The 144,179-nt window shown below is 45.3% G+C and overlaps 2 protein-coding genes across 4 annotated transcripts in view; both read left to right on the forward strand.

Moving 5' to 3' along the window:
- The first annotated feature begins 4,591 nt into the window (after positions 1–4,591).
- CPB2 (carboxypeptidase B2) lies at positions 4,592–84,882 on the forward strand. The gene is made up of 12 exons (XM_068267748.1): positions 4,592–4,717; positions 22,736–22,774; positions 26,958–27,039; positions 28,101–28,225; positions 28,320–28,428; positions 36,666–36,767; positions 40,288–40,392; positions 42,310–42,420; positions 47,043–47,133; positions 49,905–50,107; positions 81,823–81,907; positions 84,601–84,882. The coding sequence occupies exons 1-12, from the start codon at positions 4,650–4,652 to the stop codon at positions 84,789–84,791; spliced, it is 1,311 nt and encodes a 436-aa protein (XP_068123849.1). The 5' UTR covers positions 4,592–4,649; the 3' UTR covers positions 84,792–84,882.
- Positions 84,883–116,953: 32,071 nt separating this feature from the next.
- Positions 116,954–144,179, forward strand: part of ZC3H13 (zinc finger CCCH-type containing 13) — an 85,681-nt gene continuing 58,455 nt past the window's right edge. For all 3 annotated transcript variants that reach the window (XM_068267749.1, XM_068267750.1, XM_068267751.1), the window contains exons 1-5: positions 116,954–117,346; positions 124,315–124,448; positions 124,542–124,645; positions 127,627–127,738; positions 130,191–130,299. In XM_068267749.1, the coding sequence (XP_068123850.1) occupies positions 124,332–124,448; positions 124,542–124,645; positions 127,627–127,738; positions 130,191–130,299 (442 nt within the window). In that variant the 5' untranslated portion in view covers positions 116,954–117,346; positions 124,315–124,331. The remainder of the gene's footprint in view (positions 117,347–124,314; positions 124,449–124,541; positions 124,646–127,626; positions 127,739–130,190; positions 130,300–144,179) is intronic.

Genomic DNA, 144,179 nt, shown 5'->3' on the forward strand with positions numbered 1-144,179 from the left:
TATGGCAGTCTACATATCCCTCTCAGTTCAGGTGTCCTTTGAACTGGCCGAGCCAGAGCTAGGGTTTCCAGCCACTGGAGACAAAGTCAGTTTTTGTACCCACTCCTGGCACTTGCAGTGATGGCTGTGTTTTCTCTCCTGCTTCCTACAAATAAAATATGGATGAAAGCTACACATTTTTTGTATACACTGTTTTCAATTAAACCCGTGAGCCTCTGTTTAGTATCAGTGCTCTGGAAAGAAAAAATCTTGTATCGTATAGCCTTCAGTTCCGTGCATTGGAACTGAGCAAACAGACTAAAATGGGTCATATTGATTAACATCGGATCCGTTCAAATGTCTGTTGATCCGTTCCGCAAAATATTTTTTATGTCAGGGTGAACGCAGCCTTACAGATACAGTATATGTGTATATCTCAATTATGGAAATATTTGTATGTTTCCTTGATTGGTGCATATTGACTAGTTAGCGTTAACTATTCACTAAATAGTGCACAAAAATGTTACCATTACTTACATCAGTTATGCAATGTGCTTTGCACAATTAGCGCAACCCGCATTCCCTAGGTGAAACAGATTGGACAATATGTCTATTGTCTCAATTATGCCTTTGCTGATTAATAAAAATATTAAATTCTAAAAATTGTAAAGATACAGTGATTGTCATATCATTTCAAGATTTGTCCTTTCCTTTTGTTTTCAGCACAACTTTATCCAGCCTCTGCCCCAGAATTGTAAGAGACACTGTCAGGTCCATATTAGTTTCAGTCATTCAATTAGTGGTATAGTTAAAATTCACTAAATTGTCTTTCTGCTTTTTGCAGCTAGTTTACCTGCCCAGTATGTATATTGTCCAATGTGTTCACCATCTCCCCCATAGCCATCTTATCTGAAGTATAGTACTGTATTTTTCAGACCATAAGACGCACTTTTTCTTTACCAAAAGTGTGGGGGAAAAGTCAGTGCGTTTTATGATTTGAAGGTATCCTGTCCCCCTTCTGTCTCCCTGTGTCCTCGCCCCATCTCTGATGTCCCTGTGGCTCTGTCCCCCTGCACCGTGTCACTTCTGTCCCCGGTGTGGCCTCTGTCCACCTGCCCCTGGCATGGCTCTGTCCCTCTGCCCCTTTTGTCCTGGCCTGGCTCTGTCCCCATGATCTTTCTTTCCCTGGCATGGCTCTTTCCCCTTGTACCTCTTAGTAAGTGAGATACTTACCAATCAGGTGCAGGAATTTAGTCTCGCGATGAGCAGGGATCCCAGCAATCTTCATGCCGGCTCCAGCTTAACAGTACTCAGCCCAGGCTCCAGACGCCGTGCGGCCAGTTAAAAGAGGGCGCTGTGAGGATGCCATCCAATCACCGCCGCCTGCTGTTGTGACTGCATTCGACGGTCTTGGAGGCAGGACTGAAACTCTTTCACTGTTATCTGTCCAATCACTGCACTAAGTGAGTCAGAGCCACACCAAGGACAGAAGGGGCAGGGGGACAAAGCCACACAGGGGGCAGCAGAAGCAAGGGGACAGAGCCACTCCAGGGAGATAAGGGACATGGGGCAGGAGGACAGAGGCCCCACCGGGTACAGAAGAGACGGAGAGGGGAAGGAGGACATGAGGACAGGACAGATACAGGGGAATAGAAGAGACATGGGGGGACAGAGGAGACAGAAAGAAACAAGGGGACAGAGGAAACACAGGAGGGAAATAATTGGGGGGGATTGAGTGGTAGAAGATCCACAAGTCGCACCTGCACCATGGATGCACCAGGTTTAGTATATTTTTTTACCCTGTACCCGGTTTTTGTCCTCTAAACCTAGGTGCGTCTTATGGTGCGAAAAATACGGTATCTAGTACCTCCTTAGCATGCAGTTATTGTCTCCTGAACCACCCTGGCTTCCCTACCCGCTGTTGCATGTGACATCACCTCACTTGCATATGCCTCTGATTGTCTGAAAAACCAATTGATTGCCGACTGCTGGACTATCCGATTACCCGCTGTGTTGCTGACCTCTGCTTGTACAGCGACCAGCTTTGTTGCTGAATCCTGGCCTGCTGTTCCTGATCTACTCTCTGCAGTGTGCTCTGGACCTGTTACCAGCACCACGTTCCACCGGTCTGCCAAATGGTCCATCGTCCATTAGTCACACGAAGTGCCTTCCTGCCCTTTGCTGCCTGGAGTGTCCTGTCTCGCCTACAGGAGCCCCTGCCAGTGAGTTGCAAGAGAAGCTGCTCTTCAGTACGATCTTCTTGGACTCAGGTATGTGGTATTCTGGTATTTGAACCAGGAGGGTTCCTATTCGTTGACAATGACTAATTTGTATCGTGTTAAAGTGTCATATCTTCAGTGATGTCCCATGATGATGTGTACACACACACACACACACACACACACACACACACACACACACACACACACACACACACACACACACACACACACACACACACTGTCATAGCAAAACAGTGTTAGCTTACCTTCAGGACCATGAAACATTAAGTTCAAAGTTTACTCTTCTGGCAAATATTTGTCTAGTGTGAGCTCTGACCGCCATCTGATCAGAGTGCAGTTAACAGAGCCACACTGGTGATATAGGAATGAGAAGAAAATTATTGAAGCATGCAAATCTGTACTGACATGGGACTTGACAAAGGAAAGCCACTAACTGCAAATCAGTTAACTGACTGTTAACTAGTTACTGACAGCAAGACAGTATATTCATATTCTCTTTGCATTTAAGCTTTGGCACAGGCACTTATATAAGCCAATATAGGCCAATAAGCACAGAGCACATGACTAATCCGTGCAATAGACTAATCAGTGAAACCAATCTTATGTCTGGTACACACAATGGTATTTTCTGGCAGAGTTACTGCCGATCGATTTTTCCACAGAAGTGAATGGAAAATCAATTGGAAAATCGATCAGAGATGTTGGAAATAATCGATATGGCAGCAAATCTGCCAGAAAATCTGGCATGTGTCATTGTATTGATTCCAAAACCTTTAGAAGTAATTATTGGAGCTCAAATTGGCTTGGTAAGCTCAGTGACCACTGACTTACATACACAGTTGAATCCTATTATGAGAACAAGTATTTAAGGGGGTCAATTGTAAGTTTCTCTTAATTTTCTCTGAAGAGTAGCAACATGGGGGTCTCAAAACAATTCTCAAATGACCTGAAGACAAAGATTGTTCACCATCATTGTTTAGGGGAAGGATTCAGAAAGCTGTCCCAAAGGTTTCAGCTGTCTGTTTCCACAGTTTGGAACATACGGAGGAAAAGGAAGACCACAGGCTCAGTTCAAGCTAAGGCTTGAAGTGGCAGACCAAGAAAACTCTAGGATAGACAGAAGCGAGGATTGGTGAGAACAGTCACAGTCAACCCACAGACCAGCACCAAAGACCTACAACATCATCTTGCTGCAGATGGAGTCACTGTGCATCGTTCAACCATTCGGCACACTTTACACAAGTAGATGCTGTATGCGAGAGTGATGCAGAGGAAGCCTTTTCTCTGCCCACAGCACAAACAGAGCCGCTTGAGGTATGCTAAGCACATTTGGACAAGCAAGCTTAATTTTGGAATAAGGCGCGGAGGACTGATGAAACTAAAATTGAGTTATTTGGGCATAACAAGGGGCATTATGCATGGAGGAAAAAGAACACAGCATTCCAAGAAAAACACCTGCTACCTACAGTAAAATATGGTGGTGGGTCCATCATGCTGTGGAGCTGTGTGGGCAGTGCAGGAACTGGGAATCTTGTAAAAGTTGAGGGACGCGTGAAGCTGAAGCTGCACCAGGGCTGGATCTTTCAACAAGACAACGACCCTAAACACTGCTCAAAATCTACTAGGGCATTCATGCAGATGAACAAGTACAATGTTCTGGAATGGCCATCTCAGTCCCCAGACCTGAATATAATTTAAAATCTGTGGTGTGAGTTAAAGAGAGCTGTCCATGCTTGGAAGCCATCAAACCTGAATGAACTAGAGATGTTTTGTAAAGAGGAATAGTCCAAAATACCTTCAACTAGAATCCAGACTCTCTTCGGAACCTGCAGGAAGCATTTAGAGGCTGTAATTTCTGCAAAAGGAGGATCTACCAAATATTGATTTCATTTCTTTTTTGTGGTGCCCAAATTTATGCACCTGCCTAATTTTATTTAAACAATTATTGCACACTTTCTGTAAATCCAATAAACTTCATTTCACTTCTCAAACATCACTTTGTGAGTCTCCTATACAATACATTTAACTGACATTTTTTATTGTAACAACCAACGATTTATACAGGAAAATCATGATGATTAACAAGGTTGCACAAACTTTCGCATCCCACTGTATGTATAGAGATTTTAAATAATTCATGCAGATTTTTAAATAATCAGACGTGAGTTCCTACGAAAATGCTGAAGATGAGAATGTTTGTTAATGTTGTTACTTCTGCTAAATGCTACGAAATCATGGGAGAAGATCCGACAGGATTTTAAAGGAATGACAGGTACACCAAAACAAATTGTTAGTGTGGCAATGTAGACTGTGCTCTTTAAAATTTAACCAAACTGCAAATACTCCTGTGAATCCCGGAAAGAGTGTGACTGCGGGTCTCCTAGCATTCAGATTGCAGATTGTAAGCGTCCACACATCTAACTGGAGATGAAAACGTACATATTACTATTCACATTTGGCCTTCTGGTTGTACAGTTTCCGGCGAAAGCTTTAAGGTAATTGCTTTTTTATTTTCCTTTATAACACTAGTACATTACGCACGACTGATTGAAGAATGTCATTTTACCATACAGGCTTGTGTGACAACAGAATATAAAAGATTGTTTATTATATGAAAAAGAGCAGTGAGCTCTGTGAAATTCAGATTGTGTTTACCAGTTTAGACAGAACAAGAAAGGATGAATGTGTCTTGGTTAGTATGAGTGTTCTGCACTTTGTACAATCCTCTAAATTATACATAGAGAACAGTGTTGTTCAGAGTGTAACTACAGATCATGTCCCCCACCCTCCAGCAAAACTTTGATGGGCGCCCAGGGCCGGCCCGCTCATGAGGCGGGGTGAAACTTTTGCCTCAGGCGGCAAATTTCCAGGGGCGGCATCCGCCCGTCCGTGGATGCGGGGAGCCGGCCCGCCGAGCTGGAGGGGTAGCTGGCAGGACGGGGGTATTGGGCCAGCGGCGGGGAGGGGGGTCGGACCCCCCCCCCCCCTCGCCTGGGTCCCCCGTCCCCTGCTCCCCTCCAGCCTAAATAGACGCAGCCGTATGTGTAAGAGGCACGGGCGGGGAGGACTCACCTCTTCCTCGATCCAGCGTGCGCTCCACTGACATCACTTCCTGCAACGCTGCAGGAAGTGATGTCAGTGGAGCGCATGCTGGGAAGAGGTGAGTGTCCTCCCCGCCCGTTCCTCTTACACATAGCGGCTGCTTCTATTTAGGCTGGAGGGGAGCGGAGGACGGGGGACCCAGGCGAGGGAGGGGGGGGGGTCCGACCCCCCTCCCCGCCGCTGGCCCAATACCCCCGTCCTGCCAGCTACCCCTCCAGCTCGGCGGCCCCCCAGAGCGCGCCCCCCCCCCCCCCCCGAGGGGGGGGGGAGGGGCGGCGGTGGCAATTTTTTAAACATTTGCCTCAGGCGGCAAAAAGTCTAGGGCCGGCCCTGTGGGCGCCCCTTAACCACTTCGGGACCACAGTCTTTTCGCCCCTTAAGGACCAGAGCCTTTTTCTCCATTCAGACCACTGCAGCTTTCACGGTTTATTGCTCGGTCATACAACCTACCACCTAAATGAATTTTACCTCCTTTTCTTGTCACTAATACAGCTTTCTTTTGATGCTATTTGATTGCTGCTGCGAGTTTTACTTTTTATTATATTCATCAAAAAAGACATGAATTTTGTCAAAAAAATGACTTTTTTAACTTTCTGTGCTGACATTTTTCAAATAAAGTAAAATTTCCTATACATTTGAGCGCGAAAGTTATTCTGCTACATGTCTTTGATAAAAAAAAAAACATTCAGTGTATATTTATTGGATTGGGTAAAAGTTATAGCGTTTACAAACTATGGTGCCAAAAGTGAATTTTCCCATTTTCAAGCATCTCTGACTTTTCTGCGCACCTGTCATGTTTCATGAGGGGCTAAAATTCCAGGATAGTACAAATACCCCCCAAATGACCCCATTTTGGAAAGAAGACATCCCAAAGTATTCAGTGAGAGGCATGGTGAGTTCATAGAAGATTTTATTTTTTGTCACAAGTTAGCGGAAAATGACAGTTTGTGACAAAAAAAAAAAAAAAAAAAAAGTTTCCATTTCTTCTAACTTGCGACAAAAAAAAATGAAATCTGCCACGGACTCACTATGCTCCTCTCTGAATACCTTGAAGTGTCTACTTTCCAGAATGGGGTCATTTGTGGGGTGTGTTTACTGTCCTGGCATTTGGGGGGTGCCTAATTGTAAGCACCCCTGTAAAGCCTAAAGATGCTCATTGGACTTTGGGCCCCTTAGCGCAGTTAGGCCGCAAAAAAGTGCCACACATGTGGTATTGCCGTACTCAGGAAAAGTAGTATAATGTGTTTTGGGGTGTATTTTTACACATACACATGCTGGGTGGGAGAAATATCTCCGTAAATGACAATTTTTTTATTTTTTTTACACACAATTGTCTATTTATAGAGATATTTCTCCCACTCAGCATGGGTATGTGGAAAAATACACCCCAAAACACATTATACTACTTCTCCTGAGTACGGCGATACCACATGTGTGGCACTTTTTTGCACCCTAACTGCGCTAAGGGGCCCAAAGTCCAATGAGTACCTTTAGGATTTCACAGGTCATTTTGAGAAATTTCGTTTCAAGACTACTCCTCACGGTTTAGGGCCCCTAAAATGCCAGGACAGTATAGGAACCCCACAAATTACCCCATTTTAGAAAGAAGACACCCCAAGGTATTCCGTTAGATGTATGGTGAGTTCATAGAAGATTTTTTTTTTTTGTCACAAGTTAGCGGAAATTGATTTTAATTGTTTTTTTTCACAAAGTGTCATTTTCCGCTAACTTGTGACAAAAAATAAAATCTTCTATGAACTCGCCATTCTCCTAACGGAATACCTTGGGGTGTCTTCTTTCTAAAATGGAGTCATTTGTGGGGTTCCTATACTGCCCTGGCATTTTAGGGGCCCTAAACCGTGAGGAGTAGTCTTGAAACCAAATGTGGCAAAATGACCTGTGAAATCCTAAAGGTACTCATTGGACTTTGGGCCCCTTAGCGCACTTAGGGTGCAAAAAAGTGCCACACATGTGGTACCGCCGTACTCAGGAGAAGTAGTATAATGTGTTTTGGGGTGTATTTTTACACATACCCATGCTGGGTGGGAGAAATATCTCTGTAAATGACAATTATTTGATTTTTTTTACACACAATTGTCCATTTACAGAGAGATTTCTCCCACCCAGCATGGGTATGTATAAAAATACACCCCAAAACACATTATACTACTTCTTCTGAGTACGGCGATACCACATGTGTGACACTTTTTTGCAACCTAGGTGCGCTAAGGGGCCTAACGTCCTATTCACAGGTCATTTTGAGGCATTTGGATTCTAGACTACTCCTCACGGTTTAGGGCCCCTAAAATGCCAGGGCAGTATAGGAACCCCACAAGTGACCCCATTTTAGAAAGAAGACACCCCAAGGTATTCTGTTAGGAGTATGGTGAGTTCATAGAAGATTTTTTTTTTGTCACAAGTTAGCGGAAAATGACACTTTGTGAAAAAAAAAACAATACATATCAATTTCCGCTAACTTGTGACAAAAAATAAAATCTTCTATGAACTCATCATACACCTAAAAGAATACCTTGGGGTGTCTTCTTTCTAAAATGGGGTCACTTGTGGGGTTCCTATACTGCCCTGGCATTTTAGGGGCCCTAAACCGTGAGGAGTAGTCTTGAACCCAAATGTCTCAAAATGACCTGTGAAATCCTAAAGGTACTCATTGGACTTTGGGCCCCTTAGCACAGTTAGGCTGCAAAAAAGTGTCACACATGTGGTATCGCCGTACTCAGAAGAAGTAGTATAATGTGTTTTGTGGTGTATTTTTACATATAACCATGCTGGGTGGGAGAAATATCTCTGTAAATGACACATTTTTTTATTTGTTTTACACACAATTGTCCATTTACAGAGAGATTTCTCCCACCCAGCATGGGTATGTGTAAAAATACACCACAAAACACATTATACTACTTCTCCTGAGTATGGCGATACCACATGTGTGACACTTTTTTGCAGCCTAGGTGCGCTAAGGGGCCCAACGTCCTATTCACAGGTCATTTTGAGGCATTTGTTTTCTAGACTACTCCTCACGGTTTAGGGCCCCTAAAATGCCAGGGCAGTATAGGAACCCCACAAGTGACCCCATTTTAGAAAGAAGACACCCCAAGGTATTCCGTTAGGGGTATGGTGAGTTCATAGAAGATTTTATTTTTTCTCACAAGTTAGTGAAAAATGACACTTTGTGAAAAAAACAATAACAATCCAATTTCCGCTAACTTTTGACAAAAAATAAAATATTCTATGAACTCATCATACACCTAACAGAATACCTTGGGGTGTCTTCTTTCTAAAATGGGGTCACTTGTGGGGTTCCTATACTGCCCTGGCATTTTACGGGCCCAAAACTGTGAGTAGTCTGGAAACCAAATTTCTCAAAATGACTGTTCAGGGGTATAAGCATCTGCAAATTTTGATGACAGGTGGTCTACGAGGGGGCAAATTTTGTGGAAACGGTCATAAGCAGGGTGGCCTCTTAGATGACAGGATGTATTGGGCCTGATCTGATGGATAGGAGTGCTAGGGGGGTGACAGGAGGTGATTGATGGGTGTCTCAGGGGGCGGTTAGAGGGGAAAATAGATGCAATCAATGCACTGGGGAGGTGATCGGAAGGGGGTCTGAGGGGGATCTGAGGGTTTGGCCGAGTGATCAGGAGCCCACACGGGGCAAATTAGGGCCTGATCTGATGGGTAGGTGTGCTAGGGGGTGACAGGAGGTGATTGATGGGTGTCTCAAGGTGTGATTAGAGGGGGGAAATAGATGCAAGCAATGCACTGGCGAGGTGATCAGGGCTGGGGTCTGAGGGCGTTCTGAGGTGTGGGCGGGTGATTGGGTACCCGCAAGGGGCAGATTAGGGTCTAATCTGATGGGTAACAGTGACAGGTGGTGATAGGGGGTGATTGATGGGTAATTAGTGGGTGTTTAGAGGAGAGAATAGATGTAAACAATGGATTTGGGAGGTGATCTGATGTCGGATCTGCGGGCGATCTATTGGTGTGGGTGGGTGATCAGATTGCCCGCAAGGGGCAGGTTAGGGGCTGATTGATGGGTGGCAGTGACAGGGGGTGATTGATGGGTGGCAGTGACAGGGGGTGATTGATGGGTGGCAGTGACAGGGGGTGATTGATGGGTGATTGACAGGTAATCAGTGGGTTATTACAGGGGAGAACAGATGTAAATATTGCACGGGCGAATTGATAAGGGGGGGGGGGTCTGAGGGCAATCTGAGCGTGTGGGCAGGTGATTGGGTGCCCGCAAGGGGCAGATTAGGGTCTAATCTGATGGGTAACAGTGACAGGTGGTGATAGGGGGTGATTGATGGGTAATTAGTGGGTGTTTAGAGGAGAGAATAGATGTAAACAATGGATTTGGGAGGTGATCTGATGTCGGATCTGCGGGCGATCTATTGGTGTGGGTGGGTGATCAGATTGCCCGCAAGGGGCAGGTTAGGGGCTGATTGATGGGTGGCAGTGACAGGGGGTGATTGATGGGTGGCAGTGACAGGGGGTGATTGATGGGTGATTGACAGGTAATCAGTGGGTTATTACAGGGGAGAACAGATGTAAATATTGCACGGGCGAATTGATAAGGGGGGGGGGGGTCTGAGGGCAATCTGAGCGTGTGGGCAGGTGATTGGGTGCCCGCAAGGGGCAGATTAGGGTCTAATCTGATGGGTAACAGTGACAGGTGGTGATAGGGGGTGATTGATGGGTAATTAGTGGGTGTTTAGAGGAGAGAATAGATGTAAACAATGGATTTGGGAGGTGATCTGATGTCGGATCTGCGGGCGATCTATTGGTGTGGGGGGGTGATCAGATTGCCCGCAAGGGGCAGATCAGGGGCTGATTGATGGGTGGCAGTGACAGGGGGTGATTGACGGGTGATTGACAGGTGATTGACAGGTGATTGACAGGTGATTGACAGGTGATCAGGGGGGATAGATGCATACAGTACACGGGGGGGGGGGGTCTGGGGGGGGGTCTGGGGAGAATCTGAGGGGTGGGGGGGTGATCAGGAGGGAGTAGGGGGCAGATTAGGGACTTAAAAAAAAAATAGCGTTGACAGATAGTGACAGGGAGTGATTGATGGGTGATTAGGGGGGTGACTGGGTGCAAACAGTGGTCTGGGGGGTGGGCAGGGGGGGGTCTGAGGGGTGCTGTGGGCGATCAGGGGGCAGGGGGGGGGGAAATCAGTGTGCTTGGGTGCAGACTAGGGTGGCTGCAGCCTGCCCTGGTGGTCCCTCGGACACTGGGACCACCAGGGCAGGAGGCAGCCAGTATAATAGGCTTTGTATACATTACAAAGCCTATTATACACTGTTGCAGCGGCGATCCGGATGCCAGTAACCCGCCGGCGCTTCCGAACGGCCGGCGGGTTACGGCGAACGGGGGGCGGAGCCAGTCCCCGGCGGCTGATCGCGTCACGAATGACGCGATCGCCGCATAGCCACTCCCGCAGCCGCCCCCGCCGATGGGCGTATTGCGGTCGTTTGGGACCGGTCTTTGCCGCCGCCCATCGGCTGGGGGCGGTCGTTAAGTGGTTAAAGAGACTCCGTAACAAAAATTGCATCCTGTTTTTTTATCATCCTACATGTTCTAAGAGCTATTCTAATGTGTTCTGGCTTACTGCAGCACGTTCTACTATCACCATCTCTGTAATAAATCAACTTATCTCTCTCTTGTCAGACTTGTCAGCCTGTGTCTGGAAGGCTGCCAAGTTCTTCAGTGTTGTGGTTCTGCTATGAACTCCCCTTCCAGGCCCCTCTATGCACACTGCCTGTGTGTTATTTAGGATTAGAGCAGCTTCTCTCTTCTCTCTTATCTTTTACAAGCTGGATAAATCGTCCTCTGAGCTGGCTGGGCTTTCACATACTGAAGAATTACAGACAAGGGAAAGCTGTTTGCAGGAAGAAACGAGCAGCCTGAAACTTCAGTGCATGAGAGATGCAGGGGGAAAGAAACACACAAATGATCTCTTGAGATTCAAAAGGAATGCTGTATACAGCCTGCTTGTGTATGGATGTATTTTGTATGTGTGGACATACTGTACATCAACCTACTTCCTGTTTTGGTGGCCATTTTGTTTGTTTATAAACAAACTTTTTAAAACTGTTTTTAACCACTTTTAATGCGGCGAGGAGCGGCAAAATTGTGACAGAGGGTAATAGGAGATGTCCCCTAACGCACTGGTATGTTTACTTTTGTGCGATTTTAACAATACAGATTCTCTTTAATGTTCACCATCCCTCCCTTGCCTCCCCTTGGTGACCATCACAGCCTGGGAACCCATCTTACAAGAGCCATAATACAAGTTTGGCCATCAGGATCTTCACACGGAGAACATGCGTAGCCACAAAGACACCCAACCTGGAGTATCGGAGGGAGGGAAAGTTAGTAGTCCCCCCCCACACACCCCTTACCTTTTGGGTGTGGCTCATTCAGATGCCAATATCAATGTTAGTTTCTGTTTACAAAGGACCTCATTTACTGAGGTTCTTCAAGACCTGAGATCCTTCAAAGTTAGCTTGGATTTTTTCAAAAGAAAGTTTCTTCTTTGGCTGCATTCCGATCTGTGCAACTGCACAACTGCAGGGGGGAGTGTTCCTGTACATAAGCCATAAGCTCAGCTTAGACAATCCTTAATGGCCACCTGGACTGCTGAATTTAATCCAACCTGAATACCTAGCTTTAGGTGAAAACTTATCATGTAATAGATTATTTTAGATAAAAACAGGCTGGGATTGTAGGATTTTTAATGTTCTCCAATGACCATTAGCCCTAGAACCTTCAAAAAGCAGGCACAATTAGGGATGGTCGGAAATGCTAATTTCCGATTCCATGGTAAATCCGCATTCCGCCATTGCCAAATACCGATACTGATACCGATTCCGCTTTCCGCTACCAATTTCCGAATTACGATGCGGATTTCAGCCGGAAATCGCAGAAATTTTCCCCGACTTTAACATCGATTTTCTCAAAAACTTTAAGGTCTTTTTGAAAACTTTTTTGCATCTTGTTCACAAGATTCAGTTTAATAAACCCAGAAAATTTGGTGTTTCTAGGACTTACGGGGGCTTTGCTATTAACCGCTAAAGTTGGCAGATTTTTACTGTAATGTAAAATGCAGAAAATCCGCATTATCCGATATGCGGTAATTTTAAGCCAATCAGAAGATGCAGAATGAATAAGCCAATCTGAGAATGTGGAAATTTCTGCCTAAATCCCCATTCTCTGATTGGTTTATTCATTCTGAGTCTTCTGATTGGCTTAAAATTACCGCATATCGGATAATGCAGATTCTCTGCATTTTACATTACAGTAAAAATCCGCCGACTTTAGGGGTTAATAGTGGTTAATAGCAAAGCCCCCGTAAGTCTTGCATCTTGTGAACAAGTTTTCAAAAAGACCTTATAGTTTTTGAGAAAATTGATGTCAAAGTCAGCTGAAATTTCCGCGAATTCCGGCGGAAATCCGCCTACCGCACTTGTATTACTGATTTCCGCATTCCGATGCAGAAATGCAATTTCCGTTGGGAATTTCGGAAATTGCATTTCCGTGGAATCCGAATGAGCATCCCTAGGCACAATATTTGTAGCCAGTGAAGGCAGAGGTAGATCATGTATTTTAAAGTCACTCTGCAGGGAGAGAAGTATGGAGGTTGACTTTATTTTTCCTTGCCTGGCTGTTCTGCTGTCCTTTTTTTTTACTTGCAAAAAAAAGGGATCCAGAACAAGTATGCAGATTTGGTTTTCTGACTAAATTCTGACTGCCATGATGACTGTAACGATCGGTGTCAGCACACAGAGAGAATCTGATTATTGGTGATCTGCAGTATCACCAAGAATACAGATGTATATCTGATTATTGATGATCTGCAGAATCACCAATAATACAAGTATGACTAACCTCTGGACACCTAGTAATGAGTAAGTGTTTTGGTGCAACAGTAGGCTATCTCCCGTGGAGCGGGAGATGCTGAAACAATGAGCATGGACCACCTGAGGAGCAGGTGGCCTATGGCTGTGTGTGAACTATCTTCTAGGAGAGGGGATAGAGATAACCTGGGAGCCAATGATTCCCTGCTATACTGGGAATCAGACTATACTGCAGCCAGAGGACTCCTGAGGGGTAGAGCCCTCGGCAGTACTGCAGAGAGGACTCTCTGAGGAGCGGAAGTCCTGGTTGCAGCCGACACCTGGTGGAATGGTGTTACTGCTAGTACAGTTAGACTGAGCACTCAGGGAGAGTGACAGCTAGAGTGGTCGGGCAGGCCAGGTCGGCTGATTGGCTGATGGTGTAATGGTTAAGGGCTCTGCCTCTGACACAGGAGACCAGGGTTCGAATCTCGGCTCTGCCTGTTCAGTAAGCCAGCACTAATTCAGTAGGAGACCTTTGGCAAGTCTCCCTTACACTGCTACTGCCAATAGAGCGCGCCCTAGTGGCTGCTGCTCTGCTCTGGCGCTTTGAGTCCGCAAGGAGAAAAGCGCAATATAAATGTTATTTGTCTTGTCTTGTCTTGTCGGCAACACACGAGCAGGTACAGAGAGAGAGAGACTGATTCGGTAACCGGGTACAGGCAGGGTCTGGCAACAGGTAGGCAGATATGCAGAGGTACCGAATCAGAAAGCAAGAGAAAGGTCGACAGAGCAAATGGTCATAACATATAAGTATAACAAAGTCCTAGACTGAGGTGTGAGTTCCTTGGTCTCGACACCCTGGAACTAGTCTAGAGTATAACACAGCAATGACACAGTATCCCTAAGCTTGAGCGTGTGGTCCTTGGTCACAACACTCTGGAACTGGTCTAAAGTATAACACAGCAATGACACAGTATCCCTAAGCTTGGGTGTGAGGTCCGTGGTCACAACACCCTGTAACTGGTCTAAAGTATAACACATAAATGACACAGTTTCCCTAAGCTTGGGTGTGAGGTCCGTGGTCACAACACCCTGGAACTGGTCTAACATATAACACAAACGTAATCTGGCTAAGTGTGAATTCCCAGGTCCTCCTGGTTCTAACACACTGTGTGATCTGACTGGTCTGAGTGCTCACACGTTAGTATTCGCAACGGCAGACAATCAGCAACTGACAGGCAAGAAGTATATATAGTGCAGCGCTCCTCAGCGCCACCCAGTCCCACTCAGCCAATCACCCACTGCGCTGGGATCAGCAGATCGTCCTAATCAGCTGATCCCTCTCCTATTGGCATAAAGGTCCTGCCTCCTAGCGCGCGCGCGCGTAGCTCTCCATCTGTGTGCACTACTAGGCTCAGACAAACCAGACGCATGCTGCTGTGCGGAAACCGCCGGTCTGAACACGGAAACAGCCGCCCCGCTGTCAGACCGCGCGGCGGTGTTTCCGCAATCCATTACAGTACCCCCCCTGAGGAGTGGACTCCGGACACTTCCCACCCGGCTTCCCAGGATGTGAGTCATGGAATTCTTTCTTTAATTCCTCCGCATGCATGCGACAATCTGGCACCCAAGATCTTTCCTCCACACCATATCCTTTCCAGTGGACCAGATACTGTACAGAATTCTGCACTAAGCGAGAGTCCAGGATCTTTTCAATCTCATATTCTGGTTGGTCATCAACCAACACAGGGAGGGGGGAGGGGGGGAAGGAATCCACGTGCACTGCTGGCTTCAATAGAGACACATGGAATGATCTCAGACCTCTCATGCTGGCTGGGAGATCAATCGCGTAAGTGACATTATTAATTTTCTTGAACACTGGGAATGGTCCTATAAATCTAGGACCCAGTTTGGGTGACAGCTGCTTCAAGGCCAAATGCCGAGTGGATACCCACACCAAATCTCCTGGAGAGAACTTCCACTCTACGGACCGCCTTTTATCTGCCTGTCTTTTCTGGGTTTGGAAAGCTTTCCCCAGATTCCTCTTAACCATTCCCCAAATCTCCTTTAAAGCCCTCTGCCAATCCTGCAGAGCCAGGAATGGTGTAGATGCCACCGGCAATGGAGCAAACTTAGGTGATCTTCCCGAGACTACCTGGAATGGGGAAAATCCTGAAGAGGAGCTTTTCAGGTTGTTGTGCGCAAATTCTGCGAACGGCAAAAATTCGGATTGCGCATCTGCAACATAACATCTGAGAAACTGTTCTAGGGATTGGTTAACTCTCTCGGTCGGGCCATTGGTCTGTGGGTGGTAGCCTGATGAGAATGCAAGGTCCATATCCAGCTGATGGCAAAAGGCTCTCCAAAACTTAGAAACAAATTGGACTCCCCGATCTGACACTACATTTTCCGGAATACCATGCAGCCGGAAAATGTGCTGGATGAAGAGATCAGCCAATTCCTGGGCAGAGGGGAGTCCTTTCAAAGGAACAAAATGAGCTATCTTACTGAATCTGTCCACTACCACCCAAATGACCGTCTTGCCCTCAGACCTGGGGAGTTCGCCCACAAAATCCATGGACACATGGGTCCATGGTTCACTTGGGACTGGCAAGGGTTGTAAGGTACCAACAGGGGCCTGACGAGAGGGTTTACTCCTAGCACATACTGCACACTCTCTTACAAACTCCCCACAATCTGTTGCCAATGTAGGCCACCAAGCACATCCAGCCAGCAAATCCTGAGCTCCGATGGCCCCGGGATGACCAGTATTCTTGTGGGAATAAAACAGTTGCAAGAGTTGTAGACGGAAAGGCAGTGGCACAAACATGGCCCCATCAGGCTTCCCCTCTGGAACATCCTGTTGGTAAGGACTCAGAGTGACTGTCCAATCCTTCCAGGTCTCAGTGGCTGCCAGAACTACCTTCTGAGGTAGAATGGTCTCAGGAGCTGAGGGCTGTACTGTCTCGGGTTCGAAACACCTGAACAAGGCGTCGGCCTTGATGTTTTTACTACCAGGGGTATACGTGATTATAAATCTAAATCTGAATCTTGCAAAGAACAAGGACCACCGGGCCTGACGGGGGCTGAGTCTCTTGGCACCCTCTATGTACTTCAGATTCTTATGATCTGTATAAACTGTGATAGTGTGTTCTGCACCTTCTAGCCAGTTTCGCCATTCCTCAAAAGCTAATTTGATGGCCAAAAGCTCCCGGTTGCCTATGTCGTAGTTTTTCTCTGCGGGTGAAAACCTACGAGAATAGTAGGCACATGGATAGAGTTTGCCCTGCAAGCCTGATCTCTGAGACAATACAGCTTCTGAAGCATCAACCTCTACGATAAAGGGGAAGGTGACATCAACATGTCTCAATATAGGTGCGAAACAGAACAGTTTTTTCAATGTAGAAAAGGCAACATGAGCCTCTGCTGACCAGTGGTAAGTATCAGCCCCTTTCTTGGTGAGACTGGTGAGGGGCGAGACTATTGTAAAATACCCCTTTATAAACCTCCTGTAGTAGTTGGCAAAGCCCAGAAATCTCTGGAGTGCCTTCAGTCCTACAGGCTGAGGCCACTCCAGGACAGCAGAAACCTTCCCTGGATCCATAGAGAGGCCAGATGGAGAGATAATGTACCCCAAGAAGGCAACCGAGGTCACTTCGAAGAGGCATTTCTCCAGTTTGGCATAAAGCAGATTCTGTCTTAACTTCTCCAGAACAAACTTAACATGCTTGCGGTGTTCTGAGAGATTGGACGAAAAGATCAGTATATCGTCCAGATAGACCAGGACGAACTTCCCCAACACCTCCCTGAATACCTCATTAATCAATTCCTGGAAGACGGCCGGCGCGTTACACAAGCCGAAGGGCAGCACCAGATACTCGTAATGCCCGTCGGGGGTGTTAAAGGCCGTCTTCCATTCGTCACCATCCCTAATGCGAACTAGGTTGTATGCACCTCTCAGATCTAGCTTCGAGAAAATCTTGGCGTTGGTAACCCGAGTGAACAAATCGTCAATCAAGGGTAAAGGATAACGATTTTTCACTGTGATCTTGTTTAAGCCTCGATAATCAATACAAGTACGAAGGCCTCCATCCTTTTTTTTTACAAAAAAGAATCCTGCCCCTGCTGGTGAACGGGAGGGACGGATGAACCCCTTAGCCAAGTTTTCCCTGATGTATTCCTGCATAGCTAGTTTCTCAGGCCCAGACAGATTATAGAGGTGACCCCTGAGAGGCTTACAACCAGATCTCAAATCGATGGGACAGTCGAAGGTATGGTGATGGGGAAGTTTATCTGCCGATTTGGGACAGAACACGTCAGCAAATTCTGCGTATTGTTTTGGCACACCTTTAATCTGAATCTTGATGTTACCCATGGTTACTTTCGCTAAACAATGATGATAACAATGGGTAGACCAGCTCGTTAGCTGTCCTGAAACCCAATCTATCTGAGGGGAGTGAAGCTGTAACCATGGCATGCCAAGAATGACGGTGGAGGTTGCCATACGCAGGACCAGAAATTGCAGATTCTCCTTATGTAGCACCCCAACACTGAACCTCAAATTCGGGGTTCGAGACAGGGGATGACTACTTTGCAGAGGAGAGTCATCTACAGCAGTGACCAAAACCTGTTGGTCTAATGGGAGTATAGGAATCCCCAAATTTTTTGCAAACTCGTAATCTATAAAGTTAGCCGCTGAACCAGAGTCTACGAAAGCTTCAGTGGTAACAGTCTGGCCCTCCCATGTGACAGAACAGGGAAGGAGCAATTGATTGTTGTTTAGAGGTAAAGACTGCGCGTCTAGGGTATTACCTCTGACTACACCTAGTCGGCAGCGTTTCCCGACTTTTTGGGACAATTCTGCACTTTATGACCCTTTATGACTCTGCACAGTATAAACAGAGCTGTTCTGTTTTCCTGCGATTCCTCTCCACCCGTGTCAATTTGGACTGTCCAATTTGCATTGGCTCTGGCGGAGGTGAGACGGGTGGAGGAGAGGCGTAGGAGACATATCTTATAGTGTTCTTACCGTGGGTTTGTTTCTGATACCGCAAAAGGCGATCAACCCGTACTGCTAAAGCAATTGCCTCATCGATAGTTTTTGGTTCAGGGTGTCCCAACATCAAATCCGAGACTGCGTCTGACAACCCTGATAAAAAACAGTCTAACAGTGCAAATGACACCCACCTAGCTGACACAGACCACTTCCTGAATTCAGCTGCATAGACTTCTACCGGATCCTTGCCTTGACGCAAGGTCTTAAGCTTCCGCTCAGCAGTGGAGGCAATGTCTGGATCATCATAAATTATGGCCATGGCCTTAAAAAATTCCTCGACTGACCTCAAAGCCTCATGCCCTACCTGAAGGCTATATGCCCATGTTTGAGAATCCCCTGACAGCAGGGTCTTAATAAATGTAATTCTCTGTGCCTCAGTTCCTGACAAGTTGGGTCTCAACTCAAAATACGACATTACTCGATTTTTAAAATTCTGAAAGTCAGATCTATGAAACCTTTCGGGTACAGACATACGTAAGTCTGTAACTGGAGGGGATCGCACTGAATTCACAGCCGCCTGAAGGACCTGTATTGACCCAAACAAGGCAGTGATCTGGGTCTGATGACCGTCCAGCACTCTGATGAAATTCTCCACCGAAGTGGTGAGTGCATCAAGACGGCTGTGGAGTGCGTCCATTTTGTTTTTCAGGTCTGCCGTTCTGTAACGATCGGTGTCAGCACACAGAGAGAATCTGATTATTGGTGATCTGCAGTATCACCAAGACTACAGATGTATACCTGATTATTGATGATCTGCAGAATCACCAATAATACAAGTATGACTAACCTCTGGACACCTAGTAATGTGTAAGTGTTTTGGTGCAACAGTAGGCTATCTCCCGTGTGGCGGTAGATGCAGAAACAATGAGCGTGGACCACCTGGGGAGCAGGTGGCCTATGGCTGTGTGTGAACTATCTCCTAGGAGAGGGGATAGAGATAACCTGGGAGCCAATGATTCCCTGCTATACTGGGAATCAGACTATACTGCAGCCAGAGGACTCCTGAGGGGTAGAGCCCTCGGCAGTACTGCAGAGAGGACTCTCTGAGGAGCGGAAGTCCTGGTTGCAGCCGACACCTGGTGGAATGGTGTTACTGCTAGTACAGTTAGACTGAGCACTCAGGGAGAGTGACAACTAGAGTGGTCGGGCAGGCCAGGTCGGCAACACATGAGCAGATCAGGTACAGAGAGAGAGAGACTGATTCGGTAACCGGGTACAGGCAGGGTCTGGCAACAGGTAGGCAGATATGCATAGGTACCGAATCAGAAAGCAAGAGAAAGGTAGACAGAGCAAATGGTCATAACATATAAGTATAACAAAGTCCTAGACTGGGGTGTGAGTTCCTTGGTCTCGACACCCTGGAACTAGTCTAGAGTATAACACAGCAATGACACAGTATCCCTAAGCTTGAGCATGTGGTCCTTGGTCACAACACTTTGAAACTGGTCTAAAGTATAACACAGCAATGACACAGTATCCCTAAGCTTGGGTGTGAGGTCCGTGGTCACAACACCCTGTAACTGGTCTAAAGTATAACACATAAATGACACAGTATCCCTAAGCTTGGGTGTGAGGTCCGTGGTCACAACACCCTGGAACTGGTCTAACATATAACACAAACGTAATCTGGCTAAGTGTGAATTCCCAGGTCCTCCTGGTTCTAACACACTGTGTGATCTGACTGGTCTGAGTGCTCACACGTTAGTATTCGCAACGGCTGACAACCAGCAACTGACAGGCAAGAAGTATATATAGTGCAGCGCTCCTCAGCACCGCCCAGTCCCACTCAGCCAATCACCCACTGCGCTGGGATCAGCTGATCTTCCTAATCAGCTGATCCCTCTCCTATTGGCATAAAGGTCCTGCCTCCTAGCGCGTGCGCGCGTGTAGCTCTCCATCAGTGTGCACTACTAGGCTCAGACAAACCAGACGCATGCTGCTGTGCGGAAACAGCCGGTCTGAACGCGGAAACAGCCGCCCCGCTGTCAGACCGCACGGCGGTGTTTCCGCAATCCATTACAATGACATACAAATTCCAGGTGTGTGACTCAACTTGCTGAAGGTTAAAGACCAGTACCTGACATTTTTATAAGCAAATAAAGAAGGGGAGGCAGGCAGAAGTACAGTGCTGCAATAACCTCCTTGGGACTCAGTAAGGCTCACCTAGTTAGGTAGCCCTAGCCGGTGCACTTTTACATCAGTTTCACCTCTCATGCAACACAATAGTAACTCCGATCCACAGGTTTCAAACTTGCTTTTGTGGTTTATTAGAGCTAGGACACATACTTGTTACGGGTCACATGACCCTTCCTCAAGTGTACCATCCCACACAATTCCACCCATATAAAGGACTGCCTCTATAGGAAGTCCCACCCAAGTGAATCACATGATAACACATCACATGACATAAAAACAAAAGTAAACAGTATATACAATTCCTATACAGGGTACTACTATACCGTCTACCCTGCAAAAAATAGTGGAGGGGTCATGAGTATATCCCGCAGCATTTGAAATCCCACCAATTATTCTTTCCTGGAATAAATCACAAAAAACTTTTATAACTCACATGTTCATTTGCGGAGCAGTACCTTTTCTCTATCACCTTCCCTTCTCGGGGGAGGGACAGTATCCAACACCATCCATCTCAATTGAGATGCAGTATGTCCGGCCTAAACAAAATGTCGGCCCAGAGGGACATTCTGCTTCTCAGGATGTTTTTTAACCTCAGCAATACTTTGTTTGTGCTCCTGAATACGGACCTTCACATTGCGGGTCGTCTGACCGACATAAATAAATCCACAGGGGCATTTTAATGCATAAATCACAAACATCGAATTGCAATTGAAACTCCCCTTGACAGGAATCCGTTGACCAGTATGTGGGTGGGACAAATATTCACCACGTATAATCCCAGAACAGCAATTACATGATAAGCATGAATGTGTACCCTTCGGTCCGACCAACTCTGGTCCCTTTTTGGGCGCTCTCTTGCACACCAGGTTGACAATAGTCCTGCCCCTCTTGTATGCAAAAAGAGGGTAATCTTTAAATAACTTGCCACATTCAGCATCTTTCAGCAAAATGGGCCAGTACTTGCAAACTATACTTCTTATCCTCCTGGACAAATGCACATAATGTAGAACAAAAGGTATCCTGCCCTTGTTTTTCCTCTTATTGTCACTTGGTCTCAATAGGGATTCTCACCCCATACTACCAACCTCCTCACTCACTTTGTCTAGACTAGTGTGTTTAAAGCCTTTCTCTACAAAGTTGTTTACTTGGTGTGGAAGAGAGGGCCCGAAAAGGGACCAGAGTTAGTCCGGAAGGGCACACATGCTTATCATGTAATTGCTGTTCCGGGATTAAGTTGCAGCTTTATAGCTGGGAAAGGTTAATGTTAGGAGCAGGTAGGGGGAGGTTAGTGTTAGACATAGATATGGTAGGGTTCTTGTTAGGCATTCATAGGGGATGGTTCCTGTTAGGCATAGATAGCAGATGGTTCTTGTTCAGCATAAATAGGGGAGAGTTCCTCTTAGGTATTCATAGGGGGGGAGGGGCTCTGGTTCAGCATACATAGGGGAGGGTTCCTGTTAGGCTTAGATAGGGCAGGGTTCTTGTTCAGCATAGATAGGGGAGGGTTCCTGTTAGGCTTAGATAGGGCAGGGTTCTTGTTCAGCATAGATATGGGAGGGTTCCTGTTAGGCTTAGATAGGGCAGGGTTCTTGTTCAGCATAGATAGGGGAGGGTTCCTGTTAGGCTTAGATAGGGCAGGGTTCTTGTTCAGCATAGATAGGGGAGGGTTTTTGTTTAGCATAGATGTGAAGGGTTCTCACACAATTGAGTACTCTCTCACATTTTTCTAACTATTTTATTTAATTTCTTTATTTATCAAAATTGTGCCCAAACTGTAAATGTTTTGTATGCCCGCCATTCATTTCTACACAAAGCATGAAAATTGGGCACTGGAGAGCCACGGAAATGTTGGCGCTGACATAAGCATCCATACAATTATTTGTAATACTTTGAAGTCTGGGTGGCACCGATAAATAGGGGGCACTAAGGCCGCCTGCTATGAAAACTGCAGCTACAATTAGCGGGCACCTAAAGTTATTAAAGGGAGGGGATCATGCTCTGCTATAGTATGTTACAGTACATGTTGGCATTCATGGTTCCCTCAATGAGCAATTATGATCCTAAGAGAGTTCTTTGCCATGAGGTGACAAGCTGAGCTTCCAGTGACCCGTGTAAGAGAGTGATATATGAGTGGGGGTGTGATAATGTGATTTGTTACCAGTGGGCATGTATTTAGTGCTATTTCTTAGACTGTATATTCCAGTGTGGGAATATAATGCAGACATGCCAGTGATGGCTTCAAAATACGAATCTGAAGACAAGACACAGAACACACTGTTGAATAAGTGGCAGTTCTTGCTATTTTCACAGATTAATAAAGGAAGAATATTTTTACATCTCATGTTTTCACTACACAGGCTTTCAGTGGATCCGACAACTCCTCCTGCAGCTGAACCGTAAATAGATTTTTCTTTTATTATTATTATTATAAAGCAAATAAGCATAAGGCATATACAATGTATCCTAGCTACAGTGCACCTAGTCTTAAATATATGGTAAAAGCAAGGAGTTTGGAATCAGAATGATGCCATTTATTGGCTAACTTAAAAGAATAAAGGTAGTCAGCCATACATCAGGCGAATTGGGGGCCGATCGACCATACGATTCGATTACTATTATCAAATCGGATGAAAATCAGTGCCGCCAAGTGCATGCCCGACCAATAATGGGACTAATTTCAGGCCGAAATTGGTCGCATTAGTTGACTGCACATGCTGCAAGTTGTAGGGCTGACTTGCTCGATCGGGTGAGCAGTGATATTGCCGTGCGATATCGGGATGAGCGACAAAACCCCTGGCGCTGGCATCCCAATGCTAAATGTCCCCCCAGTGCAAGTGATACATTCCCTGTCCGTGGCCTCCGCTTGTCTTCCACTGGCTCCGGTCACATTCCATTCTCCATACACACGTGCCCCACGTGGTTGCCTAGTCAACGTAACAGAAGTAGGGAGTAGAAAGCAAGAGATAGTGACATAATTTAGGCACTATTTAGACCAGTGCTATAGGGGAGACTTGTGAGCCTTCTATAATGAAAACTGATGAGAAAGTCTCCCTTCGAAAGAGATCAACTAGCAGCATCTTAATAAACTGTTACAGATCCTGTGCCGCGGCCTTCTCTGCAAGGTCTACCAGCACGATATTAGAGCAGGCCTGGATTTACGTCACAGGAGCCTATAGGCAGATGACCTGGCACCCTAGACTTCACCCTCCATGAACCCACAAACCCCCACTGATTCACAAGTGTGCTGGCCGGCCCAGCTGTCACTTCTTAGTTCCCTTGCCCTTCATAGGTAGCTACAGGTGCCCTTAGTGTTAGGTAGCCAGAGGTATCCTTAGTATTAAAGAGGAACTGTAACGTCAAAACGTCCCCTGGGGGGTACTCACCTCGGGTGGGGGAAGCCTCCGGATCCTAATGAGGCTTCCCACGCTGTCCTCCGTCCCTCAGGGGTCTCGCTGCAGCCCTCCGTGCAGCGGTGACGTCAATATTTATCTTCCCGGCTCCTGCGCAGGCGCTCTGACGGCTGTCGGCTCCGAAGTAGGCGGAAATACCCGATCGCCGTCGGGTCTGCTCTACTGCGCAGGCGCAAGTTTCCGGCGCCTGCGCAGTAGAGCGGACCCGACGGAGATCGGGTATTTCCGTCTATTTCCGAGCCGAAAGCAGCCACAGCGCCCCCGCTGGAGCCAGCAAAGGTAAATATTGAATCTACAGTCGGGTCTGTCACCGGCTTTTCGGAGGGCTGCAGCAAGACCCCCGTGGGACAGAGGACTGCGTGGGAAGCCTCATTAGGATCCAGAGGCTTCCCTCACCCGAGGTGAGTACCCCCCAAGGGAGGTTTTTGATGTTACAGAGTCTATTTAAGTAGTTAGAGGTGCCCCCAAGTATTAAGTAGCTAGAGGTGCAACCAACTGACGGGAGATCTGATCAGTGGAATGCCTTGCTGAATGAGAAACCTCTCACTTACACTCCACTTGAGACTCTTCATAGATAAGGCAGGTGGGAGGCACTTGGGTAGGAGAGTAAGCCACCTTTCCATCATCAGGCACCTGTAGGAACTTGCCTACAGTGCCTTGTGGTAAATCCGGCCCCGTGTTAGAGTGGCAGTTCTGGTTTTCAAGATCGTCCTGGCAGGCATGTAACACTCTAAGCTCTTTTTGTGCATCTGCAATCGCTGCTGAAGAGGCCGGGTGCTGTCCTCCAGTATGCTAATTTGGTCTTCTGCCTCACTGACTCAGGTAAGGCTGTTATACATGTCATGGCGTAGATGCTACACGTCTGTGCAGACCTCCTCCAACTTTTCAGTGATTGTTGCCAGGCTTGTTTAACATGTGGCGATACCCTCCAGGATCTGATCAAGGGGACCAGGCTCCAATGGTGGTTGCAAGGAGTTATCTGCAGTCTGGAGCTCCTGGCTGCTCCACGTGTCGACACCATCTTGACTCACATGCTGCAATTTGCGGAGCTTGGCCGCCGCTTCAGTTGTGTAGTCATGACCGGGGATGCTTATCTTCCCACGGACACTGTGCTCTCAGTGGATTCCCAAGTATTCCAATCCTCTGTGCTTTTATGCTCCAATTCGTGAACATAGAAAAAATAAACAAATAAACATAGCGTGACTCTGTAATTAAGATATGAATCCACCACGTGGTTTGAAATTCTCATGTGATGCCACCACAAACAGGTATCACAGCTCCTCACCCTCTATAGTGGCTGTCAACCCACAAACAGCTTAAGCGTTTATTCTCCAGTGATTTTAAAGCCTTTCACCTTCCACCGTTTTGTGCTGCGTAAACATCACTAAGATCTCCAGCCTCTCACCTTATGTAGTTGCTGCCAAACTATAGGTCAGCTATAGCGCTTAATGAGTTCCACTCCCGTTGTTTCCACACCAGTTTCTATCTCCTTTCCAACAATGATCCATCAAGTTTACACCTATTGACTAAAAGGAGTCTCCATAGCGTAAAACTGTTTCTTTAATTTAAAAAGTTTAAAAACAATTGCACTCACATGCTCCCATAAAGTTATGCGCATATAAGATCCAAGACGAGCTGTAGTCCAGTCCACGTCCTTAAGCTCCGTGCACCTTCTTGGCGCCCACACCTGCCACCTCTCTCACACCCAGGTACAGCTCAACACTGTGTGATGTTTTTTTGATGTCTGTTCTAGCCATGCTTGTTGCAAGTTGAACGCACTATACATCACCCTTTTGTTTTTTGCTGCTCAGAATAAACCATAGTGCCAGATCTTTCTTGTCCTCCTGATTGCTTGCATCTATCCCTGCCTTTGTCTTGAGCACATGGTTTGCCGGGTGTTTTCTAAACCAGTTAAATACAGCTTTCCCCGAGTGCCTGCCAGCTCTCCCACAGCAATTAAATGTGTGATAGGTGTGTGTCCAGGGTTGCCTTAAAGGACACCCGAGGTGAAAAACGAATGCAATAACCAATTGTATATATCCTCCTTTTCCTAAAAATGACTTTTTAAGATATTCCACATTTTTTTTTTTTATATTTGAATCTACTTTTTGAGTTTTTACTGTTTTATTGTTTTTGCTCAATCACACATTCATTGAAATATGCCAGAAATAAAATCTATAAACTATTAACTCGTTTTATCTTTCATGCTCTCAGAAGCCATTTTCTGCTAGGAAAGTGTTTTATAGTTGTAATTTCTTATCAGTGAGAGTCACACTGTAGTCTGAGCCAATCCTGACTCAGACAGGAACTGCCACTTGCATACCTGATGTTTAACTCTTTCAGGCAGAGAAAGAAAAAAAGGAACACACCATAGTTATTTGTGATTAGTGTACTAGGCGCTGTACATATACATGTCTATCTCATCATGTCACATGTCACTTTGGGTATCCTTAAGGCCCGGTTCACATTAGCGGTCGCCGTCCGGAATCGCCGTGCCGGAGCCGGACCGCATGCAGAACGGACGGAACGGACGCACGGCATAGCAATGAAAGCCTATGCGTCCGTTCACATGCGTCCGTTTCGTCCGGACCGGATCCGGAACGGATCCGGACTCCGGCATAAGACCCAACATGCGCTATTTTTTGGTCCGGCTCCTCCGGCAGCCGTATCCGGAGCGGAGCCGGACTGCACCATCCGGCCAATACAAACCAATGAGAACCGGAGAGCGCACAACACACTGGCTAAAAATCCGGATGTTCTACCCCACTTCCTATGCGTATTGTAGCGGCGATTTTGGATGGGGACACATGGGCAAGCATTTTGGAGTGGAGCAGCAGTGACTTTAAACGTGCTGGAGATGTTGGCAGTATGTCGGAGGTGGAGGTGAGTGCTAAACAGCGGAGGGCCTGATTCCACAGGTCCACCTTCTGCTGACCTCCCAGACCCCAACATTTTTATTCTATTTCTACTATCTTTTGCCAAACGGATCCGGATCGCATCCTGATGAACACCTGATGCAACCTGACCGGATCCGGATCGGATCAGAACCGTACGGTTCCGATCCGGATCCGGTCCGGATCCGGTCAGGTCATCCGGTCCGTTTGGCAGAGAACCGCAAGTGTGAACCGGCCCTTAAATAGCACATCTGATATTTTGTTTTCTTTATTAGCAAGGATCAAGTGATATATGTTGTACCACGAACTGATCGGCAGGCTAATGTTCTAAGAAATATTACATCATCATCAGAGGAGGTAATAAAATATACTGTTGTACTTCAAATATTATGTTTTTAGTATACGATATATTACAATTTAGATCCCTTTCTTTATAAGCAGCAGTTGGTGAGATGCACATACTGTGAGTGAGATAATTAGATGCAGAGGCTGCATGGAAGCTGTGATGACTGTTTAGCATGTCCGTTAAACAATAGTGGTGGTCACATGTAGAAGAACTCATGAATAGATTTGCAAAGCTCTGATTTGCTGTGATCATATTCAGCATTAGCACATGATCATGATTAGCAAATCAGAGACATGCATATATATATCACCTGGCCAAACGTATCTTCCTTTAAAGCGGATCCGAGATGAAAAACTAACTATAACAAGTAACTTGTCTATATATCTTATCTAAAGTTTAGATAGTTTACACAGCAAATCTAGCTGCAAACAGCTTCAACAGTTTATGATTATTTATTCCTGTGATACAATAAGGACAGCCATGTTCTGTTTGTCACATTACACACAGGCAAGCTGATAGCATCTTCAGCACTCAGTCTGTGACAAATGTTACCCCCCTCTCCTCCTCCCTCCTCCCCTCTGCCTCTGAAATCTCTGACTAGTAACCTCCTCCTCCTGCCCAGACTGAGCTACCATAAGCCCTTGCTACAGTGCCAAGGCACTGGAAAAGCTGTGGGCGAGGCTTGTTTAGTTTATAGCGAATTACAGTATTAAAACAAAAAAAAGTATTTGACTTGAGGAATGCCCTATAAACTATATGAAAGGAACACAAGTATGCAATGAGTAAAAGTTTATCTCGGATCCACTTTAAGTGGCATTGCTTGTCACAAGACCCTGCAGGAGAGGTCCTGGTGTTTCCAATAATGTATTCCACCTATTTATAACCCTGTGGGAGACTCAAATTTGGAGATAGGGAGGGCATCAAAATGTAACAAGTAGAAAGCAAGATACACAAAAGCTTGTCCGAATGTATTGCTTGTCTTTTAAGCATTAATTGTTTTGAAGTTTTCAGACATCTCACTTATTATTTCCAGATTTTATTTTAAAAATGTTTTTACTTTTAAACAATGTAGATTGTTCTGTGGAAGCCAGACTCACCTGAACACATAGAAAAGAACAGAGATGTTCATTTCTATGTAAATGAATCCATGGTAGAGGAGGTAAAATCTCAGCTAAAGGCAGCTGCTATCACATATACGTAAGTTCATCACTGCTTCTAGATTGGAATAGTACATGTTTCTGGTAATCCGTTATGAAATCTAATCATGTGACATCTGATTTGTTTTCTCCAGAGTCCTGGTTCAGAATGCCCAAGACTTAATTGATCAGCAAACATACAATGATACGTCTGGTCAGCGCAGTGGCACCTCCTTCTATGAGCAGTATCATTCCCTGGAAGATGTAGGTCTTATTATGGCATTTACTACTCACTACACCTTAATATAGGACTTCAGAAACTGGTATCAAACAAAAGATATATTTTTTAAGTATTTACTGTTTCCCATCCGATTAAGTAGTATACTTTAAAGGACAATTGAAGTGAGAGGGATTAGTGTTGGGCGAACACCTGGATGTTCGGGTTCGGGAAAGTTCGCCGAACATGGCCGCGATGTTCGGCATGTTCGGGCCGAACCCCGAACTCCCAGAACATCCCGCTTTTGGGGGCCCTATGGGGTCGCAGGCATAAGGGGGGAGCATTCCCCCGATCGCAGGGGGTTCGGAAATTCCCCCCACCCCCTCCGCTAGCGCTCCCCCCTCTGCCCGCTTCCCCATACAAAAGTTTAATGAAGTAAAACAGTACCGGTCCGGTGGTAGTGGGTGGCTGGCAGTGGGCGGCACTGTTTAGTGAGTGACTGAGGAGGAGGAGTCCGGAGAGTGACACGTTGAGGGAGGCCGGGCAGCGGGCGGTTTAGCAGTAGTACGGTACTACTGCTGAACCGCCCGCTGCCTGGCCTCCCTCAACGCATCACTCTCCGGACTCCTCCTCCTCAGTCACTCACTAAACAGTGCCGCCCACTGCCAGCCACCCACTACCACCGGACCGGTACTGTTTTACTTCATTAAACTTTTGTATGGGGTAGCAGGCAGAGGGGGGAGCGCTAGCGGAGGGGGTGGGGGGAATTTCCGACCCCCCCCCGCGATTGGGGCATGCTCCCCCCTTATGCCTGCGACCCCATAGGGGGGCAGTATTCGGCCGAACAGGGCCCTGTTCGGCCGTACAGGGGCCCTGTTCGGCCCTGTTCGCGGCCATTTAGTAGTTAGGGGCGAACCCGAACTTAAAAGGCCGAACACCATCAGGTGTTCGGCCGAACTCGAACATCACCCGAACAGGGTGATGTTCTGCAGAACCCGAACAGTGGCGAACACTGTTCGCCCAACACTAAGAGGGATATGAAAGCCACCATATTTATTCTTAAAAAAAATCCTTATTCTTGGACAACACAGACAGTTAACAGAAATAAAAATCCATTCTTCAAGCTTGTGAAAATAAACCTCATATTCCACAATTTCTGACTCTAGTACAAGTAATGATTTTTTTAAAAGAGGTGGACTAAAAGGTGGACTAAGGGGGCGTCAGCAGGAGTGGGCCGTTCCAGGTGTCACCATGGCAGGGGATGACACCAGAGACCTTCTGCTGCCGTACAAATGCAGAGTATTGTGAGCAGAAGCGAGTTGTGCAGTTATGTTTAGAACAGGTAGGAGGCGCTCGGTCTAGGTTTCAGGTGGTCTCTATAATACTAGATTAATTTCTATATAAATTTCTATGCGATAGGATACAACAATAGCAAGGTAAAGTGGTCTTACCTTGTAGTAGTTTGACACGGTATGGGCACGAGTAGAAGTTCAGATTAAGAAATCAATTTTATTGGTGCACTAGACAACGCGTTTCACGGCCATCAGCTGCTTCCTCGGGTCAGTAAAAAGTGCCTTTAGGAACAAATGGCAGGTTTCAGATTTTGGAAAAATTTTACATATACAGATATACACCCAAATGTACAATCGCATACACAAGTATATATTTAAAAATAAAACAACATGTCGCAAAATGCATATCATACAGACACAGGTCATGCAGTAGCGTGTATAGGCAGAGTCCACACACCCATAAAAGATAGAGTGCCAAACCCACGGCGCTGCATCGGCCCTCCCCACCTCGTAGATAGAGAGAGTCAACCCAGCACCGTAGCAGCCCTGCACCACAGCAACAGCCAGGGGTGCACGGTCTTAGTACACTTCTTTCTAAAAGGATAAACCGTTTCAGGTATAAACATAAATATATATATATATGTATATAAATAGTCTAAGAGCAAATAAGACCTAAATTGTTGCAGGCTAGGTTTATAAACCATATAAAGTGTATTAAAACTTAATCTAACATAAAACATATAATATAAAATATAGTGTATAAAACCCAGAAAGAGTCATGGATTCGAACTGGCTCATGAGTGTATGTAAGTAGGAGGCGAATATAAGAGACTGGGTGGGAAGGAGTAGGGTGTCCGGGAGGATAACAGACTAAGCATATATTGTATTGTATAATGCACCCAGAGGCCTTGGAGAAAGTCTGGGTATAAATAGAGGTAGGTGCCTCAGTGTGTGTTCCCAGACACTGATTGTGGGTAGGAACTATGGGGTCCAAAGTGGATCTGTGGAGGCTAGGAGATAGGAAAAGAGGAAAACCAGGGGCCCCCAGGAGTGCACATATAGGGATGGGTCTGAAGGGGTCCGGTATAGTCCCCGAGTATAGGAACTCCGTGATATAGGATGTGCTGGGAGTAGGACGGGTAAGTGTCTGAATGGGCGGAGAGGCTCTGGAGAGAGTTCCGAGATGGCCGCTGAGGGGAGAGAGTATGCGGCGGCAAAGAGAGATGCCCGAGTGAGGGCTTACCTGCAGTGTGGATCGTCCGAGTATCCGGGAGCCAAAGTTAAGTGCAGGCGCCACCGGAGGACCTTTAAAATGAGTGAAGACCTCAATTGGACGCACTCCGAGCACATTCTATATCACGGAGTCCCTATACTCGGGGACTATACCGGACCCCTTCAGACCCATCCCTATAGGCGCACTCCTGGGGGGCCCCGGTTTTCCTCTAAAATAAATCTGCACTATTTCCACTTCCTGATTCATGGAAGCAGACATATTGTTAACAGGCTGTGCTTTCAAATGAGCTTATCTGCCTTCTCTGCCGTGGCAGTCACATGACCCAGGGGAGAGATCAGATTACAACTTGTGATTAGACACAAATAAGAGGGAATTAAACAGGCTAAACTCTCTAAATACATACAGGGTGCATTTGTATTTGTTTTCCTTTTGTACCGTGCAAAGAGTTCAGGTCCAAACTTTTCAGACCCAAACTTTTGCACAGCACACAATGAAACGTTTTTATTGCATACTATATATAGTTGCTGAGGAAAAAAATACTGCTCTATGTTCTGTGTTTGTTTAGCCATACCAAAGTGTTTAATTAGTTCTTATCAGCAGCTGCAGCAACTCCACCAAGGCAGCTCTCTCATACAGTAAATACTTAACCCTTTCAGTGTTCCCTGCAAAGTGAAACCAAGTTAACACTTCAGTTTTTTTAGGCTTTTCATAAATTGTAACGTATGTCCATGAAAGTTATCATGCTGTGGATAATCTTTTACAGCAGAGAGGAATTTCTGAGTTTACCTCCACTTTAATGTTTTAAAAAAATAATTGTGTGTGGTGGATTGGTTTGCTTCTCAAACAATTTAAAGGACCACTATTGCGCAAAAATTGAAAATGCATGTGAACATATACAAATAAGAAGTATTTTTCTTGCAGAGTAAAATGAGCCATAAATTACTTTTCTCTTATGTTGCAAGGCTCTTAATTTTTATATAGATATTCCCTGAAAAGGTTTAATACAGTGATGCTGGTGAGCTTTCCAGCTCGCTGCACACTTTTTTGGAAGCTGGACAGAGCAACTGCCATTCACTAAGTGCTTTTGAAAAGAACAAAACCCTGAGAATCCCCTAATAAGGATATTGGCTAGTCGAAAACCTGTCGGTTCTGTCAGATATCTACTACCTACTGTAAGTAACAGAAACAAAGGAGAAAGGTAATTTATGGTTCATTTTACTTTGAAGGAAATGTACTTCTTATTTGTATGTGTTTACCAGCGGCGTCGCTAGCCCTATTTTAGGGGGGCCTGTGTCCTACAGTGCCCCTAATCTATTTATAGGGGTGCCCGCTGGCGCCCGCTGCCGCCGGCCGTCCCAGCTTCAGACCTCTGACCAGCCGGCGACCACTAGTGCGGGCGCTAGGACCTAGCGGACACTGCACTGAAATGCGGAAGTGACATCACTTCCGCATATACAGCGTGGTGGGTCCGTGCGGCCGCTCTAACTGGTCGCTGGCTGATATTGAGGTCTGACACGGCTGGCTGTCAGGTGAGGGGGGCGCCTGTAACTCACTACCTAACTGGGGGTCCGTGTCACTACCTAACCTGGGGGGTGCCTGTCACTCACTACCTAACTTGGGGATCCCTGTCACTCACTACCTAACCTGGGGGGCGCCTGTCACTCACTACCTAACCTGGGGGTTCCTGTCACTCACTACCTAACCTGGGGGGCGCCTGTCACTCACTACCTAACCTGGGGGTCCCTGTCACTCACTAGCTAACCTGGGGGTCCCTGTCACTCACTACCTAACCTGGGGGTCCCTGTCACTCACTACCTTACCTGGGGGGCGCCTGTCACTCACTACCTAACCTGGGGGGGCCTGTCACTCACTACCTAACCTGGGGGTCCCTGTCACTCACTACCTAACCTGGGGGGGCCTGTCACTCACTACCTAACCTGGGGGTCCCTGTCACTCACTACCTAACCTGGGGGTCCCTGTCACTCACTACCTAACCTGGGGGTAGCCTGTCACTCACTACCTAACCTGGGGGTCCCTGTCACTCACTACCTAACCTGGGGGGTGCCTGTCACTCACTACCTAACCTGGGGGTCCCTGTCACTCACTACCTAACCTGGGGGTCCCTGTCACTCTCTACCTAACCTGGGGGGCGCCTGTCACTCACTACCTAACCTGGGGGTCCATGTCACTCATTACCTAACTTGGGGGTCCCTGTCACTCACTACCTAACCTGGGGGTCCCTGTCACTCACTACTTAAAGGGATCCTTAACTGAAAGGGATATGGATGTTTCATGTTAAACCAGCCTTTCTCAACCTTTTTACCCTGGAGGAATCCTGCAAATAACATTTGGATCTCAAGGAACCCCTGCAAACACATTTTTAATCTCGAGGAACCCCTGCATTTATTTTTCTGGAGGCATGGTCTTTAAAAGTAGGTGAGGCTGTTATATTCACTACCCCCTATTACACTGCTACTCATTATGCTGTGCTCATTATTATTCTGAGTTTCTGACCCCCAATTTAAGGCTTCTTTTTACAGTACCCCCTATTATAATGTGCTCTATTATACTTCCTCCACGATGGGGGAAAATGCCAAGGAACCCTTGCAGAGTCCTCAAGGAACCCTGAGGTTCCAGGGAACCCTGGTTGAGAAAGACTGTGTTAAACAATTCCAGTTGCTTGGCACTCCTGATGATCACTTTTGCTGCAGTGGTGGCTGAATCACACACCTGAAACAAGCATGCAGCTAAGGCCCCGTTCACACATGCGGTTCGGGGCCGCAAATAGACCGTACGGCTCTCTGCGGTGGCCACAAGTTGCCACAAGTTGCGGATCCGGAATGTATCAGTTCCGGCTACAATAAAGTAGCCGGAACTAGATACATTGCAGTGCCAGAAAGGCATCGCAAGCATGGGGGATACCGGCGTGTATTCCGGGCCCCCCAAGTGGCATAAGACCGGTGCTGGAAGCATCCGGTCCTATTGCCAGTGTGATGAGAAACATCCGTTTCTCATTGCACAGCATGGCCGCATGTTCGGGTCAGGATCCGGCCCGGGTGCGTGGGCCGGATGATCCGGACCCAAAAATAGCGCATGTTGGAAAAGTGTCCGGAGTCCGGTTCTGTACGGAACAGACGCATGTGAACGTCTGCATAGACATAGCATTTCTATGCGGAACGTACGTTCCGTTTGTACAGTATACGATCCGGATCCGATCAGGCGAATCCGGACAGCGAACGCTAATGTGAACCAGGCCTTCTCCAGTCTGACTTCAGTCAGAGCACCTGATCTGCATGCTTGTTCAGAGGCTGTGGCTAAAAGTATTAGAGACACAGGATCAGCAGGGGAGTCAAGCAACTGGTATTATTTTTAAAGGAAAAATCCATATACTTCTCAGTTTAGGTTCTCTGTAACCTGGGGGGTGCCCTTCACTACTTAAACTGGGGGACTCCTGGCGCTACCTTAACTAGAGGGCATCTGTCACTACCTAGACTATCCAGGCCAGCCAGCCCAGCATCACCACCAGCGAACCAGCCCAGAATCACTGTCAAAAAGGTCACAGCATCACCACCACTAGTCAGGCCTGCATTTACTTCAACCAGCCAAGCACAGCCCAGCATTACCGCCAGCCAGGTCACAGCATCACCGCCAGCCAACCCAGCCACAGCATCACCCAAAGCATCACCGCCAGCCAACCCGGCCACAGCATCACCGCCAGCCCGGCTACAGCATCACCGCCAGCTAGGCCACAGCATCACTGCCAGGCCTTTCAGCCCACACATCATCCCCAATCTAGCCAAAAACAGTATTGCCAGGCACAGCAGCCAGTAGAGGAGAATTCAGAAGCCAGGTGAGAGGTGTCTACCATATTAAGGGGGCATTCTGCCTATTTATGTGAAATGCTGTCTATTTATGTGCCTCATGATTGCTGAATTTGTCTTGTTGGGGGCCTCATGATTTGTTGGGGGCCTCAAGATTGCTGAATTTGTCTTGTTGGGGGCCTAATGATTTGTTGGGCCTCATGATTGCTGAATTTGTCTTGTTGGGGGCCTCATGATTGTTGAATTTGTCTTGATAGGGGCCTCATGATTGCTGAATTTGTCCTGTTGGGGGGTCACATGATTCCTAACTGCGAGACTATGGGAAAAGCTGAATCATTATCATATGAGACAATAGAATTAAACCTACTTTTTTAGCTTTTTAAAACAGAAAATAAAAGTGGGAGGTTCTAAAAAAAATGAATACATTTTTCAGGAGTAGGATGGATGAAACTGTTTATCTTCACAGTTTATTTTCAACTTGGATTTTCCATAATGTTCATGTAGGAGTTAAAACGTTTGTACAGTATTTAGTTTAAATTGCTGTTGCCACTTTGCGATAGATAAGTACGTTTGGGTTGCAGTTTGGGCACTCGGCCTCCAAAAGGTTCGCCACAACTGTCCTAATCTAATGTCCCACCATTGCTAAGTTCATGTAAATTTGTCTCCACCCGTGACCACACCCACATTCTGGTCCATGGCCCACCCATTTTTTGGCGCGCTGCACAACGTAACCCTCATATTTTTCGGGGCGCTAGCTGCAGTGTATTGATCTCTGCTGCCTACAGTATGTACAGTATAAGCTGTTCTCTAGTGCCTGCACTGTGTGCTGATCTACCTCCAGTGTGTACAGTATAAGGAGTTACTCTGTGCCTTTACTGATTGTAAACCAGCTGTATTGTATGCTGATCCCTGCTACTTTCAGTATGTACAGTATTAGCTGTAAAGCCTGGCACACACATACAATTTTGATTAGCCAATTTTAGCTCTGTTCATCAAATTCATTGTCTGTTGGCCCACTTACTGCATGGGGGTGGTAAAATTGGTCAGTGATTGACCAATCAAAATTGTATATGCGTATACACCTTTGATCTATGCCTATACTGATTGTAAATGATCTAAATAAAGGACAGGGGGCTCCTCCAATATTTCGATGGGCAGGCCCGTTATCTGTAGCTTACACCACTGCTAAGTTCATGTACATTAGGCCCCACCCATGGCTACACCCACTCACTGCATGGCCACGCCCATTTTAAGCGCTCCACATGTGCCCTGATCTCCAAGGACCCTAGAAACGCCCCTGGTGTTTACATATATTTTACATTTTAAGATTTTCGCGATAGTGGTCCTCTAAAAAAATTGATTGCATTTAAAACATTTAACCCTACCCAATCCTGTGTCGGACTATGTCTGACATTGGCATTTTCCCCCATAGCACCAATGTCAGACATAGTTCGACATAGGAAAATCTGGTTGCCATTACTGGAAAAAAAAAGGTGCTGGGGGGACGTTGGTGATCGGGAAAAAGGTTTACAAAAGGTTTAGGAAAAAATTGTATGGTGTACAGCCAGGCCACCTTAAACCTGCTATGCAGCATAACGCATTAGAACAAATAATGATGCAGTCTTTGGGTTGCTCACCAATCCAGGGTAAGCTGAGCCTTGTCCAGTCGCTTATACTGCACCGCCCCCATTCCCTTCTTCTCTGACTGATTGTCAGTGGAAATAAAGAAGACCCTCCCTCACAGAAACTTAATTAGAATGTTTGCGTGTATACAATGCACCATAGAAGTTGGTTTATTTGGATGATCTTCTGTTCAGTGGCAATGACTTCAAAAATACTGCAGGATCATTTGCAAAGTTGGAGAGTGGGGATTTTTTTTTAATTCCTTATATTTTTGCCCTAAAAAAAGTTTAACATTTTTTGTTCTCTTGTGCTAGATAAACTTCTGGATAGAACAAATAACCGAGAAGCATCCTGATATGTTAGAAAGGATTCACATTGGAAGTTCATACGAAAAACGTCCGATCTACGTACTAAAGGTATTGTATATCCAAAAGTATGTACTGTATATTCCTGCGTATAAGACTACTTTTTAACCCTTGAAAATGCTCTGAAAAGTTGGGGGTCGTCTTATACGCCGGGTGTCATTGATGCCGGGTGATATGCTCTATCCTGTTAATGCCTCTCAGATCTCCCTGCTGAGGGAGCACAATATATTCTTCCATACCGCTCTGATAAACAGGTAGACAAGGAGAGCTGACCAATCCGCTTAAAGAGAGTTGACCAATGCAACAAGTCAATGACTGGTAATATACTGGGTAACACATACTTTACAGCACCAGTATCTGTTCATACACAGCAGCAGTATATGATTTTTTTTATTTTATTTTAATTTGATGTGCGTTGGAAGAGGGGTAGTCTTATACAGAGAGTATATCCCAAACTCTATATTTTAACTGGAAAAGTTGGGGGGTCGTCTTATACGCCCAGTCGTCTTATACGCCGGAATATACAGTAAGAGGTTGCACTGTAATTATGACTGTTCAAGAAAAATTCCATCTCTGTTAAAAGAAAAATGTATGACAGGTATCAGTGGTACACAAGTTATTTTGTAATTAACTATTAGAAATGATCTTTCCATGTCAGTTTGCAGCCAGCTATGCTTGTCTCAAAAGGTCTGGAAACTTAAATAGCAATATTAGTATAAGTAAAAAGTCTGTAATTTTTATTGCAGTGTATAAAATACAAACTGCCCAGAACATGCCCTAGGAGTAAATAGCTGAGCACAGGAGACTGCACTGCAACTCTGGAGAATATTCACTTGTAATATGAAAACTGACACACCCAAAACTCACTTTGCATTTTCAGGAAGGCTGAGCTATGCATGAGATTGTCTCTGCAGGTAACACATTTGAAACAGATGAAAAAAAAAATTCCCTTGTGATGTACAGATTTTAAGTGAAATATTACTTTAACAATTAATCAATAATTTACCAGTTACTTTCTGTCTTCAAAAACTCCAGTCTATTCTACCACTATAGATGGATGGGAGTTGACTAGTAGACATGTGGGGACGGGGGTAAAAATATGGATACTTTCTTCGATAGGGGGAAGCCTCTGGATGGTTCAAAGGCTGCCCAGATCTTCTTCTAGCCCTATGTTGCTACTCAGGGCTCTCGCTTTCTTCTGGCCACACTCCTAGCCATGTACAAGTGCACCTTGACTAGACAAATGTAAGGTTCTTGCATGCCCAGTAGAACAAAGTGTCCGTGTATGGAGAGAAAATTATGTGCATGTGTGGCATAATTCTACTGACTGGGCATACGTGTATAAAGGCCATGCATGTCCAGTCAGTATGTGCTTGTACACTTATATTTCATTGTTACAAATTCTGATTAATAAATTCAACACAGTATTAACCCCATAAGAACATTTCATAAAACGTTACTTTTAATAGGATTATTTTAAAAAATAAGCTGCAATATTGTATTGAAACTGGTTGGTCAAATCGAGGGCAGGATCAGAGTTTGTTCTGGATCCCCATTGGCTTTTATCAGAAAACCACCCAGTGGGACCAAGATCACTGTACCCTTGACAAAATTAAATGCTACTATTTACATCAAACCCTCCCACCACCACCACCAACCCAACATGTTTCACCCCCTAAAATGGAGGCTTCCTCAGGGGAAGAAAGTGCCCAGTGCTAAGTGTACAAGCGCATAGTGCAAACAGTATTCAAATATATTTGAATGCTGTTTGCAAAGCCACTCATGCACAGCTTTTTTTTTTCGCTGTGCACAAGTGCTTTCTTCTACTGGGCAATAGTAGCATTTAATTTTGTCAAGGGTACAGTGATCCTGATCCCACTGGGCGGTTTTCTGATAAAAGCCTATGGAGAACCAGAACAAACTCTACCTGCCCTTGATTTGACCAATCAGTTTCAATACAATAATTTGCAGCTTAGTTTTATGAAGCGTTCCCTATGGGGTTAATACTGTGTTGAACACTTATATTTCACACAGATCCAAGTTTGCTGGCTTGATCTATTCAAGCAAAGTACAACTGTTTTTTGGAGATTGTGGATTTGTATGTAGCCACTTTTACACATGCACTTTAAAACTTTTTTCTTAAAGGGTACCTGAACTGAAGTGACAGGACAAGATAAACCTGTGTATTGCCATTCCTGCATATAACTAGGTGTTCATTTTTTTCCCTCACTGAAAGGGTTACACGGTCAGGTATGCAAATAACGTTTCGTTCTAGTGTAGCAGACTACAGCAACCATCACTGATAACTAATTACAGACATAAAACTCTTGCATGGCAGAGAATGGCTTCTAAGTGCAAGGAATAAATAAAAAAAAGGTCAATAGTTCATAGATTGTAGCTCCCAACTGTGTCAGACTGTGTAAAAGACTGTGTCATTCAGCTGAGGCAATAAACAATAAACCTGCTGTTACGGTGGTACTCGTACTCTGTTGACTGTTCCACTGATGCAAGGGTAACCTTGAGAGTGCAGGGTCTAAGTGAACTCGGGTCTTCACTAGAGCAAGGGACGATGGGCTTTGCTGCCTAGTGCCCACAAGGTTGCACTCCAGAGTTCCCTAACACGTATGAGGAATGTCACTATCCAATGTTGAGGCAGGTAATCGGTTACAATATGGGATCAGGGCAGGCTGCAAGATTCAGACACGGGGTAGCAGTTTGGGGTCTGTACAGGCAGAGTTCAATCAGTGTCAGATACAATCCAGGATTGTGGCAGGCTGCAAGCAAGAAGGTCCAGAAACTAGCCAAAGTCAAACACCCAGGAATTAGATCAGGAATGGTCAAACCAGGTCAAGAGCAGAATTCAATCAGGAAAGGGCAGCAATGCACAGGTCACTGGCAACCACATTAGCTAACAGAGGTATCAGTACAGTGTGTTGGGTAAATCTTTTATAGCCAGGCACGGCTAATCTCGATCACAAATGTGTGTGCCATGCATGATGTGCATTCGCGAACTCCGAACGTGCACATACATTGTCCGGCCCCCACGCCACCCATCCAAGCGCACGCCCCCAGCCAAACATTACTATTATTTAGTATTTATATAGCACTGCCATCTTCTGCAGCTCATTACAGAGTATTATGATTTGCCACTTAACTGTGGATATCTCAATACACTGCTGGTGACACGCGCACACATGGCAACCGGGAAGCACAGGTCAGCGCGACTCACAGGACACTAAGGACGCCAGACACCACTGACTCCCGCAGGATCCAATTGATGCCAGTTGTCCTGACATCTGCTTTTCTTTGCTTTTAAACAGAAAATAAAACTGTGGGAAATAAGTTTAGGAGTAGGAGGTACAATTAGTAGTAGTATTAGTAGTAGGAGATACAATTGTTTATCTCATCATTTAATTTTCAGTTTAGGTTCGCTTTAATTAAAGTAATGTGTTAATCGTACATATAGGAGTACAGAGTCCTTGTTACATACCCCAGTATAAGCATTGGCTATATGTACACATATTTTATAGTCCGTTGCTAGATGTACAACCGTTTCTGATTATGTTTTCAGCTAAGTGGTAAAGAGAAAACTGCAACAAATGCAATATGGATTGACTGTGGTATACATGCAAGGGAGTGGATCTCTCCTGCCTTCTGTTTGTGGTTCGTAGGACATGTAAGTAATGTGTTCATATGGTATGTGCATGTTCCAAATGACTCTCTGACATAAATATGCAGTGGTGTAGCAACAGGGGGTGCAGAAGTTGTGACCGCATCGGGGCCCTTGGACCAGAGGGGCACCGAGGGGCCCTCCCTCAACTGCGTTATTAGCTCTTTATTGGTCCTGTGCTGGTAATAATCATTTCTATGGATGCTTTAAATAGTAGTAATTGTTAACCTCCCTGGCATTCAGTTTCTGCTGGATTTCTGTGCAAAACATGATCCAATTCCAATGACCCATGAAAAATCTACAACATTTTGAGACCAAACAGCATTGTCCTATCACAAATTATTATCCTAATACTTCATAATCAGGCAGGGTCTGTTACTATTTATCCAGACCTGAGAGATAAACACAGAACCATCTTGGCTTCCAGAGTTGCTCACTGTGCCCAGCCTCCTGCTGAGTTGACTTTCTTGTTTTCCTTTTATCTAGGCAGCCTGATTTTTTTTGCCACTGTGGTGTTAAACGGCAGGGGGAACTTTACTAGGAAGCAGATGGATCATGACATGCAAAAAGAAGGTCAACACACTACCCAGTCTGAATAAAATAGAATGTTCCTTTTTACATAGAAAAAAACAAAAGCTTCCTACATGGCACAATCTTAATTGGATTGCAATCGAAAATCGGTGTGCAATCACAGTTGCAATCACAATTATTCATGGTTCTGCCATTACAGGTACCCCTAAAGAGAGTCTGAAGCCCCCCAAAATACCTCTATTTACTAGCCAGTCCTCTTCAGCAATAAGATCATAGCTGATACGCTGCATTTCCGTGGCAGAACGATGTATTTATACCAGAGAAATCCCCGGGGCAAAATTCGATGATCCTTCCTGGTAGAGGCAAAGCCTTGCGCAGGAGCTCTGCCTCTGCTTGAGTGAATCTCAGCCGATCTCCGCCTCTCCACGCACCTCTCAGTCTTCTTTCAATGAGAGGACCGGGGAGAAGCAGAGATTGACTGGATTGCAGGCAGAGCTACAGCGCAAAGCTCTGCCTCCCCAGGCAGCAAAATCTACGACCTGGAAAGTCGTAGAATTTTGTTCCAGGATTTTGGAGGTATAAATACTTTGTTCTGCCACAGGGTCACGGCGTATCAGCTATGATCTTATTGCTTAACCTCTTGAGGACCGCAGTGTTAAACCCCCCTTAAGACCAGGCAATCTTTTGTAAAATAGGCCACTGCAGCTTTACGGCCAAGCTGCAGGGCCGCACAACACAGCACACAAGTGATTCCCCACCCCTTTTCTCCCCACCAACAGAGCTTTCTGTTGGTGGGGTCTGATCGTTCCCCCATGTTTATTTTTTTTTACCAAATATTTATTTTATTATTTTATTAATAAATGTGTCTATTTTTTTTGCTACTAAACCCGCCCTCCCTCTCTACATTTTGCCATGTAACAGTCTCCGAGCTCCGCTCCGCTCCGCCTACCAACAGGTAATGCGCGTGCAGCATGCGCATGATCTCCTGCAAAAGCAAGCCCCAGGACTTTATGCTGATCGGCATTAGGTGGTCTTGGGGCTGCTGCCATGGCCACGTCCATCGGCGTGACGTGGTCGGCAAGCAGTTAAATAACTGGCCAGTAAAAAAAGAGGTATTTTTTTATGGCTTCAGACTATTTTTAAATGTGCAGATGGAGTCATGAAATCCAACCTTGATACTGCTGTTTGGCTTTCATCAGTGCAATGTTGGGATTCCCATGGCTTGTAAAAAGTAAAACCTACAGTGTTACAAAATAGGAAACCTGGGTATTCGACAATCAGCAGGAAGCCTTTGAAATAACATCAGTAAATCCAGATATTTGAAAAAAAAACATACCAGTAACTAGATATGTAAATCTGTACTTACAGTTTCCCTTGCTATTGGTTGTCTAGGCTGTTGCATTTTATGACGCAGACACACACATGAAGAGACTTCTGAAATATACTGACTTTTATATTCTACCAGTGATGAATGTGGATGGATATCACTATTCATGGACTACTGTAAGTAGATTGTTGGCTAAATACGGTATGTCGCTGTGACTAATTTATAGCGTTCACCTCAAACTGACCTAGAATCTCTTTTCTAGACAGTTTAGTTTACTTCCAACATGCAAAATGCAAGAAAGAAATATACAAAGATGGTTGTCGAAAAATTACAATTCCAAAGTAAATGGTAATAGACAGAGGAACTATGGCAGGGAAGCATTTTTCCTAGAGTCTTCAAGAGATTATAAACTTCACCAACTCACTGTCTATTTACTCTGGAATATTGGATAGACTAACCCAGTTGAAAGGAAATATTCCAAGTTAGTTAGCTGCCTTGGTTGGGCTCTTAATGGAAATACTAGTCTCCTAAATGTCATTCTGATATTGGTGGTTAAATACATTGCAACCACACACTTAAAATAAGCAATTAGTTCAGGAAATCAATACACCTACAGTAATCTGTATACTTGTCCCAGGTCAATGACTAAATGGCGATTAAAGGTCTATAAGGCAGCTTGGCAACTTGTACCAACACCTACAGGTATGTCTCCTTCCCTAATGTCTCCAACCCACTACCCTCTAGCTTGTAAGCTCTTCCAACACTCCTCCTAGTGTTTCTGATTCAGATGTAATTTATCATATGACCATGCACCGGTATTGGTGATGTTTCAAACCATACATAAACAATGTATGTATTTGTATAGCTGAGTGCCCTAATTGAATGTGTACTTGCTCCCCACTATTTGTTTTGTACTATGTACAGTGCTACAGAAGATGTTGGTGCTATATAAATAAAACAATAATAATAGTAATATTACCGTATTTTTTGCCGTAAAAGACGCACTTTTTCTCCCCAACAAATAGGGAGAAAAAGTCCCTGCGTCTTATACGGCAAAGGCAGGGAATCCCCGACTTAATAACGCCCACCGATACAGAACCGCTGACCCGCCGCCGTCGGGGATTCCCTGCCTTTCTGTGCCTGCCTTCCCCCTGCCTGCCTGAGTCTCCTGGCCTCCCGGGTGGAGTGTCAATAGCAGCGGCAACTTACCTTTGGCAGGCTCCCGCGCTGATCCTAGATCATTGCGCTGCCCCCCGCTAGCCTCCCCTGCCTCCCCCCTACGTTAGTGGATGATTGGTGTCAGGACACCTTCTGGGGAAAAGGCACAGGAAACAAAAACACGGGAGCCCAATAGTGTAATATGTTTAGTCAAAATTGTCAATGTAGAAGATAAGAATCTACTCACAAGAGTGGGTTGCAAGGGGGCAACCGACCACAGGAAGCAGGTGGAGACAATTAACCCGACTCCACTCGGGGAGGTCACTAAGGACCTGGATGCGGTCGCTCTCCTTGGAAAAAAGAAGGGAGGCAGATGTCCACCGTGGTGTAAACCACATATGTTCTGCCTCCACCCTTCACACTGGTATCGTATGGGGGTTAGGGATGCACTAAATGGTTTAAAGAGGCGCCCTGGTGGTATATAAAAGCGTTTAAAATCGAGAAAGGTTTGAGGTTGCTTACCTCAAGGACGACAAATCTTTGTAGGGACGAAAGATTTTATTGGTAGCACAGGCTTTGCTTTGCCTGTGCTACCAATAAAATCTTTTGTCCCTACAAAGATTTGTCGTCCTTGAGGTAAGCAACCTCAAACCTTTCTCGGTTTTAAACTGCTTTTAAACGCTTTTATATACCACCAGGGCGCCTCTTTAAACCATTTAGTGCTCCCCCCTACGTATCTGCCCCCCCCCCCCCCCGGGTGTAGGAATAAGTAGCGGTAGCTTACCTCCGCAGTGCACCCGCGATGACTGCAGACATCCGTCTTCCAGGCACTTCTCGCTCTAGTGACCGGCTTTGAACTGCGCGTCATCAGATCAAGCCGGTCACTAGAGCGAGAAGTGCCGGGAAGTCGGATGTCTGCAGTCATCGCGGGCGCATTGCGGAGGTAAGCTACCGCTACTTATTCCTACACCCGGGGGGCAGATACGCAGGGGGGAGGCAGAGGAGGCTAGCGGGGGCAGCGCAATGATCTAGGATCAGGGTGGGAGCCTGCCACAGGCAAGTTGCCACCGCTATTGGCACTCTACCCGGGGGGGGGGGGAAGGAGACTCAGGCAGGCGGGAGGGAGGAAGGCAGGCACGGGGAAGGCAGGGGGGCACATGAGCGAGGACACATGGGGCAAGTGAGGACACCCAGAAGGACACATGGGGGCACAGGAGGACATATGGGGGGCACAGGAGGACATATGAGGGCACAGGAGCACACATGAGGGGGCACAGAAAGACACATGGGGGCACATGAGGACACACAGGACACATGGGGGCACAGGAGGACATATTGGGGCACAGGAGCACACATGAGGACACATGGGGGGGCACAGAAGGACACATGGGGGGCACAGAAGTACACATGGGGGCACATGAGGACACAGGAGGACACATGGGGGGCACAGGATGACACATGGGGGGCACATGAGAACACACAGGAGGACACATGGGGGGCACAGAAGGACACATAGGGGCACATGAGGACACATGGGGGGCACAGGAGGACACATGGGGAGCACATGAGAACACACAGGAGGACACATGGGGGGCACAGAAGGACACATGGGGGGCACATGAGGACACATGGGAGGGACAGAAGGACACATGGGGGCACAGGAGGACACATGGGGGCACATGAGGACACACAGAAGGACACATGGGGATATGGGGGGGCACAGGAGCACACATGAGGACACACAGAAGGACATGTACAAGACGCTCCAGGAATATGGACGCACCAGGTTTAGTATTTTTTTCCCCCTGGTTTTTGCCCTCCAAACTTGGGTGCGTCTTATATTCCGGAGCGTCTTATACGGCGGAAAATACGGTAATAAGTCCCTCTGTAGGGAGAGGTCACAAAGGTAGAAAATGAAAGTGATTCAGCAAACCTAATCTGGATTTTTACCAGTTGTCTGCTAGTAGGTGGCAAAATAGGTGGCAAAAGTTTGTAACTCTCGCCTCGATCATGTCAACGGATTGCTGAAAAGTGAAACAACAGTCATGTGATTGTTGTGATAATTTTGTTATTTTTACAATAAGGCCAGGTTGTCCTTGATTTATTGCAGAAAGAAGTTTTCATTGCAGGTACATGCATGTGACTGCAAACATATGATTGCTATCTTGATAGTCTTTCACTAATTCCTACAATGGTATCCTTTGACCCAGCAGAGGACTGGAAACTTTTAACTAAAAAAAAGCACTTACAGCACACCTGAAGTGATTCTAAAAATAAAATTTAGATATATACCATAGTAGTTGGAAGCCTCTGGATGGTCGTAGAGCCCACCGCTCCAGTGCAGGATCCCTCTTCCATTTCTGGCCATGCTACCCTGTGTGTGTGAGCGCATCTTGACTGCTCATGTCCATGCATGCCCAGAAGAGCAGAGCCACTCATGCACAGCTTTTTTTCTCTGTGCACGAGTGCTTCCTTCTACTGGGCATGTGTGGACTTGCTGCTTGAGGCCAGAGGAAACCTATTTGACTCATGCTGAGTGGAATAGGTATAAAGGGAGCCTGTCCTGGAATGGTGGGCTGTTGAAGGATTTAGGAAGCCTCCCAGGGATGTCCAACTCCAGTCCTCAAGGGCCGAGGTCCTCACATACTTTTGGCACAGCCCAAATTAATTTATGGGACTGAATCAGCAAGGGCTTGGTTCAACAAGTAGAAGACAGATCTCCATTCTTCTGTCCACCCTAAAAACTGGCGTGGATATGGGTACTCGAGGTCTGGAGTTGGGCATCCCTCCTCTCCTCTGGACCATCTAGAGGCTTCCCACTATGGAAGTAATCATCAAATATATTTTTCCCCGCTTCACGTGTACGTTAGAAAAAATTAGGTCAGGTTTGCTGGAGCATTAAAGCGGTATTGTCACCATAAAAGTCAAATTTCGACAGCAACTGGTCTGAGTGTATTAAGTGATCAAGATGCTAATCCTGCATTCAAAACTTTCAAAACATTTTCTGCTGGTATGGTTTGGAGTTATCACATACCTTAGGAGAGCACTGGCCCTTTAATTGCCATTTCCAGACAGTTGCATGCTTGGGGGGGGGGGGGGGGGGGTTCTTTTTATCTGTAATATATTCCTCCTCTTCCCTTTATTTCCCCCTCCTTCTAATGACATAAGACAGTGCACTTCCTAGTATAGACCTCAGTAGGAGTGTCTGAAGACTCTGGGAGAAGGGCGGGTAACGAATACACAATTAGCAAGAGGAGAAAAAAGAGTGAAAGAGAAAATGATGTCAGGAGGTCAAAGGTAACCAAGATGGAAACTGTCTAGAATAGAATTCTCTGCTTTTCCTTTATAAAATTTACAGGTATCATAACGTGGACAGTGTAATACATCTGTTATGTAAGAAGAACTAGTATTTATCTACTTATATATGGGATTTTTATTTCTAGGTTAGCATGGGTGTCACTTGTTCTTTAAGTTCTCTTGTGTTATTCAGCCCTAGAGAACCTTAGCCAGAACTATACATCATGAGCACAGAGCAATAATCTAGCTTAATATACACATATACACAGTAATAAGTCCAATTTAAAAAGAATTGTAAATAATAACTTTTTTATATTTATAATGACATATTCCTTGTTTTTAGAATCGTATGTGGAGGAAAAATCGCTCTAAACATCCAGACAGCGACTGCATTGGAGTTGACCTTAACAGAAATTTTGATGCAGGGTGGTGCGGTATGACTAAGCTTCTCCCCTACCTTGTGTAACAGCACATGCACTCTACTCACTGGATAACATAAAATACCATGCTGCCTCAATAACAACAAAAATGAAACATTTTTAAAGCGCTTTTCTCCTGTAGGACCCAAAGTGCATAAGCTTGACTTAGATCAGTACATAGTGGTGCGCACAGGGGGAAATGTTATGTGGTCATAAATGCCAGACTTAACAGGTGGCTTTTCCACTTCGATTTAAACATGTCCAGGGTTGGAGCTGTCTTTATTATGTTTGGCAAAGCATTCCACATGGTAGGGGCAGCATGACAGAAAGCTCTGGCTTCAAAGGCTTTTAGTTGAACTCTGGGGGAGGTCAAGTTATTGTATTGTTTTGATCTGAAGTTGTGGGAGGTGTGACGCAGTTGCAACAAATCCTTCAGGTATCTGGGGCCTAGTTCATGTAGGTATTTGAATGTTAGTGTAATGATCTGCTCTGTTGTCTGCACAGGCAGACAGCTTTTTGACCATTTGTTAGGTCTGAGTGCTGCAGGTCCCTGGAAAAGAGACCTGTCTCCACTCTGCAAGCTGCAGAGTTGCTGTTCTGGTGAGGAATTTGCATCCACTTGTCATGCAAATTGCTTAGATGCTTCCTCTGATGGCTTGCAGTATAAATACCATTTCCTCCCAGAATTCTTTGCTGGTCATGATGGTTTGTTCCTGCTAACTTACCTGGAGCCTAAGCCCTTTGCTTACTGTTTGCTGAGTAGTTCCTTGGGAGTGCCCTAGCATTCCTGTTAGCATAGTCAGGTTGTTTGTTACCTGTATTGCTTTGTACTGTCTATCTGTTGCGATTGTCTTGTCGCCAGCGGCGGTCGACAGGAGATCGTTCTGTCTGTTGGGATCGCATTCGCCCTAGCGGTAGAGGCGGTGGTTCCTTCTGTACTCTGTCTGGGAGTGTAGCCAGAGCAGCGGTTGCTACTGGTTGCTCCATCTGTCTGTCTGTCTGGAACGAACGCTTGCTGTCGTCTCGGTGAGGTAACCGTTTAGCAAGCGTTCGCGTTCTCTTTTGTTTTCGCGCTTCTTTGGTTAGTCAGGGTTGGTACGCTTTGTTGCTATTGCGCTTCTCGTGTGGCGACCGTGCCGCGCACGCGCTTTGTCGCTATTGCGCTTAACGTGTGGTGACCGCGTGTAGTTAGTCCTGTCTGCTCATGTGTGTTGGATTACTGTTTGTTATCAGTTCTGTCTTTATTCTGTTCCTTTGCTCTGTATTACTCAGTCTGGTGTCGCTATTAGCAATTGCCATTCTTGCGATTGCGTTCCCACTTGGTTTTCGGGTGGCGACTAGATTGGTGGACACACATACATTCTGTCTGTGTGCTCTCTCTCTCTCCAAGGGCTATCTTGCCCTATATTTATTCACCTCTTACAATTCCCATTTGGCATCTGTGGCAGTGCAGAGGGTTTATTCCTCTGCACTCCACAGCTCCATCTGCCGGTGGGAATTTCCCTCTACAGGTGCATAGCACCATATCTGGGTTCTGTTGATTTATACGCTTGTGGAGGATTTCCGCAGTGTCAGCGCACATCTTGTGCGCTGACCACAGAAATAATTCCCCAATCGTTACAGTTAGCATTCCAATTTTGAAAATGATTCTCCATTTTATGGGTAGCCAGTGTAGTGAACAAAGGATTGGTGTTATGTCGCAATGCCAGAGTTGGCTTGTTAACAGGCTTGCGGCAGCATTCTGTACTAGTTGCAGGCGGTGTAGGTCTTTACTTAGAAGGTCTGCGTAGAGGGCATAGCAATAGCTCAGCCGTGATGTGATGAAGGCGTGAACTAGGGTTGGAAGATCGTCTGAAGGAATGAGGTGCTTATTTTTTTGTAATACGCCTTAGTTGAAAGAAGGAATGTTTCACCACAGCTGAGATTTGATTCCGGAAGTTTAATTCCCCATCAATCAATAAACCTAAGCTGTGCAAAGTGTTGGAGCTAGTAAGGTCTGAGTTCCCTAACCTCAGTGGTGTTGACTGTGTATGGAGCGGCTTTGCTGTTAGGCGCTGGCCTCCGATCACAAGAACCTCAGTTTTGTAAACATTTAGTTTAAGCCAGTTTTTGTTCATCAACTCCTGAAGCTCAGCTAAGCATTATAGCTCCAAGTGTATGTAAAGATAACTAGACTACCCCTGCTTCCCAACCAATGCATAAGGCAAACACAGAATAGCTGAGGTTAAAAATACTGAAATCCTGTTTTCTGTTCTCAAGTTAACCTGTTGTGCTCACAAAACTTGTATGTGTGAGTGTCCTGAGCCCTCTCCATTGCTGCTGCATCTCTTATTGTTCTCCAAAGTTATTGTTGTATTTTTCTTGATTAGCTTAATACGTAAAATAGGTAAATAAATGTAAAGGCCTTGTCACAGGTTGTGGAGAATCTTATTCATTTACAACTATTGCTGGTGTTATAGACTAGTGATGATTTATTTATGCACAAGTCATTTGTAGGGGAAAAAAACATTTTAGTTATGCAGAAAAACAGTGTAATTGGATCTTTAACAAGTGAGTTATAGTTTATCACATAACTTCACCTATGCAGCATGAAATTGGGCCAAATTGACAGCATACCAACACGTTACACATGGGTGACTGAAACAAGGCAGACAGTACTGCCACAGGTAACACACACTGTTCATAAATTAATAAGCCTGCAGGAATTAACCCACTAATTATTTGTTCTATGTTCAGTGTCTCTTAGGATAACTGCCTACACTATAAATGCTTGTTTCACCTTCCAGGACCAGGAGCTTCCACTAATCCTTGCAAGGACACATACTGTGGGCGTTTTCCAGAGTCAGAACCTGAAGTGGCTGCAGTGGCTGGTTTCATCAGACAGCACCAAGAAGACATCAAAGGCTATATAACAATTCACTCTTACTCCCAGATGGTGCTGTTTCCATACTCCTACAAGAAAGAGAAAGCTAAAGACCATGAAGAGCTGGTAGGGGATTTTTACATTGCGGATTTCCTGTTGTGGTATGTAGGCTTACCTAAGGGTTGAAAGTGCTAGTTTAATTGAAGAAAATAAAACCTGAGACAAAATTGCTCTTTAGTGCTATGAGGTGGGATTTTTTAGGTTAAAGGGGAACTATGGTGAAAATTAGGCTAGTGGGATAACCCTGGTGGCATGTACATAATATTAGGAGCATCAGATACTAAGTATGTCTGCTTGAGAGGTTTTAGACAGCATATGTAGTGATCCTGCCTGTCGTCCCCTTCTGCTGAATAAGGCTTCAGCTCATTGTAATTGCTGATTGCTCCTCTCATGTCTCTCAGCTGAAGAAATTGGAATTCAAGCTGGTCAGCGAGTGCTGTGGAAGATTGTAGATAAATAAAGAAGCAAGATAAATGGCTTGGCTCCTTCTGCGTCCAGTGCTATGATCTTCACCAGCACTCCCTGAGCAGTGTACAAATTCCATACAGCATAAATCAGTTGTAACAGCACTGAGAGGGGGGAGTAGGTCACATAGCTTGAGAAAATGATGGGCAGTATCTCTGCATATGCTGTCAAAAAACCCTTTCAAGCCCATATTTAAACACTTCAGCCTACAGTGTTGAAAATCGTATGCATCCGAGCAACATTCACCTCCCATTCATTCGCCAATAACTTTATTGCTACTTATCACTATTAATTGGTCTATATGTTGTTTTTTTCCGCAACTAATTAGGCTTTGTTTGGGTAGTACATTTTGCTAAGAATTATTTTTTTTCTAAATCCATTTTAACAGGAAGATTAAGAAAGAAATGAAAAAAAAATAATTATTTCTCAGTTTTGTCCATTATAGTTTAAAATTAATACATGCTACCGTAATTAAAACTCATGTATTTTATTTTCCCATTTGTCCCGGTTATTACACCGTTTAAATTATGTCCCTATCACAATTTATGGCGCCGATATTTTATTTAGAAATAAAGGTGCATTTTTTCAATTTGTGTCCATCACTATTTACAAGCTTATAATTAAAAAAATAATATAATAAGATACTCTCTTGACATGTATATTTAAAAAGTTCAGACCCTTAGGTAACTATTTATGGTTTTTTTTTATTGTAATTTTTTTTTTTTATTAAAAAATGTATTTGGGTAATTTTTGGTGTGGGAGGGAAACAGATAATTTTAAATGTAAAATGATGTAATGTAATGTAAAAAACGTATGTGGGTGTAGTTTACTATTTGGCCACAAGATGGCCACAGTCAAAAAAGTCCTGGAGCATATGATTACGCTACCAGGAACTACAAGGAGGCTGTGAATGTTTTTTTTTTTTTGCAGAAATACCGCAGTCTCTGATTAGAGAGCGTCGGTTTTTCTGCGGGGGACTTAGATTTGTGAATGGGAATTATATTCCCATTCACTGATCAGGGGGGTAACGGCGCACCTCAGGCAGCGGCACAGTCTTTCTGGATGGATATATCCATCCAGATAGACTTAAGAGGTTAAAAAAAAAAAAAAGCTTAGTAACTGAAGCTCCTAATATTAGGTACTTGCTACCAGGTTACCCTAATAGTCTAATTTTCGCTTTAGTGCCTCTTTATGTTGCTTCAGGAATAGCTAGAATGAGAATTATCTCCTTTATGAGCACATTTGAAATACATTTTCCTCCATTTGCTCATTCCACAAATTTCAATAACATCAGTTTTCTAGCACACAGCATCATTTCCAGTTTACCAGCCAGAGTGCAGAATATTTGCTGTCTTTGTTTCATGGGGCTGGCATCTTGGCTTTTGGAAATTACCTTACCTGGAGGGTTGACGTTCCTTAGTGATATCTGACTTCTGCTGTAGACACATTGGGCTTGATTCACAAAGCAGTGCTAAGTCTTAGCATGCTTGTGAAAAGCCCTACAACACGTGTAAACTACGTTTACACGTGTAAAGTAACAGATCACGCAATCTAGTGTGCCCTGAAAACGTCGCATGGTGTGACTTTAACGTCGCACCCTTCTTGCGGTAACAGCTTCACGTGAAATGTATCCATCAGTGCCCTGTAAACGTCGCACCGGTTGCGACGAAAACGGCGCATAGGATGCGCCCAATGCGACGTTTAGGGCGCATTCTATTCGACGTTTTCGTCCTTTACAGGGCACTGATGGATACATTTCACGTGAAGCTGTTACCGCGTGAAGGGTGCGACTTTAAAGTCGCACTGCGCAACGTTTTCAGGGCACACTAGATCGCGTGATCTGTGGTCGTGCTAACTGGTTAGCACCCTATGCAATATCAAGTTTAGGATAGGCACACCTTGCCGTGTATGGTTGGGTGCTCAGTCTCGATGCAGAAGCATTCTGCAGTCTGCACTTTATCTGATGAAGGGGACCCTCCGCGGCCCCAAAACAATTGTCATGCTGTGCATCAGGGCCAGATTTGTACTTTCCAGTGCCCTAGGCCTGCTGTCATCTACCGCCCCCTCCCCCCCCCCCGCCACCACCACTACCAAAAAACATTCTGACCAACACTGACTATCGATCATTGGTTTGAATGGGCTCATTTCAGTTGTGCTGCTCTGCCTCCCATTCAGCCAAGAATGCTCTGTCTGCTCAATAATTCCTGCAATTTGTGCTCCTGCCCGAATGTGCAAAGCAGCCAATAGTGTTCTGGGAATGCATACTTGAGAAATGACGCTGATATACAGTGGAGGAAATAATTATTTGACCCCTCACTGATTTTGTAAGTTTGTCCAATGACAAAGAAATGAAAAGTCTCAGAACAGTATCATTTCAATGGTAGGTTTATTTTAACAGTGGCAGATAGCACATCAAAAAGGAAAATCGAAAAAATAACCTTAAATAAAAGATAACAACTGATTTGCATTTCATTGAGTGAAATAAGTTTTTGAACCCTCTAACAATAAAAGACTTAATACTTAGTGGAAAAACCCTTGTTTGCAAGCACAGAGGTCAAACGTTTCTTGTAATTGATGACCAAGTTTGCACACATTTTTAGGAGGAATGTTGGTCCACTCCTCTTTGCAGATCATCTCTAAATCCCTAAGGTTTCGAGGCTGTCTCTGTGCAACTCTGAGCTTGAGCTCCCTCCATAGGTTTTCTATTGGATTAAGGTCCGGAGACTGACTAGGCCACTCCATGACCTTAATGTGCTTCTTCTTGAGCCACTCCTTTGTTGCCTTTGCTGTATGTTTTGGGTCATTGTCGTGCTGGAACACCCATCCACGACCCATTTTCAGTTTCCTGGCAGAGGGAAGGAGGTTGTCGTTCAGGATTTCACGATACATGGCTCCGTCCATTTTCCCGTTAATGCGATTAAGTTGTCCTGTGCCCTTAGCAGAAAAACACCCCCAAAGCAAAATGTTTCCACCCGCATGCTTGACGGTGGGGACGGTGTTTTGGGGATCATAGGCAGCATTTTTCTTCCTCCAAACACAGCGAGTTGAGTTAATGCCAAAGAGCTCTATTTTGGTATCATCAGACCACAGCACCTTCTCCCAGTCACTCACAGAATCATTCAGGAGTTCATTGGCAAACTTCAGATGGGCCTGCACATGTGCCTTCTTGAGCAGGGGGACCTTGTAAGCCCTGCAGGATTTTAATCCATTGCGGTGTAATGTGTTTCCAATGGATTTCTTGGTGACTGTGGTCCCTGCTAATTTGAGGTCATTCACTAACTCCTCCCGTGTAGTTCTAGGATGCTTTTTCACCTTTCTCAGAACCATTGACACCCCACGAGGGGAGATCTTGTGTGGAGCCCCAGAGCGAGGTCGATTGATGGTCATTTTGTGCTCCTTCCATTTTCGAACAATCGCACCAACAGTTGTCACCTTCTCTCCCAGCTTCTTGCTAATGGTTTTGTAGCCCATTCCAGCCTTTTGCAGGTCTACAATTTTGTCTCTGACATCCTTGGACAGCTCTTTGGTCTTTCCCATGCTGGAGAGTTTGGAGTCTGCTTGATTGATTGATTCTGTGGACAGGTGTCTTTTATACAGGTGACTAGTTAAGAGAGGTGTCCTTAATGAGGGTGACTAATTGAGTAGAAGTGTCTAACCACTCTGTGGGAGCCAGAACTCTTAATGGTTGGTAGGGGTTCAAAAACTTATTTCACTCAATGAAATGCAAATCAGTTGCTATCTTTTATTTAAGGTTATTTTTTTCGATTTTCCTTTTGATGTGCTATCTGCCACTGTTAAAATAAACCTACCATTGAAATGAAACTGTTCTGAGACTTTTCATTTCTTTGTCATTGGTCAAACTTACAAAATCAGTGAGGGGTCAAATAATTATTTCCTCCACTGTATGTACTTGTCAAGAATGCATAACACTATACTGGCGTTGGTTGCTGTGCACATCTGGGCAGGAGCAGAAAACTTGCGCAAGTCGCAAGTGGCCAGAGCATGCGCTTCTTCTTTGTCCTCTGTGCGACTGGCTGCAGTCAGCGCCACAAACAGGTGACAGGGAGCGTGAGTGGCCAGAGCATGCGCTGCTTCTTTGTCCTCTGTGAGACTGGCTGCAGTCAGAGCCACAAACAGGTGACAGGGAGCATGAGTGGCCAGAGCATGCGCTGCTTCTTTGTCCTCTGTGAGACTGGCTGCAGTCAGAGCAACAAACAGGTGACAGGGAGCATGAGTGGCCAGAGCATGCGCTGCTTCTTTGTCCTCTGTGCGACTGGCTGCAGTCAGAGCCACAAACAGGTGACAGGGAGCGTGAGTGGCCAGAGCATGCGCTGCTTCTTTGTCCTCTGTGCGACTGGCTGCAGTCATAGCCACAAACAGGTGACAGGGAGCGTGAGTGGCCAGAGCATGCGCTGCTTCTTTGTCCTCTGTGCGACTGGCTGCAGTCAGCGCCACAAACAGGTGACAGGGAGCGTGAGTGGCCAGAGCATGCGCTGCTTCTTTGTCCTCTGTGAGACTGGCTGCAGTCATAGCCACAAACAGGTGACAGGGAGCGTGAGTGGCCAGAGCATGCGCTGCTTCTTTGTCCTCTGTGAGACTGGCTGCAGTCAGAGCAACAAACAGGTGACAGGACAGCTCAATGGAGAGAAACAGAGAACAGGTAAGTAGCAAACATCCTGTCAATACCCACTTTGGATGTTTGGTTGTAATTAGAGCGGACCTGAACTCAGAACTTCCTCTCTGCTTCAAAAGATACAAAATAACATAATAACCTTTAAAAAAAACATTTCTTTGTTACAGCTGATACAAATCCTGCAATAAATCGGCAGTGTCTACTTCCTGCTTTCATGGAAGCAGACATATTGTTAACATCCTGTGCTTTCAAATTAGCTTAGATGTTGTGGCAGTCAGGGGACACAGGAGAGATCAAATTACAACGTCAGATTAGACACAGATGAGGGGGAATTACACAGGCTCTCTAAAAAAAAATACAAGGTAGATTTTTCTATGTTTTCCTTCTGTCCTGTGCAAGAGTTCAGCTCCACTTTAAAGCATCTGAATGATATTTATTTATATTTGAAAAATCTATGTATCTCTTTTGAATGCTGAATGTACATATGGTGGTGTGCTCTAACATATTGACAGTATACAGGAACAAAGTCTTAAGAAGGCTTATTCACAGAAAGATTACTTTTTTTCTTTTAAGCCAATAAATGGTATCATTCTCATTCAAAACTCTCTGCTTTCGCTGTGGCTAAAATGGTAGAATGCTTTACTGCTACAGGAAAGGAGAAGGATGCCAAACTATACAGACTAGCATAGAGGTAGTAACAGCTCAGGTGACAGTGACAGTTTAGCAATGAAAGTAAAGCAAACAGCATTTTTATTCCTCTCATAGATGGTAGGAACAGAAAATGAGTCAGGAAAGAGTTAACTGAGACCACTGCTGGCTAGTAAGAAAAAAAACCCCTAAAGCCATAAATTTAAGTAGACTAGAGATAAGAAAGTGTAATTTACAGCTGCTGGGGTCAGTGTTACAACTGAGAAAGTGAAGAAATTAGCAGGGTTCACTGATGTCTTTGAATGCCTGCATTAAAACTCAGCGGAACTTAGTTCTATCTGCTTTGTAATGTAAATCCCTGGTATTTCTCACATCAACTTGTATGATCATGATAAGAGGAATTGATCATCAGATGAGGTGACAGCAGATGTTGATTGAGAGAGAGAGACTTGCTGGAATTGGGGAACTCTGGAATTCAGCTATTAGTGCAGAGCAGGGCGCTGGCTGGCTGCGCTGCGGGACCAGAAGAGGTGATTAATTTTGACATATGACCTCTTCTCTCTCCAAGTCATGCCGCCCTTCTTATCTTATCTGATTTTATCGCCCTAGGCCGTGGCCTTTGTGGCCTTTCCAGAAATCCGGCCCTGCTGTGCATACAATAAAAATTGCTTGGAACATTGACATTGGTGTGCCAGTCGAACCTGAACTGCTGGTTAGCACCCTAGTTAGCACTCCCAAACCCTCTAGGCGTGCTAACTAGGTTAGCACCAGTTAGTGAATCGAGCCCATTGGGTATTACCGGAGGAATTATGAACATTTTTTAGCTGTTATTCAAGTGTGGCTTACAAAGTTGGGGAAGATGTTTGCCCTACAAAGATCCTGGCTGACAGAGTTGTTCTAAAGTCCAGTATTTCAAAATATGTAGTCTGTCCTTCCACTTTTAAGTACTTTGGAACAAATTGCTCAAACAGTCAATCTCCATAAAGGAATCAGTGGTGTAGCAATAGGGGGTGCAGAGGTATCGACAGCACAGGGACCCTTGGACTAGAGGGGCCCACTAGTAGTGTACATTTTCAGATCAATCCCATCAATCTGATTGGATTGGTTAGGAGATTTTTGTCCATTAGTAGTCCCAAGGGATCATTTCCATTAGTTCACACGAATGAATCGTTCATAAACGATCGTTCAGCAAATTGTACTATTAATGGCCACCTTAATAGTCATTTATTACATTTCATGGACTAAAGGTTTATAAATTTGATCAGGGGTGCACAAAACATGGTATAAAATTGTAAGAATTCACTGTCACGATTGTGGAACTTTCCCCGTGATCAGCGCACAACGCGTGCGCTGACACGGCGGAGATCCTACACAAGCGTATAATTTGCAGGAACCCAGCAAAAGGTGCTACGCACCTGTAGAGGGAAATTCCTGTCGGCAGATGGCGCTGGGGAGTGCAGAGGAACCAATCCTCTGTACCTCCACAAGTGCCAGACAGGAATTGTACGAAGCGCAGAATGCAATCGCAAGAGAGGCGATAGTGAATGAGATTGAGCAAAAGGGATAGGTTGTATGTGTGTGCGCCAATCCAGTCGCCACTCCGCGACCGCGCACACACAACAGCAGATACGAAATAGGAACGCGATCGCGAGAGGTGCGATCGCGAGACGTGACACAAGGCAGAACAGAATAGAATACAAGGGTAGCAAAGGCACAGCAAATACAATAAGGAGATACGGAAAACAACAACCGCTAGCTAACCGCGAACACCGCACTCATTCGCAACAGTGCAAGCGGTTATGCGCGATCTCCACGTGATAAGCACAATAGAGACAAGCACGCCTAACTAACCATAAACAGACAAACATGAAACAGGGGACGCGAGCGCTTGCTTAACGGTTACCTCACCGAGCCTGTAGCAAGCGCAGCGGACAAGACAGACACACGAAAAACAAGAACTAGGCAGGAAGGATCCACCGCTCTTCCGCCAGAGCAAGTGTGATCCAAGCAGGAACATAGATCAGAAAGATCCACAGCCGCTAACGCTAGCGGCTAGTGCGATCTCAGCAAGACAGAACGATTCGCTATCAACCGCCCTTGGTGACAGCGCAATCGCGACCGACAAGACAGAACAGAAGGATCCCCAGCGCTCGCACAAAGTAGCTAGCGCGATCCCAGGAAACAGAACAGAAGAATCCCCAGCGCTTGCACAAAGTAGCTAGCGCGATCCCAGGAAACAGAACAGAAGAGATAGCTGGACCAGCTATACTCCAAGAACATAGATCAGAACCATTTCCTGTCAACCACCATAGGGACAGGACAATGGCAAACAGGCAAGACAAGACAGAACAGGCAATACAGATAATACAACCTGACTGGGCTAGAAGGGGAGCCTAAAGCAACCCCCAGGAATTAACTATACTAGATAGCAATGGCTGACACTCCAGCAGTGTCCATCAGGAACTGAGCAAGGAAGGGAAATGACCAGCGAAGCATTCTGGGAAACATAAAGCTCTTATAGTGCCAGTCATCAAAGAAGGCAGGTAGGGGATTTGCATAACGAATGTATGCAAATTCCCCAGCAAGAGAACAGAACAGAAACTTGCAATGGAAAGACAGGTCTCTGTTCCAGAGACCTGCAGCCCACAGACTAGAGGAATGGACAAACAGCTGTCTGCCTGTGCAGCCAGCTGAGCGGATCATCACAGTACCCCCCCTTCTAGGGATGGATTCCAGACATCCCTCAAGACTGGTAACATCACAAAACTCTAACTGAAGACTCATGAAGGTCAGGACAGCCCGACAAGGCCCAATTCCAGAGTCAGTCCATCCGAAACCGACCTCATCAGAAGCAGAAGCCACCGAAACATGCCCATCAGCACTGCAAGTCTCAGCGCAACACCCATCAGGACTGTGGACACCAGAGAAGAAGCCATCGACACCCTCCAGACAATACCCACCACCTTCCAAGGAGCGTCCAAGAATACCAAACCTGCCGCAATACCTGTTCGAAGTGTCCCTTAAAACACCAAAGCCATTGCTGATCGCATTCAGGGCACCAAGCAAAACTTTTCCCGGAATCTCCCAGAACGCCTTGAAGCTCCGCAGAGATCCCAAGAAGCCAGAACGCTCACCAGGCTCACATGGAGAACCACCAAGAACCCCTATGGAACCTATGATCATTCCAGACTCAAAATTAGCAGGACACCCATCAAGATCAGGACTTTCAGGGACCACTTCTGGGCATGCAAGCAGGCAGGCTATATCAGAACATGTCTCCACAGAGGAAGCATCTGAGTACGCTGGTAACCGAGGCACACTTGGGCTTTTTGGGTCACAGAGCACATCGGGGTACACTAGTACAGGAGAAACCTCAGGACATGTCGGGGAACTGCCAACCTCAGAGTCCGACACGACAAGACCAATACCAGTACCGGGCAGAAAATCATCACGAGTAAAGATCACAGGTACTGGTCTTTCAAAAGAAGACTCGGATTCAAATTCAGAATTTTCTGTAACTGTAATATCATCATTGACTACACATGAATGAAGCTCCACAAGAGCTGCAAAAGTAGTCAGCAAGGCAGCAATGCCTATTGAAGTGGGCAACACCTCAGAAGGACCTGGGGGGCAGGAGACATCTCCCACAAGTTCTGCACCCCTTGGGAGGAACTCGGAGACCTTTAGATCATCGAACAAGACCTCAGGAACATCATTTTTCAAGTTGTCTAAGAAGGATTCTGTACTATCCATGTTACAGGGCAAAACTGGAACTTTATTTTGAGAACAGGGCAGATGTCCCAGGGAAGGTTCCACCATAAACTGAGACTGAATTTCATCATCATGAGTGGAACGTACAGGAATATTCACTGGACCACACACTGACTCCCTAACTTTAATCTCACTGCACCCAGAACTCTGCGTAGTAGTCAAACTAGCTTGCAATTCCAAAACTGCAGAAAGACAGGTAAAAATAGCAGCAATACCTAGAGGAGCCTCTAGGGGCAGGGCAGGAGATATTGTACAAGGCAATATTGACTCATCCAGAGTACTGGGTGGAGAGTCAATACTTTCTTCAGAATCAGACTCGCAAATGTCAATGCAAGTGGACATCATGCCTTCATTCATGGTACAGGGCAGGTTCAGAGAAAGCTTCTCTGGACAAGGCAAAGAAGCTTCAGCATCAGATTCACAAAACCGAAGCGCTGTCTCACTCTTAGATTCAGCTAACAAGGTCGAATCCGAGGAGTCAGAACGCAAAATTTGCGGATCCACGATCGCTTTAGGTTGCGAAACTGACGCTTCCATATCGCAAACCTCCGCGATCTGCGGAGCAGACTGCAAGGCATCTAGGACAGAAACACTGGAGCAACTGTCATCAGGCAACAGGCCTGCACAGGTGCGAACAGAATAAGACATAGATTCATTTGCAAAAGAAGTGGCGACAACAACAGGAGAAACTTTATTAGACACATCAATAATTTTCTTAAAGTTGCATAACTTAGGAATTTTCCCCATGGCAGGCTCACAAACGGACGATCTTAGAGATCCTGAGGGAAAAAATATCTGTCTTCCTTAGACACAGGACCACACAGACCTTTTGCAGCCATACGTGCGGTGGCGACATCAGACCGCACTGGTTCAACTTCCACACAAGCAACTGCTCTGAACGACTTGCACTCAGACTTCAAACACTCAGTTGCTTTGGGAAAGGGAATGCATTCAAAACTCACTTTCTTTAAATCCAGAGGATTGGAACAATCGTCCGCTGACAATGTGTTTTTAGCAGATTGAAGTGCATGTAGTTCATCCAAAATCATTCTCCACACGTCAAACAGCGGAGTCACAAAGTCAGAGATACATTCACCAGTCTTGATTAAAGTGCACGCAGACTCAATGCACGCATACAAAACTGCTTCGTTTTTAGAACGGTATTGATTGCAAAACGATCTCCAATCACATTCCAATTCATAGACCAGGAGCTCGATCTCCCATTTCTCAAACGGGGGCTCCCATGCACACTTAACAAAGGATGAACAATCATAGTGCGCACAGTCTACAGATGGAACTGGAGCAGGAACAGAACGGGAATCTTTTACCTCTTTATTGGGATCAATTAATTGGTGTGTGTGTAATTCATCCAAAATGATCTGCCACACATACATCACCAGATCCACAACACACTTGTCACATTCATCAGAATCAATCAAAAGGCACACAGAGTCAAGACAATCGTTCAGGACATCCGCGCTTTTTGCGATGTAAAAATCGCAAAAGGCTTTCCAATCCAAATCAAATTCCTCCACCAAGGCCCCGATTTCCCATGAGGCAAATGGCGGTTCGAACAACCCAGTATCTAAATAATCTCCATATGGGTGGGGATCAGGAACGAGTACAGATTTTTTGACTGCTTTAATATAGTGTGCGATCCTACCTATAGCAGGATCCACATAAGCTTTGGATTGGGGCAAAAAACCTGGAAACTGATCAGCAGATGCATTATAAACATCATTATCATCATGCATGGTTTTGCCCATTTCAGACTTGACAGAAATAACCTCTCTATCTGTGGTTGCCATGGGCAACGGATCTTTCCGCTGGGAAGCCTTCCTAGATCTTTTACGTTTAGACTTAGAGGCTTTGGATGGCTGCTTTATGGATGAAAGAGTAGATGGAACAGCTGATTGAGCTGCTGACAACAACTCATTAAGGGGGTATGGTAATTGAGGTAATCTCAGCCAATTGTGAATTAAAAAGGCCAAGAATTCCAGGGGTCTTTGACTCAGGGTGGTATGATCTAACACATCATAACCCCACATTGACATTTCGCCCCCAACAGAATGTAGACCATTTGGGGGGCCCAGGTAGACACTGGGGTGCATTGGAATTCAGGGTTCGCTAACAGTTTCGTACACTCAGACAAAAATTCGTCTGCTGATTCAGGTTCAAGTTTTTTAAATCTCTTAAAGGTACAAGAGCCATATTCGACAAAATCGTACAAATCGGAAATTCCGTCTACACTGGGGTTTTGGGTTAGGCTGGTCATTCTGTCACGATTGTGGAACTTTCCCCGTGATCAGCGCACAACGCGTGCGCTGACACGGCGGAGATCCTCCACAAGCGTATAATTTGCAGGAACCCAGCAAAAGGTGCTACGCACCTGTAGAGGGAAATTCCTGTCGGCAGATGGCGCTGGGGAGTGCAGAGGAACCAATCCTCTGTACCTCCACAAGTGCCAGACAGGAATTGTACGAAGCGCAGAATGCAATCGCAAGAGAGGCGATAGTGAATGAGATTGAGCAAAAGGGATAGGTTGTATGTGTGTGCGCCAATCCAGTCGCCACTCCGCGACCGCGCACACACAACAGCAGATACGAAATAGGAACGCGATCGCGAGAGGTGCGATCGCGAGACGTGACACAAGGCAGAACAGAATAGAATACAAGGGTAGCAAAGGCACAGCAAATACAATAAGGAGATACGGAAAACAACAACCGCTAGCTAACCGCGAACACCGCACTCATTCGCAACAGTGCAAGCGGTTATGCGCGATCTCCACGTGATAAGCACAATAGAGACAAGCACGCCTAACTAACCATAAACAGACAAACATGAAACAGGGGACGCGAGCGCTTGCTTAACGGTTACCTCACCGAGCCTGTAGCAAGCGCAGCGGACAAGACAGACACACGAAAAACAAGAACTAGGCAGGAAGGATCCACCGCTCTTCCGCCAGAGCAAGTGTGATCCAAGCAGGAACATAGATCAGAAAGATCCACAGCCGCTAACGCTAGCGGCTAGTGCGATCTCAGCAAGACAGAACGATTCGCTATCAACCGCCGTTGGTGACAGCGCAATCGCGACCGACAAGACAGAACAGAAGGATCCCCAGCGCTCGCACAAAGTAGCTAGCGCGATCCCAGGAAACAGAACAGAAGGATCCCCAGCGCTTGCACAAAGTAGCTAGCGCGATCCCAGGAAACAGAACAGAAGAGATAGCTGGACCAGCTATACTCCAAGAACATAGATCAGAACCATTTCCTGTCAACCACCATAGGGACAGGACAATGGCAAACAGGCAAGACAAGACAGAACAGGCAATACAGATAATACAACCTGACTGGGCTAGAAGGGGAGCCTAAAGCAACCCCCAGGAATTAACTATACTAGATAGCAATGGCTGACACTCCAGCAGTGTCCATCAGGAACTGAGCAAGGAAGGGAAATGACCAGCGAAGCATTCTGGGAAACATAAAGCTCTTATAGTGCCAGTCATCAAAGAAGGCAGGTAGGGGATTTGCATAACGAATGTATGCAAATTCCCCAGCAAGAGAACAGAACAGAAACTTGCAATGGAAAGACAGGTCTCTGTTCCAGAGACCTGCAGCCCACAGACTAGAGGAATGGACAAACAGCTGTCTGCCTGTGCAGCCAGCTGAGCGGATCATCACATTTACAGGGCAAGTTCAAATACGGTACTTGGTATTCGATCATTTACAGGAAACAATTTAACTTAGGCTGGGATCCCACTTTCTGCAAAAACTTACCCGTTGGATATGTTTTTTGCAGCTCAGAGCAATGCAGGAAGTGGATCGTTATAGTTAAAAATAGGATCCACTTTCACTTGTTAAAAAAAAAGAGTCCCAACCTGCTGTTTTTCCAGATGAGCAGATGCATTGCCTCTGGCCACCTATGGTGCAACGCATTCGCTTCCAGACACGCAAGTAATGTCAAAACGAAGCAGACAGTAAACTGGTCCACTCTGATCCGAATGGGGAGAAAAAAAATGGGAACCGAGCCTAATTGCAAAGTGATGATAAACTCTGAAATAAGAAACTAGGAAAAGGAGAGAGAGAGAGAGAGAGAGATGGGAGTGGGGTAGGGAAGAATATGGCCAGTAGTAGTTATTACGTTTGATACAGATTCAACATTAATGTATATGATGTATAAATGTCCTACTCTTAAGATTCCCATTAACAGTGTCGTTTTTAGTGAGTAATTGTATTTTTAAGTAGATTATTCAGATCGTATTGCATAAAAACAGAAGCTAATGGGCCCAATGGGCAGATGTCACACAATGTTTGGGAATGGCGCATGTAATTTTCCTGTACTTCACGTGCAGTCATCTGTGCTACAACATGTGCAGTAGGCAGTGACTGTGAAGAGGAAATGAGTGCGGGAGAATGGTGCCTGTAGCAAGTTTTTTCTCCCACATGCGGGAGCCGGCCCATTCATTAACTTGTCCTGTCACATCCATTGCAAATCTGTATGTGGGAGACCCATGTGATTCCCTCACGTGTGACTCCTGCCAAAGTAAAATATGACATGTACTCTTGATATAAAAGCATGCCATGTCAGTAAAATTATAAACTTTGAGTCAGGGAATGAAGACAGGGCAGTTTCTAGGCCATAGAGTGCCCAGGGCGAGGATGTATAAATTACACCCCCCCTCCCACCACTGACTTGGGCACAATATTGCGATGTGGTAGCCAGAGGTGCCCCCCAGTATTAGGTAGCCCCCAATATAGCTAGCCAGAGGTTGTCCTTGGTATTAGTTAGCCAGAGTTAGCCCCCACACCCTGTATAGGTGATCAGAGGAGCCCACGGTATAATTTATCCAGATGGAGCTCTCTCAACATAGGTGCCAGGGTTCGTGCGAACAGTTGGGGTTCTGTTGATTCCATCACTGGTATCAAGGCGTGGGTCCTAAGCGAGCACGGGTCTTCACCAGCACACCCTGCAAGGGATTATGGGCCGTCACCACTAGTGGGTGGCGGACTACTTTGCTGCCTGGTGCTCGCCGGATCACGACCCCCAGGACTACTGCGCCAGTGACGGGAAGAGCAGAGGGTACTTGATGGGATAGAGGAGGGCTCGAGCAGAGCAGACCCTGGAGCTATAGGACCAGGACAGGCTTGGCGGGCATGTAGGCCTTACCTATAGGGATCCCAGGAAGGACGCTGACAGGAGGAGTTCCCAGGAGGGGAACAGACTGGCGGGATAATTCCGGTGAAGGGAGCTGACCAGGAGGGCAGAGGACTAACAAGGGGAATCCCTGGGTAAGGAGCTGGCAGCAATGGAACCCAGGATGGTTCTGACTGACAGGGTAAGCACCGGAGGTACTGGCAGTCAGAATACCTCTGGGAAGGGAGCTGGCATGCCAGGTACCCAGGAGGGGAAACAAACTGGAGAGCAGGGATACCTGGCTGGTGAAGTAACTGCAGGGAGACTGACAGGAATGAAATAGGTGACTGACAGGCAGAGATCAGTTAGGACGATGCAGGATTGCAGACTGACAGGCAGGTAGGCAGACAGACAGGCAGGCAGGCAAAGGGAAAAAGGGATAGGAAAAGGGGAAAACGACTTGGAGGGGATCCTGGAATGGAGAGAGTGGCATGAGCACGCTGTGACTGTGACCAGGGAAGCAACAGCATCCAAACAGTGAGAATGCATGGCTTTTATACCCTGCCTCTCAATTAGTGACAGGTGCAGTACCGCCTTCGGCTACTGCATTAGAGGGCACTCGCCTAACAACAGAGGGAGATACACTGAAGCCGGAAGTCTGTAAGCTTGGCGTCTTTCCACCATTACAGAGGAGAGAGGAGCTGTGTGGGACCCAGCGGCTGGAGTTTAACAAGCGATCGTTACCCTCCACCGCTCTGACAAGAGAGCCAGAGCAGGAGCGAGGAGTGGTAAGGACACAAGTAATTGTGGCAATAGGTAGCCACAGGAGCCACAAATATTGGGTAATCAGATACAGCCCAACCAGTATAGCTGGCCAAAAGAGCCCCAGTATTAGGTAGCTCCCAGTATGATTTACCCAGAGGTATCTCCCAGTATGATGAACCCCCCGCCCACACAGTATAGGTAACTAGATATAGCCCCCCCCCCCCCCCCCATGTAGGTAGCCAGTTGATCCCTGAAGTAAAGGTAGCCACATGTAGCGCCACCCCCGATTTGCCCCAGTATAGGTAGCTAGTTGTCCCAATCAATTGGTTTTCTGATTGTGATTCGCTGGACAATCCAGATTGCATGTCTAGGAACAGCAGAGGGCAAAGCATGGGTTCTGGTCTATTCCAGCTGGATATAGCTGCTATTGTGGGATTACAATATCTTTCTTTAAATACCGGGAACAAAAGATTCTTCCTTCAGCAGGCCATTAGCAACTAGGTGTGAACTAGCATGAAAAGGGACCATTTGGTCCTGCTGCTGGCAGAGAAAGCCTAATGGCCCATACTCACGAGGGACTTTTGTCGCCTCAACACGCGGCGCGCGCGTGTTGCGGCGACAGGTCGCCCGTGAGTATGGGTGGTCGCACACGCGCGCACCCCGAACTGTCGCCCGCCGCTCTTGTCGCCATGCTTTTGAAAGTTTCAATCGCATGGCAACAGTCGCCGCCGCACCTCCGCCGCAACTGTCACTAGTCCGCATGAGTACGCGGACTAGCGACAGCAACCTCCATAGAGGTGAATAAAGCTTCCGGCTGGGGGAGGAGGAACGTCGGCGACAGCTTCCGTCTCGCCGCTGGTCCCTCTTCCGCGTGTGTACGCGGAGGGACCTGGAGAGAAGCTGTCGCCGGCCTGTCGCTAGCACGCTCACGTGTGCTGGCGACAGGCGATTTTTGCAGCCCGTGAGTACGGGCCATAATGGCCCATACTCACGAGGGACTTTTGTCGCCTCAACACACGGCGCGCGCGTGTTGCGGCGACAGGTCGCTCGTGAGTATGGGCCGCCGCACGCGCGCGCACCCCGAACTGTCGCCCGCCGCTCATGTCGCCATGCGATTGAAAGTTTTAATCGCATGGCGACAGTCGCCGCCGCACCTCCCCCGCAACTGTCGCTAGTCCGCGTGAGTACGCGGACTAGCGACAGCAACCTCCATTGTATCATATGGAGCTTCCGGCGGGGGGAGGAGGAACGTCGGCGACAGCTTCCGCCTCGCCGCTGGTCCCTCTTCCGCGTGTGTACGCGGAGGGACCTGGAGAGAAGCTGTCGCCGGCCTGTCGCCCACACGCTCATGTGTGCTGGCGACAGGCAACTTCTGCAGCCCGTGAGTACGGGCCATTAGTACAGCAGGACCGCAGATTTGGTGGAATCACTACGGCCATATTTTAAATTACTGTATTGTATGATTTTTGCCATTTTAAGAGGTGGCTGGATGGTGTAATGGTTAAGGGCTCTGCCTCTGACGCAGCAGACCAGGGTTCGAATCTCACTCTGCCTGTTCAGTAAGCCAGCACCTATTCAGTAGGAGACCTTAGGAAAGTCTCTCTAACACTGCTACTGCCTATAGAGCGCGTCCTAGCGGCTGCTGCTTTGGCGCTTTGAGTCCGCCAGGAGAAAAGCGCAATATAAATGTTATGTGTCTTGTCTTAAGAGATACTGTACTTATGATCTGTACAAAAATTATATAATTTAATTGCTAAGGTCTGGCAGAGTATCCTCATATTTCATTTATGAAGCTATCATAACCAGCAACCCTGTTAGGCCTCGTTCACATCATTAGCGCAGATGGCTGTGCGATTGGAACGCAACGCGTCCAATCGCACGCCATCTGCGCTCCTATGCGCTGCGCTGCAGATCCCATTCATTACAATGAATGGGATCTGCGCTGCGATTCCCAAAAATGCGTGCAGCACGCGATAGCGCAATCGCGCTGCCATGCAGCGCATATGATGGGAACGGTAGAAGGGCTGTCTATGCCGCACACTATACGCGCTGCCAAAATGCGCACGGCAGCGCGTATAGTCTGAACGAGGCCTTAGTAAACTTCTCAGTAATGAAATATCCTACACTATTCATGTCTGGTATCAATGTGATCCATATTCTTTGGGGATTGTGACTTTGCTATTATTATCAGTGTGCAATGAATGTGGCCTGAGATATGGAAATGTCACATATTCTGGATTTAAGATTCCTTCCCAAAATAAGATAACGCCCCCAAAATCCAGCCAGGATATGCAAAGTTGTACAGAGGCGCCAGTAGGATAAAAGATACTAAAAACGTTAAAATATTCGGGCTGCGGTGGTGGGCCGACCAACCCAAAACAGACACATGTACTGTCAATTTGATGCAATAACAATAACTGTCTACAGAGGTGCCAAGCTCTCCCTTGACTCTGAACTGTGTACCACTCCAGTTGTTTATTGCCCGAGGAAGCAGGATTTTGCCTGCGAAACGCGTTGCAACCCTTGTTTGGAGTATATGAATAAATTGTTATTGCATCGAATTGACAGAACATGTGTCTGTTTTGGGTTGGTCGGCCCACCACCGGTATCTTTTATCCTACTGGCGCCTCTGTACAACTTTGCATATCCAGAAGTCCACCCTTGGTGGAAGGGTGATATACCCTAACTTTCTCCTGTCCACAGAGAGCGACGTCTTAATCCTGAGTGGGGACAGGCTTGTTCTCCCCACCTGCTTTTTCAGTGGTTGCCTTTGAGGTAACCCTGGTTTGTAACTATAATACTTACGCTTTATATTGCATCCTTCCCTTGTCCAATACATACTTGTAACGATTGCTGTCAGCTAAACAGATTTTCTGATTATTGGTGATCTGCAGTATCACCAATAATACAGACGCTATACCTGATAATGTGGTGATCTGCAGAATCACCAATAATGCTAGTATAGCCAGACACAGGACTACCAATGTGAGATAGTGTTTGGTGCAACAGTAATGAGGAAGATAAGGTCTCCCGAGGAGCGGGTGACTACAGACAATACTGCAGGCAAGGATCACCTGAGGAGCAGGCGAGTCCGGCTGTACAGCAGTTAAAGGGCACCTGAGGAGCAGGAGCTACTAGTAATGCTGCAAGGTTGATCACCTGAGAAGCAGGTGATTCAGACAGTACTGTAGCCAGTGGACACCTGAGGAGCAGGTGCCACCGGTAAGCTGCAAAAGGTGGTCACCTGAGGAGCAGGCGATTAAGACTATACTACAGCTATTGGATACCTGTGGAACAGGTATTACAGACAGTACTACAATAACGCTTCACCTGAGGAGCAGGTGACTGCTACAGATCCCTCACCAGTGGCTAGGCCCACTGGCGAGGATAGAGAGGTCAGACAAGCAGAGTAGGCAACGTACGGACAGATAAGGTACAAAGACAGAAGGCTGATTCAGTGTTGTGTTCAGGCAGGGTCGGCAACGTGAATCAGAGAGTCAGCAAGCAGGAGAATAGTCAATGAAAGCAGAAGGTCATAACAGATAATACAATGTAATTAGTACTTTAAGCTATCAACTAGAGTGGGGCCGAACCTCCGATTTTAGGTTCACGAACCGGGTTCGCGAACTTCCGCGTAAGGTTCGGTTCGCGTAAAAGTTCGCGAACCGCAATAGACTTCAATAGGGATGCGAACTTTGAAAAAAAAAAATATGCTGGCCACAAAAGTGATGGAAAAGATGTTTCAAGGGGTCTAACACCTGGACCCCCAGGTGGAGGAGTGGGATACATGCCAAAAGTCCCCTGGAAAAATCTGGATTTGACGCAAAGCAGCGTTTTAAGGGCAGAAATCACATTGAATGCTAAATGACAGGCCTAAAGTGCTTTAAAACATCTTGCATGTGTATACATCAATCAGGTAGTGTAATTAAGGTACTGCTTCACACTGACACACAATGGCGGGTTCACTGAACAGAACAGGTATGCAGTGGCGGGTTCACTGAACAGAACAGGTATGCAGTGGTGGGTTCACAGAACAGGTATGCAGTGGCAGATTCACTGAACAGGTATACAGTGGCGGGTGCACTGAACACAACAGGTATGCAGTGGCAGGTTCACTGAACAGGAATACAGTGGCGGGTTCACTGAACAGGTATGCAGTGGCAGGTTCACTGAACAGGAATACAGTGGCGGGTTCACTGAACAGAACAGGTATGCAGTGGCGGGTTCACTTAACAGAACAGGTATGCAGTGGTGGGTTCACAGAACAGGTATGCAGTGGCAGGTTCACTGAACAGGTATACAGTGGCGGGTTCACTGAACAGAACAGGTATACAGTGGCGGGTTCACTGAACAGAACAGGTATACAGTGGCGGGTTCACAGAACAGGTATGCAGTGGCAGGTTCACTGAACAGGTATACAGTGGCGGGTTCACTGAACACAACAGGTATGCAGTGGCGGGTTCACTGAACAGGAATACAGTGGCGGGTTCACTGAACAGAACAGGTATGCAGTGGCGGGTTCACTGAACAGAACAGGTATGCAGTGGTGGGCTCACAGAACAGGTATGCAGTGGCAGGTTCACTGAACAGGTATACAGTGGCGGGTTCACTGAACAGAACAGGTATACAGTGGCGGGTTCACCGAACAGAACAGGTATACAGTGGCGGGTTCACTGAACAGAACAGGTATGCAGTGGCAGGTTAACTGAACAGGTATGCAGTGGTGGGTTCACTGAACAGGTATGCAGTGGTGGGTTCACTGAACAGGTATGCAGTGGTGGGTTCACTGAACAGGTATGCAGTGGTGGGTTCACTGAACAGGTATGCAGTGGTGGGTTCACAGTACAGGTATGCAGTGGTGGGTTCACAGAACAGGTATGCAGTGGCAGGTTCACTGAACAGGTATGCAGGTATCCAGTGGGCTCACTGAACAGAACAGGTATACAGTGGCGGGTTCACCGAACAGAACAGGTATACAGTGGCGGGTTCACTGAACAGAACAGGTATGCAGTGGCAGGTTCACTGAACAGGTATGCAGTGGTGGGTTCACTGAACAGGTATGCAGTGGTGGGTTCACTGAACAGGTATGCAGTGGTGGGTTCACAGAACAGGTATGCAGTGGCAGGTTCACTGAACAGGTATGCAGTGGTGGGTTCACTGAACAGGTATGCAGTGGTGGGTTCACTGAACAGGTATGCAGTGGTGGGTTCACAGTACAGGTATGCAGTGGTGGGTTCACAGAACAGGTATGCAGTGGCAGGTTCACTGAACAGGTATGCAGGTATCCAGTGGGCTCACTGAACAGAACAGGTATGGTGGGCTCACTGAACAGAACAGGTATGCACAAGCTAAGCCTAACTAATTTTTCCCTATGAGAGACAGTCTGCAGCAGCTCGCCCCACTCTCACTAACGCAGGCACACGAGTGAGCGTAATGGCCGCCGCTGCCTGCCTTTTATTAGGGGGGAGTGGCTCCAGGGGCTAGTGTAGCCTAATTGGCTACACTGGGCCTGCTGACTGTGATGTAGAGGGTCAAAGTTGACCCTCATGGTGCATTATGGGGCGAACCGAACTTCCGCAAAAGTTCGCCTGCAGGACGCGAGCGCGAACCACTGAAGTTCGCATGGAACCGTTCGCAGGCGAACCGTTCGGCCCAACTCTACTATCAACAGAATCTGGCTAAGTGTGGATCCCCAGCTCCGGCTGGTTCTAGCACACTTTGGGATCTGACTAAGGTCTGAGCGCTCACACGTAAGCATTTACAACAGCAGACACGGAGCAACTGACAGTCTGGTATTGTATATACTAAGTTGCTCCGCAGCGCCGCCCCAGCCACTCAGCCAATCCGAAGTGCTGTTGGAGTCAGCTGACTTGGCAGATCAGCTGACTCCTTTTGTATTCACATAAAGGTCCTGTCGCATGGCGCGCGCGCGAGTAGCCCTCAATCTATGTGCAATGGAAGGACCAGGCAGATCACCCGCATGAAACTGCGCGGCAGAGGCCACTGGCTGATACGCTGAGACAGCCGCCATGCCGCCTGTCTCCACGGCGAAATCTCCGCTATCCCTTACAGTACCCCCCCCCCCCCCCTACCCTGGGGAGTGGACCCCGGACACTGCCTTCCCGGCTTCTCAGGGTGTAACTCATGAAACTCTTTGTTTAAATCCTCCGCATGCATGCGACAATCCGGCACCCAAGTTCTTTCCTCCAGACCATACCCCTTCCAGTGGACCAGGTATTGTACAGAATTCTGCACTAATCGAGAATCCAAGATCTTCTCGATCTCATACTCAGGTTGGTCGTCAACCATCACAGGCGGGGGGGGGGGAGAGGAACCCACGTGCACTGCAGGCTTCAACAAAGAAACATGGAATGATCTCACACCTCTCATGCTGGCTGGGAGATCAATCGCATATGTGACATCATTAATCTTTCTGGACACAGGGTATGGGCCTATAAATCTGGGTCCTAACTTAGGTGACGGTTGTTTCAACGCTAAATGCCGAGTAGATACCCAGACCATATCCCCTGGGGAAAACTTCCACTCTACCGACCGCCTTTTATCCACCTGTTTCTTCTGAGTCTGGAAAGCCTTTCCCAAATTCCTCTTAACTAACACCCAAATCTCCTTTAACGCCCTTTGCCAATCTTCCAGGGCCGGGAAAGGTGTAGATGCCACAGGTAAAGGAGAAAACTTGGGAGATTTTCCCGTCACGACCTGAAAAGGAGAAAATCCAGAGGAGGCACTTTTCAGGTTATTATGCGCAAATTCTGTGAACGGCAAGAACTTTACAAAATTTGACTGGGCATCTGCCACATAACACCTGAGGAATTGTTCAAGGGACTGGTTAACTCTTTCGGTCTGACCATTGGTCTGTGGGTGGTAGCCTCATGAAAACGAAAGGTCCATACCTAACTGATGGCAAAAAGCTCTCCAAAATTTTGACACAAACTGGACTCCCCTATCTGACACCACATTTTCCCGGATGCCATGCAGCCGGAAAACGTGCTGAATGAAGAGATCAGCTAACTCCTGGGCCGAGGGGAGTCCTTTCAGGGGAACGAAATGAGCCATCTTACTGAACCTATCGACTACCACCCAGATGACCGTTTTACCTTCAGACCGGGGGAGTTCTCCCACAAAGTCCATGGACACATGAGTCCAGGGTTCGTTTGGCATGGGTAGGGGTTGTAATGTACCCACTGGAGCCTGGCGAGAGGGTTTACTTCTAGCGCAAACTGAGCACTCTCTCATAAACTCTTTACAATCAAGTGCCAGTGAAGGCCACCATACACATCTGGCTAACAGATGCTGAGTTCGGGCAGCCCCAGGATGCCCAGCATTCTTATGGGAATGAAATAATTGTAAAAGTTGTAGGCGAAAGGGAAGTGGTACAAACATAGCCCCATCAGGCTTCCCTTCTGGAATGTCTTTTTGGTACGAGCCCAGAGTAGCCGTCCAGTCCTCCCAAGTTTCAGTAGCTGCCAGCACCACTTTTTGAGGTATGATAGTCTCAGGGGTTGAAGGCTGAACTGTCTCAGGCTCAAAACATCTAGATAACGCGTCTGCCTTGACGTTCTTGCTACCTGGTGTGTACGTTATAATAAATCTGAACCTTGAAAAGAATAAGGACCAGCGGGCCTGTCAAGACTAAGTCTCTTGGCCCCTTCAATGTACTCCAAGTTTTTATGAACTGTATAGACTGTGATGGCATGTTCTGCCCCTTTCCAGCCAATGACGCCATTCTTTAATGGCTAACTTTATGGCCAAGAGTTCCCGATTGCCGATATCGTAGTTCCTCTCGGCAGGAGTGAATCTAGGAGAGAAAAAGGCACAAGGGTGTAATTTGCCTTGAAGGCCTGAGCGCTGAGACAGGACAGCTCCAACCCCAATCTCTGACGCATCAACCTCAACAATGAAGGGGAAGGTGACATCCACATGTCTCAGAATGGGAGCAGAGCAGAACAATTTTTTCAATGTGGCAAAGGCGGTCTGTGCCTCTGACATCCAATGGTAAGTGTCAGCCCCCTTTCTGGTAAGATTGGTAAGGGGTGACACTACCGTGGAGAACCCCTTGATGAACTTTCTATAGTAATTGGTGAAGCCAAGAAATCTTTGGAGTGCCTTCAACCCTACAGGTTGGGGCCACTCCAAAACAGCAGAGACTTTCTTTGGATCCATGGAGAGACCAGAAGTGGAAATAATGTATCCCAAAAAATAAACTTTAGTGACCTCGAAGATGCACTTCTCTAACTTCGCGTACAGCAAATTCTGTCTTAATTTCCTTAAAACAAACTTGACGTGCTTACGATGTTCTGTCAGATTAGGAGAGAAAATCAGTATGTCATCTAGATAAACTAGCACAAACTTTCCCAGAACCTCCCTGAAGACTTCATTGATTAACTCCTGGAAGACGGCAGGGGCATTACACAACCCGAAGGGCATAACCAGATACACGTAATGCCCGTCAGGCATGTTGAACGCCGTCTTCCATTCGTCACCATCCCTAATGCGCACCAGGTTGTATGCCCCTCGCAGTTCCAACTTGGAGAAGATACTGGCATTGGTCACTTGAGCAAACAAATCGTCAATCAGGGGTAACGGGTAGCGATTTTTTTTACTGTGATTTTATTTAGACCTCGATAGCCAATACAAGGTCTAAGACCACCGTCCTTTTTCTGTACAAAAAATAACCCAGCCCCGGCCGGTGACCGGGAAGATCGGATGAAGCCCTTGGCCAGGTTTTCCTTAATGTATTCCTGCATTGCCAGCTACTCAGGCCCTGACAAGTTATAAAGTTGACCTCTAGGGGGCATACAACTAGATCTTAATTCGATGGGACAATCAAAACTCCGGTGGGGTGGGAGTTTATCTGCAGACTTCGGACAGAACACATCAGCAAATTCAGCGTACTGCACTGGCACTCCTTTGACCTGTACCTTAGTAGCACAAACAGCAACTCTCTCCAAACAATGATGATGACAATGGGTTGACCAGCTCTGTAGCTGACCTGAAGCCCAGTCTATCTGAGGGGAGTGGAGTTGCAACCAAGGCATACCAAGGATGATGGTAGAGGTTGCCATTTGCAGGACAAAGAACTGTAATTTCTCTTTGTGTAGCACCCCTATACTACATAATAACAAGGGAGTCTGAGAAAGAGGCTGTCTACACTGCAAGGGAGAGTCATCTACCGCTGTGACCAATATCTGTCTGTCTAAAGGGTGTAAGGGAATCCCCAATTTTTTTACAAAATCATAGTCTATAAAATTGGCTGCAGAGCCGGAGTCCACAAAAGCCTCTGTGGGTGTGGTCTGACCTTTCCAGATAATGGAACAAGGAAGAAGCAGACGATTATTGTTTAGAGGTAAAGACTGCTCGCCTAGGGTATTACCTCTGACTACACCTAGGTGGCAGCGTTTCCCGACTTCTTGGGACAATTCTGGACAATGTGACCCTCCTCAGCGCAGTATAGGCAAAGTCTTTCTGACCTTCTGCGATTCTTTTCCACTTGCGTCAACCGAGAGTATCCAATTTGCATCGGCTCATCTGGTGGTGACGAGGGTGGAGAGGAGGCATAGGAGATAGATCTTACTGCATTCCTACCACGGGTCTGTTTCTGATAGCGTAAGCGGCGGTCTACCCGCACAGCCAAAGAAATAGCTTCATCAATGGATTTGGGCTCAGGATGCCCTAACATTAAATCAGAGACTGTATCAGACAATCCTGACAGGAAACAGTCTAACAATGCATATGTTCCCCATTTAGCTGACACAGCCCACTTTCTAAACTCTGCCGCATAAACCTCCACCGGATTACGACCCTGCCGGAGAGCTTTGAGTTTCCTCTCAGCAGTGATCGAAATATCCGGATCATCATATATAATGGCCATGGCCTTAAAAAATTCTTGAACTGAGGATAATGCCACATGCTCATATTGAAGACTATACGCCCATGTTTGCGAATCACCTGACAAGAGGGTCTTTATAAATGTAACCCTCTGGTGCTCAGAACCTGACAAATTAGGCCTCAACACAAAATAAGATAGCACACGATTCTTAAAGTTTTGAAAGTCAGATCTATGCCCAGAAAACTTTTCAGGTACGGACATCCGAAGGTCCGTGACTGGAGTGGATCGCACTGCATTAACGGTTGTTTGAAGTACCTGCACAGTCCCAGACAATTGTGTGATCTGAGACTGTTGGGTGTTAATCACCCCGGTAAGATTGTTTACCGCGGTGGTCAGGACTTCAAACTGATCACGCAGTGCGTCCATAATGTTTGGTCTGCTGTTCTGTAACGATTATTGTCAGCTAAACAGATTTTCTGATTATTGGTGATCTGCAGTATCACCAATAATACAGACGCTATACCTGATTATGTGGTGATCTGCAGAATCACCAATAATGCTAGTATAGCCAGACACAGGACAACCAATGTGAGATAGTGTTTGGTGCAACAGTAATGAGGAAGATAAGGTCTCCCGAGGAGCGGGTGACTACAGACAATACTGCAGCCAAGGATCACCTGAGGAGCAGGCGAGTCCGGCTGTACAGCAGTTAAAGGGCACCTGAGGAGCAGGACCTAATAGTAATGCTGCAAGGTTGATCACCTGAGAAGCAGGTGATTCAGACAGTACTGTAGCCAGTGGACACCTGAGGAGCAGGTGCCACCGGTAAGCTGCAAAAGGTGGTCACCTGAGAAGCAGGTGATTAAGACTATACTACAGCTATTGGATACCTGTGGAGCAGGTATTACAGACAGTACTACAATAACGCTTCACCTGAGGAGCAGGTGACTGCTACAGATCCCTCACCAGTGGCTAGGCCCACTGGCGAGGATAGAGAGGTCAGACAAGCAGAGTAGGCAACGTACGGACAGATAAGGTACAAAGACAGAAGGCTGATTCAGTGTTGTGTTCAGGCAGGGTCGGCAACGTGAATCAGATAGGCAGAGGTACAGAGTCAGCAAGCAGGAGAATAGTCAATGAAAGCAGAAGGTCATAACAGATAATACAATGTAATTAGTACTTTAAGCTATCAACAGAATCTAGCTAAGTGTGGATCCCCAGCTCCGGCTGGTTCTAGCACACTTTGGGATCTGACTAAGGTCTGAGCGCTCACACGTAAGCATTTGCAACTGCAGACACGGAGCAACTGACAGTCTGGTACTATATATACTAAGTTGCTCCGCAGTGCCGCCCCAGCCACTCAGCCAATCCGAAGTACAGTTGGAAACAGCTGACTTGGCAGATCAGCTGACTCCCCTTCTATTTGCATAAAGGTCCTGTCGCCTGGCGCACGCGCGCATAGCCCTCAATCTATGTGCAATGGAAGGACCAGGCAGATCACCCGCATGAAACTGCGCGGCAGAGGCCGCCGGCTGATACGCGGAGACAGCCGCCATGCCGCCTGTCTCCGCGGTGGCATCTCCGCTATCCCTTACAATACTACACTATATTGGGCTCTCAGTCTTTCCCCTTTTAAAATCCAGCCAGGGGCTGGCTCTGAGTTCTGCCCTCAAGAGCTGGGTCCTATTTAATAATATAAAGGGTTGAAATCTGATAAACATTCTCAATTTAACACCACCTATGAATTGAAGCTGACAAGAGAACGCAAGGCTAGCTTCCCTGAATTTTGAAACAAAGGACTTTGAATTTCTTGGATTATCACAAAAAGGACATATCTCTTCCAAAACGAAGTATTCATTCTCTTTGTCTTGACCCTCTTATTTTATCTGTGGCTAATTTATTTATAATTGTTACTTTTAATAATTTTCTGTATATATTACTTTATATTGCATCTACAATAAAAGACCTAAAGAGACACTGAAGCGAAAAAAAAATATATATGATATAATGAATTGGTTGTGTAGTACGGATAATTACTAAAAAAGTAGTAGCAAAGAAAATATGCTCATATTTTTATTTTCAGTTATATAGTGTTTTTTATACGATTGCATCATTTTCTACTATTTGCAGTTTACACACTACTCAGCATTCTAAATGTTTTTACAGAGCAGGCCAGTGAACTTTGGACCTGTCCTCTGCAGAGAAAAAGAAAATACAGTGACTGACAGTTGAGATAACAAGTTTCAGAAGACTTTGAAAGTGGTAGAGCTCAATGGCTTTTTTGTATAGATAACAACTGGAGTTTCTTAACTCTTCCTGTACTGGAAACCATATTCGACTTATGTACAGTGGTGTGAAAAACTGTTTGCTCCCTTCCTGATTTCTTATTCTTTTGCATGTTTGTCACACTTAAATGTTTCTGCTCATCAAAAACCGTTAACTATTAGTCAAAGATAACATAATTGAATACAAAATGCTGTTTTAAATGATGGTTTTTATTATTTAGTGACAAAAAAACCTCAAAACCTACATGGCCCTGTGTGAAAAAGAAATTGCCCCCTGAACCTAATAACTGGTTGGGCCACCCTTAGCAGCAATAACTGCAATCAAGCGTTTGCAATAACTTGCAACAAGTCTTTTACAGTGTTCTGGAGGAATTTTGGTCCACTCATCTTTGCAGAATTGTTGTAATTCAGCTTTATTTGAGGGTTTTCTAGCATGAACCGCCTTTTTAAGGTCATGCCACAGCATCTCAATAGGATTCAGGTCAGGATTTTGACTAGGCCACTCCAAAGTCTTCATTTTGTTTTTCTTCAGCCATTCAGAGGTGGATTTGCTGGTGTGTTTTGGGTCATTGTCCTGCTGCAGCACCCAAGATCGCTTCAGCTTGAGTTGACGAACAGATGGCCGCACAGTCTCCTTCAGGATTTTTTGATAGACAGTAGAATTCATGGTTCCATCTATCACAGCAAGCCTTCCAGGTCCTGGAACAGCAAAACAACCCCAGACCATCACACTACCACCACCATATTTTACTGTTGGTATCATGTTCTTTTGCTGAAATGCTGTGTTACTTCTACGCCAGATGTAACGGGACACGCACCTTCCAAAAATTTCAACTTTTGTCTCGTCGGTCCACAAGGTATTTTCCCAAAAGTCTTGGCAATCATTGAGATGTTTTTTAGCAAAATTTAGATGAGCCTTAATGTTCGTTTTGCTTAAAAGTGGTTTGCGCCTTGGATATCTGCCATGCAGGCCGTTTTTGCCCAGTCTCTTTCTTATGGTGGAGTCGTGAACACTGACCTTAATTGAGGCAAGTGAGGCCTGCAGCTCTTTAGATGTTGTCCTGGGGTCTTTTGTGGCCTCTCGGATAAGTTTTCTCTGCTCTCTTGGGGTAATTTTGGTCGGCCGGCCACTCCTGGGAAGGTTCATCACTGTTCCATGTTTTTGCCATTTGTGGATAATGTCTCTCACTGTGGTCCGCTGGAGTCCCAAAGCTTTAGAAATGGCTTTATAACCTTTACCAGACTGATAGATCTCAATTACAGTACGTTTGTTCTCATTTGTTCCTGAATTTCTTTGGATCTTGGCAGGATGTCTAGCTTTTGAGGTGCTTTTGGTCTACTTCTCTGTGTCAGATAGCTCCTATTTAAGTGATTTCTTGATTGAAACAGGTGTGGCAGTAATCAGGCCTGGGGATGACTACAGAAATTGAACTCAGGTGTGATAAACCACAGTTAAGTTATTTTTTAACAAGGGGGGCAATCACTTTTTCACACAGGGCCATGTAGATTTGGAGTTTTTCTTCTCACTAAATAATAAAAACCATCATTTAAAACTGCATTTTGTGTTCAATTATGTTATCTTTGACTAATAGTTAACGGTTTTTGATGAGCAAAAACATTTAAGTGTGACAAACATGCAAAAGAATAAGAAATCAGGAATAGGGCAAATAGTTTTTCACACCACTGTATATGCTTCTAATGTTTTATTTCTTAGCTGTACTACACATACAAATCATTATATCATATATTTTTTTTCACTTCAGTGTATCTTTAAGGTCATTTCTTTCAGCTACATACTGTAATAGATCGCGGAAAAGCCGCCGCATGTACTGGCAGCAAGGCGGCTGTTTCCGCGTCCAGCACGGCAGTTTGCACACAGAGGCATGCTTCTGGTACTGGGAGTGAACGCGGAAAATCCGCCGCATGTACTGATAGTGGGACGGCTGGTTCCGCGTCCAGTGCGGCGGTTTGCACGCCACAGCATGCGGCTGGTGTGGCTGGGTCTGTTAGTTCACACAGATTCAGGAATACACGCGCGCGCGCTGAGAGGCAGATCTTTTGTGACGGCCAAGGGGGGGATCAGCTGACCAGGCTGGTCAGCTGACCTCAGAGCTAGTGGCTATTGGTCTATCACTTAGGGGTGGCGCCAGAGAGCGCTACTCTATATATAGTTAAGGCTGGACAGTCACAAGTTGTCTGCCGTTGCGAACACTACGTGAAAGCACTCAGACCTTAGTCAGATCCAACAGTGTGTTTGAACCAGGAGGACCTGGGAATTCACACTGAGCCAGATTACTACTGTATTATTATTGTGTTATACTTCAGACTAGTTCCAGGGTGTAGAGACCACGGACCTCACACCCAAGACTAGGGAACTTGTGTTACCATTCTGTTATACTCCAGACTAGTTCCAGGGTGTAGAGACCACGGACCTCACACCCAAGACTAGGGAACTTGTGTTATCATTCTGTTACACTTCAGACTAGTTCCAGGGTGTAGAGACCACGGACCTCACACCCAAGACTAGGGAACTTGTGTTAACATTCTGTTATACATCAGACTAGTTCCAAGGTGTGGAGACCACGGACCTCACACCCAAGACTAGGCATTGTTTGATATCTGTTATGACCTATTGCTTTCCTGAGTATCCCTCCGCTGGCTGATTCGGTACCACGCATATCTGATTACCTGTTACCAACCCTGCCTGTCTTGGATACCGAACCAGCCTTCTGTCTTTGTACTTTATTTGTCCGTGTGTTGCCGACCCAGCTTGCCCAACCTCAAGAGCTATCTCCCCTCTTTAGGAGATAGTCACTAGATCAGTTAGTGACATCCACCTTCAGGTGTCACTCACTCTCTGACCCTTCCTACTTCAGCCTGAGACTCCACCCCTTGGAAGATCTCAGGCTGCTGGAGGGTTCTCGTGCTTATCAAAAGAGCAGTGTTGCCCACACTGCCAAGGACCACCTGCTCATCAGGTGGATTACTCAAAGTATACTGTTGCACCAAACACTCACGATATATACAGGTGTCCAAAGGTTAGTACTATATCTGTGTTATTGGTGATTCTGCAGATCATCAATGGTCAGGTATATATCTGTATTCTTGGTGATACTGCAGATCAACAATAATCAGATTCGCTCTGTGTGCTGACACCGATCGTTACACATACCTGCTTTAAGGACCTCAGAATGAACCCTAGCCTTCCTGAAGAATTGCTACCGGAATTGTTTTAGCCAAACATTGTATTGTTTGAGCCAGAATAGAGTATTTTAACAATTTATATTTGCAGGTTTAGAATAGTTAGAGCGGGTTTCCCTTTTCCCGGATAAAAGGGATGGTGGCAGCCAGGTAACTGAAATATTGTGTAGTAAAGTGTTTTTGTTGCTTGCACATCCCCTTCTGGCTTGTCTGTTTGCCCAATTCCAGAGGTTTCAGCACATAGATTGAATCTAGTCCAGCCACTGGGGTGGGGGGTGACAGTCTCCTTATAATTAGCCCCCTAGATGTGCCCCCAGTATAGATAGCCAGGTGTCCTCTTACAGGTAGCCCTGATATATGTGCCCCCAGTATAGTTAACCAAGTGTCCCCTGATAGGTAGCCACATAAAGCCCCCCTAGATGTGCCCCCAGTACAGGTAGCCCCCATATGTGCCCGCAGTATATATACATGTTAAGTGGCACTGGGATGGGGGCCCAACTCCCCCCCCCCTTCTGTGCTCCCCAATATGCAGAGCTTTGGCACAGCAGGTATTAAACTCCCCTCCTCTGGGCGTCATGCGATACAGCTCCATGTCCTGTCTGTCTTCTTTGTCTCCAGCACAGCTTATGCACTAGAATCATGAAGCAGAGCATGAGCAGCACTGGAGACAGCCAGGACGTGGACCTCTACCGCATGACGGCCGATGCCAGAAGAAGGTGAGTTTCCACTGTATTACCTGCTGTGCTGAAGTTGTGCATATTACTCCTCCCTCCTGCACTGCAACCACTTAGCCTGCTGCTCCCCCATCCACCCACCTTGTACACTCCTAGAAATGGTGCTGAATAAAGGAACATAGAAAAACGTATTATATTGTTGTAGTGTCATGTGCTATACATATATGTACAGTATAAATGTATGTACAAATATATGTACAATAGTACATTGTTTGCAGAAGTAAACCCTTTTACTTTTTCTTAATTTAATTATCACTAATATCAGCTATGCTTTTTTCCAATGACAAATTTTTCTTCAGTTTCAGCTGGCAACCAGAGTAAGTGAAGGGATAAGGACTGCTACAAAAAAATGGTACATACCTGGTACAGGAGCTGATACAATCTGTAAGTAGTTCTCTTAGATGAAGGAGCAGTATGTTTAATCTAACATGGCAATATAACATTAAACCATACAAAAAAAACCCTTATATTTAAAGTAAAACTTACATTTAAATTTAGGTCCAATACTTCAAGTTAAAGTAAAATTCCACTTTTGAACTTCCTGCCATTTTTAGCTGCAGGTTGAAACAGATGTGTAATTCTAAATGACATTAAGGCCCTGTTCACAGTGCTCAGTTGCGTTGCAGAATAATTCTGCGTGTCAACTCACTGCCCATACACTCCTATGGGGCTGTTCACAGTACTGCGTTGTAACTGATCACATTATTCTAACTCCCTGCATACATTAATGTTTATGTCCAGTCTCTATTGCAGGTCACACTCATTATAACACGTGCATTATGCAACTGACCACTGTGAATCCAACCTAAATTACAAAATGACTAATATGCAGCAGATAAAGGGTTGTAGGCTTGTAGTATTTTTTTTATTAAAAGTAGAATTACATGTATATACAGCAGTATTTAAGCTTTGAATGTGTGTCCTAAGTATATATGTACAACCCTGTTTTATGTTGTGTTCCGTTTGCATGGAAATCGTGCAACTTCCAGAACATTGTACATGGTATATTTTATGAAGATGCCATCCACTCTAATCACTAGAAAAAAATATTTATGCAGAAATAATGGCAATTTTCCTATTAACCAATTTATAACAGCCATAGTCCTTGATTTTTATTTTTTTTAGTAAAGGTAAATAAGGGTTATGCTATTATACGTTTTTATATTTGATGCAGGTTTTCCAGAGAAATTTCCTCCTCCACTGAAATTCAGTCACTCTGCTGTTACAAAGAATGCAATGCAATTGCCACTGTGTTGCCCAAATAAAAAATGAAAAGCCACATTTGCTGCATTTCATATGTGAGGTTATGTTTGCTGCATTTCAAAGGTGGAGTCACGTTTGCTGCATTTCATGTGTGTGGTAAAGATTGCTGCATTTCACATGTGGGGTAACAATCGCTGTATTTCAAATGTGGGGAAATTATTGCTGTATTTCATGAGTGGGGTAACGATTGCTGTATTTCATAAATGGGAAAAATAATTGCTGCAATGCTGACCAAAAGAACCCTGCAAACACTCAACATGACACTGAGCAGAGCAGTGCACTGCTACTCTGCATGTTGAAATTGTCAGTTTGTGTGTGGGTGCAGCAGGTGGGGGCACAGTAAAATATTGTATGTGTTTACATTACCATAGATATATTTTCACACAAGATAGATATTCTGTTCATTGGGCTGGGGCTGTCGTGAAAGGGCCAATAGATTTTCTACTATCGGCAATACATGTTCCCAAATTTAAACATGCTTTTATTATATGTATGCATTTTCTCATGTCCATTGACTTCAAAGACCAAGAAGCATGGGGCTTCTAGTTGGTTAGTAAAAAAAAAAAAAAGCCATGTGAATCCTACCTAGCAAAGGGGAGGATTATCTTTGGTTTATGTGGAACAATGAGACACCTGCCTCTTGCTAGGTAGAATTCCCATTTGTTTGTTGTTGTTTTTTTTTTTTTTTACAAACCAACACGAAGCCCTGTGCTTTTCTCTGTTGCAGGAGGATTTAGGCTTCCTGCACACTGCAAATCCGTTTTGCGATTCCGATTTGCAATTCCGATTTTCCCTGAATGCAATCAATAGAAAAATGGAGGAAAAAAACGCAGCATGCAGTAACGATTCAAAATCGGAATCGTATGTAAAAAAACGATTAAAAATCGGAATTGGAGTCGCATGCAGGGAGAATTACATTGGTTCTTTTGTAAACCAACAGGAAGCCCTTTACTCCTTGGTCACTGGGACAGCATCGCAAAATTTTTACAGGACAGGTAGCATTTTTTTGTGCGGCGGGAAGCCTAGTGGGGTGCGCACACTGTCTGTGCCCATAGGCTTGTATTGCATCTGATATGTGTTTGCAGTCTGCATTTTGTGTTTCAACTGCAGTAAAATGCAGCAGGTCTGCATTTTGCTTTAGCAGTCTGGCGAGTGTGCCATACATTAGCGTCCCGTTTTTGATAGTGTACTGTAAACGCATCCTATTAATAATGTATGTTTTTGCTTTAAACTGTTTTCCCTTAAAGTGACACTTAAGCGAAAAAAACCATGAATGATATAATTAATTGGTTATGTAATACGGATAATTAAATCGAACATTAGTAGCAAAGAAAATAGTCTCATATTTTTATTTTCAGGTATATAGCTTTTTTTTTTATAACATTGCATCCTTCTCTAATAATTGCAGTTTCCACAATACACTCAGCATTTTACATGAATTCACAGAGCAGGCTAATACACTTTTGAACTTTTTTCTGCAGAAAAGCCATAAACAAAGAAGAACTAATGAGAGACAGTTGAGATAAATGCTTCAAAAGACAGTGTTGAGCAAGACTTTATAAAGTTGCAGAGCTCAAAGAAGCTCTTTTGCATAGATAACTGAAGTTTTTTAACTCTTCCTGTACTGGAAACAATATGAGACTCATATCTGTGCTAATAATGTTTTATTTCTTAGCTGTACTACACATACAAATCATTATATTATAAGTTTATTTTCAGTTCAGATTCCCTTTAAACGCAGCATTTTAGAAGTAGTGTGCATGGACCCTGAGTCACTCAATCATAACTATAAATACTGTGCTTACGTTTTTCAGACCTGGCTCCGGGAGGCTCTGATGACTGGGCATATGATCTTGGCATTAAGTATTCTTTCACTATGGAGCTCCGAGACAAAGGAACTTATGGATTCCTGCTTCCTCCAGGACTAATCAGACCAACATGTAGTGAAGCTCTAACTGGAGTCAAAATTATATCTGCATATGTTGTGAAAAAACATCTGCCATAGCTAACGATCCCAAACAAACCACATACTGCTTGCACTGGATACAGGAAATTACCGTATACGATTAAATGACATTGTTCATCAACACATTAAACTGAGTGTTTTATATTACAATAAGTCACCTTCCAATAAAAGTATATCAACAAATCCTTACCAAAAACAGTATAGTGCAGAAAAGTGATTCAAAGACCTATTGCTATCCACAGAGCAAAGGGGACTAGGCAGGAACAACATATAAATCCGTAGCAAAGGTTTGACATTGAAAACAAATGTGGTTTCCACAGGAAATTCATGAACTATCCTGTTTAGAAATGTAAAATGGCACATGCACTTTCAAACACGGAGAAAAACTGAATTGGGCCTTCTTAAAAAACAATGTATTTACGATTGTTCAGGTTGGAGTGCGCATATGATGTCTCCCACAATGCATCACTGCTGAATATGCAAATTATCCTTTGTTGCCCCTGTAAGCTAAACACACCTCCAGATCCGCTGGAATGCAATGATGTGTCAGCTTGTTAATTGTACAGAGCCACAATAATCCAACATGCATACAGACTGTTTTGGATTGGTTGATCCTCATCAGTGCAGGGCATGGATTAATATGGCTCTATAGGGTAGGACTTGAAACACACAGAGTTAGGCTAGGTGCACACATAGAAGAAACTCTAGCATCGCGGAAAACGTTGCGTTTTTGCCGCTAATGGAAGTGTATGAAAAAACTCATAAAAACCGCATATGCGTTTTATATGCGTGCGCTTTCAAAAAGCTGGTTTTGTTGCGCGATATGAAAAAACACTAGCGTAACAATAGGGGATGACGCCGCGAGGGGGGGGGGGTGGCCTGGGGCCCGCTCAGGGACTTTTGTGGGGCAGGAGGGGTCGCAGCATAAGAGGAGAGCGTGGCCGCAGATCGGTGGGGAGGGGGGACATTCCCCCCCCTCACCTCGGGCTCTCCTCTCAGCACTCCCCCTCCTGTAATCATTGGTGGCAGCGGAGGCGGCAGGCAGGCTGAACACATACCTCCTTCTCGCCGCAGGTTTTCCGATCTCTAAGAGCTTCATGCTACTTCCTGTTTACAGGAATGTCCCCCCTCCCCACCGATCTGCATCCATGCTCTCCTCTTATGCTGCGACCCCTCCTGCCCCACAAAAGTCCCTGAGCGGGCTCTAGGGAGGTGGGGGGCTGGATTTTTTTTTTTGCAGGGGGGCCCGGGGATTTCTAGGTACGCCCCTGTGCAAAAACACATCAAAAACGCACATAATGAAAGTCAATGGCATGCGTTTTTCATGCGTTTTTTTCCCAAAAAATTGTTTTGTGTTGTATTTCTGCTTCCTGTTGTCTCCCTAGTGATTTGCATAACTGAAATATAAAAACGCATGAAAAACACACACAAAACACTTGAAAAACGCATCTGCGGTTAAAAGAATACTAAATAATACTAAATAATAATAATAAAAGAAACGCAAACGCAGCAAAAAATCAGTAAAAACACAGCAAAAAAGCACACAACATAAAATGAAAATATGACATAAAACGCAGCCTTTCATGTTATGTTATGTGTGCACCCAGCCCAGCAAGCTCAGCAAGCATTTTAGTAAGGAGGCTTTTTTTGTCTCTTTCAGACCCTTACACACTCCTAGGGGTTCTGGCTCACCGTGAGCTTACTGGGCAATCTGTACTGTAACACAGAATGAAGTAAAAGAAAATAATTGAGACAATACTTTTTTTTTTTTGAAGGGGGGGAGGGGTTGTTTTCCGTGACATAAGCAATTAAGCCTCGTACTGAGCAGAATATTTTCGGCCACATTACTATGCAAACATTTTTTTTCCTGCTTACAGGACCACTATAGCAAATCATTTCATTTTTAATTTACCTCACAGTAGATATAGCAAGTATACAGAAGCCGTACTGTGTCTTTTTTTTTATTTTTTTTCATGTCCCTTTTATTTGCCATAATTCATTGTAGCCTGTGTCCGTCAGTCCCTGAAGTAACGCTGACGGACTTTTGTAACTAAAAAGTAATAGTAGGGGGAGCCTTGTCAGGTATTGAAACGGAAAAAAAAAACAGTTGGTTTAGCCCTGCCCTACCTAATGCTAGGTACACACCATACAATTTTCTGTTAGATTTTCTATTAGATTTACCTGCCAGATAGCTTTTTTCCATGTTGTAGGTAAATCTAACAGAAGAATCTAACAGAAAATTGTATGGTGTGTACCTAGCATAACTGCCAAAACTGTACAATGCGCGCTTACCTGCTGCCCATCTTGCTCCATCATCAGCTGTTACCCCAGAAGGACCCCCTGCACTCAGGCATTCGGCAGGCATTGAGGGAAGCAGCTGACAGCGCAATGAGCCGCTCTCCCTCTCCATCCATTCGCTGCAGGTCTGCCAGTGATGACGTGCGGAGTAATGAGCCGCTTCTCCTCTCCATTCATGCTGTGTAATGAGCCGCTGTGTAATCAGCTGCTCCTCCCCTCTATTCATATATATATATATATATATATATATATATATACATATATATATATATATATATACACATATATATATATATATACATATATATATATATATATACACACATATATATACATATATATATATATATATATATATATATATATATATATATATATATATATATATATATATACACTAGCTAATGACCTGGCGTTGCCCGGGTATGTATTTGGCTGTGTTGGCTTCCCCCACTCTTTCTAGCCCTAACACACAATTACCGGTACTCAATGACCAAGTTTGTGATCTTTGAAGTCTTGTTTGAGAACCCTGCCATTAAAGGGAACCTGTATTGAGTAAAATTGTATTTAAATAAACACATGAGGTAACTTCAAATGAACATGAAATAGTTACCTTGCCAACAGCTCCTCTCAGAAGCTCACCATTTTCCTCTGGCAATGATTCAACATTTTGTCAGAACTGAGATATATCAGTTGCTGTCAGTTATAGCTGAGTGGACAACTGATGTGCCCGGTAATATCCACGTTTCCCTATTGCTCTACTGGGTGATGTTACAGTTTAACAGTGTGTTGACCAGAAAGGGGTTATGGGGTAATGGCCATTTTCAAAATGGAGGACGAGAATTCCCTTGATCACAGTGGACAAACAGGACACGGGAGAGGAGAAAGAGATTGAGCAGTAGACTAGATGGGAGGTAAGTGTGACTTGTGTATGGTTATTTTGACTTTTCATTTTCAGTTCAGGTTTTCTTTAACTGCAGGCTTTCCCTGTAAAATTTGTTTTTGGCTCCACCCACTTTTTGTAACCTAGACACACAGTCACTCAATGACCAAGTTTGTGAGCTTTGGGGTCCTTTGCATCAATAATTTGTATTTTCCCAGTAAAATGAAACAAATCTGATTGGCTGTTTGTGGCTCTGGCCTTTTAGTGAATTTGAACCCCAGTCACTTAATGACCGACTGTAGCAGGTGTGAGGCCTCTGCCATTAACAGTGTAAGAATGGCAGCAGTTTCCATATTCCCCTTGAAAATCAATAGGTAAATTTTGATTGGCTGTTGTAGGCTCCACCAACTTTTCTGAATATTAATCCCAGTCAACCAGTGACCAACTGTGTCAAGTTTGAGAACCCTGCCATTAACAGTGTAAGAATGGCTGCAGTTTATATTTTCCCATGTAAAAAGTTTGTTGTTTTTGGCTCCGCCCACTATTTCTAACCTTGACATACAGTCACTCAATGACCAAGTTTATGAGCTTTGGGGTCCTTGGCATCATTAAGTTGCATTTTCCCATTGAAATTAAACAAATCTGATTGGCTGTTTGTGGCCCGTCCCCGTTTAAGAATTTAAACCCCAGTCTCCTAGTGACTGACTGTACCAGATTTAAGGCCTCTGCCATTAAGAGTGTAAGAAGGGCAGCAATGTAAATATTCCCCTTGAAAATCAATAGGTGAATTTTGATTGGCTGTTGTAGGCTCCACCCACTTTCCTGAATATTAATCCCAGTCATCCAGTGACCAACTGTGTGAAGTTTGAGAACCCTGCCAATAACAGAATGGCTGAAATCAACCTAACAAATCTGATTGGTTGTTTGTGGCTCGGCCGCCTTTCTGAATTTGAACCCCAGTTACCCAGTGACCAACTGTACCAGGTTTGAGGCATCTGCTATTGACAGTGTAAGAAAAGCAGCAATTTTAATATTCCCCTTGAAAATCAACAGGTGAATTCTGATTGGCTGTTGTAGGCTCCACACATTTTCCTGAATATCAATTCCAGTCACCCAGTGACCAACTGTGCAAAGTTTGAAAACCCTGCCATTAACAGTGTAAGAATGGCTGCAGTTTATATTTTCCCAGTGAAATTTGTTTTGGCTACGCCCACTTTACACAGTGACTCAGTGACCAAGTTTATGAGCTTTTGGGTTCCTGGCATAAAAAATGTGTGAATGGAAGCAGTTTATCCACCAAGGAAATCTGATTGGCTGTTTGTGGCCCCGTCCCTTTCGTGAATTTGGACCCCAGTCACCCAATGACCGACTGTAGCAAAATTAAAGCCTCTGCCATTAACAGTGTAAGAATGCTAGCAGTTTAAATATTTTCCATGAAAATCAACAGGTGGATTTTGATTGGCTGTTGTAGGCTCCATCCACTTTCCTGAATATTAATCCCATTTACCCATTGACCAAGTGTACCAAGTTTGAAAACCCTGCCATTAACAGTATTTCATACAGCCTTATCAATCCCTGCCATGTACTGATGAGGACCAAAAGTCCGAAACAGGCTGTCTACATGTGGGTTTGATATGGATGTGTAAAACTTAAAGCTATAGGCTTGCTATACACCAGCGGTTCTGGATGCTTGCTTGGCTTAACAAGGGGCGAAAAGGGATAATTTGCATATTTAGTAGTAGTGCATTGTGGGTAGGGTTGCAACGGTATGAAAATCCACGGTATGAAAACCGTCAAAAAAAATACCACGGTATGACGGTATTACGGTATATGGTATTACGCAATTATTCTCATTACAATTACCCTTATAAAATGAGAAAAGGTCAAAGTTGAACAAACTCTTCTTTGTTAAACCCTTAAAGAGACACTGAAGCGAAAAAAAAATGATGATATTATGATTTGTATGTGTAGTACAGCTAAGAAAAAAAACATTAAGATCAGATACATCAGTCTAATTGTTTCCAGTACAGGAAGAGTTGAGAAACTCCAGTTGTTATCTCTATGCAAAAAAGCTATTAAGCTCTCCGACTAACTTAGTCGTGGAGAGGGCTGTTATCTGACTTTTATTATCTCAACTGTAATTGAACTGTTTACTTTTCCTCTGCTAGAGGAGAGTTCATTACTTTACAGACTGCTCTGAAAGACTCATTTTGAATGCTGAGTGTTGTGTAATCTGCACATATTATAGAGTGATGCAATGTTAGAAAAAACACTATATACCTGAAAATAAAAATATGAGAATATTTTCTTTGCTGCTAATCTTCTAGTAATTATTCATAGTACACAACCAATTCATTATATCATATATTTTTTTTCGCTTCAGTGTCTCCTTAAGGGTTAGGGTCCTCCTGTCATGCTTGAAATATTTACTCTTCTAAATATAAAAAAAACCAACAATACCAAAAGTAAATCTCAATCCAAAATTGCCAACAGAGCAATTTTTTTTTTTTTTTTTTTTTTTTTTTAAATTTTTTTCGAACTCAGCGAGGCTTGACCTTGCCCATGCCGGACCATAATTCGAGCTTCATTGAAAGTCTCCATATGTCCGGCTAGAGGTTGCATCATAGTTCGATTAATCTTATTTTATTATCTTAATTTATTAACCTCAAGTGGACAGAAAAAAAAAATAAAAAAAATGCCTTCTAGAGCTAAGTATGCTATAGACCCCTAAACCAAACTACATAAATTCTTTTCCACTTATCCTCCATCACACCCCCCTCCCCCCCCACTCCGTCATTCCCACATATTTTAGACTAAGCATCCAGACCACATTCAAAAACCAAGTATCCCATTCGTCCCTTATCCTTCCTCCCTACCCGCCCGCATTCAAACCACACCTACTCATTTACCTATTAACCAGGTCTACACCAGAGCCTCCAGTTTCTGTTGATTCCTCTTCCTTCCATAGCAAATCCATCCAAAATTCCTTTAATCTTTTTAACCTATTAGGTCCCCTTATATTCTCTGATCCCTCCGACAGGACCTCCTCCCAAAAAGAACTCATCCCCGTCAGCCATGTTTCAAAAGCTAATGGGTTCTTATCCTTCCATTGCTTTGCTAAAATATTTCGTGCCACCAGGCTCCCAATTTCTCTGAGATCCCTAAATTGGGTATTCTCTTCAGCTTCTACCACTCCAAATACTGCTTCTAAACAGCTTATATGTATATTTCTTTGCATATATTTACTCCAAAAATCCTCTAATACTTGCCAGGATTGATACACCCGGGGGCATGCCCACCACATATGAATCTGGTCCCCTCCCTCCTGGTCACATCTCCAACAGCGATCCACCCCATTCACGGAGAACTTAGCCAGTCTGGACGGGGTAAGGTGCCATCTAGATAGAATTTTGTATTGAGAGAGTTGACATCTACGGTTCGGATATTTCCAAATAATCTGATAGATCTTATCCCATAGTTCTTTTCCCCAGTTGCTTCGTATATCCTCTTCCCATTTTTTTTGCCATATAAGGGGTTTCTCCGGCTTTCCCCCTCTAATAAATTTATATATCCGGGATAACAAGTTTGCCGGTCTTTCCCTAAAAAAAATAAATTTTTCTATCTTGTTGATATTTGTTCTTATACCCAACCTTTTCTTATCTAACGTTCTCAGATAACTATTGATTTGCATTATACCCCATGGACAAATATTGTTCTCCCTTCTCAGGGAGCCAATAATCCTCAAATCATGATTACCCAATAAATCCAAAATCCGGGTCTCCTTGTCCAGTCTGTTAGAAACAAACCAGCCCCTTTGGATACCTGGAGGAAATTCCTCATTATCTCTTAATGTGACCAGGGGGGAGGTACCCGCCCTCCTATCCCACTCTACCACAAAATCATACAGCGTCCTGAGTGTCGGGGCAATAAGTGGATGTGAGGCCCGGTTTTTTATATCCCGAATGTTTCCCGGTATCCAAGTAAATAGATGTTCAAGATCTACTTCCCCTTCTTCTGTCGCTACCCACAGTTTCTCTTCAGAACCTACCCTCCAGTCAATCACCCTTGCTAGGTGTATACTTTTATAATAGGTTCGGATATCCGGGGCATCCATTCCTCCCTGTTCTCTCTCCCTCATCAGCTGGGCATATTTAATTTTGCGTTTCCCATTAGCCCAAATAAATTTTTGAAGGATATTATTCACATCCATAAACCAATAATGAGGTATGGCTACCGGGAGACATTGGAGTACAAATAAAATCTTGGGGAGGATAAGCATCTTGATAATATCCAACCTTCCCAGGGCATTAAAACAGGGACGGTCCGCTCCCTTTAATATCTTTTTACAGTTCTTAATTAGTAGGGGAAAATTATCCAAAAACAGCATATCTGGGTTGCTACTTAGCAGGATCCCCAGGTATCTGACAGAGTCTTCACACCATTCTAGTTGGTTTGATTTTTGAATTACTGTTCGTATCTCATTTGAGCAACCTATATTTAAGATTTTAGTCTTCCCGTTATTAATTTTAAAATTTGAATGGATACAAAATTCCTCCAATAATTCCCAAGTTTTCTTCAATGAACTTATTGGTTTTGTTAGGGTCAAAAGTATATCATCTGCATAGGCTAGTAGTTTTAATTCTGTTCCCTTCAGTGGCAGCCCCTCTATCTGGGGATCGTTCTGAATTAGGCTAATAATCGGTTCTACGCAGAGGTTGAAGAGGATCGGAGACAGTGGGCACCCCTGACGTACCCCATTTTGTAATCTAAAACTTCCCGCTAGGGAGCCGTTCAGCTTCACACTAGATGACTGATTCTCATAAAGTTTCTTAATTCTATTGATAAATGTTTCTGTAAGGCCATATTTCTGTAAAGTTTTAAACATAAATTCTCTTGAGATTCTATCAAATGCCTTTTCGGCGTCTATTGTTACTACTATCGCTTCTTCATTTTTTTTTTTACAGGCATGAATAAAGCTAATGGCAGCATAGATATTTTCCTGGATGTGTTTATTCCTCCTAAAGCCGCTTTGTTGTTTACTTATTATATGTTCTATGGCATTCTCTAATCTTGAGGCCAAGATTCTCGAGTAGATTTTTACATCTGTATTAATCAGAGATATCGGCCTGTATTGTTTACAATTTTCCGGGTTCCCTCCCTCTTTCAGGATTACAGAGATAAAAGCCATATTAGTTTCTTTAGAGAAGGTTATAGGAAATGTGTCTTGATTAACGAGGCTACAGAATAGCGGGGCCACCTCCTCCGCTACACATTCATAGAATTCCCCAGGGAATCCGTCCGGGCCCGGACTTTTCCCCTTTTTCAATTTGCGTACCGTCTCTTTAAATTCTGACTCCGATATTGGAGCGTCTAACATTGCCCACATCTCCTCTTCAACCTCCGGCAATTTCACCTTCATCAGATACTCCCCGGGGTCCTGACCTACTGCACTGCTCAAATTATACAATTTTTCATAATAATTGGTAAAAACTTCCCCTATTTCTTCGGGTCTGATCTTTATCTCTCCATTATCATCTCTAATCTTTTCAATGTTATTATTCCTCTTCATTCCACTTTTAAGGTAATTTGCCATAAACCTACCAGATCTATTAATATTTTTTTTAAATGTGATTTTATTTTTCCTAATTTCTTCTTCACAGTTCCTATCCAGAACTAAATTTAATTCTGTTTTTATTGTATTTAATCTAGTAATATTATCTATTGATGGGTTTTGTTTGGCTACATTGTCGGCTTCCACCAATTTATCTAATAGGGTATTCGTCTTCTGCTCTCTCTCTCTCTTTAGGGCGCATTTCATTGCGATCAGCCTCCCCCTTAACACGCACTTCATTGTATCCCAAAGGGTAATCGGTGAGATTTCTGGAGTTCCATTTATTGTAATAAATTCAGTTATATTTAATCGCAGGTCTTTCTTCACGACCTCATCCTCCAGTAAACTAGTGTCCAACCTCCAAATAACATTCCCTTGATGTGCCGTTCTTATTTTTATTGTTAGCCATACTGGAGCATGGTCAGAATAAGTTATCTCTCCAATCCCCACATCAGTGACTTCGGATATATTTCTCTGAGAGACAAGAAAATAGTCTATCCTGGAGGCTGTTTTATGTCTATTAGAATAGAATGTATATTCCCTTTCATTCAGATTATACAATCTCCATACATCTATTAATCCCAGTGTCCTCAACCTGTCTTTCAACAGTACCAAGTCTGTGTCAGAAATCTGACTAACTCCTCTAGACGTGTCTTGGGGGGGGCTGATCGCAACATTAAAGTCGCCACCAATAACAATGGTGCCAACCGCTACCTGTTTTACTTTATCAAGAAACCCTATAATATATTTAACCTGTTTTTTATTAGGTGCGTATAAATTAGCAAGTGTAAAATCTGTGCCATCAACACTCCCCAGAACAATTAGCTCCCTTGCTTCCTCGTCTTTTATTATTCTATTGATGGTGACTGCTAATTTAGAGCTAAAAACTATAGCTACTCCCCCAGCTTTCTTTTGAGAATTTGCATTAATGATCCACCTATTGTATCTTCTGTCAAATGCCTTGGGTATCCTGCCAGATTTAAAATGCGTTTCTTGTATGAAACCTATGTCTATCTTCTTTCTAACAAATTCCTCTATGATTCTTCCTCTTTTGCAACCCGAATTGGCTCCCTTTACGTTGACTGATTCAAATTTAATAACTTTCATTTTATTAGAAATAACATAAAAAAAATTAGAAGGGGCCGAATCCGGAAATAAAGCTCATAGGGCGAGTCACAAGGAGGCCTGGTCAATATCCACTCAATCCCATTCATTCTCAACCAACACCACACATCACCATTATGATCCATTTCTGAAGAGAGACACACATAGGTGTCTACTTCAAGAGTCATTCGAATAACTCTCCTTCTCCAGAAGCCTTCCCTGGCACTTCCGATGGGATACCAGGTAAAGGCCCTGATTCCAGTATTCCTGTCCCACCCTCCGCCATTCACTGTATATTAAATATTGGGGCGCTGAGCTGCTTCAATAAGCTAGGGGACAGGGGAGGAGAGGCGCCACCTATAGATATCCTCAAGACCTAGACTTTTTCCCATTCTGCAATCTCCTTTTTAGATAGGCCCAAGGACTCAGTAAAAGCAGCTAACGGGTCACCATCTCTCAATGTGGCCGATTTATTATCGATAGTAGCGTTCAATGAGAGTGGGAAACCCCAGCGATATGTACCCCCCCTCTGTTTAATCTCCGCCAGAAGAGGTTTAAGCATTCTTCTTCTATCTATCGTCCTCTTAGAAAGATCCTGAAATATTTCAATATTAGAGTCTCTGTATTTAATAGTGCCTAGATTCCTTGCTTTCTTTATGATCTTTTCTTTGATCTGGTATAAAAGTAATTTACACAAAACATCAGTTCCTCTTCCTCCTCCTCCCTCCATCACGCTCCTGATCTTACCCACTCTGTGCACTCTTTCAATGGTTATTTCTTCTGGGGCTTCGTTGCCCAGGATTTGTTTAAAGATTTCTGTTACTGCCTCCAGTAGCTCCTCGTTTTTTATTTGGGGAGACAGTCCTCTTATTTTAATATTATTACGTCTGTTTCTGTTCTCCAGATCGTCCAGCTTGCTATTAATCTCATGTATTTGATCTTTATGTACCTTAAGAGATTCAGAACATGTCTGTGTGACTGTGGAAATTCCTTCCAGTCTATCCTCAATCTTCTTCACATCTTTTGTCAGTTGTATTATCTGCTCCTTGATGGGTTGGATCTCATAGGCAACTGCCTCTTTAATACTATTTTGGACTGTCGTTACCATTGTTTGCTCTATTTTCTTTGCAAATTCCTCCATTAATCCCAGCATTTTTTTTTCCATACTGTTAGCTAGGGTGTCTGTCTCATTGATTAACACGCCTTCAATCGGATCTTGTGCGTTGGCCTGTGAATTAGTTTTTTTTGGGGTAGCTTCATCTATTTTTGGATCTTTATGTGAGGAACTATTACACAGTGCGTCAATTCTCTTTATATGTGTGGCTATATCTTTAGGAGTAAAGACTGCCTGAGGTGCTAAAATTGGAGGGTCTTTCTTCGGTGTGCTGAGCATAATAGTAGTACGGGTGCTGTTCTCAGCTAGGAGACCTAAAGTCTCTTTCCCGTTTGTATTTGTTGTAAATCCAAAGTCGGTTAGGCCTTTGTTTTTATTAGGCTGTGTGGTCCTTCCTCTATTCCTTGTGCCTGTGGCCATGTATTTTCCCCCTGCCCCTTCTCTTCCACCCAACCTTACTTCAATTCAGTAGCTCAGTCCAGCAATGCTCAGATAAGATATATTAATTTCAGCAGAAAGGGTAGCCAACACTGAGCAGATAAACTTCACTCACCCTTCACTCCCACGGTGGCGGTGAGGCAGCGTTCCGCTTCTCCGCTTATCTCACTTACTTGTGGTCAAGCTGGGCCGCAACAGGCAGATCAGCAGACAATCAGGACCGTTATCCGATCTTGAGATAGACAGTTACTGCAGCACCTCCTGATTGTCGGGATGGCGCTGGAGAAGACACTCCAAATACATACGCCAGACAGGCGAGCCGGATGCGGGGACAGCGGGAGGACAGCGGGAGGCCGATAGTCACGCTTGCCACCTGCCTCTCCGCTCGCGTCACAGGCCGTCTCAGCCCCGCTCATGCACCCCGATCGGCTTCAGCTCAGCCCCGCTCCCGCTCCGTTCAGATGCGCAGATGCACATGTGCAGCCTCCAGCCTCCGGACTCCAGCTGACCCCAACTACACAACTGCTCAGCTCAGCACACCCCTGCAGCGGCTCGTGACGACGGTGATGACGGTGGGTGGGCGGTACCGGATATCAGGTGTCGGATCACTCCATCACATCCTGAAATGATTCTCAACAGAGCAATTTGATATTTTGTTGGCTGTCATTCTCCCGTGTCACATGACTGCCCATGGCAGAGCAGGCAGATAATAAGGCCATTGGAAAGCACAGAAGGTTAATATGTCTGCTTCAATGAATCAGGAAGTAGAAACTGTGCAGATTTATTTTAGGATTTGTATCAGCTGTAAAAAAAAAGAGGGAAATTGCTGTTGCATATCTTTTTGAGCAGAGAGGAGGACGTTTTGAGTTCAGGTTTACTTTAAAAATGCTGGTGGTGCGTTTCACTATACACCTTAAAGTGTACCAGAGACAAAGCATAGTGAAAGTTTTATACATACCTGAGGCTTCCGACCAAGTTTGTGATCTTTGAAGTCTTGTTTGAGAACCCTGCCATTAAAGGGAACCTGTATTGAGTAAAATTGTATTTAAATAAACACATGAGGTAACTTCAAATGAACATGAAATAGTTACCTTGCCAACAGCTCCTCTCAGAAGCTCACCATTTTCCTCTGGCAATGATTCAACATTTTGTCAGAACTGAGATATATCAGTTGCTGTCAGTTATAGCTGAGTGGACAACTGATGTGCCCGGTAATATCCACGTTTCCCTATTGCTCTACTGGGTGATGTTACAGTTTAACAGTGTGTTGACCAGAAAGGGGTTATGGGGTAATGGCCATTTTCAAAATGGAGGACGAGAATTCCCTTGATCACAGTGGACAAACAGGACACGGGAGAGGAGAAAGAGATTGAGCAGTAGACTAGATGGGAGGTAAGTGTGACTTGTGTATGGTTATTTTGACTTTTCATTTTCAGTTCAGGTTTTCTTTAACTGCAGGCTTTCCCTGTAAAATTTGTTTTTGGCTCCACCCACTTTTTGTAACCTAGACACACAGTCGCTCAATGACCAAGTTTGTGAGCTTTGGGGTCCTTTGCATCAATAATTTGTATTTTCCCAGTAAAATGAAACAAATCTGATTGGCTGTTTGTGGCTCTGGCCTTTTAGTGAATTTGAACCCCAGTCCCTTAATGACCGACTGTAGCAGGTGTGAGGCCTCTGCCATTAACAGTGTAAGAATGGCAGCAGTTTCCATATTCCCCTTGAAAATCAATAGGTAAATTTTGATTGGCTGTTGTAGGCTCCACCAACTTTTCTGAATATTAATCCCAGTCAACCAGTGACCAACTGTGTCAAGTTTGAGAACCCTGCCATTAACAGTGTAAGAATGGCTGCAGTTTATATTTTCCCATGTAAAAAGTTTGTTGTTTTTGGCTCCGCCCACTATTTCTAACCTTGACATACAGTCACTCAATGACCAAGTTTATGAGCTTTGGGGTCCTTGGCATCATTAAGTTGCATTTTCCCATTGAAATTAAACAAATCTGATTGGCTGTTTGTGGCCCGTCCCCGTTTAAGAATTTAAACCCCAGTCTCCTAGTGACTGACTGTACCAGATTTAAGGCCTCTGCCATTAAGAGTGTAAGAAGGGCAGCAATGTAAATATTCCCCTTGAAAATCAATAGGTGAATTTTGATTGGCTGTTGTAGGCTCCACCCACTTTCCTGAATATTAATCCCAGTCATCCAGTGACCAACTGTGTGAAGTTTGAGAACCCTGCCAATAACAGAATGGCTGAAATCAACCTAACAAATCTGATTGGTTGTTTGTGGCTCGGCCGCCTTTCTGAATTTGAACCCCAGTTACCCAGTGACCAACTGTACCAGGTTTGAGGCATCTGCTATTGACAGTGTAAGAAAAGCAGCAATTTTAATATTCCCCTTGAAAATCAACAGGTGAATTCTGATTGGCTGTTGTAGGCTCCACACATTTTCCTGAATATCAATTCCAGTCACCCAGTGACCAACTGTGCAAAGTTTGAAAACCCTGCCATTAACAGTGTAAGAATGGCTGCAGTTTATATTTTCCCAGTGAAATTTGTTTTGGCTAAGCCCACTTTACACAGTGACTCAGTGACCAAGTTTATGAGCTTTTGGGTTCCTGGCATAAAAAATGTGTGAATGGAAGCAGTTTATCCACCAAGGAAATCTGATTGGCTGTTTGTGGCCCCGTCCCTTTCGTGAATTTGGACCCCAGTCACCCAATGACCGACTGTAGCAAAATTAAAGCCTCTGCCATTAACAGTGTAAGAATGCTAGCAGTTTAAATATTTTCCATGAAAATCAACAGGTGGATTTTGATTGGCTGTTGTAGGCTCCATCCACTTTCCTGAATATTAATCCCATTTACCCATTGACCAAGTGTACCAAGTTTGAAAACCCTGCCATTAACAGTATTTCATACAGCCTTATCAATCCCTGCCATGTACTGATGAGGACCAAAAGTCCGAAACAGGCTGTCTACATGTGGGTTTGATATGGATGTGTAAAACTTAAAGCTATAGGCTTGCTATACACCAGCGGTTCTGGATGCTTGCTTGGCTTAACAAGGGGCGAAAAGGGATAATTTGCATATTTAGTAGTAGTGCATTGTGGGTAGGGTTGCAACGGTATGAAAATCCACGGTATGAAAACCGTCAAAAAAAATACCACGGTATGACGGTATTACGGTATATGGTATTACGCAATTATTCTCATTACAATTACCCTTATAAAATGAGAAAAGGTCAAAGTTGAACAAACTCTTCTTTGTTAAACCCTTAAGGGTTAGGGTCCTCCTGTCATGCTTGAAATATTTACTCTTCTAAATATAAAAAAAACCAACAATACCAAAAGTAAATCTCAATCCAAAATTGCCAACAGAGCAATTTGATATTTTGTTGGCTGTCATTCTCCCGTGTCACATGACTGCCCATGGCAGAGCAGGCAGATAATAAGGCCATTGGAAAGCACAGAAGGTTAATATGTCTGCTTCAATGAATCAGGAAGTAGAAACTGTGCAGATTTATTTTAGGATTTGTATCAGCTGTAAAAAAAAAGAGGGAAATTGCTGTTGCATATCTTTTTGAGCAGAGAGGAGGACGTTTTGAGTTCAGGTTTACTTTAAAAATGCTGGTGGTGCGTTTCACTATACACCTTAAAGTGTACCAGAGACAAAGCATAGTGAAAGTTTTATACATACCTGAGGCTTCCTCCAGCCCCATCATGCGCACAGATCCCTGCCACGCCGCCATCCTCAGCCTTTTCTATCGCTGGTACGGAGTCCCGTAACTTCAGCCAGTTGCAGCCAGTCTGAGCATGCGCACTGCGCTCCGGCGGAGAATAATATATGCAGGCGTAGTACTATTTCTGGCCGCGACTGGCTGAAGTTACGGGACTCAGTACCAGCGATAGAAAAGGCTGAGGATGGCGGCGTGGCAGGGATCTGTGTGCATGATGGGGCTGGAGGAAGACCCAGGTATGCAGGGCCGGTTTAAGCAACAATGGGGCCCCAGGGCAAAATCAACCTGGGGCCCCCCCAACAGATACCCCGGAGCAAAAATTGGCATTAAGGGACCTTTTTTGCAGCTGGTATAGTCAGGGTTTGAAGCCCCAATCGGTCGGAGCTCCACATTCTGGCTACCCCAGCCTGCATGGGGGACAAGGGGTTAAAAAGTTTCAGGAGGGGGGACCCCAATATAATTGAAAAAAAAAAATTCCCACACTCTGAACATAAAGAAAAATGGTAAAATAGGAAAAAAATGGCAGGGATCTTCATACAGCCATATTGCGGCTGTATAGCGATCCCTGGCCAAAGCGCTGTGGCTGCGTATGGACCCCCTGGAAACCCCGTCAGGAAATGTATTGCTCTTTCTTTTGATACATGTAAAATTACACTACCGTTAGGTACTAAAAGTGACATTTACCGCATTTAAAAGTATACTTTTTTCCTTCGAAACTTCAATATCGATTTTCTCAAAAACTATAAGGTCTTTTTGAAAAATAGTTTTTTCCTCTTATTCCCAATGATCTCCTTCACATATCCTGCAAATTTAGGGTTTCTTGACTTTAAAGTGGATTTGCTATTAACCATTAAATTCGGCTGTTTTTTAAATGTGTATTTTTTTTCCTTTGAAACTTTAAACTCGATTTTCTCAAAAACTATAAGGTCGATTTGAAATTTTTTTTTCCTCTTGTAGCCACTGGGGGCCCCTACAAGCTCTGGGGCAGCTGCCTCCTTTGCATCTATGGTAGCGCCGGCCCTGCAGGTATGTATAAAACTTTCACTATGCTGTGTCTCTGGTTTCCTTTAACCTCCTTGCCGGTTATCCCGAGCTCAGCTCGGGGTAACCTGCGCAGGAGGATATCTCAGGCCCCGCTGGGCCGATTTGCATAATTTTTTTTTTGTTACAAGCAGCTAGCACTTTGCTAGCTGCTTGTAACTTCCGATCGCAGCCGCTCGCCGCAATCCGCCGCGCCGAGTCGCTCCCCCCCGCCTCAGAGCCCTACGCTGCCTGGCCAATCAGTGCCAGGCAGCGTTGAGGGGCGGATCGGGATTCCCTATGACGTCCCGACGTCCATGATGTCGGTGACGTCATCCCGCCCCGTCGCCATGGCGACCGGGGAAGCCCTGCAGGAAATCCCGTTCTCAACGGGATTCCCTGCATACTCTGATCGCCGAAGGCGATCGGAGTGGGTGGGGGGATGCCGCCGCTTAGCGGCTATCATGTAGCGAGCCCTTGGCTCGCTACATGATTTAAAAAAAAAAAAATTAAAAAAATGTGCGGCGCTGCCTCCTTGCCGGATTTTTTAGACCGGCAAGGAGGTTAAAGGATACTAGAGCTGAAAAATATAATGCAAATGGGGGGAGCGGACATGTATTAAGTGCAGTCCTGGGCTGAGCCGCAGCAGAGGATTTCTTTGCAAAGTAGGGGGACAGAGGAGAACAGGGGGGAGCGGTGGGCATGAGGACTCATCATGACACATCACACAGACACACATACATCAGGCAGACAACAAACGCACACACATACATCACACAGACACACGCATCAGGCAGACATACATCCATCAGGCAGACATCACACACATATACATCAGGCAGACATCACACACACATATACAAATACATCAGGCAAACATACATCCATCAGGCAGACATCACTCAGACATCACACACACATCCATCAGGCAGTCATCACTCAGACATCACACACATATACATCAGGCAGACACACCACACACGCCATAAATATACACACTGGCTCAGGGCCGGACCAGGCAACAAAAGCAGTCGCTTGGGGCCCCATTCAGAGTCAAAGGGGCCCCATCAGCACATAAACCAGCCCTCGCCATCCTGTCAGCTGTGGCTGGATGGTATAATGGTTAAAGGGACTCTGAGCAGTGCAGTAACTATGGAAAGATGCATATCATTTTAAAGCTTTCTTTCTCCTCTTTCCAATGATATATAAACAGCCGCCCTATGCTTTTTAGTTTTCGCTATTTTCGCGATCTAAATCACGGCCACAGGACGACTTTTCTCCAAAGTCGGCAGCTCGATTCAGCACAATGCAATGAAATATAAGGAACCCAGGGGTATATAATTACAAACATCATGCTGGTAGGTGTGAGGATGTAATTAATTAGTTGTGGGTATGCTTAAAGGCATACCCACAGGCACTGCTCGGAGTCCCTTTAAGGGCTCTGCCTCTGACACAGGAGACCAGGGTTCGAATCTCGGCTCTGCCTGTTCAGTAAGCCAGCACCTATTCAGTAGGAGACCTTAGGCAAGTCTCTCTAACACTGCTACTGCCTATAGGGCGCTTTGAGTCCGCCAGGAGAAAAGCGCAATATAAATGTTATTTGTCTTGTCTTGTCAAATGATGCCGTGCACTGCTGATTGTCTTCAGAGCCAGGCTTTCCTCCTAGGTTCCCCTCCTGCTACTGTGTGCTCTGCCGTTGGGTTGCCCACTCTGCCCTCCCTTCCCACAGAGAACCACAGCTGCAGCAAGAATGATAGCAGCAGATGGCAAACGCTCACTCACCTATCCATGATCCAAGCAATAGAGATCCAGTCATTTGAATCCCATCTGTCTCTTCTACAGTGCAGCCTCTCGCTCTGAACTTCCTGATTCTCAGATCAGACAGGAAGTAGGAAGTAGTAATAGTAGTAGTAACAGAGCGGCAGCACTCTAGAGAAGACAGGTGGGCTCCGGATGACGGAACCTCTATTGCTTGGATCGCAATAGGTGAATGTGAGTCATCTGGTGCTGTCATTCTCCCCCTCTGCGGCTGCCTTCTCTGCTGGACTATCATATTCACTGGGATGGAGGCTGCATGGTGGCTGTCTAGGTAGGAAATCGGTTGTTCGGTGGTAGGGGTGGTTATGTAATTCTGTCTGGGGAACGGCTTCCGGTTTAGCGGTGTCCAGAGCTTTCTGCTATTGCCAGGCTGGAGATGCAGGGGGAAAGTGCTGCTGCTGTGATATCTGGCGCCCTCTTCACAGGGGTGCCCCAGCCCCTGAGTGCAAATGTCCCAGCCATTCATCTCTCACTCTGCATTTTGCCGGTGCTATTCCCTGCATTGTGCACCCACAGAGGAAAGCGTGCTGTTGCCCATAGCAACCAGTAGCTCGGCTGCGCCGGTGTGTGCGGCATGTTGCGGTGCAGCTGCATCTTCTGATTCTATTACGACATGATGGGGGCCCAAATCAGTTACTTTGCTTAGTGCCCCATTTAGCCTTAATCCGGCTCTGCACTGGCTGCATTCAAACACTGCACCTCTCCCACAGCAGCACTGCTTATCTGCCGTCATAGCTTCAACTCCACGTGCAGTGTGTCTTTCTCTCTCTCCTTCTCCCGGGCGGGCGGCAGTGTTCATTTTCATGGGGGAGGAACGCTGGCCATTCCTTTGAACACTGATCTGTATCAGTGTTAAGCTCAACTCTGCAGGAGGAGGAAGGAGACTGCGTGCATCGAGCAGGAGGGAGAACGGGCTGTAGCCTTTTCTCATTTAGTGTAGTTATTTTAGAAAGAATCACCTGGTGTCTACCCCTCTGCTCTTGTGGTACAGTCCACAAAAAAACACAAGCAGATACATTGCCGGGGGAAAAAGATCTCTGTGTGCGCTCCAGGACGCGCTTCACCACCCAGGGTTTGCACACATGTCGGCAAGCCTCCCGCAATCGGGAACTAGCTTTGGGAGCTTGCCTTCCTAATTTGGAGGGAGACGGAGAGCAGGACAATGCCGGAGCGGTGGATGCGGAAATGCAGCCTAAACCGGTATTTCCTAAAAGTGCACGGTACGGTTACCATGCATTGTAAAACCGTGATATACCGTAATACCGGTAAATCGCGGCAACCCTAATTGTGGGTAACCACAAATGTTCATTTATAACTGAATTATTGCAAATTTCCTTCTGTTTTAAGAAGGCAATTACAGCAAGCTATGCTTTTTTAGTAGGAGGGCTTTTTGGTTCCTTTTATCCCCCTATACATTCCTAGTAGTTTGGGTCACCCTGAGCTAGAGGCCTGCACGGGTCCACTTTTTCATACCCGCACCCGACCCGCACCCGTGACCCGCTACCCGCACCGCGACCCACTTTCTGATGAATTTGATACCCGCAACCTGAACCGCACCCGCAGAACCGCTACCCGCACCCGACCCGCAGGCCCGCTACCCGACCCGCTACCCGTTTTTTTACATTTTCTTCTAAAGTGCACATTTAAAGTAACATTGGGGAGCTGTAAAGTTAATAAAACCTATTTTTATACACAAAGAAGGTTTTTAGCTTGTTTTCACTACCCGCGACCCACACCCGCACCCGCAGACCGCTACCCGCAACCCTACCCGCAACTCGCTACCCGCACCCGACCTGCACCCGCAGCTTAAATCAATTCGGGTACCCGAACCCGACCCGCATTTCGGGTTACCCGCGGGTACCCTACCCGCTGCAGGTCTCTACCCTGAGCTGCTTGGTTACTCTATTAACAGTGTAAAAATGGCTGCAGTTTACATTTTCCCATTTAAAATGAATGGCTGAAATTTGATTGGTTGTTTTATGCCCCGCCCACTTTTCCTGGATTTGTAACCTCGGTCACCAAGTGACCAACTGTGCCAAGTGTGGGGACTCTGGCTTGATTACTGTGAGAATGGCAGCCTTTTCCATTTTTCCATTGACATGAATGGGTGAAATCTGTTTTGCTGTTTGTAGTTCCGCCCAGGTGTGCAGGGGGGACACGAGACACCCAGAACATATCATCCCAGGTCGTAAGGTATCTGTATACCAAGTTTTGTTAAAGGCAAGTTTTGTTAGATTAGTTAAAGGCTAAGGCTTTTAACTTAGCTGTAGGCATAACAGTGGTGCCTGGATGAGTGAATCTGTGAATGCATTTCTTTGAACATTTGCATGCGAGTGTGCGAAGGGTTACTTGATTTTTGCTAATTTTCTGGCCACACCCCTTCAGCACCTCCCTTTCCTTAATAACTAGTGATGACCCGAACGGTTCGCATGCGAACTTATTCGCGCGAACATCACTGGTCCGCGTTCGCGCTTTGAACTTTATGCGAGTTCGACCCGCCCCCTATACTACATCATTGGGCTAAACTTTGACCCTCTACATCACAGTCAGCAGACACATGGCAGCCAATCAAGCTGCACTACCTCCTGGAGCCCCTCCCCCCCTTTATAAAAGGCAGCAGCATCGGCCATTTTCTCAATCAGTCTGCGGCAGATATTAGTGTGTAAAAGTAGGGAGAGAGGTTGCTGTGGAGATAGGGAAAGCTTAGTTAGGCTTGTTAGCTTGCTCCTTGCTGATACTTATTGCTAAAAAGCACCCCAAAACAGCTCTTTTGAGAGCTAATGTTCTTGTGTATGTTTTTTTTTGTGTGGCCCACTGACACTAGCATATACAGTCCTGTCTGTCGCAGCTGGCCCGGCCCCTTGTTAAACTGTGCCAGGCCCAGCACATTCAGTGCCTACCTTTTCACTACACTTGTGTGTGTGACAGCTGCAAATTTGTAATACCAGTCCGTGCATACCTGTTCACTGCACCTGCGTGACAACACGCAGTTTTATATACCAGTCACTGCATACCTGTTCACTGTACCTGTGTGTGTGACAGCTGCACATTTGTAATACCAGTCCATGCATACCTGTTCACTGCACCTGCGTGACAGCACACAGTTTTATATACAAGTCACTGCATACCTTTTCACTGCACCTGTGTGACTGCACATTGTATTAGTCAAGTCAGTGCATACCTTTCACTTCATCCCCCCCCCCCCCAATATGGACAAAACAGGCAAAGCCACCCGGCAGGTCTGTTGGAGGTCGTGCTGTCGTGATTTCATGTGGCCCTGGACCAAAGTACAGTGTTCAGAAGGCACGTGCCATCAACCCCCAAGATTGTCAGGACGTAGTTGACTATTTAACACAGAACACCTCATCTTCCTCAGCTTCCGCACGGAACCGTGACGTATCTTCCTCCTCCTGCTCTGATTCTGGCACCCCACTTAACACTCAGTGGCCGCCACCACCAAAGTGCCATCATCCCAGGGCTCAGCGGTGTGGACATTTTTTTGTTTGGGCAGCATGGTGGCGTAGTGGTTAGCGCTCTCGCCTTGCAACGCTGGGTCCCTGGTTCGAATCCCAGCCAGGTCAACATCTGCAAGGAGTTGGTATGTTCTCCCCGTGTCTGTGTGGGTTTCCTCCGGGCACTCCGGTTTCCTCCCACATCCCAAAAACATACAGATAAGTTTATTGGCTTTCTCCTAAAATTGGCCCTAGACTACAATAAATACACTACACAATACATACGACTATGGTAGGGATTGGATTGTGAGCTCCTCTGAGGGACAGCTAGTGACAAGTCTATATTCTCTGTACAGCGCTGCGTAAGATGTCGGCGCTATATAAATACTAAATAATAATAATAGTTTGTCTGCCTCAGATGAGAGCAATGCCATCTGTACTCTCTCTAAAATTGAGCCGTGGAAAGACCAAGACCCGCGTTGGGACAACTTCCTTACGAAGACACATGATGACAAAGCACAAACTGCAACGGGATGACCACCTGAGGAAAAGCAGCAAACAAAAGCAAAGCCACACACCACAGTGGAAGATACCAGGCCGCAATTATTTCTCAAAAAAGGCGATACCCAAACTGTACTGTGATGTTGAAAGGCAAGTGGTGTCATCTCTGGCATACTTGCTATATCTACTGTGAGGTAAATGAAAATGAAATGATTCATGATAGTGATCCGAATTTTTTTTTTTTAGGGCCTGAGCCCACTAACGCAGTTGTGTCCGCTTTTTACTTACACATCAATGTTACAGATGCTAAAAAGCGGACAGTAGCGGACACAACTGTGTTAGTGGGCTCAGGCCCTTATAGTCTATCAGGGCTCTTTCACACTAGAAGCTGATCCGTGAATTCTGATGGATGGCTCCCAGGATGCGGTTAGAAAGGTAACATGAAAGTCTACTTGACTTTAATGTTAACATTCACATTGGACAAAGTGTTCCAGTGTTACACATTATAACGCATCTGGAAGCTTTGTATCATACAGCCGCTGCATTTTCACGTTGGGTAAATTAGAACTTATCACCTCAACTTCCCGATGTCACACTGCAGGTCATTAGTAGTAAGGATTGGTTAGCACTCAAGCTTCTCAAGTGAGCAAATGTTTTATTCTTCAATCATGTCAACACTTAAGTTAACAATTGTTTCGGGGCCAGCAAGGGTCCCCTTCATCAGAACAGTGCAGACAAACCATATTTTAAGTGATAAACCTTCTTAAATACACTATCAAAAAACAGTGACTCCCATGTTGAAAGGATGCACCTCCCCTCCAATTATGGACATAAACAATTCATATCTCATGATCTACACAATATCCATATATAGCATATATTGCACCATATCCAGTATGCTTATTGCATGCCAAAAAGCTGCGCTCCTCACATAACTATGCATTTTGATCACCAGGAGACTCTAAAGAAAGTTTATACATACCCCTGTCACTCAGCTATACCTTCAAATTGATTGGAGCTCAAAGACGCGCTAGAACGACGAGTCCCGCCGCTCGGACCGTTAGTCCGGTCTCGTGAGCCTCCCGGGCATGATCACCATGGTGACCACTAACCCAGAGGGCCATGCGCAGCATCACGTCCAATCAGCACTGACTGGGCAGGAGCGATGTGCTCCGACGTCAGTGTGGGCGGGCATGTTGTCCCAGCAACCCAAAAACGCTGGGTGCAGGACACCTCCCCAACACGCAACCCTGATACAGAGCGTCTTCTTCCGCTGTAGCTGACGTCGGTGAATGCGTCCTGGTTACCTTGGTAACCACTCCATTCACTCCGAATGTGCTTGCTCCGCCCAAACCAAACCCCGGAGTCTAAGGGGGAACTCTGAAGGCAAAAAGCCTCCCCACACATGCATACAAGCCCGTGGGGAGGCTTTATGCAATAGCAACATATATTGATCACTGTGAGGTCCATTGGACTCACCCCAGGTGCATACCATACATCCCGCCGTGTGATCCATATGCTCCGCCGCGAGTCAGCTCCATCCAACCAAGGTTATGCTGAAATTTAAAGTGACAGGGACATATAAAACTCACGGCCATCTATAATTGTAAATACAATATTGTCCATAAGGGTGGAAGGGAGGGGGTGAATACAATGAGGGGAAGAGGGAAAGGAAGGTGGGGGGAAAGAACGGGAGAGAACAGAGGAAAAGGAAGACAAAGGAAAAGGGGAACGAAAAGGGGGTCACATTCAATAAAAACGTGCAGTTGCAAAATGTAACTATACTGACAACTTTACGGCTACTCAATAACTACATCTGCATGATGATTATCTCTCCTCTAAATAGCAAACAAAAGAATTATATTGGTTCAATCCCCTGGGATTTACTGTGTCCAGAGTATGTATCCAGAATGTCTCTTTCTGTAATAACAGTTTGTCCCAATTGCCACCTCTTCTAGGTTTCTTAACTTGGTCTATGACCAGTCCTCTCAATTCACTGACTCGATGACCCTTTTGTACATAATGTGCTGCTACAGGTTTAGAGAGATCCAATGGTTTACCCTCTTGTTGTGCTTCAATTGCTAATTTTACATCACTCCTGTGTTTCTGGAATCTAACTTTAAATGGTCCCATGGTTTTCCCCACGTAGCCAAACCCACATGGGCACTTCAATAGATAAACACAGTGCTCTGTGTTGCAATTGTAGTAGTCTCTCAAAGGATATTTCTTAAAAGTCCTTGGATGGGTAAAGTGGGTACCTGTAATTAAAGAATTACACACATTACAATTGTGAAACCTGTAGCAGCCTTTTCTGTCAGAGAAAACAAACGGTTGCTTCATGTATTTTTCATAGGGGTCAGCTTGTACCAAAATATCTCTCAAGCTCCTGCTTGACCTATAGGAAAACAGTGGTTTCTCCTTAAGCAATGGATTCAGGTTCCTGTCTGATTGAAGTATAGACAAGTTTTTCTTAACGGAGTCTCTAACCACTTTAGACATGGAATTGTGATCCTGAACAAATGGAATGCTGTTTTTGTTTCGTCTTGTTTCAGTGCCATTAAAGATGGAATATGCCTTTAAGGTAGCTTCCTGTAATATTTTCCTAGGGTACCCTCTTTCCAGGAATCTATTATTCATAGCAGCAATTTCATTTTCTGCCTCCCTTGGGTCTGTGCAAATCCTCAATACTCTAAGATATTGCGATATTGGTAATCCATTCATCAAGTGCGTTGGATGAGCACTGCTATATAATAGCAGTGTATTTCGATCCGTGGGTTTTCTGTATAAGTTAGTGCTCAACCCTCCTGCTGTGTTGTTTACCATCACATCTAGGAATGGGACAGATACCTCTGATATTTCTGCATTGAAGACTATACTCTCAAATAGTGTGTTCAGATAATCAACAAAACTCAGTAAAACATCTCTGCTTCCCTTCCAAATAACAAATATATCATCAATGAACCTTGTCCATAGTTTAACATGGCCAAGGAACAGTGACGATCTAAATACAAGCTCCTCCTCTAGGTACCCAACAAATAGATTAGCATAAGCAGGGGCTGCCGAACTGCCCATTGCAGTCCCCCTGCATTGTCTGTACCATGCTTGTTCGAATCGGAAACAGTTGCAAGTCAGAATAAGTTCCATGCCTGCCAACAAAAACTCAGTGGGTAACATTTTATCCTGTTGTTTCAGTAAAAAGTGTCTTACCGCATTCAGACCCTCTTTATTTGGAATAGAGGTATAAAGTGACCCTATGTCCATCGTGCATAGGATCAATTCCTCAGTTGTATCTCCAAATTCACGTAGTTTGGTCAAAAAATGTTGTGTATCTTTCAAATATGCAGGCAGTGTTTGTACTATTGGTTGGAGAAAAAAATCAATGAATTGAGCTATTGGCTGGGTCACTGAATCAGTACCGAAAATGATTGGACGATATTTCAATGGTGATGTCCCTTTGTGTATCTTGGGAAGTCCGTAGATCACACATTTTTGTGGATATTCAGGTAGTAGTAAATCCTTTTCCTTTTCAGTGATCCAATTATTTGATAGAGCCAATAATAAAAGTTCTTTAAGTTTTCCATAGATGGTAAAAGTTGGATCCCCTTGTATTTCACAGTAGCTTGTCCGGTCAATGTTACCCACTGAGTTTTTGATGGCAGGCATGGAACTTATTCTGACTTGCAACTGTTTCCGATTCGAACAAGCATGGTACAGACAATGCAGGGGGACTGCAATGGGCATTTCGGCAGTCCCTGCTTATGCGAATCTATTTGTTGGGTACCTAGAGGAGGAGCTTGTATTTAGATCGTCACTGTTCCTTGGCCATGTTAAACTATGGACAAGGTTCATTGACGATATATTTGTTATTTGGAAGGGAAGCAGAGATGTTTTACTGAGTTTTGTTGATTATCGGAACACACTATTTGAGGGTATAGTCTTCAATGCAGAAATATCAGAGGTATCTGTCCCATTCCTAGATGTGATGATAAACAACACAGCAGGAGGGTTGAGCACTAACTTATACAGAAAACCCACGGATCGAAATACACTGCTATTATATAGCAGTGCTCATCCAACGCACTTGATGAATGGATTACCAATATCGCAATATCTTAGAGTATTGAGGATTTGCACAGACCCAAGGGAGGCAGAAAATGAAATTGCTGCTATGACTAATAGATTCCTGGAAAGAGGGTACCCTAGGAAAATATTACAGGAAGCTACCTTAAAGGCATATTCCATCTTTAATGGCACTGAAACAAGACGAAACAAAAACAGCATTCCATTTGTTCAGGACCACAATTCCATGTCTAAAGTGGTTAGAGACTCAGTTGAGAAAAACTTGTTTATACTTCAATCAGACAGGAACCTGAATCCATTGCTTAAGGAGAAACCACTGTTTTCCTATAGGTCAAGCAGGAGCTTGAGAGATATTTTGGTACAAGCTGACCCCTATGAAAAATACATGAAGCAACCGTTTGTTTTCTCTGACAGAAAAGGCTGCTACAGGTGTCACAATTGTAATGTGTGTAATTCTTTAATTACAGGTACCCACTTTACCCATCCAAGGACTGGTAAGAAATATCCTTTGAGAGACTACTACAATTGCAACACAGAGCACTGTGTTTATCTATTGAAGTGCCCATGTGGGTTTGGCTACGTGGGGAAAACCATGGGACCATTTAAAGTTAGATTCCAGAAACACAGGAGTGATGTAAAATTAGCAATTGAAGCACAACAAGAGGGTAAACCATTGGATCTCTCTAAACCTGTAGCAGCACATTATGTACAAAAGGGTCATCGAGTCAGTGAATTGAGAGGACTGGTCATAGACCAAGTTAAGAAACCTAGAAGAGGTGGCAATTGGGACAAACGGTTATTACAGAAAGAGACATTCTGGATACATACTCTGGACACAGTAAATCCCAGGGGATTGAACCAATATAATTCTTTTGTTTGCTATTTAGAGGAGAGATAATCATCATGCAGATGTAGTTATTGAGTAGCCGTAAAGTTGTCAGTATAGTTACATTTTGCAACTGCACGTTTTTATTGAATGTGACCCCCTTTTCGTTCCCCTTTTCCTTTGTCTTCCTTTTCCTCTGTTCTCTCCCGTTCTTTCCCCCCACCTTCCTTTCCCTCTTCCCCTCATTGTATTCACCCCCTCCCTTCCACCCTTATGGACAATATTGTATTTACAATTATAGATGACCGTGAGTTTTATATGTCCCTGTCACTTTAAATTTCAGCATAACCTTGGTTGGATGGAGCTGACTCGCGGCGGAGCATATGGATCACACGGCGGGATGTATGGTATGCACCTGGGGTGAGTCCAATGGACCTCACAGTGATCAATATATGTTGCTATTGCATAAAGCCTCCCCACGGGCTTGTATGCATGTGTGGGGAGGCTTTTTGCCTTCAGAGTTCCCCCTTAGACTCCGGGGTTTGGTTTGGGCGGAGCAAGCACATTCGGAGTGAATGGAGTGGTTACCAAGGTAACCAGGACGCATTCACCGACGTCAGCTACAGCGGAAGAAGACGCTCTGTATCAGGGCGTGTTGCGTGTTGGGGAGGTGTCCTGCACCCAGCGTTTTTGGGTTGCTGGGACAACATGCCCGCCCACACTGACGTCGGAGCACATCGCTCCTGCCCAGTCAGTGCTGATTGGATGTGATGCTGCGCATGGCCCTCTGGGTTAGTGGTCACCATGGTGATCATGCCCGGGAGGCTCACGAGACCGGACTAACGGTCCGAGCGGCGGGACTCGTCGTTCTAGCGCGTCTTTGAGCTCCAATCAATTTGAAGGTATAGCTGAGTGACAGGGGTATGTATAAACTTTCTTTAGAGTCTCCTGGTGATCAAAATGCATAGTTATGTGAGGAGCGCAGCTTTTTGGCATGCAATAAGCATACTGGATATGGTGCAATATATGCTATATATGGATATTGTGTAGATCATGAGATATGAATTGTTTATGTCCATAATTGGAGGGGAGGTGCATCCTTTCAACATGGGAGTCACTGTTTTTTGATAGTGTATTTAAGAAGGTGCATCACTTAAAATATGGTTTGTCTGCACTGTTCTGATGAAGGGGACCCTTGCTGGCCCCGAAACAATTGTTAACTTAAGTGTTGACATGATTGAAGAATAAAACATTTGCTCACTTGAGAAGCTGGAGTGCTAACCAATCCTTACTACTATTGGACTGTCTTTTGGGTGTTGCTAGCATCCATGGTTATGCACCCATATAACGGAAAGGTGTGCCTTTCCCCACTGTCTACACTGCAGGTCACAACGCGTGCATGAAATCAGGTTTGTGGACACGTTATTGAATGTAAAAGAGGCATTAGGGGATGCTCTCCACTAAAAGGGATTATAAACAATCAGGGGAGGAAGTAGTTTCTTCCTGAGCAACATACTCTGATGTAATTTATCAGTAAGTGGTCATGGGCCTGATGCACTAAACTCTGGTAAAGTTTTTACCATCACTAGCGCATGAGGAGCCCTGGTCGTTAACCCACTAGCACCACATGCATTATTTATTTTCGTTCACCTTGGGTACACTTTCAGTCACACTAATCCAACAGCTCCTGTATAATAAAGTTTACTTTAGCCCACAATGGGATAAATTCACCAAACTTCAGTAAAATTGCTGTGCAAAGGCAGCCCACAGTAATTTTACTGATACTAAAGGCAGGTACCTAATGTTACTAGCGTGTACGCTATGCATGTGTTACGCTACTTGCGTAATGAGTAGTGCACTATCATAGTGTGTTACAAAAGTACCATAATGAGTGCATTGCTGTCAATGCAGGCATTACTTAGGCAACATGAGTTGTGCTATTTGTGCAAAGCATGTTTTGTACCTGGTGCTAGTTTTGGTAAAACTGCTATGTTCTGCCTGTGCACAGCAACTATACTGAAGTCAAGAGAAATCAACCGCCAATGAAGAGTGACAGGAATATTTAGAGTGACCTAGCAGTGGCACCATGCCTTCTGGCTGTAGAGGCTATGTCACCTGCACAGTAGAGTGGACCCGACTGGGAACGGCTATTTCTGAGCCAAGAGCCGCAACTGCACCTGCGCTGGAGCCGGGAAGAAAAATATTTACATTGCTGCCGTTTGTGGACATGTAGCGAGACCACTATGGTACGGAGGAGGACAGGGGAAGCCCCGATAGGATCCAGAGGCTTCCCCTGTCCCGATGCGAGTACCCCCCAGGGGCATTTTTTTAAAATACAGATTCTCTTAGGATGTATAGGGGGAAGGAGAGAGTATCAGAATAAAATACGGCAATTGTTCTTTAAACACTTCTAGGGTATATCTGTAGATTCATATGCACGGACTCACTGCAGGGTCAATTTCAGGCCCCATTTACACCTGCCTTGCAAGTGTGCATTGCATTTTATTGCAGGAAAATGCAAGGCAATGGGGCCTAGCACATTTACCACGTTTCAATTTCCCAATCGACCGCCAAGCTGCTGAATGTTCAACAGCTGTTGGACTTCTGTTGCTAATTTTTTTTTCAGCGATTGCCATTGCGATTTTGCTATGTTATGCACTGCATAGCAAAATCATGGTAAAAATCGCTCTGAGTTGCGATTGTGTTTTAGTAAAAATCGAATTGCGGTAGTGGTAAATACCTACCGCGATTTCTATGTTATTTAGCAAACCCTAGCGATTTAAAAATCGCTAGCGATTTGCGATTCAGCATCACAATCGCCGCTAGTGGAAAAGGGCCCTTAATGTAAATCAAGGAGAGGAAAGATTTTAAATGAGCAAACACTAACTAAATCATTTATACATAATTATTGTAAAGATTAAGCACTTTTTTAATTACATTATTTTCACTGGCGTTCCTCTTGAAGCCGCTCAGTTCTTTGCTGTCTCCGCAGGCTCCTATCGCCCGCAGTATGGCCCGGTAGCCAGGCCGAGTCAAGCTTTGTTGCCAATACGCTGCCCAGCTCGCTCCCTTGTCGCACTACTGTTCCTGGGCGCGTTCTGCGCCTGCACAGTAGTACTGCGCAAGCGCAAAACGCTCCCAGCCGTGGGGGCATGACTGGCTGTGCATGCGTGATTCAGCCAGGCTTTCGGGACGTATTGCGGGGGACAGGAGCCAGCCAGGGAGACAGCGAGGGACTGAGCGTCCTCAAGGGGGCTTAAGGAAGCCTCAGTTAAGTATGGTACCTGAAATGTCTTTCATCTCAGGTACACTTTAAATACAAACTTTGATTTCAATCTGAATGATCCAATAAAATACGGAAGCTATTAGTGCTATATGCTACTTGTAAAACGGTAGCAATTAAAGTACCCCTGAAACAGGGACAAACCTACTGAAGCCCGTTGTAGGCTAGATTACAGTCTGATGAACATCCTGGCACTGCTCATTATCCTCTGGGTCCTCTTGTTTCCCATCCCTTGTTTCTTACGTCTCAAAGGAAGTTGCTCCAAGAGGCGCCATGCTGTTTCTGAACTGCACAGACGTGAGTTTGGAACTTCGCCTGCGCAGTGAAAGAAAGAACTTTCGCACAAGCGATTGCTTTTTCTGTGCCTGCGAGACTTAGATTTGCACACGCGCAGTTCTAAATCACATGCCACCATTAGGGGATTTTCTTTGAAAAATATTTGATCCGGTGGAATATTTACAAGATCTGGAACAGGTCAATATGTTTTTGTCCCCGGTTCTGGGGTGCAGAGCAGCACAGGACAGGCATGACATTACACGGCGGGGGTTGTGAGCACAAGGACAAAGGTATCGGCCGTTGCTCAGCTGAGTTGATCCGCCTGGTGGTAGCTCTTCAGACGCTGCCATACACATGCCAGATTATTGTCTGAGGTGGTCGTTATCGGCTGCCTCCAGTGGCTTTAATCTAGTGTGTGTTCAGGATTTTGCATGACCCAATTTCATGCTTGCCTCAGGTGTGTGATTCAAACACTACTGCAGCAAAAGAGATTAGCAGGACTGCCAGGCATCTGGTATTGCTTAAAGGATACCCAAAGTGACATGTGACATGAGATAGACGTGTATGTACAGTGCCTAGCACACTAATAACTATGCTGTGTTCCTTTTTACTTTCTTTGCCTGAAAGAGTTAAATATCAGGTATGTAAGTGGCTGACTCAGTCAGGAAGTGACTACAGTGTGACCCTCACTGATAAGAAATTCCCCTTTTTGCCTCTTTCTTACTCTCAGAAGCCATTTTCTGCTAGGAAAGTGTTTTATAGTTGGAATTTCTTATCAGTGAGGGTTACACTGTAGTCACTTCCTGTCTGAGTCAGAACTGAGTCAGCCACTTACATACCTGATATTTAACTCTTTCAGGCAGAGAAAGAAAAAAGGAACACAGCATAGTTAATTGTGTGCTTGGCACTGCACATACCCATGTCTATCTCATCATGTCACTTTGGGTATCCTTTAAACCGTACCAGAGCTCACTAACAAAAAAAGATTTATACATACCTGGGGCTTCCTCCAGCCCCGTCCGCTTGGATCGCTCCCACACCGCCGTCCTCCGCTGCCCGCAGCTTCGGTACCGTCACTGCCGTCAGTCGGAGCCAGTCTACGAAGGAGAAGTGCGCTCTTTGCGTATCTCTTCAGCAGTCACTGGAGAGTTACATAGAGGGTGCACTTCTCGTACGTCAGACTGGCTTCATGTGACGGAAGTGCGGGGGCCCAATACCGGAGCTGCGGGCAGCGGTGTGGGAGCGATCCGAACGGATGGGGCTGGGAGGAAGCCCCAGGAATGTATAAATCTTTTTATGGTAGTGAGCTCTGTATTCCTTTAAAAGGGAATCAATACAGCAGCCTCCATAGTCTTCTCACTTCAGGTGTCCTTCATAAAACCTCAAAATTCACTGCATCTCATCTATCACTTCCACTGACTATTGTTGCCCCTGAGAAGTGTGTTGTAACTGGAGCCCATTTCTCTATAGCTGAACACAACTTAGTGAAAGGATAAATTATGTATACACTGATTCCCATTACAGTTTATGGCGGCGCTGGCTGCGCCCAAATCTAGCAGCGCTAATAAGCACTGCTCCGCACTGAAAAAAGTAAGCGTAAGCGTCCTATCTTCTTTGCAGTTCCTATTCTGCTAGGACAGCCATGCACAACACGCTAGAGATGGAGCAGCACAATCAGCGTACACCAAGCCCCGGGAGGCTCTCTGCTGCTTGCTGAGGTCTCTCCCACCATCCTTTGCGGTAAGCACGAAGCATGCGCAGAAGCCTCTTACACCTAGCTGCAGTGTTTCCTATGGGTTAGCGCTGCTCCCGGCAGGCCCAGCGGTGGAAGCGTTTGCCCTGTGCCGTCCTGTTCTCCTTGCCTGGTGATTAGTAGCCGGTGCTGCGTCGCGATCGCTCCCGGAGGCCGGGACCGGCGGCGGCAGCAGCAGCAGAAGACGCGGCCGCATTGGAAGAAGAAAAAGAAGAGGAGGGGGAAGGGGGAGCCGCTGTCCAGGGAGGCGGCTGGAGACGGCAGGGGGAGCCGTGCTCAGGCGCTCGGTCGGTCCGCGGCACTGGGAGACGCAGCCGAGCTCCCAGTAGCGGCCGCCAAACACACTGCGGTCACGGCCCGGGACTCTGCTGCAGGCGGCGTGCGGCGCCGCAACCGGGGTGAGCTGAGCCTGATGCTGCATGGTGTGCTGCTTGCTTTACGTGTGTCTGTACAGCTCTCTGATCACTGCTGTAGCCAAAGGGCTCTGACAAGCCAGTTAATTATGAAATTAACTGATTTTCTTTTAATGTGTTGGAAGAGTTCAGGGTGCTGTAATGCTAAATACACACTATTCGAGTTCCTATCAGATCAATGGGTCGAACCGCTAATTTCTGCCATGTCCGATCTGCTCCCGACCGATAACAGGATTGACTTTGTGCAGTAGTAGTGAATCTGAAAAACAATCCTGTAATTGATCGGGAGAAGATCAGACATGCAGGAAATTATCGGTTTGACCCATCAATATGATGCAAAATTCCATGTTGTGTACCTAGCATTATTCTGGGAATACACAATAAGATTTTTCAGTCGATATACTGTCCAATCTTATTTTTGATAAATTTTCCGATTGATTTTCTTATCTTCTCTTACCAATTTCCATTCACTTCTATTAGAAATCCATTAGAAAAACGATTGAAAATAAGATCAGAAATTATCTGTCTGCTGAAAAAACTTCTGGTGTATTCCCAGCATAAGGCAGATTTTGCAAAACGTAGGCCTCATTCACATTGAGGCTTCTTGCGATTCTGTTGCGGTTCGCAGTGCTTATCACATGAACAGCGTTAGTTCACGTGATAAGCGAAGGTTATCGCGCGATCATGTTGATGAGCTCTCCTCTGCATACAATTAAACTCCTGCATAATTAATTAAAAAGGTTCCATCCTCACATTCCTCACAGAATTACTTTACTGACAGAAATCAGCTGGTCTAATCTGTCAGAAAAAGTTGGAGTGGTTACTCCTTGCTTGCCTTTGTGAATTGTGTAATTACTGAATGTTAGACCAGATCTAAAAAAACAGCTCTAAAACATTACACCAAACCATCAGTAGACTTAAGGTGGCCATACACTGGTCGATGTGCCATTAGATCGACCAGCTGACAGATCCCTCTCTGATCAGAGAGGGATCGTATGGCTGCCTTTACTGCAAACAGATTGTGAATCGATTTCAGCCTGAAACCGATTCACCATCTGCTGAGCTGCTCCTGCCGCCTGTCCCAACCCCCCCGGTATACATTACCTGACGCTGGCTCCCGGGCATCTTCTCCGCATTGCACGGCTCTGTTCCGGCTCCATTACGGCGCTTCCTGTGTTACTCCGTGACCAGGAAGTTCAAATAGAGCGCCCTCTATTTGAACTTCCTGGTCACTGCAGTGACACAGGAAGCGCCGGGATGGATGGAGCCGGAACAGAGCCGTGCAGCGCGGAGAAGACGCCCGGGAGCCAGCCTCAGGTAATGTATACTTGATCGGATCGGCCGCCGCTAGCGACGCGCACTTTACCCGCGGGCGATCGAGGGTAATTTCCCGCACGGTGTGATCGACGGACCGATCCGATTTCGGGAGGAAATCGAATCGGCGGCTGCGTTTACCGCGAACGATTGGCAGCAGATTCGATCCCCGGATCGAATCTGCTGTCGAAACGGCCGGGAATCGAGCCAGTGTATGGCCTGCTTAAAAACCATCTGTAGATTAGTCTAAACTGCTTAGTGAATTGAGGCCTATATGCACTTCTGATGTTCGTGTGTGTCCGCCTCTATATGCATTGCTGAAATACGCGTCTAATGTAAACGAGGCCTAATGCAAGAAATATTGTGAAAGTGGAGTAGATGTTCAGATTACAGATTTTGCTTGATTGCTCTAAGTAGAGAGCATGGTACATGTATTAGGCCTCTTTCAGACAGGATGCTGAACTGCAAGCTTGTCATGCAGATCAGTGTCCGGTTTGCCACCTTAAGGCCCATACACACGTCGGATTTGCGCGAACGACGGGTCGTTTGAACGTTCCGTCGTTCGCACGTTTCCGCATGAAATCCGGCGTGTGTACAGACTATCGTTCGGGAGATAAGACTGGTTACCAACGATCCGCCGGGCGGATCGCTGGTAACCAGTCTTATCTCCCGAACGATAGTCTGTACACACGCCGGATTTCATGCGGAAACGTGCGAACGACGGAACGTTCAAACGACCCGTCGTTCGCGCAAATCCGACGTGTGTATGGGCCTTAAGTGTCATTTGGGTGCAATTAAAATGTAGCCGAATGTCAGCTTTTGTACTACCATGCATTTCAGTGCTTGACACAGTGGTGTTACTGGGCGGCAGAGAACCATGACATGTGTCTGAGCTTGGCTGTGGTCAGTTTTTACTGCATTGGGGGGGGGGGCACTTGTCACTGCCGGAGCTGCCGTAAAATGTACACTGCCCTAAAATGTACACTGCCCTGCATGTGAAGTACGTTCCTGTGCTGCGAGATTTCCTACTCTTTTATGCTTTTGTTGATATCTCCACAGCCATTCCTCCTACAACTCCCCAATGATCAGACACTGCATCGGTTCCAAACGCCCAGCCTTTGCAAGAGAGCAGCTGACAGGCAGATAAATCACCGCCTTTAGCTGCTTGTATGCAAGAGCCCTTAGATCAAGTTCACAGTGACACATTAGCAACACAGTGCAATTATACTATAATATGTTCACATTGTCGCTTTAGCAGTGCAGTATGTTGGAATGCATTGACATGGTAGTGGTAAAATTATCCAGTGTTTGGCCAATCAAAATTGCATAAAGGGTCCATACATTTACCGACCAATCGACCATCCAATTCGATTATCGAATTGGATGAAAATTGGTGCTGCCAAGTGCATGACCGACAAAGCGACCACTTTCGAGACAGAAATTGGCCGCACGGTCAATTGCGCATGCTGGAAAATTTCTGGACGAGGTTGGTTGGTCGGGTGCGCAGCGTTACGCCGGCCGAATTGCGAACGAGCGACGAGAAGACGAAACTCCCGCCGCTGCCGCCCCAATGTATAATTATATGCAGTGTGTGTGCATTTATACATTCTGTCCGGTGTCAGCCTCCACGCGGTTTCCGTCCATCTTGACTGGTTCCGCATACACGCCGGCGGCGCATAGCGTCTGACGTCAGACGCTATGAGGCTTACCCGGCAAAATGGACTGATGGACCCCGCGAGCTGCTACAGGACAGGTAATGTATAAATGCACTACACAACATACATTTATACATTTTGGGGGCAGCAGCGAGGCGGATGGCGGCTCAGCCAATTCCCTGATGATTTCATGCTGGAATCGGCCTGTAGTGTATGGGCAGATTCGATTAGAGACAAATTTATCTCTAATCAGATTCAATTAGAGATAAATTTGTCTCTTGATCGAATCTGCCCATACTCGTTCTAATGTATGGGCACCTTAAGTGTACCTGGTTTTACAATATGCTTAGAACTCACCAAGACTGATCAGCTGAGGGATTAGTGTGCCATGTACCTATAGCTATTGGAATAGTTGCTTATATATTAAACACTATATTCCAATGCCTGTAGGATGTGGTATATGGTGTTGGATGCTAATTGAGTCGAGTGTTTTGTTTGTGTGAATGTGCTGTATTAAACGTTGCTATGGAAAACAAAAGGGATCATTGGAGGTGTAATCGTGTCCAGTAGACTGGTGGTGAAGGGCGTATCACCAGTCTCTCCCAGTAACTTTACCACTAGTATAGTACAATTGTGCTATAATGATTATCAATATGTATTTTCAGATTGTTATTTTATAGTGGACCGCCACTCCTTTTGCTGTTTTTGTCTTTGGCTAGTAAGTAGAGTTTTTAAATAGCTCCAGGTCAAGGAGTTCCAGTAATGTAGTTGTCTTGGAAGCTCCGCATGATGCCACTGCCTTCCTTATGATTGGTTCCTACAAGATGCATGATAGCACGCTTCATGTGATGTCATTGCACATGTGCCCAATGGGGGAACCTGCCAGTGTTAGAGGTGGTTGTCGTGGACCTTTTCAGTTTGACTATGTTCACAGTGGGCATTGCGTTCCATTCCCTGTAACAGCAGGAATGCTGCGCATTGCGTTGCATACAGTCAATGAGAAGTATGTTTCATTGTTAATGTGTGCGTTATGCGGTAACACAAAATGTATGCTGCGGATTACAAGGCCACACACAGTTATGCCGAGCACCTACTGCACTGTGAATGTCGCATAGGGGGTCCTTTGCAGATTTGCAGCCTTGTTACAAAGTGGCTGTTATGCTGCACCACTCTGAACGTAGCGTCCAGCTAGCCACACATTCATTAAGTCCTAGTTGATGTAACAAGCATCCTTGTGTTTGTTTTTTTTTTTTTTTTTTTAATGAAAAATTTGGATTTACCTAAATGATTGAGAAGAAAACAAACTGAGCCCCACCCAGTAGTAGCAATATCGGGTAGATTTCACCCAAATTATTGATCAGATATGAGTTTTAATTGTTTAAGTTGCGTTATGATTTATGTGGAGGTGATAAAAAGTGCACGGTCAGAACCAGTAAAGAGAAGTAGAAAGCAGCTGAAATTACAACTTTCCTGTGCAATCAACTAAAACTTTCCATCCATGCAACAGAATCGTTTTCAGCCTGATATCGATTACTTTAAAATGATTGAATAGCCAAAGGTGTGTTCTATTCACCCTCAAATCGATTTAACCACTTGCCGACCAGGGGATTTTTCACTGATCGGTGCTGCGTGGGCTCTACAGCCCGCAGCACCGATCAGGAGTGCAGCAGGGCGATCAGACTACTCCCCTTTTTTCCCCACTAGGGGGATGTCCTGCTGGGGGGGTCTGATCGCCGCCGGCTGCAGTTGCTTAGCGGGGGGGCTCTTCAAAGCCCCCCTCCGCAGCGTTCTCCGCCGTCTCTCCCGCTCCCTCCCTCTCCCTCCCCCTGTGAGCTGCGCAGGACGGATTTCCATCCTGCGCATTGAAGGATAGGCTTCAGCCTATCATATGCCGGCGATCCCCGGCCAATCAGAGGCCGGGGATCGCCGATCTGCCTTACGGCGCTGCTGCGCAGCAGCGCCGTATGATGTAAACAGCGGGGATTTCTTCCCCGCCTGTTTACATTTTGACACCCTCCGTGAACTGACATGGAAAGGCTGCTCGATCGAGCGGCCGTTTCCATGGTAACCCGCAGACGACCAGTTTACGCCAATTGGTGTTAGCTGGTCGTCAAGAGGTTAAAAGGAACCTTAGGTGGGAGACCTACGGAAGCTGCCATATTTATTTCCATTTAGACTTTTCCAGTTGTCTGGCAGTCCTGCTGACCTTTCTGGTCAGTGGGCTCTCAATCACACACCTGAAACAAGCATGCAGCTAATAATGTCAGATTTGTCATAGACATCTGATCTGCATGCTTGTTCAGGGTCTATGGCTTTAAGTATTAGCGGCAGAGGATCAGCAGGGCAGCCAGGCAATGTGCATTTTATAAAAGGAAATAAACATGTCAGCCTCCATATTCATCTCACCTCGGGTTCCCTTTTAAGAATCAAAGCTAAAGGTCAGCCGAACACAAAAATTGATAAGTGTATGTCTAGCTTTAGGAGCAGTGGTGGAGAGTAATGGTAAGGCTGTGCACACCCCTTATGTTTCTGTTGCATCTCGGGAAAATCTAGTGTTTACACATGTCCCTCAAAGCTATTGATGAGGTTCAGTAGTTGGTAATGTGTTACGTGGGTTCACTAAACATAGAATTTTTTATTTTATTTTTTGATTGCTGAAATTTCCTCTCCACTTCCTACATCATAGGATAGTACAGGTTGCTTGCCAGAGAGCTCAGCATTGTGTCTATAGAGTAAATGGTTATCTGAAACAATCTTGGTTAATGCTGCTCAGGTGCAGCCTTACTATTTAAAGGACAACTTGAATGAAAATATGGAGGCTGCCATATTTATTTCCTTTTAAACAATACATGGCTGCCCTGCTGATCTGTTTGGCTGCAGTAACGTCTGAATAACACCCAAAACAAGCATGCAGCTAATCTTGTCAGATCTGGCAATGTCAGTAACACCTGAACCACTGCATGCTTGTTCAGGGTCTGTGGCTAAAAGTTCATAGAAACGTGATAAACGCGCAAGTGGGGAAGGCGCTTCTGCTGATTATGCTAAACTTGTGCCAGAGTTGCTGCGTAGAGTATCCTTTGAAGTCTGTCCATTAATTTGTACAAGGTTAAATTTATTATCAGCACCCTATTATTGTGTAGTAATTTCCATATAGTTATATACTAGTAGACCTAAGCCCATTTAAAAACGGGCTCTAGGTCTGTGTTTCTGGGCGCGTGTGCAACCGCCGCCCGCTCACACGGCGCACACCTGCCCGCCCGTTCGGCTCCCTGGCCCCGTCCCCGACCTCTTGTCTCTGGGTCCGTGCTGCGCACATGCGCAGTAGCGAAAAGCACGGACAACGTTACACAGAGACAGGAGGCACATGCAGGGACACAGGGATTTTATTATAGAGGATTACCAAAATAGGTTTTATGCCACGTCTACACGAAGCAATGTTACTTATCAATCGAGCCGCTGATGCGGCTCGATTGATAAGATCCGACAGGTCGGATCTTGCCACCGCCGATTCCCTGCTCGTTCCCCACGAGGGGACAATGGCAGGGAATCGTGCGGAAAATAAGCGACGAGGGCGGATCGAATCCGGCGCGAGCGGGGACGCAGCGGGTACGCGCGGGGATGCGGAAGAGGCGATCCGGCGGCTAATCGAGCTGCCGGATCGCTTCGTGTAGATGAGGCTTTACAGGTTTTTCTAATGATTGTCTTGGCAATTGTAAGTGGTCTTGTGAGAAGTTCTGTTTTCTAGCTGGGGTTTTGCTAAGTTTTTAGTAGGCCAACTGAGTTTCAGAACTGGATAAGCTTGATAACAAATTCATAGCGAACCTTCTGAGAAATTTTGGTAGATAATCTATTTTCCATTTCAACATTAGTTTTAATTTCTGTGGTAATAGATGTGTAGAAGAGAATAGTGTCCAGTTTCTGCACTAGTTATGTTAGACTTGTGTTTTACAAGGGGGTATAAAAACTTTGTTTTGTGTCTCTTAGCTAAGAAAAAGAACAAGATGTCAAAAATTCGACGGAAGGTCACAGTAGAAAATACAAAGACCATATCGGATAGCACATCACGTAGACCAAGTGTTTTTGAGAGGCTTGGACCCAGCACAGGGAGCAGTGCTGAGGTAAGAGCAGTATACCTCTTAACCAAGGCAATACTTATTTACCGTATATATATTTTAGCAAAACATAGTTATTTTTTTAACCATACTTTTCAGACACAATGTCGTAATTGGATGAAAACTGGCAACTGTGTGTACGGTAATACTTGCAGATTTATACATTCGCCAAGAGGAAAAGGATTCAGTGGTTCCTACAGAAGGTACATTACAGATTTTAGATTTTTAACTCTTTAACACTATGTAAGTAAAATTTTTTTCCCTTCTTCTGGCGATAAGGCTGCATGATATGCTTCCAGCATTTATGTGTCTGTAAGCTTGAGAAAGAGGACCTTGCATGGCCACCGAACAGGATTTATGTGGATAAACCATTTTCTGTTATGCCTAGTACACACCAGACAATTTTCTGTTATGCTGGGAATACACGGGTCGATCCGGCGGCCGATTAGCCGCCGGATCGTCCCCAGCCGTGTTGCCGCTCGTGCGCGCGGATCAATTAATGCTCGTCCTCGCTGGCGCTCCTTATCAGCCGCTCGATTCCCTGCCGTTGTCGGCCGGCGGGGATCGAGCGGGCGGGGGTCGAGCAACGTGATCGGACCAGCTGAATATTATCAGCTGGCCGGATCAGCTGCTCGATACACGGTACAGAAACGTACCGTGTATCCCCAGCATTAGATCATTTTCTGTAGAAGACTGGTCATTATCTCTGGTGCATTGTCTTCTGGTCATCTGCTGAGTAGAACAATGCCTAATTGCTAGGCAGATAGATGGTTAGATAGATATAACATGTTGGAAATTATCTGGCAGGTAAATCTAAAAAATTGTATGGTGTGTGTACCTAGCATTAGATATACCTGCCAAAAATGTATCTGGCAGGTAAATATAACAGAAAATTGTATGGCGTGTACCTAGCATGGCATCAATTCATCAAAGGCTGCTAGGAACACACCATAACATTTTCTGTTAGATTTACCTGCAAGAGAGGTTTTTTTTTGCAAAATGTTGGAAAAAATCTAACAGAAAATTGTATGGTGTGTACCTAGCATTAGATTGAAGATGTGTGCTAATTTATCCAGTCAATTGCAGTTATCTGATGGATGGCTGATCACTGGAAGTAAGCCCCCTGCTTTTGATGGAATGGAAAATGTGCCATGGTAACTACTTATAAACTTTAAAGAGAACCCGAGGTGGGTTTGAAGAATGTTATCTGCATACAGAGGCTGGATCTGCCTATACAGCCCAGCCACTGTCGCTGTCCCAAACCCCCCTAAGGTCCCCCTGCACTCTGCAGTCCCTCATAAATCACAGCCTCCCTGTGTGTCGGGCTGTGGTTTTCTCTATAGTGTCAGTCTGCTGCTCTCCCCACCTCCTGCAGAACTCTGGTCCCCGCCTGCCTCCCTTCCCTCCCCGCTGATTAGAGGGAAGGGAGGGGGGCAGGGACCGGAGCTCTGCAGGAGGCGGGGGAGCAGCCGAGACTGACACTACAGATGTAAACACAGCATGCACAGCGAGGCTGTGATCTGTCTGATTGCAGAGTGCAGGGGCACATTAGGAGGGTTTGGAATAGCAACAGATGCTGGGCTGTATAGGCAGATCCAGCCTCTGTATGTAGATAACATTCTTCAAACACACCTCGTGTTCTCTTTAGTGAACATTCACATTGTAATTTCCCCACCAATGTTTAGACCACATTTTTTGGGGAAACTAATTAACCGCGGCGAATGATAAAGGCTGCCACGGCCAAGGATTGGGACCAGCGTGTGCACAGCAGGCATGTGTTGATTGCTAACGAACCGGCATACAGTTTCTTTACCAATCCTCAAGCCCAAGCACTGCATGATTGCATGTTTTCCCTCCGCCCCACTTCCCCACATAGCAAAAGACGCGTCGCTAGCAATGAGGCCCCACTTTCCAATGATATCTACCCAAAAGTTGACCGTCATATGGATCAGGCAAAATTCCCAATATCTGTTATTGGAATTTGGCTACATTTTTTTTTTTTTTTTTTTTTTTATTTTGACACGATTGTCGTCCTAGACGGCAAAATCTGTCGTTTTTTATTGGACTTTTCAAACCACTTTAGTTGAGGGTGTGCACGAAGCTTAACCCATTCGTGTTCCGTCGTTTTCACTTGAGCAATGTTCACCTCCCATTGATAAGCCTATAACTTTATCACTACTTATCACAATGAACTGATCTATATCTTGTTTTTTCCGCCACCACTTAGGCTTTCTTTGGGGGGTACATTTTGCTAAGAGCCACTTTACTGTAAATGCATTTTAACAGGAAGAATAAGGAAAAAACAGAAACAATTCATTATTTCTCAGTTTTCAGCCATTATAGTTTTAAAATAATACATGCCTCCATAATTAAAACTCACGTATTTTATTTGCCCATATGTCCCGGTTATTACACCGTTAAAATTATGTCCCTATCACAATGTATGGCGACAATATTTTATTTGGAAATAAAGGTGCATTTTTTTCCGTTTTGCATCTATCACTATTTACAAGTTTAAAATTAAAAAAAATTATAGAAATATTTCATCTTTACATTGATATTTAAAAAGTTTAGACCCTTAGGTAAATATTTACATGTTTTTTTTTTTATTGTAATGTATTTTTTTTTTATTTTTTATATTAAACATTTTATTTGGGTATTTTTGAGAGGGTGGGATGTAAACAATAGTTTTATAAAGTAAATGTGTCTTGAGTTTTATTTTTTTACTTTTTGGCCACAAGATGGCGGCCATGAGTTTGTTTACATGACGTCACTCTAAGTGTAACATACGCTTAGAGAGACGCATGGGGGAGGCAACAGCCAGAAAAAGCTAAGCTTCCGAGAGAAGCTGTCGTTTTTCAGCGGGGGAGAGGAATCAGTGATCGGGCACCATAGCCCGATTCACTGATTGCCTGGCTAACGAAGGCCGGGAGCACGCATGGTTCCTGGACGTAGTTTCTACGTCCAGGAACTAAAATAGGTTAAGATGCAGGAGCTCTCAACATATTTTCATATACCAGTAAATTAGGGTTCATTCCTCATCTTGGCCCCTCAGGGACCTGCAGTTTAACCCATATACTGCTTACGGTATGTGTATATGATGCAGTGTTACAGGTGTCTTTTTGTGAGATCTAGATTTGTTACTTAAAAATGTATTTTAGCATTTATTCTTCTCTGTTCACAGGTCACCAGACAGACCCACTGGAGATTTACGGGAGCGAATGAAAAACAAGCGCCAGGAAGTTGAGGCTGAGCCACAAAAACGTCCTGCTGAAGAACCAACCTCTCCCTCACGGGTATACTGTAGTTGCCTTCTGTCACAATAAATTACACTTCCACCTTGAGTATGAACTGTGGTGGTAATTATGTTTTCTGTTTAGTTTTGGATGGTGTAGAGATAATTCCTTGCATAGGGCTCTATTCACAAAATTTTTGCAGTAAAAAAAATCTTGGAGGGAAAATACCGCATCGGTGTTTTAGGGCCCGTTTCCACTAGGGCGGTTTCGCCGGCGATTCGGCAGAGTTTCCCCGCACATCATTCGCACGGGGAAACTCTGCCATAGGGGATGACGGCGCCGCGGCGGAATCGCTTGCGGGAGCGATTCGCCCGGAACCCCCCGCAGATTTCACCACGGAGGCTGCGAATCCCATAGCTGTGCATGGCACGGCTCATGGGATTCGCCTGCGATCCCGCCCACCGGCTCAGTGCGGTGTGCGTCTGCGAGACGCACGCCGCACTAGTGGAAACGGGCCCTTAGACTTTTGTGTGCTAATTCATAAAAATGTTTACACTTGAGATAAAAAGTCGGGGAATTCCCGCAATAAACTTGCGGTGCTGGCTGAGTTGATACATTCAGAGACAGTTACTATAAGGCTAGAAACCCACTAGGAGAGCTTTTCTGAGCACTTTGGGATTTGAAAAGCTGTAGCTAATGTAATGCTATGGGTGTGATCTCACTTGAGTGATGTGATTTTATAAAAATCCCCCATAGCATTGCATTACCAAGAGCTTTTTCAAATCACTCACGCTTACAAAGCGCTCCCAGTGGGTTTCTGGCCTCAAGGAGGCAGCCCCAACTTCCCTTTAGATGTGCATTTTTTTTTTTTAAACTGCCTCTCCTTGCCCTGAATCTTCTCTGAATCTGTCTAATAGTCTTTCTAAACAATCTATTTAATTGCCGCAGCTTAGAAGAACTTCAAAAAATGTTACACATGCAGGCTTTCTGATGTACAATTTATCTGAAAACAGGTACCCAAGAGGTTAAAAAACACAGCCTGGGTATTCCTGGATGCCTTTTTTGTTCTGCACTCACTGCTGCTGCCTGGGAGGTCTGTCTCCATTAGCTTAGCTGTTATCTGCATACTTATCTCCTTTTCTAAACAGCCGGTATTCTCCGTCCCAATTCCGCCTGCTCTAATCTTTATGAATTGACATGTAGTGACATGTGTTGAGATAATCACTGCATAAGGCGGTAATTTCCCGCACTGCTCGAATTGTAGCTTTTCATGCAGAAACAGCTTTTATGAATTGACACTTTGTTAAATGGTTGTTAAAGTCAGCTGTTTTGAGCATTACCGCATGCGGGAATGCTTTATGAATAGAGGCCATAATGTTTGATTTGCTGTCTCTGTCCCTGTTGGAGATTTCACCTCAATTCCTTGGCCTATGCAAAAGAGAAGTTGTCCTTCTTAAAACAGAAGGTATTTGTGATTATTTAGATTGGAGTGAGCATATGAGGGGTCCCACAATGCATACCTCCCAACCTTGTGAGTAAAGAAAGAGGGACACTTTAAAACACACCTCTAGCCACACCAAGCCTGACCCCTAGTCACACATATCACAAAGAATTCATAAGCAAAAGATGTAGTTTTTCATTGAAACCTCCATGGTTTTTGGTATCAACACACACAATTGCTCACTCTCATCTCTAGCAATTTCCTACCTTTATCTGGTCAGCAGGCGCCTGTTAGCCAATTAGCTGCACAGCTATACACCCTTTGCCTGCCCTACCAAATCTAGCAGGAATTGCATAAATTAGGCAGCATTCAGGTGGGAGGCTTCGGTTGGACGTAATCGTAGATTATGTCGCTAGCAGGACCGCCCTGTGCAGGCATCCCTCCCTAACCACTCGCCTGTCACCCACATACAGGAAGCTGCAAAAAATAATTTTAAATCACAAACACTGAATACAAAACACAAAATAATGTTTCACTTACCTGGGGCTTCCACCAGCCCCCTGCAGACGTCCTGTGCCGGTCCTCAACGATCCTCCATTACAACCCCCCCCCCCCCCCTTTCTACCCCCCGCCACTTAGTTTTGTATCTTCATACGTTTTGACGTCGGCGAAAAAGTCCTGCGCAGTACAAGGTTTTCTCTTACTTCACCTGGGCAGGATGCTCTCTTTGATGTGAACGCATGTGAGGATGCGTGCAGCCAGGGCTACGCTGGCGCAGTGGACCACAGGACGACAGCAGGGGCGCTGGTTTAGGTTCCCTTTCAAATACCCTTTAAGAAATAATAAAATAATGAAATAAATAATGCAAACCCCAAAGAAAAACAACAAAACATTATTTCCTGTTAAACTTGGGATTGATTTATTTCTGTGTTAAGAGGACATACACCGCTATGTGACACATCAGACCTTTCGCATTTGAATATTTCTATAGTATGTATAGCAGTGTTGACAATGTTAGATTGTTTTGCTGCTTGGAAGGTGTAATGTGGCAATCGTGTTTCTTTCCAACAGAAAGAGTCTTCCAGGGCAAGGCACAGGGAAAAAGAAGATATCAAAATTACTAAAGAGAGGACTCCAGATAGTGATGAAGAGACTGGTGAATGGGAAACTACAAGAGAGGGTGAGAGGAGAGATGGCATTTTGTGGACCAGTTGATGTTACATTTTCAGTGTTCTCAGTGCTTGAAAATGAAATCACATTGTTGAGAAATAAACAGTCCTCTCTGGCCATTGCAAAGATTGTAGCACACATGTAATAAGTTCTGTTGTGATTATTCAGGCCTTTAGGCCATATACAGGCCATTATAGTGAGTTAAAGTGTACAAGAGACAGATTAAACTACAACTTTGATACTTAACCGGGGCTTCCTCCAGCCCCATAAGCATGCCTGAGTCCCTCGCCATCCTCCCACGGTCTGCCGTTAAGCTGCAAGTATCATATCTGTAGTTTCATAAGTCTATGCTTTCCTTTAAGATGATAACCTGAATAAAAGTTCATAGGTGTCTTCTGTAAGTATTTTTTTTGTCCCAGATTAGTAAAAAGGGGGACAAAGCATATGAATATGGAAATTTTGGTATTCTGTATATGAAACTGTATTCTGTTGCTATGACTTCTTTGCAAGAGAAATTTAAACTCCCTGGCAAATTTAGAAAGGAGCTGACTGCAAAATAAAGTGTAAAATGAATTGTAAAGAATATAAAAGGCCAATTTAAGAAAAAAAGTTAAAGCAGAACAAAGGGCACATTTCCATGCACAACCCTCCTTCTGTTTATGGGGATTTCAGACTGGGCAGATGTGTTAGCAGCTCTGATTTGTTGGCCCGGGAGGAGCATACACAGCAATTAAACTACAGAAAATAGATGTTCTAGGTTGGTAAGACAGGCAGGGCAATTCTGAACGCACAGCACTAGCCCTTCTGTCTTTCAGATTTGTCTTTATCCATAAGGGAGGTCCTTAATTAAGCGTGCTATGGGCGAAGCATCATTACTTACCCACTGGATGCCTGGCTCGTTTGGGATGTGCCATCTTCTCTAGCTGACCGCCGCACTAACTGTTACACATTACAATGCGACGCTAACGTTGCACTGTGATCGTCCCATAGGATTAGCATTGCAGTGCAGTAAGCTGCGTTATAAGACTTTGCAAAGTCCCACTGTGAATGTAGCCTCGAACAAGCAAGCAAGAATCCTGCCAAATAATGTCAAAAACACCCGATCTGCATATGCTTGTTCAGGGTCTGTGGCTAAGGTTCAGCAGGATAGACAGACAACTGATATTGCTTAATAGGAAATAAATATGGCAGCATCCAACTCCCTTACACTTGTCTTTTAACATATTGAACAGTCTCAAACTAAGTGGTGTAATTAGGGGGGAGGGGGGACCTGGAACCCCGCCCTTCCTCTTCCTGCAGAGTAGCGTAGTGAAGCAGAGTAATATGTACCTGCTCCAGCACTGTTTTGGATCTCATCTGAATCTTCCTGACAGCCACGCTCTCTATGCTGCACTGCTCTGGTTCTTGATGCATGCCGCATGATCAGGAGAGGGTATGGAAGCACAGAGCGTGCAGCTGCTGGGAAGAACAGAAGAGACTCGACACAGCGCTGGAAGAGGTAAGTGCTCCACTGCGCTACTCTGCAATGCGGAGTTATGTGCTTCTCTTACCAGTTACTGGGGGGGAGGGCAGGTTGGTGTTGGGCAGGGTTTGCATCCAAGGGGGGAGCCTGATGCTTTTTGGGGGGGGGGGGGTCCTGTGAGCTATTGCTGCACCCTGGCTCTAACTGACAATTTATCAATCAGAACTGCAGTGGACGAGGGTGTAAGGAACCGGCCCGCGGCACGCCTGCGTATACGGTTCCCGACTGCGGGTTTGACCAGACTGAGAGGGGAAGCAGCCTTAGTCAAGCTAAAACAAGGCTGGAACCCCTCAGAACACCTCTCACTGCCACCACTAGCGGTTCGCTAGACACTTCCACTCTGCTGTCGAGTCCTCAGCGCGCACTCCGCGTTTTCGGATTTGGGTCAGCTTTGCGCTTAGGCCAAATACGGGAACGCCACGCACCCACACACACACACACACAGTTGCAATCTTACACTGTCGTGAAGCAAAGACCCACTAACAGTCGTTCCGAACGATACTGTTAGCCACTCTGATGTCGCTACTCGCACTGGCGTTGTTCGTACGTTGGGTCAGCTGCGCGCTTAGGCCAACGTATGACAAACGCCCCCACACACAATGCAATTATAATTTCATACGGTAGTGTTGCTCAAACATACAACTAGGCATGAACTTATACACGGTTACACTTCAGTCTCTTCTAGGCCATGAGTGTTAGTTTAGTACAGCAGAAGTCAAGCTTATTAAATAATAATTTAATATTCCAGAAAAACATAGAACAGTGCAGAACTTAATATATACAAAAAGATTACAAAAAACAAAGTAAAAATAGTTACAAGATAAAAGTTACAAAGATAACACACCAAGCAATTTGCTTACCAAAAATACAGGAATCCAGATAGAAGAACCTTGGACTTTGGTGGACGGACACAATTCTGGTTAGACCAGGAGTTCACTAGCTTGGGCCAGGAGACCGGCTGCCACTACCGTCAGAAGAGAACTGATTTGAGGTAGATGTCCCCTGGTTTTTATAATGAAATATTCGCCTCGAGGCTGTAAGCCTGTGTGGACGAGGGGAAGCTAGATTTAATTACATCCTCAGTCATAATTGGATCTCCAGAGATCTAACATCCACCTGTGAAAAATGTACAATAGCCCACATACATGAAAAGATTTCCCTAGTCCAAGTTACAGGTGACAACCCCATTGTTGACAGTACTTCCTAGCTGATCAAAGATAAGGAGGTTGCACCTCCACCAATAATTCAATTTCCACAGGTAGCAAATGGTATCAAAAGGACTTCACCCCTTCTATAATTTCCCGTAGGCTGTCAAATACATTTCAAACATTCAGGTGTCAGCTTCCCCCTTTCCTCAAGACTCTTAGCAGGCTTTCCTTGTATAATGGGACAATAGCTGACACCAGACTCAAAAGCCATGCAGACCAGCCTATTCTTCCTCAATAGGCCGCTAATTAGCAGTACACACAGTTTCCCCGGCTGGACAATGAGGGCAGAGGTAATGTACATTTACATGCAGACTTACATTATCCTTCAGATTACTCTGGCCAGGTGGCCAATTACTACCAAGCACAATACACATCTGAGGTTTTACCCAGTAGACAGAAAAAAGACAGAAATATGTTCTGTTATTATCCTTAACATTATCAGCACCCCAATATATTCCTGACACGCCCCCTCTTCCAAATGGCGCCGGCAGATGAGTCTAACGAATCGTCCTGCCAAAGCCGACACTGACGGCCGGGCCTGGGGGGGTAATTCCTTAGCTCCAAGCTACAGGACTGGAAAGCTAGGTCAGGTTGCTGCAATGTGTCATTGCCCCTGACAACCTGACGTAACCAACCAGGGGAATGAGGGTCAGTGACAACCGTGAATTCGCGACCATAGAGACAGTGCTGCAGCTGGGGGAGGGTTCCAACCGTCGCTACACGCCCTTTCTCTATAGTGGCAGGAGCTATCTCTCGGTCCCTTTGGGGATCGATTATCTGCTGGTCTGCCTCTTCCCCTTCGGACAGCTCCGAGGGAATAACTTCCCAGAACCCTCTCAGCCCGCCCCTCCCAGCTGGTGACCTGCTGGCTAGCCCCCTGAGCTCTTCCAGGCTGCTGTCAAATTGAACAGCCCCAGAGAGCTCAGTGCTGCCTGTCACACATTCTAGGAAGGCTGCAGACGGAGAGGCTCCTGGGTCCTCAGAGCCAGGTTCCGAATTAGATGTGGCTGACCCAGCAGCATTTGCCACTTCGGTGGACAGTCCCTGTGCTGTAGACTCGCTAGCGCTGCGGGTTACCACGGCAGCTGAGGGAGCGCCCACATTACACACATCGTAAATCACATCGCCTTTGGTCTTGAAACCATCTGAAGGGGGAGGATCTGGCCTGGTGCCATCTGCCCCTTCAGTGGACAGTCCACCTGCTGCAGCCCAGCGAGCGCCGCTGGTTACTCCTGCAGCTGACGGAGTGTCCACATGACACACAGCATTATGTAGCACAACACAGGTGACATCAGCATAATCAGCCCTACGTATATTGTCATTTGGGCCCTCACATAAAACATCAACATTATCTGCAGCATTATACACAGTGGTACTCAGCACTTCACCAGTAGCATCAACAGTTCCTGCATCGATCGCATCGATAGTCCGGGCGTCATAAATGACATTATCAATTTCTGCATTCTTTATATCAACATGTCCCACTCCAGGCCTAGGCACTGGAGACTCACTAGGGCTGGCTCCTAGCATACAGTCCGTAGCCCCTGGGGCCTCGCCAGCACTCCCCACTTGCACAGCATTATCAAACAGTACCTTGCAAGAGTCCTGAACTTCTGCTGGGGAGGCGGGCTCCACAGGGTTTGGAGCAGGCTCATACCGGGCCACTAACCGTCCCAGGTCAGTACCCAGCAAAACGTTGGTGGGGATTTTGTCAGTTACCCCAACTTCTTTCAGTCCGCTGCCGGCCCCCCAATCCAGGTGGACCAAGGCGGTGGGTATTGCTGGGGTGACACCCCCAATTCCTCTGACAGCAATCATTTTCCCAGGTATGTACTGCTCCGGGTTCACAAGCTGGGGATGTATGAGAGTCACTTCTGCTCCAGTGTCTCTCAGCCCAGTGGCAACTGTACCCCCAACCGTGACAAGCTGCAGATTCTCTGCATAGCCAGTGGCATTCCTGGTAGCACACAAAGCCGTTGTGACTTCACTGGCGTTTGAGGCCTCACTGGATTTTGGGGCCTCCCTCTTCCTCTCTGGGCAAGTCGTGCTGATATGACCCACCCTGTCACATACAAAGCATTTCCGAGTGTCAGGTTGCTTGAATCCAGGAGACAGCGGTGCTTGCCTCCTCTGGGTGCTGGGTGAAACAGGTTTAGCAATCTGAATAAAAAACCTTGAGGACATGATTGCTTCAAATGTGCTGTATTATTGACCACAATATTAAATACACAATTGGAACAATTGGTAGATTTACTTAAAAAAAATTGGGGAATCCTCACCTTAGATAAGGATATTGCCCAAATAGTAGGAGAGACGCCCCATGTGACGGCAAGAAGAAGCAGCAGTTTGGGGGACATGTTAACAAGAAGTGAATTTCGGAGAGAACAAAGAATTGTAAGAAAAAGGAAAGGAATGTTTAAGTGCCAGAACTGTAGATTTTGCAGATATGTACTGGAGGGAGACACTTTCCATGACAGTGGAGGCACAATTGAATATAAAATTAGAGATTACATTTCATGTGCAACCACTAGAGTTATTTACCAATTGATATGTCCATGTAATAAAATCTACATAGGAAAAACGGGGAGGGACCTGGAGACACGCATAGGGGAGCATATCAAAAATATCAAGGGAAAAAATGTTGATAGTGCAGTGGCACAGCATTTCTTGGAATTCCACGACAGTGACCCTAGGGGTTTAAGATTCAGAGGGATATACAAGCTAAACATTAGCCCTAGGAGGGGGGATTTTGACAAAGTGTTGTTGCAAAAAGAATGTATGTGGATATACAAATGCAACACACGTGCCCCGCTAGGAATTAATGTAGACTTTAATTTGGGGGTTTTTCTCTAGGCGTGATATCCAGGTCCCTAACCTGTTCAAAAATTATGTTTGTGTGTAGGGTGGCCATGCTGTGGTGGCTTTCCCCTTTGGGGTTGTAGGGTCCCCTCCCTCCACCGAGGTTTACATGTATTTTGAAGTAATTTGATAAGATATAGGATGCTCCAGAAAGAGGTGGGTTTTAAAAGGTTGAGAACAGGTAAATGGAAAGGTATCTGAGGTGTCAAAGTGGCAGTAGGAAAGCTATGAAGGGTGTTATAGTGGACAAATCCAGTTTGGGTTGTTTATTTAATAACTCAGGATGTCATAATATAAATGCCCACAAGATGCCAGTAAAGAGCACAAATAGCCGGAAGATTTTTTTCTCCAAAGGAGATACCTGCAACTATAAAAAGGCCCACAAGAGGGAGCACTGCGTATGTGTATTTGCCTTGAGAAAGTCAAAAGGATTTGATGAAACGCGTTGGCTAAAATTGGAACATCCAGGCTGCCGTAGTGAGCAACCGCGGAAGTACGAGTCCCTTCTGAGCCGCTGGAACTGCCCGGCGTGTAGCGTGGAGCCGGGGACAGGAGTGTGCGGCATAGCGGACCCAAGTCAGCAATGCTGGAGGTCATGTGTTGAAAGCGGGGACGCCCGCAAACATGGGACACGTGAGTGTGTGACCGGCTGACACCGGCGATAAAGTGAAAGGGGACTAGCGGTTATCAAGGGAACCCCCCAAGTGCACTGAGGAGGGTCACTACGGACTAACCTGTAATGCATGTGAATTTGTATCCGACTGGTGAAGTGGTGAGCCGTTCTCCCTAACCTCTACTAACACGCAGCATGCTACTTAAGGATTGTCATTGTTCGATCTGAGACTGTGGAAAGCAGGTGCCCGGCTGGGGGCAAGCTGAAGGAAATTGTCATTGAAACCCTTCTTGGATGTGGACTGTGTCCAATATTTGCTATGCCGGCCGGCAGGGTGTGAACTCAGAGGCATGTGGGGTTATGGGGAAATAGTACAGGTGATCACATGCTCCAGGGTTTTTATGTAAGGGGTAGTGCAATTCTTGGGGGTGGTTTGTATTGTGTGTATTTAATATTGTGGTCAATAATACAGCACATTTGAAGCAATCATGTCCTCAAGGTTTTTTATTCAGTTGTGATTCTGTGTTAGGCACAGGGAGTAGTATGTTATATATAGGTTTAGCAATCTGTTCTCCTCTCCAGCTGGGCGTAGTAGTCCTCCGGGACTCAGGTGCTCTATGGGCGGTGTAGGCATCGGCCATTTCCGCAGCCTCATCCACTGTCTTTGGTTCTCGATCCAGCACAAACAGCTGGACCTCAACAGGACAGGTGTGTAGGAACTGGTCTTTTATCATCAGCTCCTGCAGGGCATCCAAGGTTTTAACTGACAGTCCTTTTAGCCACTGCTGGAAGGCAGTGCGCAGGTTGCAAGCATGATCCAGGTAGCTGTCATTAGGACCTCGCTGCACTGTCCTGAAACGTTTGCGATACACCTCTGGCGTGAGGTGGTATCACGCAATGATGGCTTTCTTAATTGCCTCAAAGTCTGTTTCTTCCTCCTGGGGGAGACTCACAAATGCCTCCAGGGCCTTGCCTCTCAGCCCTGGTGTGAGGTATCTTGCCCACTGCTCACGGGGCACCCCATACTGCCGACAAGTCCTTTCAAACCCCTGTAGGAAAGTGTCTATGTCAGAGTCCTTGTCCATAGCAGGGAACTTATCCAGGGGGATTCTGTGGACTCGCTCACCTTCGCGTTCTGCGTGTCCAGCAGACCGGTTCTGCTGCTGAAGTTTAGCCAGCTCCAGCTGGTGTCGCCGTTCAGCTCTTCCTTCCTCTGCCTGTCGGTGCAGTAGGATCAGCTTTAGGCGCAGTTCAGGATCAGCCGAGTTCAGTAGCTGTAGATCTGCTTCCAGAGATGGCGTCTCCCTGTTTGGTGGATCATCCAGGACATCGTCTCCACTTGCATTCCGTGGCGGGAGCGATTCCTCCTCTGGCGTGTCGTGAGCTGCATCCGCTGACGTTGAAGCACGGGCTTGCTCTGCCTCATCATGCTCCTCGAGGGCACGAACCAACTGCTCCTTAGTCTGGCCGCTCACCGTCTCGATGCCTTTGTGCTCACACAGGTGGAGTAGCATCTCTTTATTTTGCCTTGCATAGCTGGATGCTTTCTGAGCCATCGTGTTGCAAAAAAGAAAAAGAAAAAAGGGGGGAAGGGAAAGCAAATACCCAGTGTGTATCTTTGAACAAAAAAAACGTATATAGATTCTGCACTGAGTAGACTTCTGTAGGCTAGTTGCTTCTAGCAAACTTCCAACCTTTAGTACTCAGAATAGCGAGCTAAACTGCGTACTAATGTACCAAACGATCCCACTGCTGCCACCAATTATGTCAGGAACCGGCCCGCGGCACGCCTGCGTATACGGTTCCCGACTGCGGGTTTGACCAGACTGAGAGGGGAAGCAGCCTTAGTCAAGCTAAAACAAGGCTGGAACCCCTCAGAACACCTCTCACTGCCACCACTAGCGGTTCGCTAGACACTTCCACTCTGCTGTCGAGTCCTCAGCGCGCACTCCGCGTTTTCGGATTTGGGTCAGCTTTGCGCTTAGGCCAAATTCGGGAACGCCACGCACCCACACACACACACAGTTGCAATCTTACACTGTCGTGAAGCAAAGACCCACTAACAGTCGTTCCGAACGATACTGTTAGCCACTCTGATGTCGCTACTCGCACTGGCGTTGTTCGTACGTTGGGTCAGCTGCGCGCTTAGGCCAACGTATGACAAACGCCCCCACACACAATGCAATTATAATTTCATACGGTAGTGTTGCTCAAACATACAACTAGGCATGAACTTATACACGGTTACACTTCAGTCTCTTCTAGGCTATGAGTGTTAGTTTAGTACAGCAGAAGTCAAGCTTATTAAATAATAATTTAATATTCCAGAAAAACATAGAACAGTGCAGAACTTAATATATACAAAAAGATTACAAAAAACAAAGTAAAAATAGTTACAAGATAAAAGTTACAAAGATAACACACCAAGCAATTTGCTTACCAAAAATACAGGAATCCAGATAGAAGAACCTTGGACTTTGGTGGACGGACACAATTCTGGTTAGACCAGGAGTTCACTAGCTTGGGCCAGGAGACCGGCTGCCACTACCGTCAGAAGAGAACTGATTTGAGGTAGATGTCCCCTGGTTTTTATAATGAAATATTCGCCTCGAGGCTGTAAGCCTGTGTGGACGGGGGGAAGCTAGATTTTATTACATCCTCAGTCATAATTGGATCTCCAGAGATCTAACATCCACCTGTGAAAAATGTACAATAGCCCACATACATGAAAAGATTTCCCTAGTCCAAGTTACAGGTGACAACCCCATTGTTGACAGTACTTCCTAGCTGATCAAAGATAAGGAGGTTGCACCTCCACCAATAATTCAATTTCCACAGGTAGCAAATGGTATCAAAAGGACTTCACCCCTTCTATAATTTCCCGTAGGCTGTCAAATACATTTCAAACATTCAGGTGTCAGCTTCCCCCTTTCCTCAAGACTCTTAGCAGGCTTTCCTTGTATAATGGGACAATAGCTGACACCAGACTCAAAAGCCATGCCGACCAGCCTATTCTTCCTCAATTGGCCGCTAATTAGCAGTACACACAGTTTCCCCGGCTGGACAATGAGGGCAGAGGTAATGTACATTTACATGCAGACTTACATTATCCTTCAGATTACTCTGGCCAGGTGGCCAATTACTACCAAGCACAATACACATCTGAGGTTTTACCCAGTAGACAGAAAAAAGACAGAAATATGTTCTGTTATTATCCTTAACATTATCAGCACCCCAATATATTCCTGACAGAGGGTATGCATTCATTCACCCTATCCATTGGCAGTTGATACATTGTGCACTGGCTCTACTGCCCACATTTGTGTGTTTTCTGATACAGATGTGCCTGATGCTTTAATGTATTTGTAAGAGTTGCAAACTGCTTTTGATTTTCTTTTTGCCACAGTCGACAAACCTGGGAAAATGAGTGAGTACCAATGTAGGATAGATACTGTAAGCATCTATGGTTATGCTGTAGTGGTCTTAGCAAATGTTTTTACACATTTGACTTAGTATCTTCATATACTGTGGTGCTAAATATTCACATTTTGGCATCCAGTTTTAAACAAAAACTAAACCCTGAAACTGTATGTAATTGATTATTAGGGCCTGGCATTTTCTGCACAGGAGAATTACAACCAATGTTAATGGGCTAGTTCACACTTGAATGTGTTATTTTTTCCAAACACACATATATTAACACACACACATGAGCTCATGCATGTTGCTATCCCCCTATTTGCTGGGTTGCGTTCCCAGTGGGCTACAGTCATTGACAGTTGAGGTAAAGCTGAAGGTAAATCTGAGAAGAATGAAAAAGTTGGCTTTTACAGACCAGGGGCTTCTTCCAGCCCCATGTAGTCTGTTGTTGGGTCCCTTGATGTCCTTGCTGTCCCCTCTCTTGTTCGAGCCAAAGGATCAGCAACCCCCTAGGTAAGTAATATGGTAATCCCCTCCTGACTGGACCCCCGCACCTCCTGCGATACACCATAATGCGAACCCCTCCCTTATGGGAAGGTTCATTTAAAAAAAAAAACGCACTACTCCGTGCACGTTAACCATTGAAAACCAGTCAGCTGTTAAAGTGGACCTGAACTTATGCACGAGACACTAGGAAAACATATATTAATCCACCCTGTTTGTGTTTAGAGTGAAGAGCCTGTGTAATTTTCCCTCAGCTGCAAGTAATCACAATTGTAACTTGTTCTCTCAGTTGTGTCAACACAAGAATCTCATTAGCCTCAGCTAATTTTATCAACTTTCTGCTTTCATGGAAGCAGAGACAATGCAGGTTTATTGCAGTTCTGTGGGCTGTAACAAAAATGTTTTTTCTTTAAAAGTGGTTATGCTGTTGTTTATCTTTTAGAGCAGAGAGGAAGTTTTGAGTTCAGGTCCGCTTTAATTTGCTGTGTTCAATGTTTTAGACTGTAGATGGAATTTGATGACAATACCACTTTAACCACTTCACCCCAAAGCGTTGTTTTACCCTAACGGACAAGAGCGATTTTCACCTTTTAGTGCTCATCCCTTTCATTTGCCAATAGCTTCATCACTACTGATCACAATGAAATGATCTATATCTTGTTTTTTTCACCACCAATTGGGCTTTTTGGGGTTGATATTTGTTTTCAGTAATTACTTTGTTTTCCTTGCATTTTAAATGGAAAAACAAGGAAAAATGAAAAAATACACTATTTCTCCAATTTCATCCCCTATTGTTTTAATATAAACACTGCTACTGTACATAAATCCCACACATTTTATCTGCCTGTTTGTTCTGGTTATCACAAGATTTTAATTACCGTATATTCCGGCGTATAAGACAACTGGGCGTATAAGACGACCCCCCCAACTTTTCCAACTCACCGTATAAGACTACCCCTCTTACAACGCACACCAAATTAAAATAAAAATATACTGGTGCTATGTATGAACAGATACTGGTGCGGTACTGTATGTGTTACCCAGTATATAACAGTATATAGTCAATTGACTTGTTGCATTGGTCAACTCTCCTTTAGTGGTATGAAAGAATAGATTGCGCTCCCTCAGCAGGGAGATCTGAGAGTCGGTAACAGGATAGGGCGTATCACCCGGCATCAATGACACCCGGCGTATAAGACGACCCCCAACTTTTCAGAAGATTTTCAAGGGTTTAAAAGTAGTCTTATACGCAGAAATATACAGTATGTCCCTAGTACAAAGTATGGCGACAATATAGTATTTGGAAATAAAGGTGTATTTTTTCTTTGGTGTTTTTTCACCCCACTATTTTCACGTGCATGGGAATGCACATGTGTGGGGCGTGCACGTGCGGGGACATGCATGCACGCGCACGGCGGCAGCAGCACTGTCTGACTTATAAAAAAATGTCCTGGAGCCATTAAGAGGCTCTAGCAGGATGTTTGTATAAGTCAGCATGTCATTAAGTGGTTAAGGAACGATAGACATATTCACTCGCAGTCTAAGGATCCTTTTACACTTAATACCTTGGTATGCTTTAGTATACGTTATTACGCATTGGTATGCCCTTTTTCCATAACAGTGCATTGTAAAACAAAACTTTCAGTTGAAATGCTTATAGTGTGAACTGAGCCATTGGAAAACATGGACATGGCATTTCAACTGAGGTGTTTTTTTTTTTTTTGTTTTTTTTTTTTACAATGCACTGTTATGGAAAGTTAAGATGCATCTAATTTTTTTAGCGTATAGTGTAAAAGAGGCCTTACAGCAGTGCATTATGGGTGTTCATTTTTGCTTATGTGAAGGTGAATCCTTGTGAATATCTTATGATTTAGGAAATCAAAATAATGTAGCTGTTTATCAGAAAGCCAAATAACTGTTGAGTGCTGTGGAAACTGTTTCCCTTCAGAAATAAATGGAGCTCGATAAATGATTGTGCTTTCTTTCTTGCTGATTTGTATTTATACAAGCCTTTTTTTAATTGTTTTCATGCTGACAACAATTTTGTATGGAAATAGAGCATTTTAGACTTGAAAATATAGTCAAATCTGGCTCATTTATCTGCTGCATAGTTTAATCATTTAGGAGCGTCATTAGAGCATCTAGAAAACAGTGGCAAGGAATGCTTATGGTTCAGATTTTACATTTAGATGGCCACAAGCTCAATTGCTCAGTAGGTGGTCCTGTGGGCTTTGTTTCAATTACAGCGTGCGAGGAGAGAGTTCGGAACATATTCATGAGCTCTGCTGTATGCCTGGTGGCTTAATTGTAAGTCGCTGCAATGCTCCTGCTGCGCCTGGTCTTATCAGGACTATAAATCCATATGCATGAGGTGCTCAGGTTGCCTCAGAGTTTGATGCCGTGCAACCAGTTGCTGCTATTTATTTCCTGTACTAAGTGCTCTAAACTTTAGGAAGAAACCAGTCCTGTCTTTGGAAAGGTGTTCTAGTTAAAGTGGGCTGAACTCTTGCACAGGACAGAAGCAAAACATGATGAAATGCTCCCTGTATGTATTTTAGAGAGTTTAGCCTGTCTAATGCTGGGGATACACGGTACGTTTCTGTACCGTGTATCGAGCAGCTGATCCGGCCAGCTGATAATATTCAGCTGGTCCGATCACGCTGCTCGACCCCCCCCGCCCGCTCGATCCCCGCCGGTGGACAATGGCAGGGAATCGAGCAGCTGATAAGGAGCGCTGGTGGGGACGCGGCGGGAGTCAATCCAGCGGCTAATCGGGCGCCGGATCAACCCGTGTATTCCCAGCATTAGGGTAGCCATACACCTGAAGATTATGATTCGACAAAGAGACAAATTTTATCTTTAATTGAATCTGATTAGAGATATTTGTCTCATTGTCGAAGCTGCCAATTTACTGCAGACCGATTCCCGTCCGATTTCAGTATGAAATCTTCAGGGAATCAGCTGAGCCTGCCGCGTCCGCCCCGCCACGGCCACAATGTATAAATGGGCTCTCCATGTTGCATTTATACATTACCTGTCCTGTAGCAGCCTTCCGCGCGGTGTCCATCCATCTCTCCGGATTCTAACAGCCACATACACGCTGGTGGCGCATAGCGTCTGACGTCACACGCAATACACCGGCAGCGTGTATGCGGCTGTTAGAACCAGGAGAGATGGACGGACACCGCAAGGAAGGCTGCTACAGGACAGGTAATGTATAAATGCGCGCACACGGGGGGGGGGGGGGGTATGCGAGGGGGACTGGGCAACATTTATACATTACAGGGGCAGCACTTGGGGTTTTCGTCGCTTGTTCTGTAATCAGCCGCCGCACACCCTACCAACCAACTTCGGCCCATCATCTTGCATCATGCACGGTTGACTATGCAACCAATTTTGTGGCGAAATTGGTTGCATTCTGTCGGGCATGCTTTTGGCGGCAACGATTTTCAACCAATTCGATTTAGAATAATTGAATTGGATGGTCGATCGGCAGCCAAGTCACCTGATGATTGGCCACCTTAATTCCCACTCATGACAAGACAAATAACATTTATATCGCGCTTTTCTCCTGGCGGACTCAAAGCTCCTGTGTCTAATCACCACTGTAATTTGGTCTTTCCTCTATGTCACCTGATAAGGTCATTTGAATGCACAGGATGTTAATCTGTCTGCTCTCATGAAAGCAGGAAGTAGAAACACTGGAGATTTATTTTAGGATTTATATAAGCTGTAACAAAAATGTTTTTCTTTAAAGGTTATTA

This window comes from Hyperolius riggenbachi, chromosome 2 (assembly GCF_040937935.1).
Source record: "Hyperolius riggenbachi isolate aHypRig1 chromosome 2, aHypRig1.pri, whole genome shotgun sequence".
Lineage (NCBI taxonomy): Eukaryota > Metazoa > Chordata > Amphibia > Anura > Hyperoliidae > Hyperolius > Hyperolius riggenbachi.

Bases quoted from the DNA above. Each gene is read 5' to 3' on its own strand.
- CPB2 (XM_068267748.1), top strand. From the start codon at position 4,650: ATGAAAACGTACATATTACTATTCACATTTGGCCTTCTGGTTGTACAG. The intron at 22,775-26,957 runs GTAAATAGATTT...TTTCTTTATTAG, and splicing joins ACTCCTCCTGCAGCTGAACC to CAAGGATCAAGTGATATATG. The intron at 36,768-40,287 runs GTATTGTATATC...TTATGTTTTCAG, and splicing joins GTCCGATCTACGTACTAAAG to CTAAGTGGTAAAGAGAAAAC.